The sequence below is a fragment of the Salmo salar genome, chromosome 06, assembly GCF_965601325.2.
Source record: "Salmo salar chromosome 06, fSalSal1, whole genome shotgun sequence".
In the NCBI taxonomy this organism is placed as follows: Eukaryota; Metazoa; Chordata; class Actinopteri; order Salmoniformes; family Salmonidae; genus Salmo; species Salmo salar.
Window position 1 is genome coordinate 10,451,416 of NC_138296.1, and position 121,109 is coordinate 10,572,524.

The window sequence follows — 121,109 nt, forward strand, 5'->3', positions numbered from 1 at the left end:
ACAAGTCGCTGATGCGCGACCTTGGAACATCTACATTTTAAGTCTAATAAATGAATTTAATATACCCCATTACATTAAAATCCATTATTTATTTTAGGCAGGTCTAAATAAACATGGATATGAAGAAAATGTATTTCAGAAGAACAGAATATGAGTCGCTTACTGTATGTTATCTGGCTATACTTCATGCCATAGGCTTATAAGGCCCATGTCATTGTTTTATATTATATGATTTTATAGTAAAAATGATTTTCCATTTCAGAGGAAGTGCACATATGAAGTGTCTATGTTGAGCATAAAACTGATCATTTGAAACAGGTCCTATAATATGCTAGATTTAGAGTTATTTGGCAACTTTAGTTGTGAATGATACAAACCTTAGAATGTGTTAGAAATCAACACACAAGGGCTGCATGATGCGACTATAGACTACTGACGATTTGAGAAAGTATTTTTTTTTTTTTAAAGCTTGCGCTCAGTTCCTTGTATCAGGCTGTACACACCCTCTTCTCTAATCAAGTCATCATATTTTCACCCATCAGACTATTCTCAATTTAATCTTGCTTTTGCTAATATTTCAAATTAGTTTTGATTTAGAATTTCCCATTATCAAATGGGCAGGAACAGGGGAAATACATGTCATCTTTATGCACAGGAATAGCTAGATGGGAGGCCGCTTTCCCGCTGGTTCGTTTTTAATCATGCCTGGTAAGCTACTCCAGTTAGGTCACTCCATGCATCAACCTCCATGGGCTCTCTAACCATGTTCCTACAACTACCCAGTGTTCTGTATACCATGGGCTCTCTAACCATGTTCCTACAACTACCCAGTGTTCTGTATACCATGGGCTCTCTAACCATGTTCCTACAACTACCCAGTGTTCTGTATACCATGGGCTCTCTAACCATGTTCCTACAACTACCCAGTGTTCTGTATACCATGGGCTCTCTAACCATGTTCCTGCAACTACCCAGTGTTCTGTATACCATGGGCTCTCTAACCATGTTCCTGCAACTACCCAGTGTTCTGTATACCATGGGCTCTCTAACCATGTTCCTACAACTACCCAGTGTTCTGTATACCATGGGCTCTCTAACCATGTTCCTGCAACTACCCAGTGTTCTGTATACCATGGGCTCTCTAACCATGTTCCTGCAACTACCCAGTGTTCTGTATACCATGGGCTCTCTAACCATGTTCCTACAACTACCCAGTGTTCTGTATACCATGGGCTCTCTAACCATGTTCCTACAACTACCCAGTGTTCTGTATACCATGGGCTCTCTAACCATGTTCCTACAACTACCCAGTGTTCTGTATACCATGGGCTCTCTAACCATGTTCCTACAACTACCCAGTGTTCTGTATACCATGGGCTCTCTAACCATGTTCCTACAACTACCCAGTGTTCTGTATACCATGGGCTCTCTAACCATGTTCCTACAACTACCCAGTGTTCTGTATACCATGGGCTCTCTAACCATGTTCCTACAACTACCCAGTGTTCTGTATACCATGGGCTCTCTAACCATGTTCCTGCAACTACCCAGTGTTCTGTATACCATGGGCTCTCTAACCATGTTCCTACAACTACCCAGTGTTCTGTATACCATGGGCTCTCTAACCATGTTCCTACAACTACCCAGTGTTCTGTATACCATGGGCTCTCTAACCATGTTCCTGCAACTACCCAGTGTTCTGTATACCATGGGCTCTCTAACCATGTTCCTACAACTACCCAGTGTTCTGTATACCATGGGCTCTCTAACCATGTTCCTACAACTACCCAGTGTTCTGTATACCATGGGCTCTCTAACCATGTTCCTACAACTACCCAGTGTTCTGTATACCATGGGCTCTCTAACCATGTTCCTACAACTACCCAGTGTTCTGTATACCATGGGCTCTCTAACCATGTTCCTACAACTACCCAGTGTTCTGTATACCATGGGCTCTCTAACCATGTTCCTACAACTACCCAGTGTTCTGTATACCATGGGCTCTCTAACCATGTTCCTACAACTACCCAGTGTTCTGTATACCATGGGCTCTCTAACCATGTTCCTGCAACTACCCAGTGTTCTGTATACCATGGGCTCTCTAACCATGTTCCTACAACTACCCAGTGTTCTGTATACCATGGGCTCTCTAACCATGTTCCTGCAACTACCCAGTGCTTAATTTGGAAAACCAAGTGGAATCTGTTCAGGAACATCGATAAGTAAAATGTTTTCACAAAACATAATGAATGAAACTGTTGACTCTCTGCACGCTCAAAAAAGGAATGAAGTCAGCCTATTAATTATGGGAGAAAAAAAATGCCCTATTACTAGGCTATTATAAAATCAAATAGAAATTCACAATAATTGTAGGCTAACTCTGTAAGCCAGCCTGCACAATTAATGAATAACAGCATGGCCTATACGTTCTCTCCCAGACTAATGGATAGACAGTCTGGAGTGTAACATAAGGTAACCAGTCCATCCAACAGCATGGCCTATACGTTCTCTCCCAGACTAATGGATAGACAGTCTGGAGTGTAACATAAGGTAACCAGTCCATCCAACAGCATGGTCTATACGTTCTCTCCCAGACTAATGGATAGACAGTCTGGAGTGTAACATAAGGTAACCAGTCCATCCAACAGCATGGCCTATACGTTCTCTCCCAGACTAATGGATAGACAGTCTGGAGTGTAGCATAAGGTAACCAGTCCATACAACAGCATGGCCTATACGTTCTCTCCCAGACTAATGGATAGACAGTCTGGAGTGTAACATAAGGTAACCAGTCCATCCAACAGCATGGCCTATACGTTCTCTCCCAGACTAATGGATAGACAGTCTGGAGTGTAACATAAGGTAACCAGTCCATCCAACAGCATGGCCTATACGTTCTCTCCCAGACTAATGGATAGACAGTCTGGAGTGTAACATAAGGTAACCAGTCCATCCAACAGCATGGCCTATACGTTCTCTCCCAGACTAATGGATAGACAGTCTGGAGTGTAGCATAAGGTAACCAGTCCATCCAACAGCATGACCTATACGTTCTCTCCCAGACTAATGGATAGACAGTCTGGAGTGTAACATAAGGTAACCAGTCCATCCAACAGCATGGCCTATACGTTCTCTCCCAGACTAATGGATAGACAGTCTGGAGTGTAACATAAGGTAACCAGTCCATCCAACAGCATGGCCTATATGTTCTCTCCCAGACTAATGGATAGACAGTCTGGAGTGTAACATAAGGTAACCAGTCCATCCAACAGCATGGTCTATACGTTCTCTCCCAGACTAATGGATAGACAGTCTGGAGTGTAACATAAGGTAACCAGTCCATCCAACAGCATGGCCTATACGTTCTCTCCCAGACTAATGGATAGACAGTCTGGAGTGTAACATAAGGTAACCAGTCCATCCAGTATGCATCATAATACAGTCCACACTAAAAAGGCCATTACTAGAATTTGTATAGACTCAGCCAATGATGTAGCAAATACATTTTACATGAATGTTTTCTAATGTTTTTCTGCCTTGAGTAATTATGCAGTGCAGTAGGCTTTGTATAAATCATTATTTTAATTCAGTTTTTTTGTGTAGGGGCTATATAGGCATATCCATAAGATCTAATATGCTTATGGGTGTTTTAAATGAATCATCACCCTAGAAAGTGCTGTCCATTTTGCTGTATTAAGGCTTTGAAACAACATGGACAAGGACCATGTTTTGGGTACTACCAAGGCATGTCTTGAGTGCATAAGAGGAGATTACTGTAACTCACATAGAATTTGACTGTGGTCTTGTTGACTCATGACTGCTGGTGTGGCGGTAATATGGTCAACGCAACAGCCCTAGCTGGAGTGAAGAACATGCAGTTTTAAAAGCTAATTTCCTGCAATTCTACACATTTTGCCATAGGGTGGAGAGAAATGTTTGCCATCCCCCAGTCGGTCATTTGACCATGATTGCTAGCTGACCTCTAAACGAATTTACCAATCTAAAAAATGTTTAGTTGACATGGCTAATTGAGTGACTGTCAGTGACTGACATAAGAGAAAAACTACTGATGCAAAACCACATTTCTAAATTGCACCTTGTGTATTCTACTATTATAACTCTCAACAGTAAGTGGAGATCCCATAGAATTTACCTTTTGGGGGGGATTGATCCGTGGACCTAGAAAACCAGGCAGGGCTGCCAGTTGCTCTGGTCTGGGAGAATCAGCACAGCTCTCTTCTGCCACCTAGTGGCTCTTTTACACATTACACTTTGTTTCAAATTCTAATGAATCCAAAATATGGATGTCTAACACCAAACAAAGCTTTACATTACATATTTTATCACATCATTATGAATACATTTCACATAAAACTATTTAATAACCCTTCATAGTCATTACAGCACAATTTAATCTGTCAAATGTGATCCAATATAAGATTATATTCAACCAACCAAAGAAATGTAACTTGTATTTTATTTGAATCACTTCATCATTGATCCTATATCATCCATACAGTATAAAGACCAGGGGTTGGAACCAACATTATTTTCCCAATCGTTTCGTTCTGAACAGAAAAAAAAAACCAAATTGTTCCGTTCCACTGTTCCGACCAGCAAAATAAAGTTCTGAACCGGTTCAAACCAAACAAAAGTACCGGTTTATAGCGTTCCTTTCTGTTCCTTTTTTAACCTTTAAAATCAGTTTCTTCCCCCCTAAATATTTAGCCGATTAAATGACTTCACCAATCAGTGTGGATAGAGCAGGCAAGCTGGTTGTTTACATGCGTGATGGACAGACAAGTGTAGCTTATGGCACAAGATGCGACTGACATTTTGCGGGTGGGGAGAGAACAAGAGAGGGTTGAGAAGGAGGCTTGAAGCGCTGGGCATCGTTATGACATGCGTTATCTGATTTATGTCCACAGAATTATGCCTAGGAGGAGTGGCTTCTATGGAGGAACTTTGAATGTCCTTTGAGCTAGCTAGCCAACAAGCTTGTGTGTGCAGAGCGGCACCAGACCTAAAAAACACGTCTTACCTTTTTGTAGTTAATAAACCCAATGTGAAACGTGATAACTAGGCCTATAGTATCCTTAACTAGCGTCAAAAAAGTTCAAATATTCTTCTCTAGCTAATTAAAAATCTCTCCCCCTAAGTCAGTACAGTAGCCTAGCTTCTGGGGGGGGGGCAGGTAGCCTAAACATGCACACACACACTGATAAAGATTTTCAGCTTACAGGCAGATACTGGAATATGTTTCTGAGTGACAGAGTGAGGGCTTTGCCTAGGCACTTTGTTGCGTTTTTTGTGAGAGTAGAAACAACGTCGGGAATGTAAAAGAACGTTATTAACCGGTTCCTATGCTTTTAAAATAATGGTTCTGTTCCGGAACAGTATGGCTCACTTTCGTTCCAGGTTCCGTTTCTGCTACTTGAAAAATGTCGTCATTTTCCGGATTTTTCGGTTCTGTTCCTGAACCGGTTCCAACCCATGAGGACACAGCTCCGTTCTCCTGGTTCTAGATAACACGGTAACCATGTCTCCCTACCAGTCAGGGGGAGGGTTTCTAAAAAATATTTGTTGCGAACGTGGCACCTCAGTCCTCTTGATGACCCAGACTCACACCACTCATAGAACAACCAGCAAAGTGTTGATTTGACGAATTTGGTTCATTAACGCACATAAGATACCAGCGGAGGCTGGTGGGAGGAGCTATAGGAGGACAGGCTTATTGTAATGGCTGACATGGAATTAATGGAATGGTATCAAATGGAAACCACCTGTTCGACTCCGTTCCATAATTCCATTCCAGCCATTACAATGAGCCTGTCCTCCTATAGCTCCTCCCACCAGCCTCCTCTGGAGAATACAGACAGTCAAACGTAGGTATTTCAATGGTCACTGTGGAGGCTGGGTTGTCAGGAGAAATAACATGCCACGTTAGCTACGAGGCTTTCAGGGCAACTCACCACCAGACGAATACACACACAGATAGGAGGCCCAGGGCCAGCTTGACTGCAGCCCAATGGGCAAAAGTGCTAGACTGATAGATGGGCAAAAGTACCAGTCTGATAGATGGGCAAAAGTACCCATTATCAACCCTTCTCCTGTACCCTCATATTCCCAGTCATGGACTTTTAAACATCGGGCTGATATAAACATTGGCTTGAGGGAGTTTGAGTTTCCACCACTGTTAAATCAATGCGAGAAGGAACGCAAGAGAAGTGCACACTTCGGGAGAAGGATGGAGAATCGGGACAGAGCCAGCCAGACAGACGAACAAACAAGACAAATGGGAGAGTAAATTTAGGAGCGGCCGGGCGGCGGGCGGGCGGGTGTTCAGGCTCTGAGCCTGAGGAGTTCAGTCTGAGTTAGTTTCTCCCGCCTCACACCGTCCAGTTGGTAGCTAGTACAGCAACGTTGTCAAAAGGCAATATTTCAGTTTCCAAGGTACTGGTTCCTTTGTTGTTTTACTGCTGTAGAAAACAGAAAGATAGTCAGAAGACGGGAGTAACCGCAGCCAGACGGTGGATGGGTGTGGTCAGTCGGCTGGAGGCAGGGATGGAGAGAGGGGCGTTCTACTCCAGCACCACAGTGCCTCCTGCTGTCTGCAGGGCTGTCTTCAGCTTCTCCGCCTCCTCTTTGGACACATTGGCTCTGATCTCCTGGGGGAGGGACTCAACCAACTTCTTAGCCTGGTAGAGGACAGAGGAGATCAGTGATCTACAGTAACATTAACACAAAGCAACCAACTTCTTAGCCTGGTAGAGGATCTATAGTAACATTAACACAAAGCAACCAACTACTTAGCCTGGTAGAGGATCTATAGTAACATTAACACAAAGCAACCAACTTCTTAGCCTGGTAGAGGATCTATAGTAACATTAACACAAAGCAACCAACTTCTTAGCCTGGTAGAGGATCTATAGTAACATTAACACAAAGCAACCAACTTCTTAGCCTGGTAGAGGATCTATAGTAACATTAACACAAAGCAACCAACTTCTTAGCCTGGTAGAGGATCTATAGTAACATTAACACAAAGCAACCAACTTCTTAGCCCGGTAGAGGATCTATAGTAACATTAACACAAAGCAACCAACTTCTTAGCCCGGTAGAGGATCTATAGTAACATTAACACAAAGCAACCAACTTCTTAGCCTGGTAGAGGATCTATAGTAACATTAACACAAAGCAACCAACTACTTAGCCTGGTAGAGGATCTATAGTAACATTAACACAAAGCAACCAACTACTTAGCCTGGTAGAGGATCTATAGTAACATTAACACAAAGCAACCAACTTCTTAGCCTGGTAGAGGATCTATAGTAACATTAACACAAAGCAACCAACTTCTTAGCCCGGTAGAGGATCTATAGTAACATTAACACAAAGCAACCAACTTCTTAGCCCGGTAGAGGATCTATAGTAACATTAACACAAAGCAACCAACTTCTTAGCCCGGTAGAGGATCTATAGTAACATTAACACAAAGCAACCAACTACTTAGCCTGGTAGAGGATCTATAGTAACATTAACACAAAGCAACCAACTACTTAGCCTGGTAGAGGATCTATAGTAACATTAACACAAAGCAACCAACTTCTTAGCCCGGTAGAGGATCTATAGTAACATTAACACAAAGCAACCAACTTCTTAGCCTGGTAGAGGATCTATAGTAACATTAACACAAAGCAACCAACTTCTTAGCCTGGTAGAGGATCTATAGTTACATTAACACAAAGCAACCTCCTAGACGGACATGACCGTATGTCTTTCAGAGTAAGAAACAGAAGGAGGATTATACAGAGAAGTCAACCAACTTCTTAACCTACTACATACATAAAGAGAGCAGTACCATAGAGTGAAAGGCCTCCAACCCAAAGCTATCCTATGTCTCAGTGATTTGACTGTGTGTTCTTTAAGCGTGGACACCGGAGGATGTGTGGTCACAGATGGAATGGACAAATGATTACAAAGACAGGAAAGAAGTAAAGAATCATGGTCTGGCTGTGACATCACACAGAGAAAAACAGAAAGAGCATCTGACCTGCACCAGGTTCAAGCCTTGGATGCAGTTCTTCACTTCTTTAATGAGTTTCACTTTCTCTGCTGCCTTCAGTTCTGTCAGTTTTACTGTGAAGTGTGTCTTCTCTTTCTTGACTGGTGCCATGTCCTCTTCCACTGCCTATAGGAGCAGAATGAATACAATGCAAGGTCAGAACATGCTCTATGTATGCCCCGAGGACACTACATGGCATGTTTGTGTGTACAGTCAAGGAGAACGATTGCATTGCAGTAAAGAAGCTTACATTGGGCATTGAAACTAAATGAGGTTAAAGCATTTATAGATAGAAGGCCAATGAGCTCTGCAGAGGTACCTCCTAGATCAAGTCATGTAGGGTGGGGTAAGGGGTCACCACGGGGCATCGTGTAAGGGGTCACCACGGGGCATCGTGTAAGGGGTCACCACGGGGCATCGTGTAAGGGGTCACCACGGGGCATCGTGTAAGGGGTCACCACGGGGCATCGTGTAAGGGGTCACCACGGGGCATCGTGTAAGGGGTCACCACGGGGCATCGTGTAAGGGGTCACCACGGGGCATCGTGTAAGGGGTAACCACGGGGCATCGTGTAAGGGGTCACCACGGGGGGGTCACCACGGGGCATCGTGTAAGGGGTCACCACGGGGGGGTCACCACGGGGCATCGTGTAAGGGGTCACCACGGGGGGGGGTCACCACGGGGCATCGTGTAAGGGGTCACCACGGGGGGGTCACCACGGGGCATTGTGTAAGGGGTCACCACGGGGGGGGTCACCACGGGGCATCGTGTAAGGGGTCACCACGGGGGGGTAACCACGGGGCATCGTGTAAGGGGTCACCACGGGGCATCGTGTAAGGGGTCACCACGGGGCATCGTGTAAGGGGTCACCACGGGGCATCGTGTAAGGGGTCACCACGGGGCATCGTGTAAGGGGTAACCACGGGGCATCGTGTAAGGGGTAACCACGGGGCATCGTGTAAGGGGTAACCACGGGGCATCGTGTAAGGGGTAACCACGGGGGGGTAACCACGGGGCATCATGTAAGGGGTAACCACAGGGCATCATGTAAGGGGTAACCACGGGGGGGTCACCACAGGGCATCATGTAAGGGGTAACCACAGGGCATCATGTAAGGGGTAACCACGGGGGGGTAACCACGGGGCATCATGTAAGGGGTAACCACGGGGGGGTAACCACGGGGCATCGTGTAAGGGGTCACCACGGGGCATCGTGTAAGGGGTCACCACAGGGCATCATGTAAGGGCAGGCTAACCAATACAGGTAAAGAAGCTTGATAAAGGTATTGAATAAAACACAGAAACACACTGAAACAATCCCTGTCTTACCAGAGCTGCAGGTGCTGCTGCTGCAGTCATGGCTCCCATTGGCATCATCCCAACATCCTGGATATTCAGGGTTTTCTGGGACAAAAATGAAACATACTTTATTGAGAAGTCATTGAGCAAGTGAAATGTTATTCATCACATGCTTCATTAACAACAGGTGTCGACCAACAGTGAAATGCTTACTTAGACCTTCCCAACAATACAGAGAGAAAGAAAACAGAGAAAGTAAAATAAGTAATAATAAATACACAATGAGTAATGATAACATGGCTTTATACATGGGTTACCAGTACATATAACTAGGAACAAAGTGACAGATAATAAACAGTTGCAGCAGTGCTGGGACGGCAGGTAGTCTAGTGGTTAGAGTGTGGGGACGGCAGGTGGCCTAGTGGTTAGAGTGTAGGGGCGGCAGGTGGCCTAGTGGTTAGAGTGTAGGGGCGGCAGGTAGTCTAGTGGTTAGAGTGTGGGGACGGCAGGTGGCCTAGTGGTTAGAGTGTAGGGGCGGCAGGTGGCCTAGTGGTTAGAGTGTAGGGGCGGCAGGTAGCCTAGCGGTTAGAGTGTAGGGGCGGCAGGTGGCCTAGTGGTTAGAGTGTAGGGGTGGCAGGTAGTCTAGTGGTTAGAGTGTAGGGGCGGCAGGTAGTCTAGTGGTTAGAGTGTGGGGACGGCAGGTGGCCTAGTGGTTAGAGTGTAGGGGCGGCAGGTAGTCTAGTGGTTAGAGTGTAGGGGCGGCAGGTAGTCTAGTGGTTAGAGTGTGGGGACGGCAGGTGGCCTAGTGGTTAGAGTGTGGGGACGGCAGGTGGCCTAGCGGTTAGAGTGTGGGGACGGCAGGTGGCCTAGCGGTTAGAGTGTGGGGACGGCAGGTGGCCTAGCGGTTAGAGTGTAGGGGCGGCAGCTAGCCTAGCGGTTAGAGTGTAGGGGCGGCAGGTAGCCTAGCGGTTAGAGTGTAGGGGCGGCAGGTAGCCTAGCGGTTAGAGTGTAGGGGCGGCAGGTAGCCTAGCGGTTAGAGTGTAGGGGCGGCAGGTAGCCTAGCGGTTAGAGTGTAGGGGCGGCAGGTAGCCTAGCGGTTAGAGTGTAGGGGCGGCAGGTAGCCTAGCGGTTAGAGTGTAGGGGCGGCAGGTAGCCTAGCGGTTAGAGTGTAGGGGCGGCAGGTAGCCTAGCGGTTAGAGTGTAGGGGCGGCAGGTAGCCTAGCGGTTAGAGTGTAGGGGCGGCAGGTAGCCTAGCGGTTAGAGTGTAGGGGCGGCAGGTAGCCTAGCGGTTAGAGTGTAGGGGCGGCAGGTAGCCTAGCGGTTAGAGTGTAGGGGCGGCAGGTAGCCTAGCGGTTAGAGTGTAGGGGCGGCAGGTAGCCTAGCGGTTAGAGTGTAGGGGCGGCAGGTAGCCTAGCGGTTAGAGTGTAGGGGCGGCAGGTAGCCTAGCGGTTAGAGTGTAGGGGCGGCAGGTAGCCTAGCGGTTAGAGTGTAGGGGCGGCAGGTAGCCTAGCGGTTAGAGTGTAGGGGCGGCAGGTAGCCTAGCGGTTAGAGTGTAGGGGCGGCAGGTAGCCTAGCGGTTAGAGTGTAGGGGCGGCAGGTAGCCTAGTGGTTAGAGTGTAGGGGCGGCAGGTAGCCTAGTGGTTAGAGCGTTGGCCCTGTAACCGAAAGGTTGCTCAATCGAATCCCCGAGCCAACAAGGTAAAAATCTGTCATTCTGCCCCTGAACAAGGCAGTTAACACACTGTTCCTAGGCCGTCATTGTAAATAAGAATGTGTTCTTAACTGACTTGCCTAGTTAAATAAAAAATAATAATACAAAAAAAAAATGTGATGAGTCAAAAGAGTTGGTGCAAAAAAGGTCAATGCAGATAGGGTAGCTATTTGGGTAACTATTGAACTGACTAACTATTCAGCAGTCTTATTACTTGGGGGTGGAAGCTGTTCAGGGTCCTGTTGGTTCCAGACTTGGCACTCCGGTACCGCTTGCCGTGTGGTAACAGAGAGAACAGTCTATGACTGGGGTGGCTGGAGTCTGACCATTTTTCTGGGCCTTCCTCTGACACCGCCTGGTATAGAGGTCTTGGATGGCAAGGAGTTCGGCCACAGTGATGTACTGGGCTGTACGCACTACCCTCTGTAGCGCCTTGTGGTCGGATGCAAAGCATGGAGCCAGTCAAGATGCTCTCAATGGTGCAGCTGTAGAACTTTTTGAGGGTCTGAGGGCCCATGACAAATCTTTTCAGACTCCTGAGTGGGAAGAGGCGTGGTCATGCCCTCTTCACAACTGTGTTGGTGTGTGGACCATGATCTTTAGTGATGCAGACACCGAGGAACTTGAAGCTCTCGACCCGCTCCACTACAGCCCCGTCGATGTAAATGGGGGCGTGCTCAGCCCTCCGTTTCCTGTACTCCACAATCAGCTTCTTTGTCTTGCTGACACTGAGGGAGATGTTGTTGTCTTGGCACCACACTGCCAGGTCTCTGCTGGAGAGCCAGTACTGCATGCATCAAAACTTTGTTCATTTGCACAACGTCTTTCGTGCAACATTCACCTGTAAAATGTCCAATCTCATCAAAAATGACATTTGGTAGTACCTAGTTGGTCTGCTATTACTTGTGCTAATTTTGTTAGCATTCTGGTAATAGACGCCCAACGGGTGTTTTGCGGGTGTTTTCGGTGCCTCCCTGTGTACTACGCCGGTATTACTGTAAATCCCAGGGTGAGAGAAGGACGATATGACCATATGAAAAGTCCAACCCTAGTGTGGACTGCAATAGAGATTGCATCATCTGTGGATCTGTTGGGGCGGTTTGCAAATCGGAGTTGTCCAGGGCATCTGAGATGACGGTGTTAATGTGAACCATGACCAGCCTTTCAAAGCATTTCATGGCTACAGATGGGAGTGCTACAGGGCGATAGACATTTACACAGGTTACCTTGGCGTTCTTGGGCACAGGGACTATGGTGGTCTGCTTAAAACATATAGGTATTACATACTAGGTCAGGGAGAGGTTGAATATTTCTCGTGAAGAAACTTGCCAGCAGGTCAGTGCATGCTCTGAGTACACGTCCTGGTAATCCGTCTGTGAATGTTAACCTGTTTGAAGGTCTTACGCACGTCGCCTACAGAGAGCATGATCATACAGTCATCCAGAACAGCTGGTGCTCTCATGAATGGTTCAGTGTTGCTTACCTCGAAGCTTAGCTCGTCTGGTAGGCTTGCGGCAAGGTTTCCCTTTGTAATCCGTGATAGTATGCAAGCCCTACCACATCCGACGAGTGTCAGAGCTGGCGTAGTAGGATTCGATTTTAGTCCTGTATTGACACTTTGCCTTTAGCTCAGTGTGTATGTTGCCTGTCATCCATGGCTTCTGGTTGGGATATGTACGTATGGTCACTGTGTGGACAACATCGTCAATGCACTTATTAATGAAACCGGTGACTGATGTGGGAAACTTCTCAATGCCATTGGATGAATCCCTGGGCTAGTGGTCTAGTGAAACAGTCTTGTAGCTCAGCATCCGCTTCATGGGACCACTTCCGTATTGAGCGCATCATTGGGTACATCCCGTTTGAGTTTTTGATTGTAAGCAGGAATCAGGAGGATAGAGTTATGGTCAGATTTGCCAAATGGAGGGTGAGGGAGAGCCTGTTGGTGGAGTTAAGGTGGCCTGGAGTTTTGTCTCTAGTTTGTCTCCTCAAATTTTCTATGTAATAGTTGGACAAATTAAGTTGTAGCCTATTGTACAGGTAGCAGGTAGCCTAGCAGTTAACAGTGCCGGGCCAGTAACCGAAAGGTCGCTGGTTCGAATCCCCATGCTGACTACGTGAAAAATCTGCCGACGTGCCCTTGAACAAGGCACTTGACCCTAATTGCTCCTGTAAGTCGCTCTGGATAACAACATCTGGTAAATGAAAAAATATATATTTATATATGTAATTATACTCAAGTACAGGCCAATGTGCTATATTCCAGGCTATATACTATGTGTTATATATAGGACAATGTGCTATGTACTATGTGTTATATATAGGCCAATGTGCATGGCTATGTGTTATATATAGGACAATGTGCATGGCTATGTACTATGTGTTATATATTGGACAATGTGCTATGGCTATATACTATGTGTTATATATATAGGACATTGTGCTATGTACTATGTGTTATATATAGGCCAATGTGCATGGCTATGTACTATGTGTTATATATTGGACAATGTGCTATGGCTATATACTATGTGTTATATATAGGCCAATGTGCATGGCTATGTGTTATATATAGGACATTGTGCTATGGCTATGTACTATGTGTGATATATAGGACAATGTGCATGGCTATGTGTTATATATAGGCCAATGTGCATGGCTATGTACTATGTGTTATATATAGACCAATGTGCTATGGCTATATACTATGTGTTATATATAGGCCAGTGTGCTATGGCTATGTACTATGTGTTATATATAGGACAATGTGCTATGTACTGTGTGTTATATATTGGACAATGTGCTATGGCTATGTACTATGTGTTATATATAGGACAATGTGCTATGGCTATATACTATGTGTTATATATAGGCCAATGTGCATGGCTATGTACTATGTGTTTTATATAGGCCAATGTGCATGGCTATGTACTATGTGTTTTATATATAGGACAATGTGCTATGGCTATGTACTATGTGTTTTATATATAGGACAATGTGCTATGGCTATATACTATGTGTTATATATAGGACAATGTGCATGGCTATATACTATGTGTTATATATAGGACAATGTGCTATAACTTATAGCACTGACTGGGTGGCACTGGATACGAGCGTCTGCTAAATGACTCAAATGTACATGTCGCCTTATGTTAATCTACACAGTCTACATGTTCCAGTTCCATACCTTGAGTAGCTCATTGAGGTCTGACACCTCTAACAAGGTGAGGCTGGTGATGTCGTGTACCAGCTGGGTGATTTTGGGGGGGTACTGTTTGGGGGCTCCATCCAGAGGGGGGGCGGTGATGACATCAGAAAGGCTAGCTGGGCTGGTCCCGAGAGTTCGGAGGGCATATAGCGTTGGTGCCTGGAGCTCCTGCCTGTGGAAACAAATCATACAGTTAATGTATTTTTTATTTAACCTTTATTTAACTAGGCAGGTCAGTTAAGAACAAATTCTTATTTCCAAACCCGGATGACGCTGGGCCAATTGTGCGTCGTCCTATGGGACTCCCAATCACAGCCGGATGTGATGCAGCCTGGATTCGAACCAGATACTGCAGTGACGCCTCTTGGACCCCTGCGCCACTCGGGAGCAGAGACTTATGTATCATTCAATTAGAGGTCGACCGATTAATTAGAGCCGATTTCAAGTTATAACAAATCGGTAATCAGCATTTTTGGACGCCGACTATGGCCGATTACATTGCACTCCACGAGGAGACTGCGTGGCAGGCTGACTACCTGTTACGCGAGTGCAGCAAGGAGCCAAGGTAAGTTGCTAGCTAGCATTAAACGTATCTTATAAAAAACAATCAATCTTAACATAATCACTAGTTAACTACACATGGTTGATGATATTACTAGTTTATCCTGCGTTGCATATAATTGATGCGGTGCCTGTTAATTTATCATCGAATCACAGCCTACTTCGCCAAACGGGTGGTGATTTAACAAGCGCATTCGCGAAAAAAAGCGCTGTCGTTGCACCAATGTACCTAACCATAAACATCAAAGCCTTTCTGAAAATCAATACACAAATATATATTTTTAAACCTGCATATTTAGTTAATATTGCCTGCTAAAATGAATTTCTTTTAACTAGGGAAATTGTGTCACTTCTCTTGCGTTCTGTGCAAGCAGATAGATAAAATACGGAACTGTTCCGTATTTCACTGAAAGAATAAACGTTTTGTTTTCTAAATGAGTTTCCGGATTTGACCAAATTAATGCTCTAAGGCTCGTATTTCTGTGTGTTTATTATATTATAATTAAGTCTATGATTTGATATTTGATAGAGCAGTCTGACTGAGCAGTGGTAGGCAGCAGCAGGCTCGTAAGCATTCATTCAAACAGCACTTTCCTGTGTTTGCCAGCAGCTCTTCGCTGTGCTTCAAGCGTTGCGCTGTTTATGACTTCAAGCCTATCAACTCCCGAGATTAGGCTGGCAATACTATAGTGCCTATAAGAACATCCAATAGTCAAAGGTACATGAAATACAAATGGTATAGAGAGAAATAGTCCTATAATTCCTATAATAACTACAACCTAAACCTGGGAATATTGAAGACTCATGTTAAAAGGAACCACCAGCTTTCAAATGTTCTCATGTTCTGAGCAAGGAACTTAAACGTTAGCTTTCTTACATGGCACATATTGCACTTTACTTTCTTCTCCAACACTTTGTTTTTGCATTATTTAAACCAAATTGAACATGTTTCATTATTTATTTGAGACTAAATAAATTTTATTTATGTATTAAGTTAAAATAAAAGTGTTCATTCAGTATTGTTGTAATTGTCATTTTTACAAATATATATATGAAAATCAGCCGATTAAATCGGTATCTGCTTTTTTTGGTCCTCCAATAATCGGTATCGGCGTTGAAAAATCATAATCGGTCGACCTCTACATTCAATCCAGTGTTTCCTCTATAGAGCGGGCAACCCGTCCACCTAAGATAGTTTGGGTTCTAATGGTTTAAATTGACAGTTTTGGTGCAAATTAATTTACAACTATGCACTAATTAATTAGATTTAGGCTCCTGGATGTTGCTTTAGGGGCCTTTTGAGTCCCATCTTGAAAAACCTCTAGGCCTAGGAGAATGACTGATTCAATGTTGTCATAGATCTCTCAAAGATTCTTCAAATCCACCACCAGCTAGTAATCTAGCAGTAGCTGCTATTCTTCATCCTAATTTCCCGCCTGGTTCAGTTGGGAAAGGGAATACCTAGTCAGTTGCACAACTGAATGCGTTCAACCAAAATGTGTCTTCCGCGGATGGCGCGCAAGATGGCGGTCAGTGCAGATCATTTGTTTTGGTAGCTGAAGGAATTATTGGATTTCCTTACCCAATTATGACCATTGGATTATTTCTACAGTCATAAAACTCTGTATGAATATGGTTTAATTTATTTACCAAAGTAATTGATTACTTTTTGCAAGTTATTCACCTCTAAAACGAAGTTTCCGATAACACTAGATAGCCTGATAAGCTAGCTAGCTCAAAAACTAGCTTGTCGAACGTACATGGAAACGGCCACGACCAGAACCAAAAGGAAAGAAATGGAGAGATCGTCAGATGGACAATTAACCACAAAAGAGTATGATTTTGGGTCCTCCTCTTCAGAATGTAACTGTGGGGGGGAAATACTGCAATGGGTGATGAAAATGTGGTGAGCACGGACAACAATGCTCACATCTTGCGCCCCTCCAGTCCCCAGCTCAGGCCTTTAGCTTACGACCCCGGCACTCCAGTCAAGCCCCAGGGGAAAAAGATGAGAGGCCAAGAGGGTATGTCACTTCTTGAGATGCAAAACAATATTGTAATGCTTTTGACAGCAAAGATAGATGAAAGGGCAAATGGCTTGGAGGTCATGGTTAGGGAGAATACGATGTAAATTGAGGCCATTAAAAAAAATCTGTTGACTATTATCTTTGGAGAAGTGAAAACCCTCAAAAGTGACATGAAGAAAGTGGAAGTTATCTGCCAGGAAAATGAAAAGAAGGTGGCTGAACTCGAGCAAAAGGTGAATGAGGCGGAGAGATACCAGCGTAGGTGGAACCTGAGGCTCCATGGAATTCCAGAACAGGCGGGTGAGGACATCAAATGCAGAGTTGTTGACATCTGTGGAGCTGTCATTCCCGAATCAAAAGCCAAACTTCAGGAAAATGTAGACATCGTCCATCGTTTGGGAAGACTTAAGGATCAAGACGAGATCGAGGACAACCATCATCCGGTTCACCAACAGATCTACATGGGATCTTCTTTGGAGGCGAGCAAAGAATTGCGAATTCCTCAAACAAAAATTGAGGTTCACGGAGGATCTGACCTCAGCAGACAAAGTGACAAGAGAGAAACTGTGGCCGATGGTGGCTGCAGCTCGAAAGGCAGGGAAAACTGCATTTTTTAATCGGTGCAAGAGTGATCATCGATGGGAAAGAAATGCGGCCAAATCAGAACATTTGAGTGAGAGCCAGAGTCTAACTCGGACAGAACTGTCAGGCCAAAAAACAGATTACCAGGTGAAAAGCAGCCTTTTATTATAAAAATGTACAAACACTTGAATGAGAAAAGGCTGACCTGAGAACTGGTAAACTAAACACTAACTATAGGTGAATAACTGTTTATTGTAAAGTCTACACAATGTCTCCCCTTTGTGGGAGTAACAATACTTTGGTAATTTTATGACCAATATTATTATTTATTTTTTGAGAGGTTAATAATGGGATGGAAATCCTTTTGAGTTACATATCCTTAGGAAAAGCTTATATTAGCATAACAAGGTTGTTGGTTGAAGTTTATGTCTATCTCTTTGTTCAATTCATGTCAGGGGTATTCGTAATTTACTCAAGCGTAAGGCTATTTTCCTGTATTGCAAATGGTTTAATGCAGACTTTTACTTTTTACAAGAGACTCATGCTTGTTCTTCCGATCTAGCTTTTTGGAAAAATCAATGGGGTAACGATGTCTGGTTATCATATGGCAACAACCACTCTGCAGGTGTAGCAGTTTTAAGAGGTGCATTTAAAGGGAAGGTCATCAGTAGTAAGACTCACCACTCTGGGCGTTGGTTCATTTTAACAGTAAATTTCAACAGTGAAATGTTTTTATTAGGGAATATTTATGCATCCAACAACAAACCAAACAACAGGATATTATTTCAAGAATTTGAAGAAGACATTAATAGAGTTATTTCAGGATATCAAAATTATTTTAGGTGGAGATTTTAATTCTGTATCTAATGTGATGATTGACAGATATCCCCCTCCTAACAGATCCTGCATAGTTAATCCTGAGTTTAATAACCTATGTCCTGGTCTTGGAATAGTCGATATTTAGAGATCTAAATATCCTGATAAAAAGGAATTCACTTGGAGTAACAAGGACATGTCCAGACAGTCAAGAATTGACTTCTGGTTGATTTCTAATTCATTAGATAATTATGTAGTCAAGGTATCAATTGAACCATCATAAAGTTATATTCTTATCTTTAAATATTAATGGATCTGAAGTTAAACCGAATCGGAGTTATTGGAAACACAATAGTAGACTGTTGGAAGATGATCATTTCAAGATGGATGCCAAAGATATTATACAAGACAATTGGAGGAAAGCTCAACTATTTAAGTCTTATGGGAAATATTGGGAATTAATGAAGTATGAATAGGACAAACAGCCATGAAGAGAGGTAAAGAAATTGCTGAACTTAAAAGATTGAGGGAAGATAAACTTGTTAAGGAAATACTTTCTCTAGTCTCTATGGAGGACCTTGATGAAGGAAAGGGTCAGTTATTCTCTTTACAACTAGAAATGGACTGAATGTATGAAGAAAGAGCAAAAGGGGCATTTGTAAGGTCAAGAAGGAGATGGTTGGAGGAAGGTGAAAAAATACAAAATACTTTTACAATTTAGAAAGAAAGAATTCTGAATTTACATCTATTCATAAGCTCAATATAGATGCCAATTAAAATGAAACCCCCAAAGATATTTCAAAATATGTTTAGTAATTCTATGGTAATCTTTATACCAGTAATGCCTGTCCTACTAGTGACATATCTGCCTTTCTAGACTCTGTCTAAGACTGTGCAAAATTCATAGATGAAGACTTCCAAAAGTCTTGTGATGAAATTATTTCTATTAATGAAATAAAAAAATGTGTCAGCAAGTTAAAAGAGAACAAATCTCCAGGGAACGATGGCATTATCAGTGAATTCTCTAACTATTTTCAGGAGGATATTATTGAATTTATATTTCATGTTCTTAAGGAGGCAATTGATTTAGGGGTCCTGCCTGTTTCTATGACACAGGGCCTAATTTCTGTAATACCCAAACAAAACAAAGATTCTATGATGTTAGAAAATTGGAGACCAATCACATTAATGAACAATGATGGAAAGATACTTGCATCCATCTTTGCAGAAAGACTTAAAAAAGGTCTTGACCAAATCATTGACGATACCCAGTCTGGTTTCATGAAGGGCAGACATATATGTAATAATATTCCACTAGTATTGGACTTGATAGACTACAATGAGCACATTATGGAAGATAGCTTTATTTTATTTGTAGACTTTTACAAGGCATTTGATACAGTTGAACATTATTTTATTTTTGAGACTCTTCGATTTTGGTCAATATTTTCAAAATGTAATTAAGACACTTTACAATAATATTAACAGCTCTATTTATTTGCATTGAAAAGATGTGACTTAAACTCAGTATGTAATATCCCTGTAAAAGATGTGATCACATATCTTGGTATTACAGTTAGCAAAGATCTGAAAGAAAGGGCCAACTTCAATTTCTCTCCTATTGTAGAGAAAATTGGAAAGAGATTTAACTCCTGGTTATTAAGAGATCTTTCTTTATCTGGACGTGTACTTTTATCAAAATCTGAAGGTCTGTCCAGATTAGTTTATACCTCCCTTGCCTTGGATGTTCCTCTGTCAGTAACTAAAATGGTTGATACAAAATGATTTAACTTCATATGGAGGAATAAACCACATTATTTAAGAAAAGCGGTAATATGTAGCACCCAAGGTGAGGGAGGGTTGAACCTTCTGGATTTTAAAACCTCTAATGTAATATTTAAAATTAAATGGATGCAAAACTATTTAAGAAATAAGGATTGCATCTGGAATATCATCCCTAATTTAATATTCCAACAAATTGGTGGTCTAGAATTCTTACTCAAATGCAACTTTGATGTGGGTAAAATCCCTATTAAGCTTGCAAACTTTCATAAACAAGTACTTCTAACTTGGAACCTCATGTACAAAATGTTTTCCCCTCATAGGTATACAATCTGGAATAATAAAGACATAAAATACAAAAACAAGTCTTTGTTTTTCCAGAACTGGTTTGACAACAACATTATTTGGGTTAAACAATTAGTGAACAATGATGGCCAACTATATGATTATCCTGAATTTATGAGAACACACAATTACATTCACTCCTGAGGAGTATCACATTGTTGTTAGAGCCGTCCCTAAAGGTGCTCTTCTTCTTTTAGGAGAATATAACAATACTCCAAGTGCAACTGTTGAGGATTTTGTAGCCTCAATACAATTAGAAGGAATTGACATTTTAAACTATAAATGTAATAACATGTATATAAGGAAACTATGTCAATATGTTACTATGCCCTCTGCTAAAATGTACTGGAACGCAGCCCTAGGACAAGTGAACTGGAAGAAAGTTTTGTTGTTGTCTGGTAAATATTGTATATCTAATAAGGTGAAAGAAGTATCATACAAACTCATTCATAGAATCTACCCTGTAAAGACCTTTATTATACACAGATTTAAAATAGCTATTGATAACAAATGTGTATTTTGTGATTGTGACCCAGACTCTTGACCATTTTATTTTGGGACAAATGTCAGAAGATTTTGGATTGAGTTAGAAGATTTGATTTTAAAAGAAACAACTATTAATGTTAATCTGAAAGACTCTGATATTATGTTTTATTTTAAACCAAATTATATGGACCCTGATTTAACTTTCATTGTTCATTTGTTTATCTTTCATGGAAGATTCTTTGTCCATAAAATTAAGTGGGCAGAGAACAAACCCCTTTTCACATTATTTAAGATAGAATTGAAATATTATTTTGAAATGATCAGTAAATGTAAAAACAAAAAAGCAATACGCACCATAAAAGTATTTACCAAATTGAAAATGAATCTTGATATGTAATACCCCTGTCTGTTAGGTTTTGTACTCTTGTTTGTATTTCTTCTTTTTTTTGTTTGTATTTGTTGTGTTCATAATAAAAGTAATAAAATTAACAATTATTTTAGCCCAACCCCTCTGAATCAGTTGTACAACTGCCACAGTAAGGTTGACAAGATCATTATACAATGGTGAAAACCTATACAAATCAGCAATCAGAACCAGGAGGGAAGCTCTAGCAAGGTACAGGATATGACAACCATTTGTCAAAGTTAAACACAAATGCCATACAAGAAACACATGACCTTGACTTGCACATCTCATAAGGAAGGAACAGGGTGCATTAGGTCCATGGAACTGGCTAACGTTATTTACTGCTAACTGAGCCTACTCGCTCTAGATTACAAATTAGTTATCGGTTTTGCAACACATCCCCCGTGACAGATTAATCCATTTGGCTGCAAGATTGTTCCTCCCTAGCTAGCTAAACGAGGAATTGGTGGCATTGCGGTTGGCTAGCTAGCCGGCTGATCATAAAATCCGTTCACAAAGAAAATGAATGAGCCCAGGGTTATTATGTTAACAGCTCTATGTGACTCAGACTATTTGGGGCACATAAATGGTTAATGCATGGCAAATTAGATAGCAAATCTCTGCCCTTGACGCTTTTAGCGTTAGCAAACCATCTAGCTCCCGTGTCCCACGTATAGAGCTTACACAAGCAGCTACGATCCCCGGTTATGACACCCGCTTACCGATGCGTCTTTGCGGCGATTCGCAGTGCGGTCCGAATGCAATGTCTTGTGCAGTACATGTTTATTATTTGTGACCCCCGGATCTCCTATAGATACTTCCAATTCACAGTGTAGCCTGTCAGTCCTGGTCCTTCTCCCTCAACAGCACATGGCGTCCTCCACTCTGTTGCTGACTTACCCACAATGCATTGCGCCACACACGAGTTCTCTCTCTCTCTCTACCAAGTAATCACATGACCCATCTGCCCTATAGGCTATTACCCATCAGCCACCTCCCAGTCCCAGCCTACACCAATATGTCATGTCCTTAGCCTCTTCAGAGCAGCTCAAGAAAAGGTGAGTGTAAAACAGTACTATTTACACCAGAATGATGATATACATGAGTCTGTAATTGTTGTAGGTTCTCTCTCCCTTCCTCTCTCGCTCATGTAGCACAGATTGGACTGTGTGGTTGATAGGTTATAATGCATAGACTTTCTCTCTCTCTCCCTTCCTCTCCCTGTCTCGCTCTCTCCCCCCTCCAGACCATGCTAATCTCTCCTCTAGCAGACAGGAACCAGAAGGAGTTGTGTTCAGTGTTGTGTGATGTGTTGGAGGAGCAGTCTCACAGGGAACTGTTTGCCTTAGAGCTGGGCTCTGGCACAGGACAGCATGTGGTCAACTTCGCCATGGCCATGCCCTTCATCACCTGGCAACTGTCAGACATCAAAGAGGAGTCCCGTGACAGGTGGGCCCTGCTAGGACCAAATACAGTATATATTTGGTCCTAGCATATAAGTATGTGAACCCCTTGGCTAATGACTTCTCTAAAAGCTAATTGGAGTCAGGAGTCAGCTAACCTGGAGTCCAATCAATGAGATGAGATTGGAGATGTTAGTTAGAGCTGCCCTGCCCTATAAAAAACACTCACACAATTTGAGTTTGCTATTCACAAGAAGCATTGCCTGATGTGAACCATGCCTCAAACAAAATAGATCTCAGAAGACCTAAGATGAAGAATTATTGACTTGCATAAAGCTGGAAAGGGTTACAAAAGTATCTCTAAAAGCCTTGATGTTCATCAGACCATGGTAAGACAAATTGTCTATAAATGGAGAAAGTTCAGCACTGTTGCTACTCTCCCTAGGAGTGGCCGTCCTGCAAAGATGACTACTGCAAGAGCACAGAGCAGAATGCTCAATGAGGTTAAGAAGAATCCTAGTGTCAGCTAAAGACTTACAGAAATCTCTGGAACATGCTAACATCTCTGCTGACGAGTCTGCAATACGTAAAACACTAAACAAGAATGAAGGTCATGGGAGGACACCATGGAAGAAGCCAATGCTGCCAAAAAAAACAATGCTGCACATCTGAAGTTCGCAAAAGAGCATCTGGATGTTTACATTTACATCATTTAACAGACGCTCTTATCCAGAGCGACTTACAAATTGGTGCATTCACCTTATGATATCCAGTGGAACAACCACTTTACAATAGTACATCTATATCTTTTTTTTGGGGGGGTGGGGGGGGTTAGAAGGATTACTTTATCCTATCCCAGGTATTCCTTAAAGAGGTGGGGTTTCAGGTGTCTACGGAAGGTGGTGATTGACTCCGCTGTCCTGGCGTCGTGAGGGAATGTTACACAGCACTACTTGCAAATATTATGAGGACAGATGAAACTACAGTTGAGTTGTTTGGAAGGAACACACAATACTGTGAGTGGAGAAAAAAAAGGCACAGCACACCAACATCAAAACCTCATCCCAACTGTAAAGTATAGTGGAGGGAGCATCATGGTTTGGAGCTGCATTGCTGCCTCAGGGCCTGGACAGCTTGCCATCATCAACGGAAAAATTAATTCCCAAGTTTATCAAGACATTTTGCAGGAGAAAGTAAAGCTATCTGTCCGCCAATTGAAGCTCAACAGAAGTTGCAGCAGGACAACGACCCAAAACACAGAAGTAAATCAACAACAGAATGGTTTCAACAGAAGACAATACGCCTTCTGGAGTGTCCCAGTCAGTCCTGACCTCAACCCGATTGAGATGCTGTGGCATGACCTCAAGAGAGCAGTTCACACCAGACCTCCCAAGTATATTGCTGAACTGAAACAGTTTTGTAAAGAGCAATGGTCCAAAATCCCTCCTGACCGTTGTGCAGGTCTGATCCACAACTACAGAACACGTTTGGTTGAGGTTATTGCTGCCAAAGGAGGATCAACCAGTTATTAAATCAAAGGGTTCACATACTTTTTCCACCCTGCCCTGTGACTTTACACGGTGTGTTCAATAAAGACATGAAAACATATAATTGTTTGTGTGTTATTAGTTTAAGCAGACTGTGTTTGTCTATTGTTGTGACTTAGATGAAGAAAAGATCAAATTTTATGACCAATTTATAGGGCTATGTGGGACGCTAGCGTGCCACCCGTGGTGCACCCTATCAACAGCAGGTGCATTTCAAGAGCGGCAAATTTGAAACCAAATAAATGTCAAAATTCAAATTTTTCAAACATACAACTATCTTACACCCTTTGAAAGATAAACATCTCCTTAATCTAACCACGTTGTCCGATTTCAAAAAGGTTTTACGGCGAAAGCATAAAGTTAGATTATGTTAGGAGAGTACATTGACAATAGCTGTGTGTAATGTTTTGTCAATTCAAAGACGGGCGTCACCAAAACCATAAAACCAGCTAAAATGATGCACTAACCTTTTACAATCTCCATCAGATGACACTCCTAGGACATTATGTTAGACAATGCATGCATTTTTAGTTCTATCAAGTTCATATTTATATCCAAAAACAGCGTTTTACTATGGCATTGATGTTGAGGAAATCGTTTCCCTCCAATAACCGGCAGTCAAGTCAGCACCACAAATTAAATAATTAAAATTAGAAAACATTGGTAAAATATTATATTGTCATTTAAAGAATTATAGATTTACATCTCTTGAACGCAATCAACTTGCCAGATTTAAAAATAACCTTACTGGGAAATCACACTTTGCAATAATCTGAGCACTGCGCCCAGAAAAAATATGCTTTGCTATACAGACAAACGGCCATGTTGGAGAGATCTAAAATCGAAAATACTATGTAAATAATCCATTACCTTTGATTCTCTTCATCAGATGTCACTTCCAGGAATCCCAGGTCCATAACGAATGTAGTTTTGTTCAAAAAAGCTCATCATTTATATCCAAAAAGCTCCGTGTTGTTAGCACATGATCTAAGCCAGCCGGACTTCTCGTCATGAACGAGGGGAAAAAATATATTTACGTTCGTTCAAACATGTCAAACGTTGTATAGCATAAATCATTAGTGCCTTTTTTAACCAGAACATAAATAATATTCAAGGTGGACGAATGCATTCTCTTTTATAACGTATTGGAAAGAGGGTACCCAACATGAACTCGCACGCCAGAGTCTAATCGGCCATCACCGTTCCATGGCTCTTGTTCGGTCAGATCTCCCTCCAGAAGACTCAAAACACTTTGTAAAGGCTGGTGACATCTAGTGGAAGCAATAGGAAGTGCCAAAACATTAATCAACCCCTGTGTGTTTCAATGGCAATGGCTTAAAGGTAATTCAACACATCAGGTATCCACTTCCTGTCAGAAAATGTCTCAGGGTTTTGCCTGCCAAATCAGTTCTGTTATACTCACAGACACCATTGAAACAGTTTTAGAAACTTTAGGGTGTTTTCTATCCATATATAATAAGTATATGCATATTATAGTTACTGGGTAGGATTAGTAACCAGATGAAATCGGGTACGTTTTTTTATCCAGCCGTGAAAATACTGCCCCCTAGCCCCAACAGGTTTAAGGTAATTCCAAAGGGTTCACATACTTTTCTTGCCACTGTAGATACTAGAACTATATAAAATTTAGTAGAGGTAGATATTATAACTATATAAAGTCTAATATGTATATATACCATGATATAGAGGTAGATATTATAACTATATAAAGTCTAATATACTGCTCAAAAAAATAAAGGGAACACTTAAACAACACATCCTAGATCTGAATTAAAGAAATAATCTTATTAAATACTTTTTTCTTTACATAGTTGAATGTGCTGACAACAAAATCACACAAAAATAATCAATGGAAATCCATTTTATCAACCAATGGAGGTCTGGATTTGGAGTCACACTCAAAATTAAAGTGGAAAACCACACTACAGGCTGATCCAACTTTGATGTAATGTCCTTAAAACAAGTCAAAATGAGGCTCAGTAGTGTGTGTGGCCTCCACGTGCCTGTATGAACTCCCTACAACGCCTGGGCATGCTCCTGATGAGGTGGCGGATGGTCTCCTGAGGGATCTCCTCCCAGACCTGGACTAAAGCATCCGCCAACTCCTGGACAGTCTGTGGTGCAACGTGGCGTTGGTGGATGGAGCGAGACATGATGTCCCAGATGTGCTCAATTGGATTCAGGTCTGGGGAACGGGCGGGCCAGTCCATAGCATCAATGCCTTCCTCTTGCACGAACTGCTGACACACTCCAGCCACATGAGGTCTAGCATTGTCTTGCATTAGGAGGAACCCAGGGCCAACCGCACCAGCATATGGTCTCACAAGGGGTCTGAGGATCTCATCTCGGTACCTAATGGCAGTCAGGCTACCTCTGGCGAGCACATGGAGGGCTGTGTGGCCCCCCCAAAGAAACGCCACCCCACACCATGACTGACCCACCGCCAAACCGGTCATGCTGGAGGATGTTGCAGGCAGCAGAACATTCTCCACGGCGTCTCCAGACTCTGTCACGTCTGTCACGTGCTCAGTGTGAACCTGCTTTCATCTGTGAAGAGCACAGGGCGCCAGTGGCGAATTTGCCAATCTTGGTGTTCTCTGGCAAATGCCAAACGTCCTGCACGGTGTTGGGCTGTAAGCACAACCCCCACCTGTGGACGTCGGGCCCTCATACCACCCTCATGGAGTCTGTTTCTGACCATTTGAGCAGATCCATGCACATTTGTGGCCTGCTGGAGGTCATTTTGCAGGGCTCTGGCAGTGCTTCTCCTGCTCCTCCTTGCACAAAGGCGGAGGTAGCGGTCCTGCTGCTGGGTTGTTGCCCTCCTACGGCCTCCTCCACGTCTCCTGATGTACTGGCCTGTCTCCTGGTAGCGCCTCCATGCTCTGGACACTACGCTGACAGACACAGCAAACCTTCTTGCCACAGCTCGCATTGATGTGCCATCCTGGATGAGCTGCACTACCTGAGCCACTTGTGTGGGTTGTAGACTCCGTCTCATGCTACCACTAGAGTGAAAGCACTGCCAGCATTCAAAAGTGACCAAAACATCAGCCAGGAAGCATAGGAACTGAGAAGTGGTCTGTGGTCCCCACCTGCAGAACCACTCCTTTATTGGGGGATGTCTTGCTAATTACCTATGATTTCCACCTGTTGTCTATTCCATTTGCACAACAGCATGTGAAATTTATTGTCAATCAGTGTTGCTTCCTAAGTGGACAGTTTGATTTCACAGAAATGTGATTGACTTGGAGTTACATTGTGTTGTTTAAGTGTTCCCTTTATTTTTTTGAGCAGTGTGTATATATATATATATATATATATATATATATATATATACCATGATATAGAGGTAGATACTAGAACTATATAAAGTCTAATAAATATATACCATGATATAGAGGTAGATACTAGGACTATATAAAGTATAATATACAGTTGAAGTCCGAAGTTTACATACACTTAGGTTGGAGTCATTAAAACTAGTTTTTCAGCCACTCCACAAATTTCTTGTTAACAAACTATAGTTTTGGCAAGTCGGTTAAGACATCTACTTTGTGCGTGACACAAGTCATTTTTCCAACAATTGTTTACAGACAGATAATTTCACTTATAATTCACTGTATCATAGAAGTTTACATTCACCAAGTTGACTGTGCCTTTTAACAGCTTGGAAAATTCCAGAAAATGATGTCATGGCTTTAGAAGCTTCTGATAGGCTAACTGACATCATTTGAGTCAATTGGAGGTGTACCTGTGGATGTATTTCAAGGCCTACCTTCAAACTCAGTGCCTCTTTGCTTGACATCATTGGAAAATCAAAAGAAATCAGCCAAGACCTCAGAAAAAAATTGTAGACCTCCACAAGTCTGGTTCATCCTTGGGAGCAATTTCCAAACGCCTGAAGGTACCACGTTCATCTGTACAAACAATAGTACGCAAGTATAAACACCATGGGACCACGCAGCCGTCATACCGCTCAGGAAGGAGACACTTTCTGTCTCCTAGAGATGAACATACTTTGTTGTGAAAAGTGCAAATCAATCCCAGCACAACAGCAAAGGACCTTGTGAAGATGCTGGAGGAAACAGGTACAAAAGTATCTATATCCACAGTAAAACGAGTCCTATATTGACATAACCTGAAAAGCTGCTCAGCGAGGAAGAAGCCACTGCTCCAAAACCGCCATAAAAAAAGCCAGACTACGGTTTGCAACTGCACATGGGGACAAAGATCGTACTTTTTGGAGAAATGTCCTCTGGTCCGATGAAACAAAAATTTAACTGTTTGACCATAATGACCATTGTTATGTTTGGAAGGAAAAGGGGGAGGCTTGCAAGTCGAAGAACACCATCCCAACCGTGAAGCACGGGGGTGGCAGCATCATGTTGTGGGGGTGCTTTGCTGCAGGAGGGACTGGTGCACTTCACAAAATAGATGGCATCATGGGGACGGAAAATTATGTGGATATATTAAAGCAACATCTCAAGACATCAGTCAGGAAGTTAAAGCTTGGTCGCAAATGGGTCTTCCAAATGGACAATGACCCCAAGCATACTTCCAAAGTTGTGGCAAAATGGCTTAAGGACAACAAAGTCAAGGTATTGGAGTTGCCATCACAAAGCCCTGACCTCAAACCCATAGAAAATTTGTGGGCAGAACTGAAAAAGCGAGTGTGAGCAAGGAGGCCTACAAACCTGACTCAGTTACACCAGCTCTGTCAGGAGGAATGGGCCAAAATTCACCCAACTTATTGTGGGGAGCTTGTGTAAGGCTACCCTAAACGTTTGACCCAAGTTAAACAATTTAAAGGCAATGCTACCAAATACTAATTGTAAACTTCTGACCCACTGGGAATGTGATGAAAGCAATAAAAGCTGAAATAAATCATTCTCTCTACTATTATTCTGACATTTCACATTCTTAAAATAAAGTGGTGATCCTAACTGACCTAAAACAGGGAATCTTTACTAGGATTAAATGTCAGAAATGGTTAAAAACTGAGTTTAAATGTATTTGGCTAAGGTGTATGTAAACTTCCAACTTCAGCTGTATATAGATACATGATATAAAGTTAGATACTAGAACTATATAAAGTCTAATATATATATATATATATATGTGTGTAATGTACTGTTACACACACACACACACACACACACACACACACACACATATATATATATATATATATATATATATATATATATATATATATATGTGTGTGTGTAACAGTACATTAGTCTGGACCTTCTTGTTATCTCACCTCTCTGATTCTATATCAACGTTGGTTGTTGGCAGATGCTTTCTTGTATGCATTTCTCATATCCATCTTATTTCCCGACACACTAAATAGGCTCACATTGTAATTACATTTTCAATAAGGTAATTACAATGTAATAACAAGGCTATTGTCTTACCATGAGCGTCAACACATAAGATGTCATATTTTGCCGAGCTGCACTTGCTCAAACATTTCATACTGTCTATGGATGATATGGGGTTATGGCTCCAGTGGGTGTGATGTTATTTTGCAGTATCAGAGCCTACATAGCGGCAACCAAAGTGAAGACTGTGCTGCAGCCTGTGCACCTGGACGCCAGCGAACCCTATGAGAAGTGGGCAGGCCTTCCACGCGGGGCCTGTGATGTCATCGTGGCCAGTACAGCTTCAGTACAGCTCTTTCCAAACTGTCGAGGTAGGCCTTACACGTCAGATCATCCCATGATCATCATTATACGTCTCATCTTTGGCTGTGAAGTTTTATGATTGCATGAGTGAAGATGTGTTAGTATAGTCACTTATAGCCAGTGTGAAGTGACAGTCTGTGTTTCTGTTTTTATTCCCAGGGCGTAGTCAAAGGATCAGGCCAGATCCTCAGACAAAATGGTCTCCTGATCACACATGGGGTAGGTATCATGGATGGAGAGGGGGGGGGGAGATAAAGAGGACATTAATACTGTACATTTAAGTGTTTTTTAACGTCAGACACCTCTCTCTCTCGCTCCCCAGCCCTACGCCATCAACGGCACCATCACCCCCAGCTGTCTGGAGGACTTGGACCAGGAACTACGAGAGATGTGAGTTATTACATCATAGAGAGAGCTGGCCAATGTGGAGCTACTACCATATAGCTTCTAGCCATTAGTTCACTCAGGGTGAGGGTTATATCCATGAATCCAAACTATCATACTGTTTTACCATGTCAGTTCTGTTCCCCTACAGGAACCCAGGGTGGGGTCTACCAGACATCGACGTTCTGAGACAGCTGGCGTTTGGGAACGGGATGCGTATGGAGAGGATGGTGAGCCTCTTTAACGAGTCTGCTTGTGTGTATGTATAAACTAATGGATCTTTAAGGGTGGACTATACTGTACACATAGAAGGTATGTCTGCTGCTAGCTCAGTCCTTCTAAAAGGATGTTTAGGATCAAGTCTTCATTTGTTTTCCCAGATAGAGATGGAACAGTATAATAAATGCCTGGTCTTCAGGAAACGTTGACATGAAAACAGGGCTTCTTCTGCATCTGAACAAACATCCTGATGACCCACATTTTAAACATCTATTTATGTAAATAAAGTACATTATGCAAAATAAAATGTGTGCCCTTTCATTTTCAGCTCCTAAATGACACTGGATCTAGATCTGGTCCCAGATCTGTTTGTGCTATATAGCCAACTCCATGACAATGCATCTAGACTGGTCCCAGATCTGTTTGTGCTGTATAGCCAACTCCATGACACTGGATCTAGACTGGTCCCAGATCTGTTTGTGCTGTATAGCCAACTCCATGACACTGGATCTAGACTGGTCCCAGATCTGTTTGTGCTGTATAGCCAACTCCATGACACTGGATCTAGACTGGTCCCAGATCTGTTTGTGCTGTATAGCCAACTGCATGGCATGGCAATGAGTGACAAGGAGTTGGCATGACAACAGACTGGCACTCAGCCTACTTCAGATTCCAAAGATAATATGACAGAAACACACAAAGCAGGTGGACAAGAGAAGAAGATATTTATTAAATATAATCTTAAAATTACTTTAAAGAAGTCGGACAGAAGATCATTAATGATGAAGTAAAGAAAATCAAAGGGGTTACAGAAGAAGTCACTGATTGGGTGTAGGTTACATCCATGCACAACACATGCACAACACATGTACATACCCTGAAGAACTGACTACCACCACCTCTCCACTCCCAACCCACAGGGTTCTGAAAGACACTCTGAAAGGGTGGATCTCAAAAGTATTTTCCTGATTCCCTCCCCTACGTCCTCTCTCCTCCTCCTCAAAACATCAGACGGAAGCGGGCAAAGAATTGAAGAACCAAGGAAAGGAAACGAGGAATTAAGGAAATAGTTTTGTGATTAAACCAAATTTGACTGAATCTAGCACCAGAAACAAAATGGATGCCCATCTAATGTAGAGTCCCCCTCTACAGATCAGATAACGCCACCTCAGCCCTGTCTACATCTCAGCACCCACAGATACACACCTATAGGGCTCTGGTCAAAAGTAGTGCACTATATAGGACACACACAAAGTCAGAGGGTCTCTACTCTCTCATAGGCTGTGTTTACACAGGCAGACCCATTCTGGGGGTTTTGCCACTAACTGATCTTTTACCACTAATTGGTCAAAAGATCAGAATGGGGCTGCCTGTGTAAACAGCCATATAGACCTGACTGCACCCCTCTGGATAACTGCTAGTTAATATTTGGCAATGGAACTACATTTGTAATCTTAACTTATATTCACACTAGTTCCTCCTGGAGTGTGACGCAAGGCATTGTGGTTAATGGAGTTGTTGGGAGAGACCCATTATGTCAACAGTTGTGACACAGGACACCTTGCGAGAGTGATGGTGGTAATCTGTCTCTGGAGCTGTGAATATTGGGAATTGTAGTTCCACACTGGATGTAAGTGTTCTATTGTAGTCCCATACTGCTTCCCCTCAGCCAGTCTGATTGGTGAGAAGATAACTATCAGAAGTGTAAAAACGAATAAAAAGGTACTTTCTCCCATGTTCTCCATCAACTCAAAAAGCTATAGTGAAAAACACTACCAAGCCTTACCAACATAAGACGGCCCATCTATACTCTAAAATGAGCTCTGTGTGTGTGGAAAATTACACTTGAACGTAAACTCAGGAGGTTAGGAGAGGTGGGTTAGTGCATCCCTCCCTCCATTCCTCCCTCCCTCCCTCCCTCCCTCCCTCCCTCCCTAGAACCCTGGAACCGGTTGGTGCTTTCTGTGCTCCATCCTACATCTTTCTTCACTCATCCCCCATCTCCATTAACTCTCACAGCCCCTGTCAACCAAGCAGACATATGAAACATGTCCAATCACCACAATATGACTCCAGAAGAGTTACTGCTGTAACACATCTGCCATGTCCATGGAAATAAGGACTTTAACATGCAAACTAGCTTACACAAATATGAGAAAGGATGGTTATGGTCTTGTCTTAGATTCCATTAATTCCTATCATATTTGATTTGTTCCTTTATTATACCGCTGACTAGATGAGCTTCAGATATTCGTTTCAGAAGAGAAAGACTACATACATTATCAGAGAGAGAGAGAGAGAGAGAGAGAGAGAGAGAGGAGAGAACACTGTAGCAAAATGCATTAAAAGAGAAAGTGTTTCTTCTAAGTTCAGGTAGTCCCTCCCCATCTAGGTTCCTAGTGAATACAACCCTGGGGTATGCATGGTGCATAGTAACCCTACTTAACCCCTTCCTCACTCCTCTCATCCTCCATGTCAGGTGGGGGAGAGGATGGCTAGGAGGAGAGGTAACATGTCTGTTAAGTCACAATAACATTTCACAACATTGCCGTAACAAAACAGAAACATTGTAAGAAACGTGTGTTTGTTGGGGTATCCAGGCCATGAGGCCAGAAGAGAGAGAGAGGTGAGGCCAGAAGAGGAGAGAGTTGAGAACAGAAGAGGAGAGAGGTGAGAACAGAAGAGGAGAGAGGTGAGAACAGAAGAGGAGAGAGTTGAGGACAGAAGAGGAGAGAGTTGAGGACAGAAGAGGAGAGAGTTGAGGACAGAAGAGGAGAGAGTTGAGGACAGAAGAGGAGAGAGGTGAGAACAGAAGAGGAGAGAGGTGAGAACAGAAGAGGAGAGAGGTGAGGACAGAAGAGGAGAGAGTTGAGAACAGAAGAGGAGAGAGGTGAGGACAGAAGAGAAGAGGAGAGAGGTGAGGACAGAAGAGAAGAGGAGAGAGGTGAGGACAGAAGAGAAGAGGAGAGAGGTGAGGACAGAAGAGAAGAGGAGAGAGGTGAGGACAGAAGAGAAGAGAGGTGAGGACAGAAGAGGAGAGAGGTGGGGACAGAGGTGAGGACAGAAGAGGAGAGGTGAGAAGAGGAGAGAGTTGAGAACAGAAGAGGAGAGAGTTGAGGACAGAAGAGGAGAGAGTTGAGGACAGAAGAGGAGAGAGAAGAGGAGAGAGTTGAGGAGAGAGTTGAGGACAGAAGAGGAGAGAGGTGAGGACAGAAGAAGAGAGAGGTGAGGACAGAAGAGGAGAGAGTTGAGAACAGAAGAGGAGAGAGGTGAGGACAGAAGAGGAGAGGTGAGGACAGAAGAGAAGAGAGGTGAGGACAGAAGAGAAGAGGAGAGAGGTGAGGACAGAAGAGAAGAGAGGTGAGGACAGAAGAGAAGAGAGGTGAGGACAGAAGAGGAGAGAGTTGAGAACAGAAGAGGAGAGAGTTGAGAACAGAAGAGGAGAGAGTTGAGAACAGAAGAGGAGAGAGGTGAGGACAGAAGAGAAGAGGAGAGAGGTGAGGACAGAAGAGAAGAGAGGTGAGGACAGAAGAGAAGAGGAGAGAGGTGAGGACAGAAGAGAAGAGAGGTGAGGACAGAAGAGAAGAGGAGAGAGGTGAGGACAGAAGAGAAGAGGAGAGAGGTGAGGACAGAAGAGGAGAGAGGTGAGGACAGAAGAGGAGAGGAGAGGTGAGAAGAGGAGAGAGGTGAAGACAGAAGAGAAGAGAGGGGGTGTAGTGTTTTGAACCCTGCCAGCAGCAGGAGGTAACGTTAAGCTGAGCTAGCCAGGTGGATGGATCAGTCGAAGGAGATGAGCTGTGCCTCGCTGCCTGGATGGACCTGCGGAGGCTGCTGCTGCTGCTGAACCTGCTGCTGGGGGCCACCAGGGGGAGCCATCTACACAGAGAGAGACAGAAGTAGTGTGAGAGAGATTACCATCAATCCCTCACTGCAACTTCCACTACATAGAACAAACAAGCCTCTGACATACGGAATCAGAAGTCCCCCTATAGACAGGCAACACTATGCTGGTAGAGAGAGAGAGGAGAGAAGAGAAGAGAAGAGAGAGGAAGAGAGAGAGAGGAGGGCGGGCGAGAGAGAGAGAGAGAGAGAGAGAGAGAGAGAGAGAGAGAGAGAGAGAGAGAGGAGGGAGAGAGAGAGAGAGAGAGAGAGGTGGGCAAGAGGAGGGCGAGAGAGAGAGAGAGAGGAGGGCGAGAGAGGTGGGCAAGAGGAGGGCGAGAGAGAGAGAGAGGAGGGCGAGAGAGGAGGGCGGGCGAGAGAGAGAGGAGGGCGAGAGAGAGAGAGAGAGAGAGAGAGAGGAGGGCGCGAGAGAGAGAGAGGAGGGGCGCGAGAGAGAGAGAGAGGAGGGCGCGAGAGAGAGAGAGGAGGGCGCGAGAGAGAGAGAGGAGGGCGCGAGAGAGAGAGAGGAGGGCGCGAGAGAGAGAGAGGAGGGCGCGAGAGAGAGAGAGGAGGGCGCGAGAGAGAGAGAGGAGGGCGCGAGAGAGAGAGAGAGGAGGGCGCGAGAGAGAGAGAGAGGAGGGCGCGAGAGAGAGAGAGAGGAGGGCGCGAGAGAGAGAGAGAGGAGGGCGCGAGAGAGAGAGAGAGGAGGGCGAGAGAGAGAGAGAGAGGAGGGCGAGAGAGAGAGAGAGAGAGAGAGAGGAGGGCGAGAGAGAGAGAGAGAGAGAGGAGGGCGAGAGAGAGAGAGAGAGAGAGGAGGGCGAGAGAGAGAGAGAGAGGAGGCGGGCGAGAGAGAGAGAGAGAGGAGGCGAGAGAGAGAGGAGGGGAGGCGAGAGAGAGAGAGAGAGAGGAGGGCAAGAGAGAGAGAGAGAGGAGGGCGAGAGAGAGAGAGAGGAGGGCAAGAGAGGAGGGAGGGAGGGAGGAAGAGAGAGAGGGAGGAAGAGAGAGAGGGAGGAAGAGAGAGAGGGAGGAAGAGAGAGAGGGAGGAAGAGAGAGAGGGAGGAAGAGAGAGAGGGAGGAAGAGAGTAGAAGAGAGTAGAAGAGAGGGGGAAGAGAGAAACCGAGGACTCCTACCTGTTGGTACATGGGCTGTTGTCCTGGGCCCTGCATGTAGGGTTGTTGTGGGGGCATGTTGGGGTCCTGCCCAGGTAGGGCTGCCATCATATTCTGCATGGTGTAGGGTGGAGGGTAGGCCACGTAGGACATACCGTTAGTGGGGGGAGGCTGGGACATGGGGGGCAGAGACTGGGCCTGGGACACCACGTTCTGCTGAGACCGATGACACAGGAAAATAATAACATTACAGACGTGGCTAACGGATGATTTAAAACCTACATGTAGAATGTATTATGATGTGGTTATAATCTATTATAACACTAGTCATGAGCCGTTTGACTCCCTTTATAAACACCACATTATGATGCTAAATAAGGAGGAGCCACGTTGAGAAACAAAATGAAAGAGTGACATGAAACCTGAAGCACATTTTAAAAGGACTCCAGGTAAGTGGTACCGGAGCACCAAGTCTAGGACCAAAAGGCTCCTTAACAGCTTCTACCTCCAAGCCATTAGACTCCTGAACAGATAATCAAAGGGCTACCCAGACCCCTCTTTTACACTGCTGCTACTCTGTTTATCATCTATGTATAGTCACTTTAACTATACCTACATGTACATATTACCTCAGCTAACCGGTGCCCCTGTACATTAACTCTGTACCGGTACCCCCTGTATATAGCCTCGCTACTGTTATTTTACTGCTGTTTAATTATTTGTTACTTTTATTTTCTATTGTTTTACTTAACACTTAATTATTTTCTTAAAACTTCATTGTCGGTTAAGGTCTTGTAAATAAGCATTTCACTGTAAGGTCTACACCTGTTGTATTTGGGCGCATGTGACAAATAACATTTGATTTGATCTGACGGTGTATTGCTGAGCCTCTCATTGGGACGTGACATCAGGCATTACATCATGTAGTTCACATTAAGGAGGAAACCTAGTTACCTAGACGACAAACTCCGTATGAGGAAGTCCACTACCACGTTTCCATTTCAACACCAATAGTATTGTAACAGGCATGACACTCCCCCTCTGTTCTCACCTGGTATCCCTGTGTGGGTGTGGCCTGGTAGTTAGAGTAGGCGGGGCTAGTGGTGGGCGGGGCCTGGCCAGGGGGTGCAGGCTGCCCATTGGTTCCTGCAGGCTGGTACATGTACATGTTGGGGTCTGGAGCAGGGAGACAAACACAGGAGCGTCACGTTACAGAAGGTCAATGTACACAATATATACAAAAGTATGTGGACATCCCTTCAAATTAGTGGATTCGGCTATTTCAGCCACACCCGTTGCTGACAGGTGTATAAAATCGAGCAGACAGCCATACAATCTCCATAGACAAACATTGGCAGTGGAATGGCCTGTACTGAAGAACTCAGTGACTTTCAACGTGACACCGTAATAGGATGTCACCTTTCCAACAAGTCAGTTTGTCACATTTCTGCCCTGCTAGAGCTGCCCCGGTCAACTGTAAGTGCTGTTATTGTGAAGTGCAAACGTCTAGGAGCTCAAGCTCACAGAACGGGACTGCTGAAGCACGTAAAAATCGTCTGTCCTCGATTGCAAGACTCACTACCGAGTTCCAAACTGCCTCTGGAAGCAACGTCGGCACAAGAACTTCATGAAATGGGTTTCCGTGGCCGAGCAGCCGCACACAAGACTAAGATCACCATGTGCAATGGGTTTGGCGGATGCCAGGAGAATGCTAACTGTTTCAATGGATAGTGCCAACTGTAAAGGTTCATGAAGGAGGAATAATGGTGGCAACAGTTTGGGGAAGGCCCTTTCCTGTTAAGGCATGACAATGCCCCCGAGCACAAAGCCAGGTCCATACAGAAATGGTTTGTCGAGATCGATGTGGAAGAACTTGATTAGCCTGCACTAACCTCAACCCCATCGAACGCCTTTGGGATGAATTGGAACGCTGACTGAGAGCCCGGCCTACTCGCACAAAATCAGTGCCGACCTAGCCTGGAACCAAGTCCCTGCAGCCATGTTCCAACATCTAGTGGAAAGCCTTCCCAGAAGAGTGGAAGCTGTTATAGCGTCAAAGGGGAGGAACAACCCTGATTCCACTCCTGATTCTGAGACACTCAAGCATTTATCCTGGTCCCAGATCTGCTTGTGCCATCTTGCCACTCCTTGTAATGAATTGCCACATCAAACAAGCTGGCCCCCAGGCTAACTACCATGCTATTCAACAAGACATGCTGGCCCCCAGGATAACTACCATGCTATTCAACAAGACATGCTGGCCCCCAGGCTAACTACCATGCTATTCAACAAGACATGCTGGCCCCCAGGCTAACTACCATGCTATTCAACAAGACATGCTGGCCCCCAGGATAACTACCATGCTATTCAACAAGACATGCTGGCCCTCAGGCTAACTACCATGCTATTCAACAAGACATGCTGGCCCCTAGACTAACTACCATGCTATTCAACAAGACATGCTGGCCCCCAGGCTAACTACCATGCTATTCAACAAGACATGCTGGCCCCCAGGCTAACTACCATGCTACTCAACAAGACATGCTGGCCCCCAGGCTAACTACCATGCTATTCAACAAGACATGCTGGCCCCCAGGCTAACTACCATGCTATTCAACAAGACATGCTGGCCCCCAGGCTAACTACCATGCTATTCAACAAGACATGCTGGCCCCCAGGTTAACTACCACGCTATTCAACAAGACATGCTGGCCCCTAGACTAACTACCACGCTATTCAACAAGACATGCTGGCCCCTAGACTAACTACCACGCTATTCAACAAGACATGCTGGCCCCTAGACTAACTACCATGCTATTCAACAAGACATGCTGGCCCCTAGACTAACTACCATGCTATTCAACAAGACATGCTGGCCCCCAGGCTAACTACCATGCTATTCAACAAGACATGCTGGTCCCCAGGCTAACTACCATGCTATTCAACAAGACATGCTGGCCCCCAGGCTAACTACCATGCTATTCAACAAGACATGCTGGTCCCCAGGCTAACTACCATGCTATTCAACAAGACATGCTGGCCCTCAGGCTAACTACCATGCTATTCAACAAGACATGCTGGCCCCCAGGCTAACTACCATGCTATTCAACAAGACATGCTGGTCCCCAGGCTAACTACCATGCTATTCAACAAGACATGCTGGCCCTCAGGCTAACTACCATGCTATTCAACAAGACATGCTGGCCCCCAGGCTAACTACCATGCTATTCAACAAGACATGCTGGCCCCTAGACTAACTACCATGCTATTCAACAAGACAAACATTTTTGAAAGCATTTGACTCATTGGGGTCTGTACTAACCTGGCGGCATGGCCTGGTACTGTCCTGGTCCAGGCTGGTTCATGTAGACGTTGTGCATGGGCGACCCCTCCACTGACCCTGAGGGGCTAAAGGTGCCTGGGTAACTGGGGGGTCCCCCCGGCTGCCCGTACCCCACCCCTCCTGCCACGTTGGGGGGCAAAGACTGCATCTAGGGTGAAAAGGAGAGGAATTTACACAAGAGCTGGACCAAAAGAACAGCCACTAGGTAAACGCCAGGTAAAACACCTGCAGCAACCATTTACACAGAACCTCTATAGACTAACAGTGTCGTGAAACGCCTGCCCCAAGGCTCTGTACGAAGACTAACTCCCCTGTGTGGTGGCCAGAGAGAAGGCCTCCTGCCCTGTGTGCCGGCCAGAGAGAAGGCCTCCTGCCCTGTGTGCCGGCCAGAGAGAAGGCCTCCTCCCCTGTGTGGCGGCCAGAGAGAAGGCCTCCTCCCCTGTGTGGCGGCCAGAGAGAAGGCCTCCTCCCCTGTGTGGTGGCCAGAGAGAAGGCCTCCTCCTGTGTGCCGGCCAGAGAGAAGGCCTCCTCCTGTGTGGCGGCCAGAGAGAAGGCCTCCTGCCCTGTGTGGCGGCCAGAGAGAAGGCCTCCTCCCCTGTGTGGCGGCCAGAGAGAAGGCCTCCTCCCCTGTGTGGCGGCCAGAGAGAAGGCCTCCTCCCCTGTGTGGCGGCCAGAGAGAAGGCCTCCTCCCCTGTGTGGTGGCCAGAGAGAAGGCCTCCTCCCCTGTGTGCCGGCCAGAGAGAAGGCCTCCTCCCCTGTGTGGCGGCCAGAGAGAAGGCCTCCTCCCCTGTGTGGTGGCCAGAGAGAAGGCCTCCTCCCCTGTGTGGCGGCCAGAGAGAAGGCCTCCTCCCCTGTGTGGTGGCCAGAGAGAAGGCCTCCTCCCCTGTGTGGTGGCCAGAGAGAAGAGTATAGTGTAGTGTCTACCTGTGGGTAGGGCATGGTATAGTATAGTGTCTACCTGTGGGTAGGGCATGGTATAGTATAGTGTCTACCTGTGGGTAGGTCATGGTATAGTATAGTGTCTACCTGTGGGTAGGGCATGGTATAGTATAGTGTCTACCTGTGGGTAGGGCATGGTATAGTATAGTGTCTACCTGTGGGTAGGTCATGGTATAGTATAGTGTCTACCTGTGGGTAGGGCATGGTATAGTATAGTGTCTACCTGTGGGTAGGACATGGTATAGTATAGTGTCTACCTGTGGGTAGGGCATGGTATAGTATAGTGTCTACCTGTGGGTAGGACATGGTATAGTATAGTGTCTACCTGTGGGTAGGGCATGGTATAGTATAGTGTCTACCTGTGGGTAGGGCATGGTATAGTATAGTGTCTACCTGTGGGTAGGGCATGGTATAGTATAGTGTCTACCTGTGGGTAGGGCATAGTGTCTACCTGTGGGTAGGGCATGGTATAGTATAGTGTCTACCTGTGGGTAGGGCATGGTATAGTGTCTACCTGTGGGTAGGGCATGGTATAGTATAGTGTCTACCTGTGGGTAGGGCATGGTATAGTATAGTGTCTACCTGTGGGTAGGGCATGGTATAATATAGTATAGTGTCTACCTGTGGGTAGGACATGGTATAGTATAGTGTCTACCTGTGGGTAGGGCATGGTATAATATAGTATAGTGTCTACCTGTGGGTAGGGCATGGTATAGTATAGTGTCTACCTGTGGGTAGGGCATGGTATAGTATAGTGTCTACCTGTGGGTAGGGCATGGTATAATATAGTATAGTGTCTACCTGTGGGTAGGACATGGTATAGTATAGTATAGTGTCTACCTGTGGGTAGGACATGGTATAGTGTCTACCTGTGGGTAGGGCATGGTATAGTGTCTACCTGTGGGTAGGGCATGGTATAGTATAGTGTCTACCTGTGGGTAGGGCCTGGTATAGTATAGTGTCTACCTGTGGGTAGGACATGGTATAGTATAGTGTCTAAATGTGGGTAGGGCATGGTATAGTATAGTGTCTACCTGTGGGTAGGTATTGGTATAGTATAGTGTCTAAATGTGGGTAGGGCATGGTATAGTATAGTGTCTACCTGTGGGTAGGACATGGTATAGTATAGTGTCTAACTGTGGGTAGGGCATGGTATAGTATAGTGTCTACCTGTGGGTAGGGCATGGTATAGTGTCTACCTGTGGGTAGGGCATGGTATAGTATAGTGTCTACCTGTGGGCAGGGCATGGTATAGTATAGTGTCTACCTGTGGGTAGGGCATGGTATAGTATAGTGTCTACCTGTGGGTAGGGCATGGTATAGTGTCTACCTGTGGGTAGGGCATGGTATAGTGTCTACCTGTGGGTAGGTCATGGTATAGTATAGTGTCTACCTGTGGGTAGGGCATGGTATAGTATAGTGTCTACCTGTGGGTAGGGCATAGTGTCTACCTGTGGGTAGGGCATGGTATAGTATAGTGTCTACCTGTGGGTAGGGCATGGTATAATATAGTATAGTGTCTACCTGTGGGTAGGGCATGGTATAGTATAGTGTCTACCTGTGGGTAGGACATGGTATAGTATAGTGTCTACCTGTGGGTAGGGCATGGTATAGTGTCTACCTGTGGGTAGGGCATGGTATAATATAGTATAGTGTCTACCTGTGGGTAGGGGATGGTATAGTATAGTGTCTACCTGTGGGTAGGGCATGGTATAGTATAGTATAGTGTCTACCTGTGGGTAGGGCATGGTATAGTATAGTATAGTGTCTACCTGTGGGTAGGACATGGTATAGTATAGTGTCTACCTGTGGGTAGAGCATGGTATAGTATAGTGTCTACCTGTGGGTAGGGCATGGTATAGTGTCTACCTGTGGGTAGGACATGGTATAGTATAGTGTCTACCTGTGGGTAGGGCATGGTATAGTGTCTACCTGTGGGTAGGGCATGGTATAGTGTCTACCTGTGGGTAGGGCATGGTATAGTATAGTGTCTACCTGTGGGTAGGGCATGGTATAGTATAGTGTCTATCTGTGGGTAGGACATGGTATAATATAGTATAGTGTCTACCTGTGGGTAGGGCATAGTGTCTACCTGTGGGTAGGGCATGGTATAGTATAGTGTCTACCTGTGGGTAGGGCATGGTATAGTATAGTGTCTACCTGAGGGTAGGGGATGGTATAGTATAGTGTCTACCTGTGGGTAGGGCATGGTATAGTATAGTGTCTACCTGTGGGTAGGGCATGGTATAGTATAGTGTCTACCTGTGGGTAGGGCATGGTATAGTATAGTGTCTACCTGTGGGTAGGTCATGGTATAGTATAGTGTCTACCTGTGGGTAGGGCATGGTATAGTGTCTACCTGTGGGTAGGGCATGGTATAGTATAGTGTCTACCTGTGGGTAGGGCATGGTATAGTATAGTGTCTACCTGTGGGTAGGGGATGGTATAGTATAGTGTCTACCTGTGGGTAGGGCATGGTATAGTATAGTGTCTACCTGTGGGTAGGGCATGGTATAGTATAGTGTCTACCTGTGGGTAGGGCATGTTATAGTGTCTACCTGTGGGTAGGGAATGGTATAATATAGTATCGTGTCTACCTGTGGGTAGGGCATGGTATAGTATAGTGTCTACCTGTGGGTAGGGCATGGTATAGTATAGTATAGTGTCTACCTGTGGGTAGGGCATGGTATAGTATAGTGTCTACCTGTGGGTAGGGCATGGTATAGTATAGTGTCTACCTGTGGGTAGGGCATGGTATAGTGTCTACCTGTGGGTAGGGCATGGTATAGTGTCTACCTGTGGGTAGGGCATGGTATAGTGTCTACCTGTGGGTAGGGCATGGTATAGTATAGTGTCTACCTGTGGGTAGGGCATGGTATAGTATAGTGTCTACCTGTGGGTAGGGGATGGTATAGTATAGTGTCTACCTGTGGGTAGGGCATGGTATAGTATAGTGTCTACCTGTGGGTAGTTCATGGTATAGTATAGTGTCTACCTGTGGGTAGGGCATGGTATAGTGTCTACCTGTGGGTAGGGTATAGTATAGTATAGTGTCTACCTGTGGGTAGGGTATAGTATAGTATAGTGTCTACCTGTGGGTAGGGCATGGTATAGTGTCTACATGTGGGTAGGGCATGGTATAGTATAGTGTCTACCTGTGGGTAGGTCATGGTATAGTATAGTGTCTACCTGTGGGTAGGTCATGGTATAGTGTCTACCTGTGGGTAGGTCATGGTATAGTATAGTGTCTACCTGTGGGTAGGTCATGGTATAGTATAGTGTCTACCTGTGGGTAGGTCATGGTATAGTATAGTGTCTACCTGTGGGTAGGGCATGGTATAGTATAGTGTCTACCTGTGGGTAGGTCATGGTATAGTATAGTGTCTACCTGTGGGTAGGTCATGGTATAGTGTAGTGTCTACCTGTGGGTAGGGCATGGTATAGTATAGTGTCTACCTGTGGGTAGGGCATGGTATAGTATAGTGTCTACCTGTGGGTAGGGCATGGTTTAGTATAGTGTCTACCTGTGGGTAGGGCATGTTATAGTGTCTACCTGTGGGTAGGACATGGTATAGTATAGTGTCTACCTGTGGGTAGGGCATGGTATAGTATAGTGTCTACCTGTGGGTAGTTCATGGTATAGTATAGTGTCTACCTGTGGGTAGGGCATGGTATAGTGTCTACCTGTGGGTAGGGTATAGTATAGTATAGTGTCTACCTGTGGGTAGGGTATAGTATAGTATAGTGTCTACCTGTGGGTAGGGCATGGTATAGTGTCTACATGTGGGTAGGGCATGGTATAGTATAGTGTCTACCTGTGGGTAGGTCATGGTATAGTATAGTGTCTACCTGTGGGTAGGTCATGGTATAGTGTCTACCTGTGGGTAGGTCATGGTATAGTATAGTGTCTACCTGTGGGTAGGTCATGGTATAGTATAGTGTCTACCTGTGGGTAGGGCATGGTATAGTGTAGTGTCTACCTGTGGGTAGGGCATGGTATAGTATAGTGTCTACCTGTGGGTAGGGCATGTTATAGTGTCTACCTGTGGGTAGGACATGGTATAGTATAGTGTCTACCTGTGGGTAGGGCATGGTATAGTATAGTGTCTACCTGTGGGTAGTTCATGGTATAGTATAGTGTCTACCTGTGGGTAGGGCATGGTATAGTGTCTACCTGTGGGTAGGGTATAGTATAGTATAGTGTCTACCTGTGGGTAGGGTATAGTATAGTAGTAGTGTCTACCTGTGGGTAGGGCATGGTATAGTATAGTGTCTACCATGTGGGTAGGGCATGGTATAGTATAGTGTCTACCTGTGGGTAGGTCATGGTATAGTATAGTGTCTACCTGTGGGTAGGTCATGGTATAGTGTCTACCTGTGGGTAGGTCATGGTATAGTATAGTGTCTACCTGTGGGTAGGTCATGGTATAGTATAGTGTCTACCTGTGGGTAGGGCATGGTATAGTGTAGTGTCTACCTGTGGGTAGGGCATGGTATAGTATAGTGTCTACCTGTGGGTAGGGCATGGTATAGTATAGTGTCTACCTGTGGGTAGGGCATGGTATAGTATAGTGTCTACCTGTGGGTAGGGCATGGTATAGTGTTTACCTGTGGGTAGGGCATGGTATAATATAGTATAGTGTCTACCTGTGGGTAGGTCATGGTATAGTATAGTGTCTACCTGTGGGTAGGGCATGGTATAGTGTCTACCTGTGGGTAGGACATGGGGAAGGCAGGCATCTGGGCTCTCATCTGGATGGTGTGTTTCTGTTGCTCCAGCCTCATCTGTCTCTCCTTCTCCTGCTCCTGGAGCCGCTGGATGGCCAGCTGACGCTGCATCTCTAGGTACTCCTGAAACAGTCACCACATCAGACACCATATACCACCTAACAGGCTGACGCTGCATCTCTAGGTACTCCTGAAACAGTCACCACATCAGACACCATATACCACCTAACAGGCTGACGCTGCATCTCTAGGTACTCCTGAAACAGTCACCACATCAGACACCATATACCACCTAACAGGCTGACGCTGCATCTCTAGGTACTCCTGAAACACAGTCACCCAATCAGACACCATATAATACCTAACAGGCTGACGCTGCATCTCTAGGTACTCCTGAAACACAGTCACCAAATCAGACACCATATACCACCTAACAGGCTGACGCTGCCCATCTCTAGGTACTCCTGAAACAGTCACCACATCAGACACCATATACCACCTAACAGGCTGACGCTGCATCTCTAGGTACTCCTGAAACACAGTCACCCACATCAGACACCATATACCACCTAACAGGCTGACGCTGCATCTCTAGGTACTCCTGAAACACAGTCACCACATCAGACACCATATACCACCTAACAGGCTGACGCTGCATCTCTAGGTACTCCTGAAACACAGTCACCACATCAGACACCATATACCATCCAACAGGTTGACGCTGCCCATCTCTAGGTCCTCCTGAAACCAAGAACAGTTGTAACAGAGTAAAGAAACTCCATAACAGTCAGAACAACCCATACCTCATCATGTGACTAACCCCCTACCGCAGAATAACCCATACCTCATCACGTGACTAACCCTCTACCGCAGAACAACCCATACCTCATCACGTGACTAACCCCCTACCGCAGAACAACCCATACCTCATCATGTGACTAACCCCCTACACGCAGAACAACCCATACCTCATCACGTGACTAACCCCCTACCGCAGAACAACCCATACCTCATCACGTGACTAACCCCCTACCGCAGAACAACCCATACCTCATCACGTGACTAACCCCCTACCGCAGAACAACCCATACCTCATGTGACTAACCTCCTACCGCAGAACAACCCATACCTCCTCATGTGACTAACTCCCTACCGCAAAACAAACCATACCTCATGTGACTAACCCCCTACTGCAGAACAACCCATACCTCATGTGACTAACCCCCTACTGCAGAACAACCCATACCTCATCATGTGACTAACCCCCTACCGCAGAACAACCCATACCTCATCACGTGACTAACCCCCTACCGCAGAACAACCCATACCTCCTCATGTGACTAACTCCCTACCTCATCATGTGACTAACTCCCTACCGCAGAACAACCCATACCTCATGTGACTAACCCCCTACTGCAGAACAACCCATACCTCATGTGACTAACCCCCTACTGCAGAACAACCCATACCTCATCATGTGACTAACCCCCTACCGCAGAACAACCCATACCTCATCATGTGACTAACCCCCTACCGCAGAACAACCCATACCTCATCACGTGACTAACCCCCTACCGCAGAACAACCCATACCTCATGTGACTAACCTCCTACCGCAGAACAACCCATACCTCCTCATGTGACTAACTCCCTACCGCAGAACAACCCATACCTCATGTGACTAACCCCCTACCGCAGAACAACCCATACCTCATGTGACTAACCCCCTACCGCAGAACAACCCATACCTCATCATGTGACTAACTCCCTACCGCAGAACAACCCATACCTCATGTGACTAACCCCCTACCGCAGAACCCATACCTCATGTGACTAACCCCCTACTGCAGAACAACCCATACCTCATGTGACTAAACCCCTACTGCAGAACAACACATACCTCATCATGTGACAAACTCCCTACCGCAGAACAACCCATACCTCATGTGACTAACCCCCTACTGCAGAACAACCCATACCTCATGTGACTAAACCCCTACTGCAGAACAACCCATACCTCATCATGTGACTAACCTCCTACCGCAGAACAACAAATACCTCATCACGTGACTAACCCCCTACCGCAGAACAACCCATACCTCATCACGTGACTAACCCCCTACCGCAGAACAACCCATACCTCATCACGTGACTAACCCCCTACCGCAGAACAACCCATACCTCATCATGTGACTAACCCCCTACCGCAGAACAACCCATACATCATGTGACTAACCCCCTACCGCAGAACAACCCATACCTCATGTGACTAACCCCCTACTGCAGAACAACCCATACCTCATCATGTGACTAACCTCCTACCGCAGAACAACCCATACCTCATGTGACTAAACCCCTACTGCAGAACAACCCATACCTCATCATGTGACTAACCCCCTACCGCAGAACAACCCATACCTCATGTGACTAACCCCCTACTGCAGAATAACCCATACCTCATCATGTGACTAACCCCCTACCGCAGAACAACCCATACCTCATCACGTGACTAACCCCCTACCGCAGAACAACCCATACCTCCTCATGTGACTAACTCCCTACCTCATCATGTGACTAACTCCCTACCGCAGAACAACCCATACCTCATCATGTGACTAACCCCCTACCGCAGAACCCATACCTCATGTGACTAAACCCCTACTGCAGAACAACACATACCTCATCATGTGACAAACTCCCTACCGCAGAACAACCCATACCTCATGTGACTAACCCCCTACTGCAGAACAACCCATACCTCATGTGACTAAACCCCTACTGCAGAACAACCCATACCTCATCATGTGACTAACCTGCTACCGCAGAACAACACATACCTCATGTGACTAACCCCCTACTGCAGAACAACCCATACCTCATCATGTGACTAAATCCCTACCGCAGAACAACCCATACCTCATCATGTGACTAAATCCCTACCGCAGAACAACCCATACCTCATCCTGTGACTAACCCAATACCGCAGAACAACCCATACCTCATCATGTGCCTAACCCCCTACCGCAGAACAACCCATACCTCATCATGTGACTAACCCCCTACCGCAGAACAACCCATACCTCATCATGTGACTAACCCCCTACCGCAGAACAACCCATACCTCATGTGACTAAACCCCTACTGCAGAACAACACATACCTCATCATGTGACTAAATCCCTACCGCAGAACAACCCATACCTCATCCTGTGACTAACCCCCTACCGCAGAACAACCCATACCTCATCACGTGACTAACCCCCTACCGCAGAACAACCCATACCTCATCACGTGACTAACCCCCTACCGCAGAACAACCCATATCTCATCACGTGACTAACCCCCTACCGCAGAACAACCCATACCTCATCACGTGACTAACCCCCTACCGCAGAACAACCCATACCTCATCACGTGACTAACCCCCTACCGCAGAACAACCCATACCTCATCACGTGACTAACCCCCTACCGCAGAACAACCCATACCTCATCATGTGACTAACCCCCTACCGCAGAACAACCAATACATCATGTGACTAACCCCCTACCGCAGAACAACCCATACCTCATGTGACTAACCCCCTACTGCAGAACAACCCATACCTCATCATGTGACTAACCCCCTACCGCAGAACAACCCATACCTCATCACGTGACTAACCCCCTACCGCAGAACAACCCATACCTCATCACGTGACTAACCCCCTACCGCAGAACAACCCATATCTCATCACGTGACTAACCCCCTACCGCAGAACAACCCATACCTCATCACGTGACTAACCCCCTACCGCAGAACAACCCATACCTCATCATGTGACTAACCCCCTACCGCAGAACAACCCATACATCATGTGACTAACCCCCTACCGCAGAACAACCCATACCTCATGTGACTAACCCCCTACTGCAGAACAACCCATACCTCATCATGTGACTAACCTCCTACCGCAGAACAACCCATACCTCATCATGTGACTAACCCCCTACCGCAGAACAACCCATACATCATGTGACTAACCCCCTACCGCAGAACAACCCATACCTCATGTGACTAACCCCCTACTGCAGAACAACCCATACCTCATCATGTGACTAACCTCCTACCGCAGAACAACCCATACCTCATGTGACTAAACCCCTACTGCAGAACAACCCATACCTCATCATGTGACTAACCCCCTACCGCAGAACAACCCATACCTCATGTGACTAACTCCCTACTGCAGAATAACCCATACCTCATCATGTGACTAACCCCCTACACGCAGAACAACCCATACCTCATCATGTGACTAACCCCCTACACGCAGAACAACCCATACCTCATCACGTGACTAACCCCCTACCGCAGAACAACCCATACCTCATCACGTGACTAACCCCCTACACGCAGAACAACCCATACCTCATGTGACTAACCCCCTACCGCAGAATAACCCATACCTCATGTGACTAACCCCCTACTGCAGAATAACCCATACCTCATCATGTGACTAACTCCCTACCGCAGAACAACACATACCTCATCATGTGACTAACCTCCTACCGCAGAACAACACATACCTCATCATGTGACTAACCTCCTACCGCAGAACAACACATACCTCATGTGACTAAACCCCTACTGCAGAACAACCCATACCTCATCATGTGACTAAACCCCTACTGCAGAACAACCCATACCTCATGTGACTAAACCCCTACTGCAGAACAACCCATACCTCATGTGACTAAACCCCTACTGCAGAACAACACATACCTCATCATGTGACTAACCTCCTACCGCAGAACACATACCTCATGTGACTAAACCCCTACTGCAGAACAACCCATACCTCATCATGTGACTAAACCTCCTACCGCAGAACAACCCATACCTCATCATGTGACTAACCCCCTACACGCAGAACAACCCATACCTCATCACGTGACTAACCCCCTACCGCAGAACAACCCATACCTCATCATGTGACTAAATTCCTGCTGCAGAACAACCCATACCTCATGTGACTAAATCCCTACTGCAGAACAACCCATTCCTCATCATGTGACTAAATCCCTACTGAATCTCAGGGTTCAAATGATTCTATTAAAAAAGGTCCAATGCAGCCATTTTTATCTCAACATCAAATCCTTTCTGGTTAACAATTAAGTACCTTACCGTGATTGTTTTCAGTTAAAATGGTCAAAAAGAAACAAAAATAGCTTCTTAGCAAAGCAAGAATTGCTATTGGCAGAGAGATTTTGAAGTCTTTCTTATTGGTCTATTAACTGAATTTGCAGCCTGGTGATGACACCAGGCAGGCCAAAACGCCATCCCACCAAAACAGGCTGAAATTTCAGGAGTTTTTTCCCAAACAGCTTTTACACTAAAATGGCATTGGAATAATAGTGTGAAATGACAACCTCATAGTGTGGACATATATAGAAAACACAGGGAAATCATGTTTTTTACTGCACTGGGCTTTTAAACATTCACAGCTGATCTGTTCTACACAATATATCTGAACAGACTCCCAGCCATGTTGTTCCCCAGTCTGTCACCTGTTACTATCTGTAATAGTACCCCTCCTAAACAGACTCCCAGCCCTGTTGTTCCCCAGTCTGTTACCTGTTACTATCTGTAATAGTACCCCTCCTAAACAGACTCCCAGCCCTGTTGTTCCCCAGTCTGTTACCTGTTACTATCTGTAATAGCACCCCTCCTAAACAGACTCCCAGCCCTGTTGTTCCCCAGTCTGTTACCTGTTACTATCTGTAATAGCACCCCTCCTAAACAGACTCCCAGCCCTGTTGTTCTCCAGTCTGTCACCTGTTACTATCTGTAATAGTACCCCTCCTAAACAGACTCCCAGCCCTGTTGTTCCCCAGTCTGTTACCTGTTACTATCTGTAATAGCACCCCTCCTAAACAGACTCCCAGCCCTGTTGTTCCCCAGTCTGTCACCTGTTACTATCTGTAATAGTACCCCTCCTAAACAGACTCCCAGCCCTGTTGTTCCCCAGTCTGTCACCTGTTACTATCTGTAATAGTACCCCTCCTAAACAGACTCCCAGCCCTGTTGTTCCCCAGTCTGTTACCTGTTACTATCTGTAATAGCACCCCTCCTAAACAGACTCCCAGCCCTGTTGTTCCCCAGTCTGTCACCTGTTACTATCTGTAATAGTACCCCTCCTAAACAGACTCCCAGCCCTGTTGTTCCCCAGTCTGTTACCTGTTACTATCTGTAATAGTACCCCTCCTAAACAGACTCCCAGCCCTGTTGTTCTCCAGTCTGTTACCTGTTACTATCTGTAATAGCACCCCTCCTAAACAGACTCCCAGCCCTGTTGTTCCCCAGTCTGTTACCTGTTACTATCTGTAATAGCACCCCTCCTAAACAGACTCCCAGCCCTGTTGTTCTCCAGTCTGTTACCTGTTACTATCTGTAATAGTACCCCTCCTAAACAGACTCCCAGCCCTGTTGTTCCCCAGTCTGTTACCTGTTACTATCTGTAATAGTACCCCTCCTAAACAGACTCCCAGCCCTGTTGTTCTCCAGTCTGTCACCTGTTACTATCTGTAATAGCACCCCTCCTAAACAGACTCCCAGCCCTGTTGTTCCCCAGTCTGTTACCTGTTACTATCTGTAATAGCACCCCTCCTAAACAGACTCCCAGCCCTGTTGTTCTCCAGTCTGTCACCTGTTACTATCTGTAATAGCACCCCTCCTAAACAGACTCCCAGCCCTGTTGTTCCCCAGTCTGTTACCTGTTACTATCTGTAATAGTACCCCTCCTAAACAGACTCCCAGCCCTGTTGTTCCCCAGTCTGTCACCTGTTACTATCTGTAATAGCACCCCTCCTAAACAGACTCCCAGCCCTGTTGTTCCCCAGTCTGTTACCTGTTACTATCTGTAATAGCACCCCTCCTAAACAGACTCCCAGCCCTGTTGTTCCCCAGTCTGTTACCTGTTACTATCTGTAATAGTACCCCTCCTAAACAGACTCCCAGCCCTGTTGTTCCCCAGTCTGTCACCTGTTACTATCTGTAATAGTACCCCTCCTAAACAGACTCCCAGCCCTGTTGTTCCCCAGTCTGTTACCTGTTACTATCTGTAATAGTACCCCTCCTAAACAGACTCCCAGCCCTGTTGTTCCCCAGTCTGTCACCTGTTACTATCTGTAATAGTACCCCTCCTAAACAGACTCCCAGCCCTGTTGTTCCCCAGTCTGTTACCTGTTACTATCTGTAATAGCACCCCTCCTAAACAGACTCCCAGCCCTGTTGTTCTCCAGTCTGTTACTATCTGTAATAGTACCCCTCCTAAACAGACTCCCAGCCCTGTTGTTCTCCAGTCTGTCACCTGTTACTATCTGTAATAGCACCCCTCCTAAACAGACTCCCAGCCCTGTTGTTCCCCAGTCTGTTACCTGTTACTATCTGTAATAGCACCCCTCCTAAACAGACTCCCAGCCCTGTTGTTCCCCAGTCTGTTACCTGTTACTATCTGTAATAGCACCCCTCCTAAACAGACTCCCAGCCCTGTTGTTCCCCAGTCTGTTACCTGTTACTATCTGTAATAGTACCCCTCCTAAACAGACTCCCAGCCCTGTTGTTCCCCAGTCTGTTACTATCTGTAATAGCACCCCTCCTAAACAGACTCCCAGCCCTGTTGTTCCCCAGTCTGTTACCTGTTACTATCTGTAATAGTACCCCTCCTAAACAGACTCCCAGCCCTGTTGTTCTCCAGTCTGTTACCTGTTACTATCTGTAATAGTACCCCTCCTAAACAGACTCCCAGCCCTGTTGTTCTCCAGTCTGTCACCTGTTACTATCTGTAATAGTACCCCTCCTAAACAGACTCCCAGCCCTGTTGTTCTCCAGTCTGTCACCTGTTACTATCTGTAACAGTACCCCTCCTAAACAGACTCCCAGCCCTGTTGTTCCCCAGTCTGTTACCTGTTACTATCTGTAATAGCACCCCTCCTAAACAGACTCCCAGCCCTGTTGTTCCCCAGTCTGTTACCTGTTACTATCTGTAATAGCACCCCTCCTAAACAGACTCCCAGCCCTGTTGTTCCCCAGTCTGTTACCTGTTACTATCTGTAATAGTACCCCTCCTAAACAGACTCCCAGCCCTGTTGTTCTCCAGTCTGTCACCTGTTACTATCTGTAATAGTACCCCTCCTAAACAGACTCCCAGCCCTGTTGTTCTCCAGTCTGTTACTATCTGTAATAGTACCCCTCCTAAACAGACTCCCAGCCCTGTTGTTCTCCAGTCTGTCACCTGTTACTATCTGTAATAGTACCCCTCCTAAACAGACTCCCAGCCCTGTTGTTCTCCAGTCTGTCACCTGTTACTATCTGTAATAGTACCCCTCCTAAACAGACTCCCAGCCCTGTTGTTCCCCAGTCTGTTACCTGTTACTATCTGTAATAGTACCCCTCCTAAACAGACTCCCAGCCCTGTTGTTCTCCAGTCTGTTACCTGTTACTATCTGTAATAGTACCCCTCCTAAACAGACTCCCAGCCCTGTTGTTCTCCAGTCTGTTACTATCTGTAATAGTACCCCTCCTAAACAGACTCCCAGCCATGTTGTTCCCCAGTCTGTTACCTGTTACTATCTGTAATAGTACCCCTCCTAAACAGACTCCCAGCCCTGTTGTTCCCCAGTCTGTCACCTGTTACTATCTGTAATAGTACCCCTCCTAAACAGACTCCCAGCCCTGTTGTTCCCCAGTCTGTTACCTGTTACTATCTGTAATAGTACCCCTCCTAAACAGACTCCCAGCCCTGTTGTTCTCCAGTCTGTTACTATCTGTAATAGTACCCCTCCTAAACAGACTCCCAGCCATGTTGTTCCCCAGTCTGTTACCTGTTACTATCTGTAATAGTACCCCTCCTAAACAGACTCCCAGCCCTGTTGTTCCCCAGTCTGTTACCTGTTACTATCTGTAATAGCACCCCTCCTAAACAGACTCCCAGCCCTGTTGTTCCCCAGTCTGTCACCTGTTACTATCTGTAATAGTACCCCTCCTAAACAGACTCCCAGCCCTGTTGTTCTCCAGTCTGTTACTATCTGTAATAGCACCCCTCCTAAACAGACTCCCAGCCCTGTTGTTCTCCAGTCTGTCACCTGTTACTATCTGTAATAGCACCCCTCCTAAACAGACTCCCAGCCCTGTTGTTCTCCAGTCTGTCACCTGTTACTATCTGTAATAGTACCCCTCCTAAACAGACTCCCAGCCCTGTTGTTCCCCAGTCTGTTACCTGTTACTATCTGTAATAGTACCCCTCCTAAACAGACTCCCAGCCCTGTTGTTCCCCAGTCTGTCACCTGTTACTATCTGTAATAGCACCCCTCCTAAACAGACTCCCAGCCCTGTTGTTCCCCAGTCTGTTACCTGTTACTATCTGTAATAGTACCCCTCCTAAACAGACTCCCAGCCCTGTTGTTCCCCAGTCTGTTACCTGTTACTATCTGTAATAGCACCCCTCCTAAACAGACTCCCAGCCCTGTTGTTCCCCAGTCTGTTACCTGTTACTATCTGTAATAGTACCCCTCCTAAACAGACTCCCAGCCCTGTTGTTCCCCAGTCTGTTACCTGTTACTATCTGTAATAGCACCCCTCCTAAACAGACTCCCAGCCCTGTTGTTCCCCAGTCTGTTACCTGTTACTATCTGTAATAGTACCCCTCCTAAACAGACTCCCAGCCCTGTTGTTCCCCAGTCTGTTACCTGTTACTATCTGTAATAGCACCCCTCCTAAACAGACTCCCAGCCCTGTTGTTCCCCAGTCTGTTACCTGTTACTATCTGTAATAGCACCCCTCCTAAACAGACTCCCAGCCCTGTTGTTCCCCAGTCTGTTACTATCTGTAATAGCACCCCTCCTAAACAGACTCCCAGCCCTGTTGTTCCCCAGTCTGTCACCTGTTACTATCTGTAATAGCACCCCTCCTAAACAGACTCCCAGCCCTGTTGTTCCCCAGTCTGTTACCTGTTACTATCTGTAATAGTACCCCTCCTAAACAGACTCCCAGCCCTGTTGTTCCCCAGTCTGTCACCTGTTACTATCTGTAATAGCACCCCTCCTAAACAGACTCCCAGCCCTGTTGTTCTCCAGTCTGTCACCTGTTTCTTCTGTCTCATGATCTCTAGTTTCTGGGCCAGCTGGATCTGTCTCTGTCGCTCTGCCTCCTCGGCAGCACGACGCAGCTTCTCTCTGTGCTCGTCTCGTAGGGCGTTCAGGGCGGCTCTCGCATCACGCACCTGGGCCAGCTTGTCCTGCAGACCCTCGTAGTACACTGGCAGACAGACAGACATGGGGATGTTTAGTTAGACAGCGGTTAAACGTTACAGGACCAAGACAACAAACATGGTAAACCAACAAGCAGACAGACATGGGGATGTTTAGTTAGACAGCGGTTAAACGTTACAGGACCAAGACAACAGACATGGGAAACCAACAAGCAGACAGACATGGGGATGTTTAGTTAGACAGCGGTTAAACGTTACAGGACTAAGACAACAGACATGGGAAACCAACAAGCAGACAGACTTGCTCACGGTTTCAGCAAGTGTTAGGCCGGGATTCAATCCAATCACAGATTTGGACAATATGCCATTTATAGGACATTCCTTATTGAGACATTGTTTACAGTGAATGTGGTCTCCACGAACATGGGAACAGAGTGTTTAAAACATGCATTGTAGACAAAGCGCGATCAGATTGAATCCGGGCTTCAGAGAATCTCTCTTACAATTACAAACACTGAAACAAAGTCACACACACACACAGAACCCCCCCCACACAGAACCCCCCCCCCCCCCCCCCCACACACACACACACACAGAATCACCCCACACAGAACCCCCCCCCCCCACACACACACACACAGAACCCCCCCACACAGAACCCCCCCCCCCCACACACACACACACACAGAACCCCCCCCCACACACACAGAACCCCCCCCCCCCCCCCCCTCCCCACACACACACACAGAACCCCCACACAGAGAACCCCCCCCTAACTCACGTCTCTTCTCGTCCAGCTGATTGAGGATGTCCAGTAGCTGGGGATGCATGGTGTTGATGGACTGGAAGAGGGAGAGCACGGCGCTGTCGTTGGTGATGCTGCGACCACGCATGTGGTTACTCTTCATACGGTTCAGGAAGGTGGTGACCGCGTTCTGCAGAGCCTTCAGGAATGCATCGTGGTTCTCCTCCGACTCACCGTTCTGATACTGCTGCTGGGGGGGGGAAGAAGAGGAGAGAGGAGAAAGGGAGGACGGGGGAGGAAGAGGAGAAAGGGAGGAAGAGGAGAGGTGAAAGGGAGGAAGAGGAGAGGTGAAAGGGAGGAAGAGGAGAGGTGAAAGGGAGGACGGGGAGGAAGAGGAGAGGAGAAAGGGAGGAAGAGGAGAGGTGAAAGGGAGGAAGAGGAGAGGTGAAAGGGAGGAAGGGGAGAGGTGAAAGGGAGGACGGGGGAGGAAGAGGAGGGAGTAGAGGAAGAGAAAGGAGAGGAGGGAAAGTGGAGAGTCATTCAGGAGGAACAAACCGATAAGGACAAAGAGCATGTAGTCATTTCTAATCTAAGTCTACTTCAATCTCTGCTGCTATGCATGAATTTTCACCTGAACGAATAAGAAAATCCATTTGTCTTCCATCTCTCATAACACAGCAGTGTACAACTAACCTCCACTATGTTGACTGGAGGCGGGGCCATGACGACTTGTGCTGGGACTGGTGCAACAGTTTCCACTGGCTGGGGCTGGCTGATTGGCAGGGGCTCAGTAGCCAACGGTACGGGGGCAGGGGCAGAGGGGGTGGGACTCTTGCGTGCCTCTTCCTGTTTCTTCTCCCAGTACGTTCTGTTCAGGTAGCGAGCCAGCTGGAAGGAAGACCATTATAGTTCAGGAATGTACTCTCAACCAAAACATGACTAGACATACTGACCTGGGACCAGTTTCCCAAACACATAAAGATGGTCTTTAGCAGTAAGATCATACATCCATATGTGGGCAATGGACGACCAATGACCTAGTAATCAACTTTATGTTTCTGGGAAACTCACCCCAGTATATAGTTAATTTACACTACAGTGCAGTCAGAGCTGTAAATGTAACCGTATCAAATGAGACATAGGTTTAATTCTAGACAGCTCAGAGACAGCTCAGCGACAGCTCAGCGACAGCTCAGCGACAGCTCAGCGACAGCACAGCACAGAGAGAGCTCAGAGACAGCACAGAGACAGCTCAGAGACAGCTCAGAGACAGCTGTCACAGAGAGAGCACAGAGACAGCTGTCACAGAGAGAGCACAGAGACAGCTCAGCGACAGCACAGAGACAGCTCAGCGACAGCACAGAGACAGCACAGAGACAGCTCAGAGACAGCTCAGAGACAGCTCAGAGACAGCTGTCACAGAGAGAGCACAGAGAGAGCTCAGAGACAGCTCAGAGACAGCACAGAGACAGCTCAGAGACAGCTCAGAGAGAGCTCAGCGACAGCTCAGCGACAGCACAGCACAGAGAGAGCTCAGAGACAGCACAGAGACAGCTCAGAGACAGCTCAGAGACAGCTGTCACAGAGAGAGCACAGAGACAGCTGTCACAGAGAGAGCACAGAGACAGCTGTCACAGAGAGAGCACAGAGACAGCTCAGCGACAGCACAGAGACAGCTCAGCGACAGCTCAGAGACAGCTCAGAGACAGCTCAGAGACAGCTGTCACAGAGAGAGCACAGAGAGAGCTCAGAGACAGCTCAGAGACAGCTCAGAGACAGCACAGAGACAGCACAGAGACAGCTCAGAGAGAGCTCAGCGACAGCTCAGCGACAGCTCAGTGACAGCTCAGCGACAGCACAGCACAGAGAGAGCTCAGAGACAGCACAGAGACAGCTCAGAGACAGCTCAGAGACAGCTGTCACAGAGAGAGCACAGAGACAGCTGTCACAGAGAGAGCACAGAGACAGCTCAGCGACAGCACAGAGACAGCTCAGAGACAGCTCAGAGACAGCTGTCACAGAGACAGCTGTCACAGAGACAGCTCAGAGACAGCTGTCACAGAGAGAGCACAGAGACAGCTGTCACAGAGAGAGCACAGAGACAGCTCAGAGACAGCTCAGAGACAGCACAGAGACAGCTCAGAGACAGCTCAGAGACAGCTCAGAGTTGACATGTGTCTTACCTCAGGGTCTACATCTTCAGCTGAGGGAGCAGAGGAGTTCTGGGGAGAAACACACATTATACATTACAACAACAGACCCTATACATGGTTAAGTACCTGCATAGTCATTACAGGCGTATAGTGGTACCTGCATAGTCATTACAGGCGTATAGTGGTACCTGCATAGTCATTACAGGCGTATAGTGGTACCTGCATAGTCATTACAGGCGCATAGTGGTACCTGCATAGTCATTATAGGCGCATAGTGGTACCTGCATAGTCATTACAGGCGCATAGTGGTACCTGCATAGTCATTACAGGCGCATAGTGGTACCTGCATAGTCATTACAGGCGTATAGTGGTACCTGCATAGTCATTACAGGCGCATAGTGGTACCTGCATAGTCATTACAGGCGCATAGTGGTACCTGCATAGTCATTACAGGCGTATAGTGGTACCTGCATAGTCATTACAGGCGTATAGTGGTACCTGCATAGTCATTACAGGCGTATAGTGGTACCTGCATAGTCATTACAGGCGTATAGTGGTACCTGCATAGTCATTACAGGCGTATAGTGGTACCTGCATAGTCATTACAGGCGTATAGTGGTACCTGCATAGTCATTACAGGCGTATAGTGGTACCTGCATAGTCATTACAGGCGTATAGTGGTACCTGCATAGTCATTACAGGCGTATAGTGGTACCTGCATAGTCATTACAGGCGTATAGTGGTACCTGCATAGTCATTACAGGCGTATAGTGGTACCTGCATAGTCATTACAGGCGTATAGTGGTACCTGCATAGTCATTTACAGGCGTATAGTGGTACCTGCATAGTCATTTACAGGCGTATAGTGGTACCTGCATAGTCATTTACAGGCGTATAGTGGTACCTGCATAGTCATTACAGGCGTATAGTGGTACCTGCATAGTCATTACAGGCGTATAGTGGTACCTGCAAAGTCATTACAGGCGTATAGTGGTACCTGCATAGTCATTACAGGTGTATAGTGGTACCTGCATAGTCATTTACAGGCGTATAGTGGTACCTGCATAGTCATTTACAGGCGTATAGTGGTACCTGCATAGTCATTACAGGCGTATAGTGGTACCTGCATAGTCATTACAGGCGTATAGTGGTACCTGCAAAGTCATTACAGGCGTATAGTGGTACCTGCATAGTCATTACAGGTGTATAGTGGTACCTGCATAGTCATTACAGGTGTATAGTGGTACTTGAATATACACGTTACCATACATACCAACACATACAGACAGAGTACATGTCTCATTGTTCACCTCTTGACCAGCTAGCTGGTTATTGTAAAAGATGACTTACGGGTCTAAATAAATATTCAGATAAAAAGATGTGCAGCATTTCAGTATAATATGGAGCCGTCATAATGTACCAGTTACTAAGTACTACTTCACAAGAGACTTAGTGGGGCACCAAGACTTAGTGTAGAAAACAGAGTACATCTATAGAGAGAGAGGATGGTGTTAACACAGAGTACATCTATAGACAGAGAGGATGGTGTTAACACAGAGTACATCTATAGACAGGGAGGATGGTGTTAACACAGAGTACATCTATAGACAGGGAGGATGGTGTTAAAACAGTACATCTATAGAGAGAGAGGATGGTGTTAACACAGTACATCTATAGAGAGAGAGGATGGTGTTAACACAGAGTACATCTATAGAGAGAGAGGATGGTGTTAACACAGAGTACATCTATAGACAGGGAGGATGGTGTTAAAACAGTACATCTATAGAGAGAGAGGATGGTGTTAACACAGTACATCTATAGAGAGAGAGGATGGTGTTAACACAGAGTACATCTATAGAGAGAGAGGATGGTGTTAACACAGAGTACATCTATAGAGAGAGAGGATGGTGTTAACACAGTACATCTATAGACAGGGAGGATGGTGTTAACACAGTACATCTATAGAGAGAGAGGATGGTGTTAACACAGTACATCTATAGAGAGAGAGGATGGTGTTAACACAGAGTACATCTATAGACAGGGAGGATGGTGTTAACACAGTACATCTATAGAGAGAGAGGATGGTGTTAACACAGAGTACATCTATAGAGAGAGAGAGGATGGTGTTAACACAGAGTACATCTATAGAGAGAGAGGATGGTGTTAACACAGTACATCTATAGAGAGAGAGGATGGTGTTAACACAGAGTACATCTATAGACATAGGATGGTGTTAACACAGAGTACATCTATAGACATAGGATGGTGTTAACACAGAGTACATCTATAGAGAGAGAGGATGGTGTTAACACAGAGTACATCTATAGAGAGACAGGATGAGGGAGTGGATGAGAGAAAGTCTTACCACAGGAGAGGAGTAGAGTGAGTTGACAGGGGGGGCTGAGGAGGTGACTGGGGCGGGGTCAGCTTTGGGGTAGACCCCGTACGAGTTCTTCTGTCTCTGTAGACACACAACATGTATCAGTGTCTTTCCATTCCCACTGTGGAGCTACAGTCCCTTTATTTATATACAGCACTACCCACCATCCTCTCCTTCTCCTCAGCCTCGCTCTGTGATAGGGCGATGGCCAGCTGAAGCTCCTCCTCCTCCTGCAGGGCCGCCTCGTCCCGTTTGGGGGGCACCTGGTGAGACAGGGAAGGGAAATGAAACCCCCAGGGGAGGGAGGCCCCGAGGCGAGAGGGCCAGGGAGGAACAGGGAGGCCCCCAGGGGAGAGGGCCAGGGAGGAACAGGGAGGCCCCCAGGGGAGAGGGCCAGGGAGGAACAGGGAGGCCCCCAGGGGAGAGGGCCAGGGAGGAACAGGGAGGCCCCGAGGCGAGAGGGCCAGGGAGGAACAGGGAGGCCCCCAGGGGAGAGGGCCAGGGAGGAACAGGGAGGCCCCGAGGCGAGAGGGCCAGGGAGGAACAGGGAGGCCCCGAGGCGAGAGGGCCAGGGAGGAACAGGGAGGCCCCCAGGGGAGAGGGCCAGGGAGGAACAGGGAGGCCCCGAGGCGAGAGGGCCAGGGAGGAACAGGGAGGCCCCGAGGCGAGAGGGCCAGGGAGGAACAGGGAGGCCCCCAGGGGAGAGGGCCAGGGAGGAACAGGGAGGCCCCCAGGGGAGAGGGCCAGGGAGGAACAGGGAGGCCCCCAGGGGAGAGGGCCAGGGAGGAACAGGGAGGCCCCCAGGGGAGAGGGCCAGGGAGGAGAAGTATGAGGAGAAACACCAGGGAAGGTAAAGCAGGGTGGGCATTGGGTAATAAGCCAAGCCAATGGCTGCATTCCAGGTGGTGTTCATTGCAGTTGTGCTTCACTTTTCAGAATATTGCTTTATCATATTATTGCAGTTCCAGGATTGATGGTTAAGGTTAAAACAGTCCTACAGACATCTAAACCCCCAGACTGCAGAGGAAGGGAACACTCCTGCTACCTCGCTCTCCAACCAAGGGGCATGTATGTAGGAGCAGCCTCACTGTAAACACTAACAACCTGGGATCCCACCGTGGTCAAGGAGGCAGGGAGAGTTAGGAGAAAGACAAACGGGAGATAGCAGGTGGGCCTTATAAGAATCTAATAACAAAGACTTGTTTTCTGTGTGTTCGAGGGGGAGGGAGATGATTGGTGATCATTGGGAATCATTTTATCACGTCAAAGTACAACCCCCCCCAAAAAAGCTCATCAAACTACAACTCCCATGTTGTAGTTTATGGCATGTTAAACTGATCCCATACATCGTCTCTATTGGGGAGGATGAGACTGTCTGGGTCTGCACTTGAAATGAAACCCTACTCCCTATATAGTGCACTACCATAGAGCTCTGGTGGTCACAGCCCAAAGTAGTGCACTATGTAGGGAATAGGGTGCCATTTGGGATTAAGGCAGCTTGACCCTGGCTATCACCACCAGGGGGTCATCTCTTAGGCCACACATTCACTTACTGTTTCCTGGACCACTACCTGAGACTGCTGGGACAGGGGGCTGGTCAGGTACTCTGGCGGCAGCTCTGCCGGGCCTGGGGCCACGGAGGTGGATGTCCCAACTGGTTTACCCCCTTCAGCTTTCCTAGGCGGGGGAGAGAGGGAAGGGTGGCTGGTGAGGAGAGGGGTCAGAAGGGAGGTCAGGGGTCAGACACACAACTTGGTGAGTCAGAGGTCGTTGGACAATAAACTGGATGGATGGATACCGACGGGTACTGAGCAGCAGAATGGTATTTACAGTAGAAGATCCCACGTATACAGATCATTCATTAACTGTACCTACCCACCACATGAAATTATACCACTAGAACAACAACTTCTACAGGCTGACCAAATGCTCTATGAAGGCTGAAGTGGGACATTTTAAATATACAGGCTGACGAAATGGAATTTAGGGTGGTTTTGGCTGAGTCTCTCGCTCTCTAGCCCGGTAACTAACTCTCTCTCTCTCTCTCTCTCTCTCTAGCCCGGTATCTCTCTCTCTCTCTAGCCCGGTATCTCTCTCTCTCTCTAGCCCGGTAACTCTCCCTCACGCTCTCTCTCTAGCCCGGTAACTCTCCCTCACTCTAGCCCGGTAACTCTCCCTCACTCTAGCCCGGTAACTCTCCCTCACTCTAGCCCGGTAACTCTCCCTCACTCTAGCCCGGTAACTCTCCCTCACGCTAGCCCGGTAACTCTCCCTCACGCTCTCTCTCTAGCCCGGTAACTCTCCCTCACGCTCTCTCTCTAGCCCGGTAACTCTCCCTCACGCTCTCTCTCTAGCCCGGTAACTCTCCCTCACGCTCTCTCTCTAGCCCGGTAACTCTCCCTCACGCTCTCTCTCTAGCCCGGTAACTCTCCCTCACGCTCTCTCTCTAGCCCGGTAACTCTCCCTCACGCTCTCTCTCTAGCCCGGTAACTCTCCCTCACGCTCTCTCTCTAGCCCGGTAACTCTCCCTCACGCTCTCTCTCTAGCCCGGTAACTCTCCCTCACGCTCTCTCTCTAGCCCGGTAACTCTCCCTCACGCTCTCTCTCTAGCCCGGTAACTCTCCCTCACTAGCCCGGTAACTCTCCCTCACTCACTCTCTCTAGCCCGGTAACTCTCTCTCTCTCTAGCCCGGTAACTCTCTCTCTCTCTAGCCCGGTAACTCTCTCTCTCTCTAGCCCGGTAACTCTCTCTCTCTCTAGCCCGGTAACTCTCTCTCTCTCTAGCCCGGTAACTCTCTCTCTCTCTAGCCCGGTAACTCTCTCTCTCTCTAGCCCGGTAACTCTCTCTCTCTCTAGCCCGGTAACTCTCTCTCTCTCTAGCCCGGTAACTCACTTGTTGAGCAGCTCGTGGCAGGGCTCACACACACGCACTTCCTTCTCGATGCCAAACTTGGGGATGGTGGAGTACTTGGAGGAACATTTCCCACAGAAGATCTGACCACAGGCTCTACAGTGGTGCTGCAACAGGAGGGAGAGAATGTCAGACAGACAGAAGATCTGACCACAGGCTCTACAGTGGTGCTGCAACAGGAGGGAGAGAATGTCAGACAGAAGATCTGACCACAGGCTCTACAGTGGTGCTGCAACAGGAGGGAGAGAATGTCAGAGAGAAGATCTGACCACAGGCTCTACAGTGGTGCTGCAACAGGAGGGAGAGAATGTCAGACAGACAGAAGATCTGACCACAGGCTCTGCAGTGGTGATGCAACAGGAGGGAGAGAATGTCAGACAGACAGAAGATCTGACCACAGGCTCTGCAGTGGTGATGCAACAGGAGTCCGCCAGTCCGTCATTCCGCCAGACTGCCATGTTGCCTTACCTTTCTAGTCATCACTCCAAACTGAACCCGGCAGCGATGACACTCCTCCGCATCCACCCAATCTGGAGCCTGGACACACAGAGAGAGAGAGACATTAGAGATCCTCCTAACAAGCTGAGAACATTCAGTAGTAAGGATGTATCAAACCAGAATAACATCAGTGAGAGGAAGACTTACTCTCTCTGCAGCAAACATGGCATCACTCTCCTTGAACTCCGGAAACACGTGACCTGGAACAACAGGAGATACAGGATGTCCAACAATACATGATAAAGGTTTATTAATACAAGATTAATATTTACTGTGACACTGCTCATTTCTGTTTGCTGTGTGTTAGTGACTGTGTGTCTGAATCCCAGATCATAGCCAACCTCCAGACCCTATGGAACACCTGAGGACACCTGAGAGGAAGGGATGAGAGCAAAATGCCAAAGAGCTGCCACTATGTTACTTCCACCGAGCCAATCTTCTCAGGTCTTCAGGAGTGTCTAGGGGGCTAGGGGCTGATCTGGGATCTGACTTACCCTCCACCTTCATGATCTGGTACGTGTCCTGAACCACCTTGTATTTGGGCTCGTTGCGGAAGGCGTGGGCCCAGGCCTGGATCAGGTAAAGGATCTTATTCCTCACGTTGGGCTCCGTCTGTTTCAAGGGGCAGTACATCACCACTCACTGAGTTACAGTTACAGTACAGATACACATCACCACTCACTGAGTTACAGTCACAGTACAGATACACTGTAGTACATCACCACTCACTAAGTTACAGTTACAGTACAGATACACTGTAACACATCACCACTCACTGAGTTACAGTCACAGTACAGATACACTGTAACACATCACCACTCACTGAGTTACAGTCACAGTACAGATACACTGTAACACATCACCACTCACTGAGTTACAGTCACAGTACAGATACACTGTAGTACATCACCACTCACTGAGTTACAGTCACAGTACAGATACACTGTAGTACATCACCACTCACTGAGTTACAGTCACAGTACAGATACACTGTAACACATCACCACTCACTGAGTTACAGTCACAGTACAGATACACATCACCACTCACTGAGTTACAGTCACAGTACAGATACACTGTAGTACATCACCACTCACTGAGTTACAGTCACAGTACAGATACACTGTAGTACATCACCACTCACTGAGTTACAGTTACAGTACAGATACACTGTAGTATATCACCACTCACTGAGTTACAGTTACAGTACAGATACACTGTAACACATCACCACTCACTGAGTTACAGTCACAGTACAGATACACTGTAGTACATCACCACTCACTGAGTTACAGTCACAGTACAGATACACTGTAACACATCACCACTCACTGAGTTACAGTCACAGTACAGATACACTGTAGTATATCACCACTCACTGAGTTACAGTTACAGTACAGATACACTGTAGTACATCACCACTCACTGAGTTACAGTCACAGTACAGATACACTGTAGTACATCACCACTCACTGAGTTACAGTTACAGTACAGATACACTGTAGTACATCACCACTCACTGAGTTACAGTCACAGTACAGATACACATCACCATTCACTGAGTACAACTTCACAAGTACATATTTTATAGACAGATACACTGCATTTAAAAACATTTCTCTATATTAAGTGAAACATTATTATTTATTTTAATTGGGCACCTCAGTCCCCTTACAAACACAACACTTCCTTCTTCCAAAATAGAAGACAATACTAAGGTATACCATAATAATAATAATAATACGATATGAATGCATCTAGACTGAAACAAGGTTCTAACCTGGCTAGAGAGACTTGTTTTACCAGACCAATAAGTCTCTAGAGAAATACTTCAAACTAAAAGGTTTCCTTCAGTCCTTTTCCCCCTAAATAATCCCATTCCATACGTCACTTCAGAGACTAAATGTTCAGTGTCTTGCTGTGTTCTCTCACAGAGAGGAGAGACTTGTGCTGGGAAGTCCCTCAGTCTGTCTGACCTGAATCAGCATGTGACCAAGCTATGACATCACCATCAGGAAGTCAACAGAAGGTCACCTGACAAGGGTGGGGAGCCAATCAAAAGACTGCAATGTCATGCTGTATAGTGTATGCAAATGAACTGTTCAAGAGGGTGCACCCTTAACATACCATTCACAATCAGATAGATATGCGTTGTGTAGAACAGGTACTGTTCCTAGGCCGTCATTGAAAATAAGAATTTGTTCTTAACTGACTTGCCTAGTTAAATAACGGTTTAATATTTTTTTTTAAATAAAAATAGAGACTGATTTCAGTTTTATTCATAAAATGTATCTTATTCTGAACATTGCAGATAGAAATGCATTGTGTAGAACATACAATTGACAGTAATGTAAGGAATCGTGTCAACTCCACTCATTAGGCTACATTTCTATGTGGAACACTGAATGACCTCTGGCCAGCTCCCAGGCTGTCAGACTACAGCAGACTTGGGTTCAAATACTATTTGAAAATCCTTTCATAGATTTGATCAAGGCTTGACTTAGCTCACCTGGAGCAATGGAACCAATAGAATAGTCTGAAAATGGCAAACCCTGCAGATTCTGGCACTCCAGACAGGTTTATGCAAAACACCAGAAATATTTGAAAGACTTCTAACCCTATTTGAACCCAGGTCTTCAGTTCACTACAGCACCAGTGGGTGATTATCAGGCTAAGACGCAGGGTGAAAAGGTCATAAGGATTGGAGTCAGCAGCACAAGGCTCAGACATATCCCCCAGACAGATCACACTGTGTGTGTGAAAACTAGTACAAACTGTAGCTGGCCATGAAGCTGATTTCAGTATAGAGGGACCATGAACACGTCTGCTATCTAGACACGGTGGAGAAAGCAGAGCAGAGGGAGAGGTGTCTTGTGTTATTACAGCTGTTCTGGTCCCAAACAGCACCCTATTCCCTACATAGTGCACTACTTTATACCAGAGTCCTATATGGGCCCTGGTCAAAAGTAGTGCACAAGGGGAAAGTGTAATTTGGGAAGCAAGTCCATGTCAGCTGACTGGGTCACGGCCTAGTCTTAGCCTCCCTCCTTAACCAACTAAACCACAAGAGTTCAAGAGCCAGGGAGGGCATTCCTTCCACAAGGAGCACTCCGGGGTGAAGTTACCTCTAGGTTCAGATCTAGGGTCAGCTTCCCCTCCCCCACTTCAATCCTTAACCGTTAGTGGGGGGGGATGCAAAACTGACCCAAGATCAGTGTCTAGGGAGAACTTCAGCCTCGTCCACAAGAAACCCTCACGTGATTGGATTAGTACTTCAGTGCTGCAGCCTAACACTCCCAGTTTCTACACTGAGATCAGAATAAGTTGTATCTTGTAAAACTGACAGCCGACATAAAACCAAGACATTCCTTTTCTGACATAAATTGAAATGCTAACTTTTTTATTATTCTAATGTGTAGTTTGATTCCTGTCCCTTCATTCAATTGGCTCAGCACAAACATAACTGTTCCTGTCCCTTCATCATCTCTTGGCTCAGCACAAACATAACTGTTCCTGTCCCTTCATCATCTCTTGGCTCAGCACAAACATAACTGTTCCTGTCCCTTCATCCTCTTGGCTCACCACAAACATAACTGTTCCTGTCCCTTCATCCTCTTGGCTCAGCACAAACATAACTGTTCCTGTCCCTTCATCCTCTTGGCTCACCACAAACATAACTGTTCCTGTCCCTTCATCATCTCTTGGCTCAGCACAAACATAACTGTTCCTGTCCCTTCATCCTCTTGGCTCACCACAAACATAACTGTTCCTGTCCCTTCATCATCTCTTGGCTCACCACAAACATAACTGTTCCTGTCCCTTCATTCAATTGGCTCAGCACAAACATAACTGTTCCTGTCCCTTCATCCTCTTGGCTCAGCACAAACATAACTGTTCCTGTCCCTTCATCATCTCTTGGCTCAGCACAAACATAACTGTTCCTGTCCCTTCATCATCTCTTGGCTCACCACAAACATAACTGTTCCTGTCCCTTCATCCTCTTGGCTCAGCACAAACATAACTGTTCCTGTCCCTTCATCCTCTTGGCTCACCACAAACATAACTGTTCCTGTCCCTTCATCCTCTTGGCTCAGCACAAACATAACTGTTCCTGTCCCTTCATCCTCTTGGCTCACCACAAACATAACTGTTCCTGTCCCTTCATCCTCTTGGCTCAGCACAAACATAACTGTTCCTGTCCCTTCATCATCTCTTGGCTCACCACAAACATAACTGTTCCTGTCCCTTCATCCTCTTGGCTCAGCACAAACATAACTGTTCCTGTCCCTTCATCATCTCTTGGCTCAGCACAAACATAACTGTTCCTGTCCCTTCATCCTCTTGGCTCACCACAAACATAACTGTTCCTGTCCCTTCATCATCTCTTGGCTCAGCACAAACATAACTGTTCCTGTCCCTTCATCATCTCTTGGCTCAGCACAAACATAACTGTTCCTGTCCCTTCATCCTCTTGGCTCAGCACAAACATAACTGTTCCTGTCCCTTCATCCTCTTGGCTCAGCACAAACATAACTGTTCCTGTCCCTTCATCCTCTTGGCTCAGCACAAACATAACTGTTCCTGTCCCTTCATCCTCTTGGCTCAGCACAAACATAACTGTTCCTGTCCCTTCATCCTCTTGGCTCACCACAAACATAACTGTTCCTGTCCCTTCATTCTCTTGGCTCAGCACAAACATAACTGTTCCTGTCCCTTCATCCTCTTGGCTCAGCACAAACATAACTGTTCCTGTCCCTTCATCCTCTTGGCTCAGCACAAACATAACTGTTCCTGTCCCTTCATCCTCTTGGCTCAGCACAAACATAACTGGCCCTATGAGAGCTGTGTGAATGGAAGTAACCCAAGGAGGAGATGGATGGGATATAGGCCTGTAGAAGACCACAGCAGACTAGTCCACTCTAGAGTAACACTCCTATACAACAAGGAGTGGAGGTAAGGGTAAGGACATGACACCATTAGGCCTGACTCCATCACTTGTTTTAAGGAATGACCCATCAGAATGGGGTCATCCAGGTCTCAATGGAGCTTCCCTGGAACTGAGCAAGTGGAGAGTGGGAGGGTAAGAGAGAGAATCATCTGAGTAACCTGCTTAAAATGATTTGGCTTCAGTTGGTTACAATTGAAACGTTTGGTTTAAGAGGCCCTTGATGTTGACCTGTGAACCTTTGTGCCCCAGCTGGAAAACAATGGAAGTGAAAGACTGCTATGACGCTAAGAAAGATGGGGCATGGCAGAGCTGAATGGAAGGTGTAGAGGGGGTGGAGGTGGTGTAGAGGGGGTGGTGTAGATGGGGTGGAGGTGGTGTAGAGGGGGTGGTGTAGAGGGGGTGGGAGGTGGTGTAGAGGGGGTGGTGTAGATGGGGTGGAGGTGGTGTAGAAGGGGTGGTGTAGAGGGGGTGGAGGTGGTGTAGAGGGGGTGGTGTAGATGGGGTGGAGGTGGTGTAGAGGGGGTGGAGGTGGTGAAGAAGGGGTGAATCAAGACAGGGTCACCTTCAATAGATCCTTCAGCTCCTCCATGGTGGTTTTACAGGCCACCTCATCATGGACCGTCTGACCACAGTTCTTCACTACTGACTCCAACACCTGACAGGTGGAAGAAACACTCATAATCACACTTCACAACACAGGAGCCTAATTAAGCCTCACGTCAGACTTTTTACTATGGAACTAGCCTATCACCTTGGTTACACCGACAGCGTCACTGCGCAAAATGTTCCGCAGCATCATCTGGATAGGTGTGCAACAAAAGTTCAACATTCACCTTCTGCTACCATTTCTGTCAAACCGTCTACGGCATACAGTCTGACGACCATACACCACACAGAAAGCACTTCCATTGGAAACGAACGTACCTCTGGTGTACCAAAATGGAATGACGCTGTCGCTGTGATCGAGGGGTATAAATCTGGATATCATTTCATCAACGCATTTATTATTCAAAACGTCTCAATATGGCCCAATTTGAATAATTGATCAAGCCATCCTTTAAGGAGCACTAGAAGGTTATGACTGTGTCATTACAAGCGGTTCAGCGTAGATCCATGCAGCACTGGTCAGTCTAGTAACCCACCTCAAGACCATAGAGGGCCACATGCGGGTTCTTATCCATCAGCTTCTTCTTAATGGCTCCGATGGCATACTTCGCCCTGCAGGAAGAGAAAGACTTTGATCAGACCAGACACACTTCTATCGTGTGGAGAAACATGGGGCTAGTTCCAATTATTTTCAAATGGTTCCTTCCTTCCTAGGCCTTGTCATGGAAACACTTAAGGACCTCTCCACTGCAATTATCCAATCACAGAGATTAGGCTAGTGATTACCAGAAGGAAGGAAGGAAGGAAGGATACTAAGTATTTGATCAGGGCTGTGGTGTACTCGGCACTCTACTACTCACTGTGTGTCTCCTTGACGAATGAGATCACAGATCTGCAGGATGGACTCCCAGTCTGTCTCCAGCAGCAGCTGACTGGTTGCTTTATCTGCAGACAGAGAGAAGAGGGTTCACTGTCTCACATGTCTTTCATTCAAGATCATCATCAACATTTACGTCATTCAGCAGACAACGTTATCCAGAGCGACTTACAGTCAGTGCATTGATCTTAAGATAGCTAGGTGGGACAACCACATATCACAGTCGTAGCAAGTTCATTTTTCCTCAATAAAGTAATTATCAGCTAAGTCAGTGTTAGTAAGAAAAGAGAAGTGTGAGGGTCTTTTAACCAGGGTGAATAAGACAAAACCTTACACCTGAAAGCATAGGCTATTTCTCTAAACAGTAGAATTGTGTGTTTGCTTGTGAGCAGGTGATATTGATTAATGTGACTAGGGCCTAATCGAAATCATTAATGACTGAGAAAGCAGCCTTTCCCACATCACATTTCAATTCAGAGTTCCGACTACAATATGAACATGTCCAGGGATGGCGTGTGGGCCTATACAAATGTAACTGATCATATTATACGATCACTGTAGGTATGAAACAGCGGATTTCTCCATACAGTAAATGATGGGGGTGGGGTAGGCCTAGTTAGTGATTACTAGGGAGTGGATCAAGGTGTGTTGTTGTGGAATGCATTTCTACACAGTAACTAACTAGCTTGCGGCTGTTGCAAAACTAAGAGGAAACGTTGGTGACCGGGAATGAGCCTGTATGTTATTATGATCGACACAAACCTTCGGCCTTAGTTTATTATACCAACACAGGGCGCAGCGAACCCACACATCTTCTGATTGCGTTGTTAGCATGCTAGCTAGCCAAGCTAACCTAGGCTAGACACTTTCCGGGTACAGAGCAAAATGCGAGGCATGTAAGCATAGCTTTTGGTAGATTAAATGACATGTTATTGATAAGCAGTTACACTGAAATACTCGATAGAAAAGACGATTCTCGATTAGAGGCCTCGGCCTATCGTCAAACTGAACACAGACAATGCTAAGTTTAGCTAGGTAGCTAGCTAATGTTAGCAGGGCTGTGTCACAGCCTCAAACGACTGCCAAAACAATACGCAAAAACAATCACCGGTGTAAAATGTTTAGATACTCATATCTTACCAAGAAGCCTCTCAAATGTACCACCACCCTTTCCCATGGCTGATCCAATGATTCAGGCTAGCTGTCGAGACGTTATTTTTTGGTCAATCAAAAAGTATTTGACACATCCACTGTAAAGCTCGCTAGCCAGCTGCAAAGTTATTCCTACTTCCCGTGTCGGGTTTAGAAACTCTGTGGTTCGGTGAAGTCCGTCTATTCCTAAAAGTATTGCGACGTTGCCCCCTAGAGTCTGAAGAGGTGATTGTACATGGGGACATGGTTGTGTACAGTTTATTCAAGTGGACATGGGTTCCATAACATTACGTTTGACCGAGGAACATTTAAGACGGTGCAACAAGCTAACCCTACTGGGTACTCAATAAATCCTCACCAATGGCGGTTTTCTGATCAGTTCGCCTAAATTCTACTCAGTTTGATAAAGTGAAATATAGGGAGACATTTAATTTAGAGAACAAATCAGAGGCCCATCACAGTCTACCTGTGTGAGCCAATTTAATTGACATGAAATTGTTCAAGAGAAGAGAGGGATCATTAAGTGTTGGTGGGTGGTGGAGCTGCAACCTATGTGTCTAGGCCACAGGAGGTTGGTGGCACTTTAATTGGGGAGGACTGGTAGCAAATACATAAAACACATGGTTTCCATGTGGTTGATGCCATTCCGTTTGTGCAATTCCGGCCATTATTATGAGCCATCCTCCAGTAAGCAGCCTCCTGTGGTATAGGCCTACGTCATCAAGTGTGATCAGGCCCTCTCCAGCCATCTATCCATTCCATCACATTGTTATGAGGAATAATGGGAACTGCCTTGCTATATTTCATCACACTCTCCTCCTCCCTACACTGGTATACATAGGTCTACTTGGGTCATAGATGAGTACATAGAAGCAGAATGCATAGAACGACCCACCCCATTCAAGTCAATGATGGCATTATGGGTGGACTGGCAGCCAATGTGAGTGTACCCATGAGTTTACCAGTCAAATTGCCAGGGTTAGAGGTTCCAAGCCCTTTTCTGTGGATTATATTTCTATGTATGAGTCACTACCTGGCACTCACAACACTGGAGGCCATTGTTGTGGCTGTGCTCCTGATGCTCCATACAGTGGCATTGTGTCTCCGTCTCTACTAGCCTCTACTGTTAGCTAGTAGGGCTGGACACAGAGAGAGGAAGGCTGTCTACTAGTGGTGTAAAGTACTTAAGTAAAAATACTTTAAAGTACTACCTAAGTAGTTTTTTGGGGGTATCTGTACTTTACTATTAATATTTTTTACAACTTTTACCACTACATTCCTAAATAAAATAATATACTTTTTACTCCTTACATTTTCCCTGACACCCGAAAGTACTCGTCACATTTTTAATGCTTAGCAGGACAGGAAAATTGTCTAATTCACGCACTTATCAAGAGAACATCCCTGGTCATCCCTACTGCCTCTGATCTGGCAGACTCACTAAACACAAATGCTTCATTTGTAAATTATGTCTGAGTGTTGAACTGTGCTCCTGGATATCCGTAAATTAAAAAAAAAAAAAAAGAAAATGGTGTCGTATGGTTTGCTTAATATGAGGAATTTTAAATGATTTATACTTTTACTTTTGATGCTTAAATACATTTAAAAACAAATACTTTTACACTTTTACTCAAGTAGTATTTTACTGGTTGACTTTCACTTTTACTTGAGTCATTTTCTTTTAAGGTATCTTTACTTTTACTCAAGTATGACAATTGGGTACTTTTTCCACCACTGCTGTCTACTAGCCTCTACTATTAGCTGGTAAGGCTAGACACAGAGAGAGACAAGCTGCCAAGAGAGTCCTCACCACCCACCAGTCAAAGAAACAAGATCATGTATAAACAACTGCTTATAGCAGATGACAACATGTGTTTCATTTAATGAGATGGATACCATTTTGTGTGCAGACGTTCTACTTTAATTAAAAGTAGAATGTGTGTGTTTAAAATATGTTACTTGATTTACTTATATACCTACACTAAGAGGCTACATGCTATGCACTGTGATGCGTATCTGCTGCTGTACAGTTAATGAAATCTGCATTTATATATAATACATTGATAGTCATTATTCCTGCCAGTGATGTGGGTTGGCATATTTGTAAGATGGATAGATCTTATGAAATGGCTTATCAAATTAAAGTAGCTATAACAGCGCTGCACTGTAGAATCTGAAGGATGTCAACTATGTCTCATGAATACAATATGTATTACTGGGGCTCAACACATCCCACATGACATGCTTCGACAAAACACACACGCTTACCGTTTGAATGGAGAGATGTTTGTAATTTCTTGTAATGTACTCAATCAACAGTTTGGAGATTTGACATCAGATCTTCCAGTATATGGAAGGTAATTGTTCTGAACGAATGTTGACATAAATAAAACTAGTGTAGACTACAGTAGACTATGTAGAGCTGTTTTTCCCACCAATCAATGCACAGAGAAATACACAAAATAATAACTGAATAAGAAGACACTGGTGATTTTACGAGTTTAATCAATTCAAAACGAGTATGTTATTGTCATTAAATGTATTCCGTATTAATCATGTGTTCAAAAACAATGTTGTTCCATTTGTAGTGTAGCCTTTTAACTTTGCTCGTATTATATGCTAATTAGGTTCCGGCCCGCCACCTATTAGCTCAGAAAACTTTTTGGTCCCGAGGCAAAAACCTAGTTGACGAACCCTGTCTTACGGTGTATGGCCAATCATTTGTGAGGAGCCTGGTTCTGCTGGACTGGACCCAGTCTGAGTCTTAAATTGAACCCTATTCCCTATATAGTGCACTTCGTTTGATCAGAGCCCATTGTAGTGCACTAGTTTTAAACCAGAGCTCTATGCTTCCATCAAAAGCATTGAACTGTATAGGGAATAGGGTGGTATTTGAGACGCGGGCAGTGTCCCCTAAGAACTGAGGACAGGACCCCGGTTTTGATATCTAGACTGGACTGGAGACATTGAAACATGGAGATAATTGTACAGTCTGTAGTGATGGCCTGATGGGAGGATGAGTGGTAGCTGGTTGGGAAAAAGACCATTCGCTGGTGCTCTCTCCATCAGCGCTACACCACACACTCACAGACGTACACACGTACACAGTTCCCCATTGTTCTATTGTTCCGTTCCAATCTGCACCACCACTCACAGTGCACAATGGTACATGACAACATGTTCCATTGGCGCACTACAATGCCAAGACATTTACTCTTGGTGACCATCATTTCTAATCCTTTGGTTTGAAGCGAATATAGGCTACTGTATCCTAGAATAGATGAACTCACACAGAGGAGTTTCCCAGAGAGGAATTGAAAGACAGGTGATTTTATTGGGTTTTACACTGACAGACAGACTGACGGATAATAGGGTTATCGGAGGACAACAGGGACACATGAAATAACAAAATGATTTCACAATTCCCTTCATAACCTCCTAGTGCATCTTTTGAAAGAATGAGGAAAAGCACCACCGAATAATAATAACATGAACATTCCAAAGTATTAAAAAGTATAAATACTAAAAGAGGAGGGTTTTTCATGTTGTCAGGGCGGAATCATGGAATCATAGATTCTCGGAATCATGGGGTGTTTTGTGGCATTCCGATCAGACGTAACCTTTGACCTGAGCGGCAGGTCCTCTACGGGGGCTGCTTTCGCTGCTGAAGGTCGGAGACCCGGGGATGCCGGGAGGACTCGACCCCGCATACAACAGCGACCCACCAATCAGGAGCAAGGCCGACGCCCCCCAGCCCAGGTATAGGGCGGGGCCTAGCTCTCTCTTGTGCGGCGCGGCCACGTGGGGATCATAGAAGTCCCTGATAATGGAGTGGGCCGTCCAGCAGATAGGAACCAGGTAGAGAAACCCAGCGATGCCAAACAGAAAGCCGGATATCCTTGCAATACGAGCCTTCAGACTATTCTGACCAATACACTTGGTGCACTTTACCCCCACCACACCTAGAGCCAGGGCCAGGCCACAGAGGAGGACGGAGAGCACGGTGAGACCCCGGGCCGCCTGCATGTCGCTGGGAAGGGCCAAGAGACTGTCGTACACCTTGCACTGGATCTGGCCCGTTGATTGGACGATGCAGGTCATCCACAGCCCCTCCCAGATGATCTGAGCCGTCACGATGTTGTTGCCGATGAAGGCGGTGACGCGCCACAGCGGAACAGAGCATACCAGGAAGCCGCCCACCCAGCCAACCAGGGACAAGACCAGGCCCAGGAGCTGCATGCCGGTGGTCGCCATGGTAAAGGTGTAAGGCTGTTGTTGTTGTTGTGGTAGTAGTAACGGTTGTGGTGACGGTTGACGATGTCTACCGGAATTTGGCTGGATTTTCGTCAGTATTTGTACCACGTTGGTTGTTACTGGGATGTTAAAGTCCTTTCTCTTTGTCTCACTAAAATAGTCCCAAGCTGTGGAAAGTCTATGCACCTCCGAAATCTTGAAAAACAGATGTCTTCCTCTTCCTCCTCTTCTTCTTCTTGCCCCTCTCCTTCTCTCTGGTTGATGCTGAGGCCAACTGGGGACAGACAAGGCCAAACGTCCTAAGAACCAGATGAAATAAAAGCAGTGGTTAGTATAATGATCCAGTTGAGGACACTTCTGAACTGTACTTATGCAAATGAACTTCTAAACCACCAGAATAATAGCATATCATATGAATCACTGTAAATAACATTCATCCTATTGAATCCAACACAGATTAACATAGCATTAATAAACATTTAAAAGTCAAAATAATCACAGTGCTTAGCTACTGTAACTTATGTTTATCATAACTATTTGTAAACAGGCAGGGAGGGCCTGAGAGTGACTGGATTCCAGTGTGGACCCGAAGGAGCAGAGAGAATGGTTTCCATTGACTGTGCTGCTGTGGGTGTTGGAGCTACGAGATGCTATGCCTGCCTGGCCGGAACACTGGATTATCTCAGAAAAACATGAGGAGGATCAGAACACAGCAGGGCTTTCATACAGGACTGGTACAGTGGGCCTAGGCTCTGTTGACTGAGGACCCAGCTCGGTTTAACTCTGTTCTGGACTGTCTTAATGACACTGGAAGAAATAACAGCTGGACTAATACAATAGATTGATCAATCAGTACTTGTATCGGCAAAACTGAATAGAGATTAACCCACTGGGCAAAAATTGGCTGAATCAACATTGTTTCCATGTCATTTCAACAACAACCAAAAATCTACGTGATGACGTTGAATCAACGTGGAAAACTTATCGGATCAAAAAGTCATCAACGTGAGGGCATTTCGTCTTTTTCCACCTAACTTTTAACCTAAATCCAATGACATGGTGACATTTGTTGTTCATTTCAAGTTGAATTCACGGTTAGTTGACAACTCAACCAAATGTAAATCCAAACTTCACAGTGGGATGATGAAATAAGATTAGGATAAGATATTGTCTAACAGGGGATGGACCTTTAACGTTTGATTCCCCTCTCTAGTTTCATGCCACATTGTTTAAAAAATGAACAGGCATCAGATACTTAAGCAATAAGACCAGAGGGTGTTATATACTCCAGCTAAGGGCTGTTCTTAAGCACAACGCAACGCAGAGTGCCTGGATACAGCCCTTAGCCGTGGTATATTGGCCATATTCCCCCCCCCCCCCCCCCCCCCCCCAAGGTGCCTTATTGCTATTATAAACTTGTTACCAACGTAATTAGAGCAGTAAAAATAAATGATTTGTCGTAACCGTGGTATACGGTATACCATGGCTCTCAGCCAATCAGCATTCAGGGCTCGAACCACCCAGTTTATAAATTACAGTATCATACTAATGATAAAAGAGAATGAACACATTAGTATAATTGACAGTGAGATCCTAAAAGAGAATAAACACATTAGTGTAATTGACAGTGAGATCGTAAAAGAGAATAAACAGATTAGTATTATAGACAGTGAGATCTTAAAAGAGAATAAACAGATTAGTATTATAGACAGTGAGATCTTAAAAGAGAATTAACAGATTAGTATTATAGACAGTGAGATCCTAAAAGAGAATAAACAGATTAGTATAATAGACAGTGAGATCCTAAAAGAGAATAAACAGATTAGTATTATAGACAGTGAGATCTTAAAAGAGAATTAACAGATTAGTATTATAGACAGTGAGATCTTAAAAGAGAATTAACAGATTAGTATAATAGACAGTGAGATCCTAAAAGAGAATAAACAGATTAGTATAATAGACAGTGAGATCCTAAAAGAGAATAAACAGATTAGTTTTATAGACAGTGAGATCCTGACACAGACAGGTCCAACAAGCTATGGAATACACATTCTTATCCTTGAGGTGGAATGTTTCAATACCAATATGTTTTTGTTGACTGTACCAACACCATAGTATTTTCAATACACAACCAACAATACATTAGAGTACATTAGTCACCTCAGATGTAGTGTGATGATCTCCCCTCCTCTTCCAAGCAGTCGTTGGAAAAGCAGCGTGTTCTTCAGCAGTCCTGTGGTGCTGTGGTTGTATAGGTCAGAGGTGGATGTAGTTAGCCGGTTGGCTGGTTGAGGGGGAGGCAGAGACAGAGGCCTTGAAGGTTCAGCTCAGTCCACAGGTACGAACGAGGACCTGAGAGGTCAGGTTGGCTTCTGCAGAGGGGTGAAGAGCTTCAACATCCAGCTAGCTTCAACACCCAGGACAGGACAGGACTGGAGAGAGGGCTGCCCTCTAAGATGCCAGCTAGCGCAAGTCTGTGTGGTAGTGGGTAGAAGCATACGCTTATGTGTCTGTCAGTGTGTCTGTGTAAGCGTGTGTGTGTGTGTGTGTGTGTGTGTGTCTCCCAGTGCCTGGTGTTCAAGTACAATGACACGCTGTTCTCCACTGCTGTTCTCTCTCTCCGACCCCCCCACACCATCATCCATTCATTCCTCCATCCATCCAGGCCAACAACCCATTCTGTCTTCTTTTTCATATTTTTGTTCTCTTGTTCTTTGATGTGCGCCGTTCTTTTCATCCCCCTGTTTCTAATGTTTTATGGGTTCAACTGAAGTTGGTGACTGAGGCGGGTCACAGAGGGCTCTAGTTTAGTTCTTTCCCTTATTCTACCTCCTGTTCACATGAAGGAAAGAGAAAAATAAAGAGGAAAATCATGTCTCCTAAAGACCTGCCTTTAACTTGAACTTTAGGAGTTACAAAAGGACCGTTGTAGCTGTGGTAATCAACCATCAACCTGTTAACCATGCTAATCAATGACGAGAATTCAACTATCCAAACGAGAGAAACAGGAAGTACTGGGAGAACAGACGGGGATCAAAATGAACTTTTTACGTTTTACATTTAAGTCATTTAGTAGATGCTCTTATCCAGAGTGACTTACAGTTAGTGCATTCATCTTAAGATAGCTAGCTGGGACAACCACGTATTACAGTCGTAGTAAGTTCCTTTTTAACTCAATAAAGAAGTTATTAGCAAAGTCAGTGCTTGGAGGAAAAGAGAAGTACAATTTAAGTTGTATGGAGGGGGAAAAAGACTGGGATGTCTTATTTAAGATACTCTTTGAAGAGGTACACACGTTTTCAGAAGATGGGCAGGGACTCTGCTGTCCTAGCTTCATGAGGAAGCTCGTTCCACCATTGGGGTGCCAGGACAGAGGAGTGCTTTGACTGGGCTGAGTGGGAGCTGCCCTCCCGTAAGGGTGGGAGGACCAAGAGACCAGAACAGAGTACTCAGGTTTTTTTATTTAACTTTTATTTAACTAGGCAAGTCAGTTAAGAACAAATTCTTATTTACAATGACGGCCTACCCCGGCCAAACCCTAACCCGGACAACGCTGAGCAAATTGTGCGCCACCCTATGGGACTCCCAATCACGGCCGGTTGTGATACAGCCTGGAATCAAACCAGGTTCTGTAGTGACGCCTCTAGCACTGAGATGCAGTGCCTTAGGCTGCTGCCCCACTCGGGAGGTTGGGGTGTAGGATTTGAGCATAGCCTGAAGGCAGGGAGGGGCAGTTCCCCTTGCTGCTCCGTAGGTAAACACCATGGTCTTATAGTGGATAGATGGACTTATAGTGGATAGATGGTCTTGTAGTGGATAGATGGTCTTGTAGTGGATAGATGGTCTTGTAGTGGATAGATGGTCTTGTAGTGGATGGATGGTCTTGTAGTGGATAGATGGTCTTGTAGTGGATAGATGGTCTTGTAGTGGATAGATGGTCTTGTAGTGGATAGATGGTCTTGTAGTGGATAGATGGTCTTGTAGTGGATAGATGGTCTTGTAGTGGATGGATGGTCTTGTAGTGGATGGATGGTCTTGTAGTGGATGGATGGTCTTGTAGTGGATAGATGGTCTTGTAGTGGATAGATGGTCTTGTAGTGGATAGATGGTCTTGTAGTGGATAGATGGTCTTGTAGTGGATAGATGGTCTTATAGTGGATGGATGGTCTTGTAGTGGATAGATGGTCTTATAGTGGATGGATGGTCTTGTAGTGGATAGATGGTCTAATAGTGGATGGATGGTCTTATAGTGGATAGCCTTGCAGTGGATGGGAGCACTAGTGGTGCTGACAACTTTAAAGGCCCAGTTCAATAAAAATCTAGACCTTCCTGTGTTTATATATATATTTCCACACTATGATATTGGAATAAATCTGTGCAATTGTAAAATTTATGATAATGCCCTTGTAGTGTAAGAGCTGTTTAAAAAGGCCACCTGAAATTAAAGCCTGTTTTGGTGGGATGGAGTTTTGGCCTGCCTGGTGACATCACCAGGTCATAAATTGGTAGTAGACCAATAAGAAAGAGAGTTCCAAACCTCTCAGCCAATAACAGCTCATTTTCAGTTCCCCCTCCCCTACTCAGACCACTCCCAGACAGTCCTAGCTACATTCTTGTTTGAGAATTTGCTATTTTTTTAAGAAGCTCATTTTGGTTTCTTTTTGACCATTTCAATTGAAAACAATCACAGTAAGGCACTTCATTGATACCCAGAAATGATTTGACATTTAAATAAAATGTCTGCATTGGACCTTTAAGAAGTTAGGAGCACCAGACAGTCATAGGGGAACCAGAAAAAGAGATGATCAATCCTACCTTTCAAGCACATCACCTGGAGTATCTATCCAGGAGTCCATATTTCCATCTGAAACCATACTGGGCAAGTTAGCCAGCTGTTAGCCAGATGTTAGCCAGATGTTAGCCAGATGTTAGCCAGCTAGGTAGCATGACTAGACAAGGTTGATACATGAATGGTCAAGGTTGCTTGTTATCAAACAAATAGTTAGGGCCTGCGGCATGGTTTATGAAATTACTCACATTAGTCATTCTAGAACTAGAATGTATGTGAATAATTTACAGATATTTTAATAATGCACAGAAAAAAAAATTCAACACTGTAAAAAATATATATTTGAGGGTTCATATATACTGTCATAAATTATAATTCAAATAAATTATAGCATTACTATTGATTACCCAGCTCATTCCCTGATAACACAGACACTGCATTTACTCAATATTAGGAAGGAAGGTAGTTTATCCAACTTAAAATGCAGACGTGAGAGACGACTGAGTGAGCTTTATTCTACATTAGGTTACATAATGACATTATTAAATTACTATTCCAGGTGTGGGGTTAAGTCAGGGGGCTCAGATGCTACAGAAGCTAGTACTAATAATCAGAGGAGCGATATTCCTGCCTCCATGTTGCCTCCCAGGACTAAAGAGCGGATGTAGTCTATCAGTGAAGCTATCTGTAAACGTATGGATGTGAACCCCATTCTCCGTGCAGTAGAAGGACACTCGGCCCTCCACGTAGTCCAGAAACACCCCCACCTTCCTGGGCTTCTGCTCCAGGCCCACGGGGGTGACAGCGGGGGAGGTGTTAGCTACGTATTGACCCCCGCTCTTTAGGCTCAGTGTCCAGAAGCCATTGGCTGGGCTGACTGTAAACTTCCCTTTCCTGTTGATGGACTGTCTGGCCACGCCCAGGTTCCACTCTATCTTCTCTCCCACCTCCACCTCCCAGTAGTACCTGGAATGGAGTCAACATTAGTCCAATAGTACCTAGAATGGAGTCAACATTAGTCCAATAGTACCTAGAATGGAGTCAACATTAATCCAGTAGTACCTGGAATGGAGTCAACATTAGTCCAGTAGTACCTGGAATGGAGTCAGCATTAGTCCAGTAGTACCTGAAATGGAGTCAGCATTAGTCCAGTAGTACCTGGAATGGAGTCAACATTAGTCCAGTAGTACCTGGAATGGAGTCAGCATTAGTCCAGTAGTACCTGGAATGGAGTCAGCATTAGTCCAGTAGTACCTGGAATGGAGTCAGCATTAGTCCAGTAGTACCTGGAATGGAGTCAACATTAGTCCAGTAGTATCTGGAATGGAGTCAACATTAGTCCAGTAGTATCTGGAATGGAGTCAACATTAGTCCAGTAGTACCTGGAATGGAGTCAACATTAGTCCAGTAGTACCTGGAATGAAGTCAACATTAGTCCAGTAGTATCTGGAATGGAGTCAACATTAGTCCAGTAGTATCAGGAATGGAGTCAACATTAGTCCAGTAGTATCAGGAATGGAGTCAACATTAGTCCAGTAGTACCTGGAATGGAGTCAGCATTAGTCCAGTAGTACCTGGAATGGAGTCAACATTAGTCCAGTAGTACCTGGAATGGAGTCAACATTAGTCCAGTAGTACCTGGAATGGAGTCAGCATTAGTCCAGTAGTACCAGGAATGGAGTCAGCATTAGTCCAGGTTGAATGGAATGGAGTCCATGTTTTCGTCATTACAACTGATGAACTTTGTATTCAAGTCCAGTCCAAGTTTTCAAGATTATAACTGATGAACTTTGTATTCAAGTCCAGTCCTAGTTGTCATCAATACAACTGATTAACTTTGTATTCAAGTCCAGTCCATGTTTTCATCATTATAACTGATGAACAGTATTGAAGTCCAGTCCATGTTTTACTACAGCACTAGTTAAGGTAAAGAGCCAGGAGTGAATCCTAACTTCTACTTAAGTATGTATCACCGCAATAGTTTCAGTAAAGTTAAACAAACAAACTATATCAGACGGCCTGACATCCGTTCTTAGAACCATAGATATATGATCATAGATCTTCATGATAATATAGATATAGAATGCTATTATATAGGCAAACAGTATAAAGAGGGACATTACAGTACCTGCCGCTGCTGAAGGATTCTCTTCCCAGGACGTTGGCCACGCGGTCAAACCTCTTGGGGTTGTCTGGGACCTCCTGGTGTTTGTCTGTGTGTCGCACCTGTTTCCGGTCGTCTGAGACCGAGAGGAAGGCGTGGGCCGTCTTGGGACTCAGGGAGATGTCTACTAGGGTAGAGGAAGGAGAGAGAAACATATAAGTGCCATTGCAACAGAAAACTCACCTTGGTTAAACAAGTACTTTATTAAAGGCCCAATGCTGCCTTTCTTATATCAATATCAAATTATATATTAAGTACCTTACTCTAATAGATTTCCATTAAAATGGGCAAAAATATGAAAAGTATTTCTCAAGCAAGATTTTTGCTAGGACTGTCTGGGAGTGGTCTGAGGGTGGAGTGGAAAACTGAAGACTAGCTGTTATTGGCAGAGTGGTTTGGAACTCTCTTTGTTATTAGTCTATTAACCAATTTACCACATTGTGATGTCATCATGGAAAGCCTAAACTCCCGCCCACGCAAACCTGCTGATTAGAAGGTCCTGTGTAGATTGTATTTTCAACCACCAACTATAAGGAAATAACACTTTCCCACACTTTTACAGTGTTAGTTTCATCAGCTGTTGTACAATATGATATAAAACACATACAAACTGCATTTTGACTGCATGGGCCTTTAAGAACAACAAAAAAAGAGATATTATGGCGTATCTAACTCTTCGGCAGGTGGAGACATACCTGTGTATTTCTGTATTTTCTTCAGCTCTGCAAAAGATAACAGTTCCAGTAAGAATCCTTCCCAGACAAACAGATCTGACATTTCACTCACCCTAAAGATATGCAGTAGAATAATACTGTAACCATTTATCAGATGCTGACAGATGTCTAATCAACACAAAACATGTAGGCTACAAATGTTTTGAGGGTGGATGTAGAACTGTAAGAGGTGGATCCAGTACGATATGAAAGATAGTATCCGTAGTATAATACTCACCAGCTTTAGAGAGTCTACGGAGCTCTCCCTTAACCATGTCCATCAGGTCTGACACTGCTCTCCTGGTCACGCCCATACAGGGGTCTGTCTCCACGGAAACCTTGGACCAGTCCCTCCTCTCAGAGTAGCCCGTGGTGGAAGTGGTGCTCTGCAACGTTCATAGAGGACAAACAAACAAACAATGTTATATTTTAAGATTATTATAGATGGTTGGGGGACTAATTTCAGGGTTCAAGCCTTTTCTTCTGTGGTCATGATAGAAACTGTTAAGAAACTGTGTTTTACAAACTGTTTTTGGAAATTGAGACATGATGAAGCAAAGGTACACATGTAGACCCACTGTGTCCTAATCTACATTATAAACCGGGTAGTTTGGGTCCTGGATTCTGATTGGCTGAAAGCCGAGGTATATCAGACATTATAAACTGGGTGGTTCGAGCCCTGAATGCTGATTGGCTGAATGCCGTGGTATACCACGGGTATGAAAAAACATTTATTTTTACTGTTCTAATTACGTTGGTAACCAGTTTTAAGGTGTGTATCCAGGCTGTACTCTGCTTTGCGACGTGCATAGGAACAGCCCTTGGTTCTGGTATATTGGGTATATGCCACACCTCCTCGGGCCTTATTGCTTAAGTATATGCTTATCGCTCTGGGGTGAAGTTTCCCCTAGGCACAGATCTAGGATCAGCTTCCTTTCCCTCAATCTAAACCTTAACCATTAGTGGAGAAAATGCTAAACTGACCCAAGACGAGCGTCTAGGGGCGACTTCACCCTACTCCATGCTTACCACTGCAACACTCTTCTGACCACCACCACCACAGAGCTCATCATGGCTCTGCTGAGAATGACAAGGCCCCAGGTCAGTGTCTCCATTCCTCAGCTGTTGAATCTCCTGTTCCAGCTCCTTCACCAGCTTCTCAACAATCCTCTAAAGAAACACATAAACATTGTTACATTTGGTATATTGATAATCACAGTGTATTCTGTCATAACCCCTATGACCCCCATAACCCCTATGACCCCTATGATGTAACTGGAATGATGAGATAGATGTTTTTGTTTTATTATTTCAATGCCATACTGTGTTTGATCTTGTCTAGCCATCTTGTGTCAGGAGGACCACAATGGAAATAAGTCCAGACTTTATTGTGTGTTATCCTCAATGATTTTATTCATGTGCATGTATGGCTTTTAAGTTTTATGTGTGCTTGTTTTTTGAAATGGTCAAATTAATAAACGAAACTAAACTAAGGTGGTGGATGAGATGAGTTTTCCCCTTACCATGTAAAGCGCTTTGTGTACCTCATTTACGAGAAAGGTGCTAAATAAATCCAATCCGTTATTATTTTTATTCCAAGTTTATAAGTTCATAAATAAATCAGAGTATTACTGTACATTACAGACCTCCTCCTCCCCCTGTCTCTCCTCAATGGCTGTCACCACGGCCTTGTGGCTCTTCTCCATGGAACTGACGAGGCCAGAGAACACCTTCTGGCTCTCACGCACCTCCCTCACACACGAGTTCTGATTGGAAAAGAGACTGTCAATATCCCAGACACGAGTTCTAATTGGACAAGAGACTGTCGATATCTCAGACATAAGTTCTGATTGGATAAAAAACATGTCTGTATCTCACATCACTTTAAGATGATAAGGTGTGATTGGACAAAACATGTATGTGGTAAGGGTGGTGGATTTGTCTAACTCATCTAGATCTACACAAGGGCATAGAGTGTAGGACCTCTCTTACCCTGTACCTGGAGAGCTACCATCTTGTAGGACCTCTCTAACCCTGTACCTGGAGATCTACCATCCTGTAGGACCTCTCTAACCCTGTACCTGGAGATCTACCACCCTGTAGGCCTCTCTAACCCTGTACCTGGACAGCTACCATCCTGTAGGACCTCTCTAACCCTGTACCTGGAGATCTACCACCCTGTAGGACCTCTCTAACCTTGTACCTGGAGATCTACCACCCTGTAGGACCTCTCTAACCCTGTACCTGGAGATCTACCACCCTGTAGGACCTCTCTAACCCTGTACCTGTAGAGCTACCACCCTGTAGGACCTCTCTAACCCTGTACCTGGAGATCTACCACCCTGTAGGACCTCTCTAACCCTGTACCTGGAGATCTACCACCCTGTAGGACCTCTCCAACCCTGTACCTGGAGATCTACCACCCTGTAGGACCTCTCCAACCCTGTACCTGGAGAGATACCACCCTGTAGGACCTCTCTAACCCTGTACCTGGAGATCTACCATCCTGTAGGACCTCTCTAACCCTGTACCTGGAGATCTACCACCCTGTAGGACCTCTCTAACCCTGTACCTGTAGAGCTACCATCCTAGGTTTTCACTACAACCCTAATCTAGCGCCCCTGTTTCTAATAATTAGCTGGTTGATAAACTGAACAAGGTTAGTCATAACTGGAGTTGGATCGAAAACCTACAGGAAGGTAGCTCTCCAGGAACAGGCTTGGAGAGCCCTGGTGTAGGGGCTAGGGGCCAATTTGGGATCGGGACTCACTTTGAGGAGCTGCAGAGAGTGTCTGAGTCTATCAACTTTCTTCAGTCTCTCCTGGATCATCTGGTCAATGTCTACAACCTGTGGCTGCAGAAAAAGATTACACCAAGGTATCATGACATCAAGAGGATTACACCAAGGTATCATGACACCAAGAGGATTACACCAAGGTATCATGACATCTAGAGGATTACACCAAGGTATCATGACATCGAGGTATCTTTTACAGGTACACCGTAGCGTCTTGAACCTCTTAATGTCACAAGATGTTGTACTAAGGTCACTAGAATACCGTGTCGTGGCTCTCCTCAGGGCTCTCAGGCCGTGTCTTCCTGTAGTTGTCACAGACGTCAGCCAGGATGCGGTTGACACTAAGGTCTGGCCTGGAATGGAACAACCTCTTGCAGAGGGGACAGTAGTCTGAACGGTGCCGGGTCCAGTACCTGTAATGAGCCCAGTCCATGTTTTCATTATGCTGATAACTAATACACTCAGCACTCCATTCCATGTTTTCATTATGCTGATAACTAATATACTCAGCACTCCAGTCCATGTTTTCATTATGCTGATAACTAATACACTCAGCACTCCATTCCATGTTCGCCTCATGCACTATTTGAGCTACAGAGCTAGTGAACAACAACGTACGGATCCTCTGCAATGCTTTCAATAAAGTTCAACAAATGATATCAGACACCTCCGACCTCCATTTCTTCTAATCGTAAGATAAAGAGGGGACGTACCCACACAGGCAGGCCTGACAGAAACTGTGGCCACACGGAGTAGTCACGGGACTGCTGAAGATGTCCTTACACAGCGGGCACAGGAAGTGCCTCTCGGAGACGAGGCTGATGGTAGAGATGGTAGATGCCATGCCCTGGAAGGACGCCATAGAAATCAATAAATTCATCCTTTCTATACCCTTCTTTTCTCGCTGTCCCTCTAATCCATCTCTCCACCATTTACAATTCCCCCTTTTCTAAAAAGGTCCAAGTTCAATATATTACGAGATTGAGCATTAAACACTTTGTAGTATCAGATACTTGTAGTGTACCGTCTCTCATTAACAGGGAAGCAACTTTCACTGGGGACGAGGGGGGGACATTTATCTCCCCCCATTACCATTGTAATTTGATACTAAACGAGGCAACGGTATGCTTTAGGACCATGCGGACGCCTCCAAACGGTCGTGGAGACTGTTTGAAAATAGATATTATGTCCCCACCAGTTTAATCATTGTCGTCCCCCCACTTCTAAAAACCAAAGTTGTGCCCCATTATATATCAATATATAGATGAAATGTAATGTCAAGTCTCTCTAAATACCTTCATGTTCTTGTCATGTAATACTTCCATTTGATAGGCCAGACAGAGTTCAAGGGTACAGTTTTTCTTTTACAAGTTATTTGTTTACAAGTTATTGTTTCCAATGGAAGAAGAGCATGCGTAAAAAGCCACAGTATTCACTCGCTTCAAGGTTAAACTTAATCAACTAGTCAAAGTGAAAAAGTTGGGTTACACTGCCTTCGTAAAGTATTCAGACCCCTTGACTTTTTCCACATTTTGTTAGATTACAGCCTTATTCTAAAATTGATTAAATAATGAAAAGCAAAGCAAAACAGGTTTAGACATTTTTTGCAAATTTATGAAAAATAAAAAAACTTGGTAGCCAGTAGTAATATTGGTATTCAGACCCCAGCGATTACAGCCTTGAGTCTTCTTGGGTATGACGCTACAAACTTTGCACACCTGTATTTGGGGAGTTTATCCCATTCTTCTCTGCAGATCCTCAAGCTCACGAATCCACTCCTGCGTTGTCTTGGCTGTGTGCTTAGGGTGGTTGTCCTGTTGGAAGGTGAACCGTCTCCCCAGTCTGAGGCCCTGAGCACTCTGGAGCAGGTTTTCATCATTTTTCTCTCTGTACTTTGCTCCGTTCATCTTTCCCTCGATCCTGACTAGTCTCCCAGTCCCTGCCGATGAAAAACATCCCCACAGCATGATACTGCCACCACCATGCTTCACCGTAGGGATGGTGCCAGGTTTCCTCCAGACGTGAAATTTGGCATTCAGGCCAAAGAGTTCAATCTTGGTTTCATCAGACCAGAGAATCTTGTTTCTCATGGTCTGAGAGTCTTTAGGTGCCTTTTGGCAAACTCCAAGCGGGCTGTCATGCGTCTTTTACTGAGGAGTGGTTTCCATCTGGCCAGAAAGGCCTGATTTGTGGAGTGTTGCAGAGATGGTTGTCCTTCTGGAAGGTTCACCCATCTTCACAGAGGAACTCTGGAGGTCTGTCAGAGTGACCATCGGGTTCTTGATCACCTCCCTGACCAAGGCCCTTCTACCCCGATTGCTCAGTTTGGCCGAGCGGCCAGCTCTAGGAAGAGTCTTGGTGGTTCCAAACTTCTTCCATTTAAGAATGATGGAGGCCACTGTGTTCTTGGGGACCTGCAGAAATGTTTTGGTACCCTTCACCAGATCTGTGCCTCAACACAATCCTGTCTCTGAGCTCTACGGACAATTCCTTTGACCTCATGGCTTGATTTTTGCTCTGACATACACTGTCAACTGTGGGACCTTATATAGACAGGTGTGTACCTTACCAAATCATGTCCAATCAATTGAATTTACCACAGGTGGACTCCAATCAAGTTGTAGAAACATCTCAAGGATGATCAATGGAAACAGGATGCACCTGAGCTCAATTTTAAGTCTCATAGCAAAGGGTATTTCTGTTTATAGGATTTTTTAAATTTGCCCGCCCCCCCCCCAAAAAAAAGTTTTTTGCTTTGTCATTATGGGGCATTGTGTGTAAATTGCTGAGGATTTTTATTTATTTCATCCATTTTAGAATAAGGCTGTAACTTAACAAAATGTGGAAAAAGTCAAGGGGTCTGAATACTTTCCGAAGGCAGTGTTCGTGACCGTTTTCTCTCAGCAGGGAATATAATACAATTGTACTTTCCAAGGTGAAATAACAAAGACTGATTCATTGAATTCATCTTTCCCCATTTGCTGATAAATAACAAACTGAAGGAGGACACAGGTTTATAAAACTCATCTGAAACCCAGGGACAGCGGAGGGCCACTGAAGTGAAGATGTTAACGCTGACTAGAGGGAACATATTTTGTCTTAAATATAGTGTGCGTCCTAAATGGCACCCTATTCCCTATGGGGCCCTGGGTCAAAGGTAGTGCACTATAAAAGGGAATAGGGTGCTTTTTTTGCAGTATTGGTTGGAGGATGCCATCGATACTTGGCGCAGCCAACAGACTCCCAACACAGTGACGTCCTTGACATCACTGCAGCGAGCAGAGTCACGTTCCAGCTCATCCGATCTGATTGGACGAAAGACAGGATGTGGAGATTGTTATTATCAACTCCACGGTCAAACATGTTTCTTTGTCAAGCAGCGGAATGCTCACGTTTGGATATTTCACTACTGGAACTCTTTCAGGGTCACAGATTCACCTGAACTCACCTAATGTTTCTGCGTGTGTCTCAGAGCCAAGTCAGTTATGTGATCATCTGTGTCATTCAATGAAAAGTGTGTCAGTCTATGTCTGTCTGTCTGTCTGTCTGTCTGTGTGTTTGAGAGACAAGAGAGCGTAAAATTCCTTGGTATGCAGTAGAACAGGTAACACCAAATATTCTGTTACATAATCAAGGAACCAACACAACACTCAATACCTGCATGAGCTCTTCAAGATATTATTCTCCCTAGAATCATAACCGTTTGTTTTACCTCAAAGCGGTATTGTATTTTCTCTCTTTTACCTGTTGAAAACAAACAGCGTAGTACCTATAAAGTTGTGACTTCCTCAACTGAGAAGAGTGACGTCCTGACCTGTTCAGTCGTAAACATGTAAAAAAAAAAAATGGACGTTTCACATACTGTTCTGAACAGAGAGCCGACATCCTGACAAGGAGGATAGATTAGAATAAGCTTTAGTGTTCCCAGGCTGTGTTCAATATTTACAACCTATGTTCAGAATGTTGTTGAGTTAAGAAAAGCCACTATTAACAAGTTAAACCTACCTGTCCCACTTGTTGCTGGCCAGGTGCTCAGAGCTTCTGCCGCTAGTCAGTCTGTCTCTCTTCCTGTATTCAGAGGCCAGGTGCTCAGAGCTTCGGTAGCTAGTCAGTCTGTCTCTCTTCCTGTATTCAGAGGCCAGGTGCTCAGAGCTTCGGTAGCTAGTCAGTCTGTCTCTCTTCCTGTATTCAGAGGCCAGGTGCTCAGAGCTTCGGTAGCTAGTCAGTCTGTCTCTCTTCCTGTATTCAGAGGCCAGGTGCTCAGAGCTTCGGTAGCTAGTCAGTCTGTCTCTCTTCCTGTATTCAGAGGCCAGGAGACAGGTGTGAGTTCCTAGAAAGGTGCTGTGGGTGGGGTTTAATCCAGGTGTGTTCAGCTGTTGTCAGTCAATCAGGCGTTTGCTTTGGGAGGAGGCTGTAACCTTACACATTGGCTACGTCCCAATTATCTCTCCTTCTTCCTGAAGTGTGCACTTCACTACTCCCCACAAATGTAAAAGCATTTGATTGGTGGAGCCATGGACTATAGGCTAGAGGAAGTTTCCATATTTCCTATATTAATTTCAAATATGTAAAGTGAAGTAAACAAATGCACACTTGGGGAGAAGGGGCAGTCTTAGGTAAGGCCCCACCCTGTTAGAGCTGTCAAACAGCAGCACCAGGCCCTGCAGTAGCTCTGGTCCAGGATGTTAGAGCTGTCAAACAGCAGCACCAGGCCCTGCAGTAGCTCTGGTCCAGGGTGTTAGAGCTGTCAAACAGCAGCACCAGGCCCTGCAGTAGCTCTGGTCCAGGGTGTTAGAGCTGTCAAACAGCAGCACCAGGCCCTGCAGTAGCTCTGGTCCAGGGTGTTAGAGCTGTCAAACAGCAGCACCAGGCCCAGCAGTAGCTCTGGTCCAGGGTGTTAGAGCTGTCAAACAGCAGCACCAGTCCCTGCAGTAGCTCTGGTCCAGGGTGTTAGAGCTGTCAAACAGCAGCACCAGGCCCAGCAGTAGCTCTGGTCCAGGGTGTTAGAGCTGTCAAACAGCAGCACCAGGCCCTGCAGTAGCTCTGGTCCAGGGTGTTAGAGCTGTCAAACAGCAGCACCAGGCCCAGCAGTAGCTCTGGTCCAGGGTGTTAGAGCTGTCAAACAGCAGCACCAGGCCCTGCAGTAGCTCTGGTCCAGGGTGTTAGAGCTGTCAAACAGCAGCACCAGGCCCAGCAGTAGCTCTGGTCCAGGGTGTTAGAGTGGCTTGCTAACGCTGAGCCTCCCTGAAGGTTCACTAACACCCTGTAGTAGCTAGTCTCGTCCACTAGCCAGCGCTGTCTCTCTGTACTGTATCAGTTGAGACTGTGGATGAGGCTATGTGGTGGCTAGCCTCGTCCCCAGCCTCAACTGCCACAAACAGACACAGACGGACACAGAGACAGAGATAGATGAGAGAGATATTGTACAGTACAGTATCAGTAGGTTCTGCAGCCAGAGATCCAGTAGTCATCGTGGAAGGCTGGACACCAGAGCCCTGCTAGAGTGGATTAGTGCAGCAGTGTAGGAGTTTAGCTGTGTAGCCGTTAAAGAGTGCTGGAGGGACGGCTGGTGGAAAGGTTAAGTGAAATGTTTTTGAGATGGAAGTGTTGAAGCTGAAAGAGCAAGTGAACCTAGGGAGAAAGACTGGTCTCTCCTGATTGAACGGTCTGTGAGACTGTTTCAGTACAGTATGCAATGGAAGATCAGATATGTGCTTTAACACAATACAAATAACACAGGGAAACAAAACAGGGATTTGTTTTCAAAATCAGGGAATTTATTAGGCAAAATAGAGACACGTACAGCAGTAATTTAAAATTACAAATAACTATGTTCTTCATAAATGGATGTAGAATGTATATTTACATTTTACCTATTTAAATGTACACAGATGTATTGGGAATTCCAAAGACAGCAAAAACAACAGTACATTTAGAATGTGTTTAAATATTCCATCGTTAAAGGATCTCCCTTTATTCATGATTACGTATTTCAACAATGAATCTGGTGTAACGCCCTGGCCATAGAGAGGGGTTTTTGTTCTTTATTTTGGTTAGGCCAGGGTGTTACATTGGGTGGGCGTTCTATGTTCCTTTTTCTATGTTTTTGTATTTCTTTGTTTTGGGCCGAGTAGGGTTCCTGATCAGAGGCAGCTGTCTATCGTTGTCTCTGATTAGGAATCATACTTAGGCAGCCTGTTTTCCTTTGGGGTTTTGTGGGTAGTTGTTTCTGTTGTGTGGTTTGCACTGACAGAACTGTTGGCGTTCGTTTGTGTCTTATGTTCAAGTGTTTTGTATTATTAAAATTCAATATGAACACTCACCACGCTGCATCTTGGTCCCCTCTTTCAGATGATCGTTACATCTGGGTAAAATAACCTACTAGTAGCATCACCAGATCAGCAGCCAAAAATCAACAGCGTCTGTTATCTACAAAACATACATCTCTGAATATTTTCTCAATGACAAATAAGTTTCATTACTGAACTGATTGGCCTCAAACCTCTACAAATCTGACAGTGGTGTTAAACTGTGCAGGAACGGCATCAATATGACACAACCTGTTAAACTGTGCAATGCATCATCGATGTAGGCACCATCGTCTCAACGTCTATTCATTTGTGCAGCAGCGTTTGTGACGTAACCCCATGCCGCACTGGCAGCACCTCCTATGACACCCCCGACAACGGCACCTACAGCGGCTCCCACCGCCATACCCTCAAACCCCATGACCGCTCCACATAAAGCCCCTAGAGCTGCCCCTTTACCTACTGCAGCAGCATAGTCAACTGCTGTTAGAGTAAATCCCAGTACCTCTGAGATCTTCCTCTCAGCCTTCTCTCGGTTCTCTACTCTTATCCTTGTCTCAAACTGCAGCAGCTCCTCCTCAAGACCTTCACCTGTGTACCTGCTCTCCAGCTCCTTCCTCTTTGTCAGCATCTCTTTCTCTCTCCCTTTCATCATGAAACGCTCCTCTTTCTGGATTCTCTCCTCTGCTTCCTGGTATTGGTGATTGGAGTAGAATCTGCATCCGTTATCCCTCACCATGTCGTCCATCTTCTCCAGGAGCTGTCTGGAAACCTTCTCATCTCTCCGGGCCTTCCTCTCATTGAAGAGGTGATACCTTTGGCCACACTTCTCAATGAGCTCCCTGAAGTCTCTGTTAGTCTTGACTTTCTCCTCAAGAGCTGAATCCTCCTTCTCCTCTTCATGGCACACCACAACCATCATGTGGTTCAAGATGCTGTCCCCAAAATGCTTTGTGACGAGTTCCAGGATGCTTACGGCACTTGGTGAGATGTTGTTCAGGTCGAATGCAAAGAGAACGACGTAGGGACCAGGAGAGGACATACACACAGACATCTTGAACACCCGTTTCAGCTCTTTCTGGGATGCCTCATACTCAGAGAGGTTTGGAGTGTTGACCACAGCTAGTTTCCTCTCAAACGCCTCACTCCTGTGTCTCTGACTCTCTGTAATGTTGCAGAGCTCATCATTGAACACATCTGTCCGCAGAATGGAGTTTGCCAGAGAAAATTGACTTCGGCCACTTCTCCCAAAGAGAAGGACTCTAAACTCTGCATCGCCTGACACTGACAAACAAACACACACAAAACCAACAGTCAACAAAAGTACACAATTAGACCAGCATGCACCATTCTCTTGGCCATCACAAGTATTTATTTATATACAGATGAATACACAACTAAAATCTATAGAACTCACAATAAGGAGGCTCGTCCATGCTGCTCTTCCTCCTCCTTTTCGGTTTAGAACCTATGAAAACATGTTAAGTTATAGGCCTACTAAATATACTGTAAACCCATATCCCTTCCTGACATACCATACAATATACTTTACTGTCCATTTCCATGGAAAATTCATTTAGAGAAGTCAGCATACAAATACACGAACACAACACACTATAATACAGTATAATATAAAGTATATTATAAACTGGTTGGTTCGAGCCCTTAATGCTGATTGGCTGACAGCCGTGGTATATCAGGGCGTGTACCACGGGTATGACAAAACATTTATTTTTACTGCTCTAATTACGTTGGTAACCAGTTTATAATAGCAATAAGGCACCTCGGAGGTTTGTGGTATATGGCCAATATACCACTGCTAGGGCTGTGTCCAGGTACTCCGTGTTGTGTCGTGCAGAAGAACAGCCCTTAGCTGTAGTATATTACACCCTCTGGTCTTATTGCTTAAATATACTTTATTGTTATTTACATGGAAATTAATTTTGAGAAGTTAGCGTACACAAACACAACACACTATAATTGTCACGTCCTGACCAGTAAAAGGGGTTATTTGTTATTGTAGTTTGGTCAGGACGTGGCAGGGGTGTGTTTGTTTAGTGTGTTTCGGGGTTTTTGGTTTGTGTTCTATGTTTTCTATTTCTATGTGGGTTTTCTAGTTTGGCTATTTCTATGTTAGTTTTGGGAATGACCTCCAATTAGAAGCAGCTGGTTGTCGTTGCTTCTAATTGGAGGCCATATTTAAGTGGGTTTATGTTCTCTTGTGTTTGTGGGTGGTTGTTCCATGTATAGTCTTAGTACCTTACAGGACTGGTGTTCGGCGTGCTTTTGTTCAGTGTTCATTTCTTTAATAAATCAAGATGTTTCACATACCCGCTGCAGTTTGGTCCGATCATTACGACGTTTATGACTATAATACAGTATACTATAATACCTGTATACTACATACAGGCCTACTCAGCAATAACAATTGCAATATCCCACTGGGCACACACTGGTTGAATCAACGTTGTTTCCCACGTTATTTCAATTAAATGACATTGAACCAAGCTGGATTAGGCGTTGAATTGACGTCTGTGCACAATGGGATCCAACAATGTATAAAATAAGAAATGATACTCACTCTCATTGGATGCCATAATTGTGCAGCTTAACCTATTAAAACAACAGTGTGTATATGGTTAATGTGGAGGAAATTAGTAGCCTGATAATTGGTGTGGTCAGAACTTATATTTGCATTTCTCAAAAGGCTGGGTACAGGCCTATAAGCGCACGAAGTAACTGCTTTGTACAGTTACTGTACACCGAAACAATCACAAGTACTTCACAGAAGGAAAACATGACGTATAACAATATACTGTACATAGGATAATTATAATAAAGCGGACAGGAATATTCAACCAATATAAAGAACTGTTTTACCGCAGGAATCATGTACGTCCATTACTTACGGAATTTGCCGACTGGAGAATTCAATGTCTTAATTTCTGTCGACGATGTCGTTCGGTCGAGCGCTCCGAAACTTTATTTATTCACACATGCTAAAATAACAAACTATATCGTTTATCGTTGCATAATAATCCAGTTCACGATAGAATTTAAATTAGAAGATATAGGAATATACAAATCTGATCAAATCTGTTTGAACTGTAGGCTAGAATGTTTACTTTAGAATTTAGAGTCAAATCGAAAGTGATATCCATGGCTAGAGCAAAGCATCCGGTGCCCCGGATATGCATACTTTACTAATTTCAGACCATTCCATTGGTTCAATCAGGTGCGAAAATCTGATATCAAGTTTGGAGGGGACAATTACATTAAATTTTCTCAAGAGCAATTCCTGAGGGGGACACCAAAAGTAGTGCTGTAACACATAGCCTACATTGTAATATGGTAAATGTATATTGAGGAACCAAAGAAATAAGGTGTTTGCCGTACTCCTAACTACCGGTACCCAAAACTACACAACTAATCACAACAGCAATACCATTGCCTTTAACAAATCTTAGTTCAGTCACCAGTTTAAGTTGAGAGTGGGGGGTATCCATGGCATTTTACAATTATGTTCCTATTTTACAAGTCCAAAAAATTGAGAACCTTTCATAATGTTGCCAAACAAAGACTCAACAAACTTACCTGAGAATCCCTGTCTCTGCCAGTCTGTCCCTGCATATCTGTCCCCAACTCTGCTGTCTGTGTGCCATCTGTTGCCTGCTCTGCCTAATGACATCATTGTGAAACATTTCCATTAGAATTTCATTTCTTTCTTATGAACATTTTATCAACTAGTCTTTGAGATATTAGGCTACTAGGGTTCTTACTATGCGTTTTGGTGTATTGAAAAATACTCTGATGTCCGTCTTTTATTTTTCTGCCATTTTTCTACCTGGCTGGCTGGCTGGCTACACACACACACAGTGTGTAGGTTATTTACAGTAGGAGATGGGCTTCTATCATCTTCAATCATTCTATTTGGGCTTCGATCTAAAAGGTAGCTAGCAAATGTGAAACGGATTAAAATGACAAGAGTTGACAGCTGTATGAGTTCACCATTTACACAACATATGCTGCAACCTTTTGTAATTTTAATAGTTTGTTTCATATTGGCTGGCTTCCAACAATAGCTGAATTTGCAAAGCTAGCGAGCACCAATTCAGTTTCAGTGGTGTTTGCTATAATCTTTGCTATCCGGGTTAAATAAAGGTGAAATAAAATAAATAAAAGTTCCCTTGCGACAATTTAGCTTTTGCAACGAGACCATAAAATATATTTAAGACAATGGTAGAAGAGTGTAGTTCTGTTCAGTTTGGACATCAGTTTATCGCTAACCTTATCACAGGGACTTTGAAGCACTAACTTACATCATCTGCGTGCTGATCTTGGAATACATTGACGATAGCAAAGATTCCATCTTTGACGACGCCACAAATGGAATAGGTACAAGCTAGCTTAATAGTTAATATTTGCGCGCTAGCTCTGCATATTCAGCTAGTGTGTGTGTGCGCGATTGACTGGATTAACCTCACGGCAGTTACGTGCAAACTAAGGAACTGGCAGTGGATCAAACCATTGTGAGGCAAAGGGCGGGGGGGTCGCAATCTTTTGAAACTTAAAAATGCGCTATTAAGTGTCTATAATCAGCACAATTGCTTTCATTGCGTATTATTAATATTATTTAAATGACATAGTTAACCTGTTATGGCTAGGGGGCAGTATTTTCACGGCCGGATAAAAAACGTACCCGATTTAATCTGATTATTACTCCTGCCCAGAAACTAGAATATGCATATAATTATTAGCTTTGGATAGAAAACACTCCAAAGTTTCGAAAACTGTTTGAATGGTGTCTGTGAGTATAACAGAACTCATTTGGCAGGCCAAAACCTGAGAAGATTCCATGCAGAAAGTGCCCTGTCTGACAATTTCTTGCCCTTCTTGATTATCTCTATCCATTACAGGGGATCTCTGCTGTTACGTGACACTTCCTACGGCTCCCATGGGCTCTCAGAAGGCGGCAAAAAGCTGAATCGTGGCTTTACAGGCTCTGGCTGAAAAAAGTAGCGCGTTTGGATAGTGGCTGGTCACAGTACTGTGAGACTCAGGCTCGTGCCCGAGTCGACCCCATGCTTTATTTTCTTTCGTCTTTTTACTTAAACGCAGATTCCCGGTTGGAATATTATCGCTTTTTTACGAGAAAAATGGCATAAAAATTGATTTTAAACAGCGGTTGACATGCTTCGAAGTACGGTAATGGAATATTTTGTCACAAAATGCGCCATGCTCGTGACCCTTATTTACACTTCGGATAGTGTCTTGAACGCACAAACAAAATGCCGCTATTTGGATATAACAATGGATTATTTTGAACCAAACCAACATTTGTTATTGAAGTAGCAGTCCTGGGAGTGCATTCTGACGAAGAACACCAAAGGTAATCAAACTTTTGTAATAGTAAATCGGAGTTTGGTCAGGGCTAAACTTGGTGGGTGTCTAAATAGCTAGCCGTGATGGCTGGGCTATCTACTCAGAATATTGCAAAATGTGCTTTCACCGAAAAGCTATTTTAAAATCGGACACCTCGATTGCACAAAGGAGTTCTGTATCTATAATTCTTAAAATAATTGTTATGTTTTTTGTGAACGTTTATCGTGAGTAATTTAGTAAATTCACCGGAGGTTTGCGGGGGGTATGCTAGTTCTGAACGTCACATGCTAATGTAAAAAGCTGTTTTTTGATATAAATATGAACTTGATTGAACAAAACATGCATGTATTGTATAACATAATGTCCTAGGTGTGTCATCTGATGAAGATCATCAAAGGTTAGTGCTGCATTTAGCTGTGGTTTTGTTTTTTGTGACATTATATGCTAGCTTGAAAAATGGGTGTCTGATTATTTCTGGCTGGGTACTCTGCTGACATAATCTAATGTTCGCTGTAAAGCCTTTTTGAAATCGGACAGTGTGGTTAGATAAAGGAGAGTCTTGTCTTTAAAATGCTGTGAAATAGTCATATGTTTGAAAAATTGAAGTTTTTGTATTTTTGAGGAATTTGTAATTCGCGCCATGCCTATCATTGGATATTGGAGCAGGTGTTCCGCTAGCGGAACGTCTAGATGTAAGAGGTTATGTTTCAGTGATATATTGGGGAGGACAAATCATATTTTTCCCAGGATGGGGGGGTCGTGTCCCCCCCGTACCCCCCGGGATTTCCGCCCCTGGGTTCAATCTACACTCAAGCAAAAGGTAACTCACCAAACGTTTGACACCTTGTTTACTCCTTCAGGGCCCCAGAGTGGCCCAGCGGTCTAAGGCACTGCATCTCAGTGCAGGAGGCATCATTACAGTCCCTGGTTTGAATCCAGGCAGTATCACATCCGGCTGTGATTGGGAGTCTCATAGGGCGGCGTACAATTGGCCCAGCGTCGTCCAGGGTAGGCCGTCATTGTAAATAATAATTTGTTCTTAACTGACTTGCCTAGTTAAATAAAACATAGTAATATTACAGGCAGAAATAACTGTGCACACCGTGTGGCAGAACCAGTTATGTTTTTACACATCATTGGGCAGAACCCATGACAGACAATTTCAAAGTTAATATATGAGACTATCTCTTATCACCAACGTTACTAGGGAGTCAGTCTCACAGACAGGTCAACCAGGAGAGACAGACTCCTTCGTTGCTAGGGAGTCAGTCTCACAGACAGGTCAACCAGGAGAGACAGACTCCTTCGTTGCTAGGGAGTCAGTCTCACAGACAGGTCAACCAGGAGAGACAGACTCCAACGTCTGTGATAGATTGTCTTTCCTGGTTGACCTGTCTGTGAGACTGTATAGTTTAGTATGTGGAAGATCAGATCTGTGCTTCAACACAATAAATATAGTACAACAAATGGTCAGGCAGTTTATTAGGATTTGAATGGAGATCCATAACAGAAACCCATAGGGATCTTACAGTTTCGCATCTTACAAAAATACTCCTAAATATGTACATTTTTGACGGATTGTATGCATTGTTTGGTATGACATTGTTGTAGCTACCTACGACTTGGTGTGACATCTATTGGTATGACATAAACGTACCTGTGTGAATCGCAAAGCCAACTTGTCCAAATACAGTGCCTTCAGAAAGTATTTACACCCCTTGAATGTTTCTACATGTTGTTGTGTTACAGTCTGAATTTAGAATGGATTCAGTTGAGATGTTGTGTCGCTGGCCTATACACAATACCCCATAATGTCAGAGTGGAATTATGTTTTTCCAGATTTTCACAAATTAATACAAAATTGAAAAGCTGAAATGTCTTGAGTCAATAATTATTCAAACCCTTTGTTATGGCAAGCCTAAATAAGTTCAGCAGTAAATATTTGCTTAACAATTCACATAATAAGTTGTATAAGTCACTGTGTGCCGTAATAGTGGTTAATATGCTTTTTGGATGACTACATCATCTCTGTACACAACACATACAATTATCTATAAGGTCCTTAAGTCGAGCAGTGAATTTCAGAGATTCAACCACAAAGACCAGGGAGGTTTTCCAAAGCCTCGCAAAGAAGGGCACCTATTGGTAGATGGGTAAAAAAAAAAAAGACAAAATTTCCCTTTGAGCATGGTGAAGTTATTAATTACACTTTGGATGGTGTATCAATACACCCAGTCACTACAAAGATACAGGCGTCCTTCCCAACTCAGTTGCCGGAGGAGAAAGGAAACCGCTCAAGGATTTCACCTTGAGGTCAATGATGACTTTAAAACAGTTACAGAGTTTAATGGCTGTGATAGGAGGAAACTGAGGATGGATCAACAACACTGTAGTAGAACTGTCTAATAACATTAAGGTCTAATGATAACATTAAGGTCTAATGATAACATTAAGGTCTAATGATAACAGTAAGGTCTAATGATAACATTAAGGTCTAATGATAACATTAAGGTCTAATGATAACAGTAAGGTCTAATAATAACATCTAAGCGGTCTAATGCATAACATCTAAGGTCTAATGATAACATTAAGGTCTAATGCATAACAGCTAAGGTCTACATGCATAACATTAAGGTCTAATGATAACATTAAGGTCTAATGATAACATTAAGGTCTAATGATAACATTAAGGTCTAATGATAACATTAAGGTCTACATGCATAACATTAAGGTCTAATGATAACATTAAGGTCTAATGATAACATTAAGGTCTAATGCATAACAGCTAAGGTCTAATGCATAACATTCAGCAGCCACCAAAAATTAAGGCATTAGAGACAAAAGTATCAATGTATGCCGGTGATTCAAGATTTCTCTTGATTCCTCAATCTTCAACCTTGAAGGGACTCATTGAGGACCTGGATAATGTCTCCAGTTTCTCTAAAACCCAACTCTGATGAGTATACTATATTATGGATATAGTCTCTAAAAGATACAAACTTTAAATTGTCATCACAAGTATTTCGCTACACCCGCAATAACATCTGTTGAACACGTGCATGTGACCAATAACATTTGATTTGATTTGACGAGGTCTCCCGATTAAATAGGCAGATGGTGAAGTCCATGTGCTTGATGTACATATCCCGGAATAGTTCAGAGATCTTGCAACTATTAACTTTGATTGAAAACTTAGCAAAATAGATAGAATCTTGAAACTGTGGAAAGGGAAACACCTATCCATTTATGGGAAGAGTTGCTGATTTATTATGTAGTGATATTGCAGTTTATATATTTAATCATGGCTCTAGCAGGAAAGTCAAACGTGTTTGACAGCAATACTATAAAAAATTCAAGTACATTGGGAATAGGTTTTTGAACGACTCTATGAACAGACATTTTAAACAACAATTGACACATCGATCTGTTCATTTCAATTGAAGCTATTATATACAGTAAAATACTTGCTACAAAAAGAATGCTCAATATATGCTGCCCTTCCAAGCAAAAGGCAATAACTGCTCATTTGGTCGAAAATTTGTTAATGTCATATTTTCTACAGTAAATACATGCTTAATCATGTGGACGAGTATCCTGCCTCTATTGTATTGTGTTATGGAGAAAATGGGGGTCATGTCAGCAGTAACTGTACTAGATTACTGTGAAACCAAGGGAAATAAAAGCAATTTTTCTCAGTTCCACACTATGAGCAGTTACTGGAAATTAGGAATATATGTATAATTATTTAACTACAGGTACCGCAGATGTGAGCAAAAAAATAAAAAATAAATAAGGGGGATTGGAAATTATGCAAACAATTAAATTGATAGAACCTACAATCTATCTACAATATTAAAGATGATCTACCCCCCCCCCCCCAACAAATAAATAAACAAACAACAACATTGTAGTACTCCACCATACTAACCTAAAGGACAGAGTGAAAATAAGGTTGCCTGTAAAGAATAAAAATATTCCAAAACATGCATCCTGTTTGCAATAAGGCACTAAGGTAAAAATGCAAAAAACGTTGCAAAGAAATGTACTTTATGTCCTGAATACAAAGCGTTATGTTTGGGGAAACTCCAACACATCACTGAGTACCACTCTTCATATTTTAAAGCATGGTGGTGGCTGAATCATGTTAAGAGTATGCTTGTCATCAGCAAGGACTAGGGAGTTTTGTTTTAGGATAAAAATAAATGGAATAGAGCTAAGCACAGGTACAATCTTAGAGGAAACCCTTGTTCAGTTTGCTTTCCAACAGACACTGAGAGAAAAATTCACCTTTCAGCAGGACAATAGCCTTAAAAACAAGGCCAAAAAAATCACTGGAGTTGTTTACCAAAATTACATAGAATGTTCCTGAGTGGCCTAGTTATAGTTTTGACTTAAATCTTCTTGAAAATCTATGACCAAAATGACTGTCTAGCAATGATCAACAACCAACTTGACAGATCTTGAAGAATTTTAGAAAGAATAATGTGCAAATATTGTACAATCCAGGTGTGTAAAGCTCTTAGAGACTTACCCAGAAAGACTCACAGCTGTAATCGCTGCCAAAGGTGATTCTAACATGTATTGACTCAGGGGGTTGAACACTTAAATAATCAAGATCTATTAGTGTTTCCTTTTCCATAATTTCTTTACAATTGTTAGATTTTTCTTCCACTTTAACATTACAGAGTATTTTGTGTAGATCGTTGACAATAAATTACAATTAAATCAATTTTAATCCCACCTTATTACACAACAAAATGTGGAAAAAGTCAAGGGGTGTGAATACTTTCTGAAGGCAGTATAGCAGCCTACTGAATAAATAGCCTCAACCTGTCCAAATAGCAGTCTACTGAATAAATATCCTCATGGTAATGTATAACTATTTCAAGTGAACCTATATCTACTCAGTATAATCCTAAAATACTACCTCAACTTGCGATAAGCGTTAAGAGGATATTCTCTATACAGGTACACACACATATTGTTGCTAGGTAACTAGTACTTGAAAACTCGTAGAGAGATGACACCTGAGTTTCCCACATGGAAAGTATCAGAATTAACCAATAGGAAGCTCTATGCAAATAACTTAGGTTAATTTTCGCTCCTAGGTTCCGAGTTTCCGTCACGAATGCAGCGTATTTATAGCAGTGGTTTAGAGTTGAGTCAGATAGAGAGACTATCTATCACACAATCACTACCAGTTCCAATAATTAAATATACCTTTCACCACGTTTTCATTTGAACTACTACCTATGTATTTTTCCTGGTTCCAGTCATAAACACTTCCTCCATGTCATGAACGTGGTGGTCTGAAGAAGCGGTTGATGAAAACAGTGTTGAAGTTAGTAGCGTGTGGTCCCACTCTGTCCTCCAGGTGTTCTATCGCTACCTGGGCCGTCCCACCCGCCGACCCGCCCATCAACCCTCCGATAGCGCCTCCCATCGTCATCCCCATAGCCCCCGCCACCGCCCCCATCGCCATCCCCATGGCGGCCCCCGCGGCCAGCCCCAACCCCGCCCCTACGGCGAGCGACGTCCTCAACCATCCGTTGTCCATCTCGGCTTTAGCCCTGATCTCTGCTCCCACGCTGTTGTTGTAGGCGTCCATCTGCCAGCGCAGCGCCTCCCCCCGGTACTGCTGCTCCAGCTCCCTCCACGCCTCCTCCGTCTCCGCCGTCCTCTTCTTCAGCAGCTTCCTCTCTTCCTTCCTCACGCTCTCCTCCGCCTGCCCGTAAGAGCGGCTGGTGTAGTGCTGCCCGCCCAGGGTCGCCAGCATCCGTTCAATCTTCTGGAGGAGCTCCTTGTCTCGAGAACGGTCCCTCCAGTTCTTGTTGAAGACGTGGTAGCGCCCGCCGCACTGCTCGATGAGCTCCCGGAGGTGCCAGTCGGTGCTGACCCGGTTCTCCAGGGCCAGAATGTCTACGTCCCCCTCGTAGGCCAGGAGGACTATGGTGTGGGAAAGTGCATCTTCACCGAAACGCTTCACCATCAGCTTAGGCGTCTTGACGTCGTTGGGGCAGATCTGCTCCAAGTCAAAGGCCATGAGCAGGGCGTGAGGGCCGGGGGCTGACAGACACTTGCACCTAAATAAAATCAAATGTTATTTACAGTGTTATATCACATGAAAAGGCTGCAAAACACCTTACAGAAAAGGTGCAGCCTAAACGCTTACAATTTCACCTGCAGGGAGACAATACAGTGACTTCAATCAAGAAAGAACAATATCTTTTTATTGTGTTGTGTTGTATTGTGTTGTATTGTACTGTGTTGTACTGTGTTGTATTGTGTTGTGTTGTATTGTGTTGTATTGTATTGTGTTATGTTGTGTTGTGTTGTATTGTACTGTGTTGTATTGTGTTGTATTGTATTGTGTTATATTGTGTTGTATTGTACTGTGTTGTATTGTGTTGTGTTGTATAGTGTTGTATTGTGTTGTGTTGTATAGTGGTGTGTTGTATAGTGTTGTGTTGTATTGTGTTGTATTGTACTGTGTTGTATTGTGTTGTATTATATTGTGTTGTATTGTATTGTGTTGTGTTGTATTGTATTGTGTTGCATTGTATTGTGTTGTGTTGTATTGTATTGTGTTGTGTTGTATTGTATTGTGTTGCATTGTATTGTGTTGTGTTGTAATGTACTGTGTTGCATTGTATTGTGTTGTGTTGTAATGTACTGTGTTGTGTTGTATTGTGTTGTGTTGTATTGTATTGTGTTGTATTGTACTGTATTGTGTTGTATAGTGTTGTATTGTGTTGTATTGTATCGTATTGTACTGTGTTGTGTTGTATTGTATTGTGTTGTATAGTGTTGTGTTGTGTTGTATAGTGTTGTGTTGTATATTGTTGTGTTGTGTTGTATAGTGTTGTGTTGTATAGTGTTGTGTTGTATATTGTTGTGTTGTATTGTGTTGTGTTGTATAGTGTTGTGTTGTATTGTATTGTTTTGTATTGTGTTGTGCTGTATTGTGTTGTATATTGTTGCGTTGTGTTGTATAATGTTGTATTGTGTTGTATAGTGTTGTGTGTTGTGTTGTATAGTCCTGTGTTGTATTGTATTGTATTGTGTTGTGTTGTGCTGTATTGTGTTGTGCTGTATTGTGTTGTATATTGTTGCGTTGTGTTGTATAATGTTGTATTGTGTTGTATAGTGTTGTGTGTTGTGTTGTATAGTCCTGTGTTGTATTGTATTGTATTGTGTTGTGTTGTGCTGTATTGTGTTGTGTTGTATATTGTTGCGTTGTGTTGTATAATGTTGTATTGTGTTGTATAGTATTGTGTGTTGTGTTGTATAGTCCTGTGTTGTATTGTGTTGTATTGTATTTTGTTGTATTTTTGTCTAACATGTCACTATTTATGATGGACTTCTGGACCTCTGTAGCTCAGTTGGTAGAGCATGGCTCTTGCAACGCCAGAATTGTTAGATTCCCAGGACCACCCATATGTGAGATGTATGCATACATGACTGTAAATGGCTTTGGATAAAAGTGTCTGCTAAATGGCATGTATTATTATTATATTACATTTAGCATTTCTTCAATTTCTGTGAACTGTGAGCAAGAATCAATCATGATAAAGTTAAAGTCACCTCTTCTTATGCGTACAGACGTTAACACTACAGAATACATGACACAGAAGAGTATAGACACAGAACCGAAATACAGCATTACAGCCACCTCTTCATCTCTGTCTTCATCTTGGTGCGGGACAGGTGCTTCCCGTAGAGGTTGGGTCCGTTGACCAGAGCAACACGCGTCCCGGCCAGGTCCCCCAGGTTCTTCCTGCTCTGGACGATGCTGGTGACGTCCTTGGAGAACTCCTCCCTCCCCAGGATAGAGTTGGTCAGGGAGAACTGAGACGGTCCACTGGACCCCACCACCAGGATCCTCAACTCCATGTCAGTGGACTGAGCTTCCCGGACAACAAAGACCGTTTGATGTTATGGAAAGGTTTACTAAGGTCAGTTAAAGATCAGTCTAACCACGTATCAGTGTCCGGAGAAGATCGTGATGTTTTCATCATGCTAAGACCATTTGATCATCAACAGCTATGGAAAGGTAAGTCAGACCTCATATTAGCACTTGTTATCAGGACAACAAAGACCAACAAAAGATTCCTTTACCTTTCATCAACTATTATCACTATCACAGCTATGTTGACGTCTCTTTATTGAGAAACAAAAAAGTTGGATAAAGACCATTAGATCCTTACCAACAGGGTTGTGGTCAATTCAAATTGAAGGCAGTCAACTCAGGAAGTAAACTGAAATTACAATTCAATAATAAAGAAAGGGCATCTATTTTCAATGACATCAATAAACTAACAAGTAGAAGCTATTTACTTAAAAAGTTCAAATGTATTTATTTTAAATTCAAATCACCTGAATTGACTGCCTTCCATTCTAATTGACCCCAAACCTGTTTAACAGCTAAAAAGACCAGTCTAATTGACCCCAACCCTGTTTAACAGCAAAAAGAACATTCTAATTAACCCCAACCCTGTTTAACAGCTAAAAAGACCATTCTAATTGACCCTAACCTTGTTTAACAGCAAAAGACACCATTCTAATTGACCCCAACCCTGTTTAAGAGCAAACAATACCATTCTAATTGACCCCAACCCTGTTTAACAGCTAAAAATAACATTCTAATTGACTCCAACCCTGTTTAACAGCTAAAAAGAACATTCTAATTGACCCCAACCCTGTTTAAGAGCAAACAACACCATTCTAATTGACCCCAACCCTGTTTAACAGCTAAAAAGAACATTCTAATTGACCCCAACCCTGTTTAACAGCTAAAAAGAACATTCTAATTGACCCTAACCTTGTTTAACAGCAAAAGACACCATTCTAATTGACCCCAACCCTGTTTAAGAGCAAACAATACCATTCTTATTGACCCTAACCCTGTTTAACAGCTAAAAATAACATTTTAATTGACCCCAACCCTGTTTAAGAGCAAACAATACCATTCTAATTGACCCCAACCCTGTTTAACAGCTAAAAAGAACATTCTAATTGACCCCAACCTTGTTTTACAGATAAAAAAGAACATTCTAATTGACCCCAACCCTGTTTAACAGCAAAAAACACCATTCTAATTGACCCCAACCCTGTTTTACAGATAAAAAAGAACATTCTAATTGACCCCAACCCTGTTTAACAGCAAAAAAACACCATTCTAATTGACTCCAACCCTGTTTAACAGCTAAAAAGACCATTCTACTTGACCCCAACCCTGTTAAACAGCAAAAAACACCATTCTAATTGACTCCAACCCGGTTTAACAGCTAAAAAGACCATTTTAATTGACCCCAATCTTGTTTAACGGCAAAAAATACCATTCTAATTGACCCCAACCCTGTTTAACAGAAAACAACACCATTCTAATTGACCCCAACCCTGTTTAACAGCAAACAACACCATTCGAATTGACTCCAACCCTGTTTAACAGCTAAAAATAACATTCTAATTGACCCCAACCCTGTTTTACAGCTAAAAAGAACATTCTAATTGACCCCAACCCTGTTTTACAGCTAAAAAGAACATTCTAATTGACCCCAACCTTGTTTAACAGCAAAAGAACACCATTCTAATTGACCCTAACCTTGTTTAACAGCTAAAAATAACATTCTAATTGACCCCCAACCCTGTTTAACAGCTAAAAAGAACATTCAGACCACATATCAGTGGGATGCTGCTGGAACAACAAACAAGAACGATCATGAATCAATGCAATACTGTACAATAATTCAACCTTATAATGAATATGTACGAAAAATAAAAAGTTACAAAAAACAAAGATGCCCAAAATAGTGTATTTATCACTTAATGTACTCTCCTTTACATCTGCATAGGGAATAAGTTACCATTTGGGACGTAGCCAGAGATCAACATAGAAACCCATCCATATAGGTTACCAACAACACAAAAGTATAGCTTAGTGTTTAGGTCAAACATGGACCTTTTATACATGTTTATACCCTGACATTTAACACGCTTACGGCTCACAGCAGCATTACAGTCGAGTAAGGAAGCCTTGTCCCAGCCAGAACAACCTACAGGGCTGTTTCCTCTGTTTCTGTAGCGTGAGGCAGCTTGATGGACCCCTGGACACCCCCTGGACACCCCCTGGACACCCCCTGGACACCCCCTGGACACCCCCTGGACAGGACGCTGGGGTCACAGTAGAAAGGGTTCATACATACTGTACATTCCACTGAAAACTCACCCTTGGATTAACTGCCTACTATATGACAATCAAAAAGGATACATACATTATTCTGTTCCAAACTCACCCTCCTGCCTCCTGTGTCTGTGGTTGTGACTGTCCATCTCTCCCAGGCTGTTAATGGTACAGACAGAGAAACACTCCAGGACAGCTCTTCCACAGGCCAGGTTGTAGCTCTGCAGAGATGCACTCCCTTCTGCACTCCTTCACGGCTACACAGCTAAACTCCTACACAGCTGCACTAATCCACTCTAGCAGGGCTCTGGTGTCCAGCCTTCCACGATGACTACTGGATCTCTGGCTGCAGAACCTACTGATACTGTGCTGCACAGTACCTCTCTCTCTCTCATCTCTCTCTCATCTCACTCATCTCTCTCTTTCTCCCCCCCCTTTTGGCTCCATGGATTTGGATAGATACTGTACATCATCCCTCCTTTCTCTCCCTCTTTCTCTTCCTCTCTTTCCCTCGCTTCTCTCCCACTGTCCTCATTGATTGTCCTCTCAGCCGATTTCATATTAGGTGGAAAATGCCCTCAGGTCAGGAGCCAGCTAAAATAAGAACAGTACTGTCAAACACACACACACACACACACACACACACACACACACACACACACACACACACACACACACACACACACACACACACACACACACACACACACACACTGCAGCACAAATTTACTCGTCCCTTTTTTTATTTCGCCTTAGTGTCAAATTTAAAGGTAGACTCAGCACTAAGGAGCCTTTAGAAGAGTGTGTGAAAAGTAGTGTGAAAAGAGTGTTCACTTATTTTGACCAGGGCCCATAGGTCTCTAGTCAAAAGTAGTGCACTATATAGGGGATAGGGTGGCATTTTGGTTAAAAGTAGTGCACTATATATGGAATAGGGTGCCTTTCTGGTTAAAAGTATTGCACTATGAAGGGATTAGGGTGCCATTGGGAACACGTAGCGTATGTACTGAGAGGCTGCTGCATAAGTCAGCATCAGCTGTCACGTTGCTGCAGGAGACACAAGAGAACCTGTCTTATAGCTGAGTCTCAGTTTAAATGAAAAGCTACGTCATGTAGTCCCAGTGAGTGAAAACAGTAGAAAACGTGTCTCTTTATGTCAATGTAACAGTGGGTGGATAATGACTCAGCCAATTAACTCAGATTAGTCAACACACAGTGTACTGAATCAGAATGTTTATTCATTTTCTTCATATATATATGGCACTGTCACTGAGTCTACAGTAGATATATATGGCACTGTCACTGAGTCTACAGTAGATATATATGGCACTGTCACTGAGTCTACAGTAGATATATATGGCACTGTCACTGAGTCTACAGTAGATATATATGGCACTGTCACTGAGTCTACAGTAGATATATATGGCACTGTCACTGAGTCTACAGTAGATATATATGGCACTGTCACTGAGTCTACAGTAGATATATATGGCACTGTCACTGAGTCTACAGTAGATATATATGGCACTGTCACTGAGTCTACAGTAGATATATATGGCACTGTCACTGAGTCTACAGTAGATATATATGGCACTGTCACTGAGTCTACAGTAAATATATATGGCACTGTCACTGAGTCTACAGTAAATATATATGGCACTGTCACTGAGTCTACAGTAAATATATATGGCACTGTCACTGAGTCTACAGTAGATATATATGGCACTGTCACTGAGTCTACAGTAAATATATATGGCACTGTCACTGAGTCTAAAGTAAATATATATGGCACTGTAACTGAGTCTACAGTAGATATATATGGCACTGTAACTGAGTCTACAGTAGATATATATGGCACTGTCACTGAGTCTACAGTAGATATATATGGCACTGTCACTGAGTCTACAGTAAATCTATATGGCACTGTCACTGAGTCTAAAGTAAATATATATGGCACTGTCACTGAGTCTACAGTAAATATATATGGCACTGTCACTGAGTCTACAGTAGATATATATGGCACTGTCACTGAGTCTACAGTAGATATATATGGCACTGTCACTGAGTCTACAGTAGATATATATGGCACTGTCACTGAGTCTACAGTAGATATATATGGCACTGTCACTGAGTCTACAGTAGATATATATGGCACTGTCACTGAGTCTACAGTAGATATATATGGCACTGCCACTGAGTCTACAGTAGATCTATATGGCACTGTCACTGAGTCTACAGTAGATATATATGGCACTGTCACTGAGTCTACAGTAAATCTATTTGGCACTGTCACTGAGTCAACAGTAAATCTATATGGCACTGTCACTGAGTCTACAGTAGATATATATGGCACTGTCACTGAGTCTACAGTAAATATATATGGCACTGTCACTGAGTCTACAGTAAATATATATGGCACTGTCACTGAGTCTACAGTAGATATATATGGCCCTGTCACTGAGTCTACAGTAGATATATATGGCACTGTCACTGAGTCTACAGTAGATATATATGGCACTGTCACTGAGTCTACAGTAGATATATATGGCACTGTCACTGAGTCTACAGTAAATATATATGGCACTGTCACTGAGTCTACAGTAAATATATATGGCACTGTCACTGAGTCTACAGTAGATATATATGGCACTGTCACTGAGTCTACAGTAGATATATATGGCACTGTCACTGAGTCTATAGTAGATATATATGGCACTGTCACTGAGTCTACAGTAGATATATATGGCACTGTCACTGAGTCTACAGTAGATATATATGGCACTGTCACTGAGTCTACAGTAGATATATATGGCACTGTCACTGAGTCTACAGTAGATATATATGGCACTGTCACTGAGTCTACAGTAGATATATATGGCACTGTCACTGAGTCTACAGTAAATCTATTTGGCACTGTCACTGAGTCAACAGTAATCTATATGGCACTGTCACTGAGTCTACAGTAGATATATATGGCACTGTCACTGAGTCTACAGTAGATATATATGGCACTGTCACTGAGTCTACAGTAAATCTATATGGCACTGTCACTGAGTCAACAGTAAATCTATATGTCACTGTCACTGTGTCTACAGTAAATCTATATGGCACTGTCACTGAGTCTACAGTAAATCTATATGGCACTGTCACTGAGTCTACAGTAAATATATATGGCACTGTCACTGAGTCTACAGTAAATCTATATGGCACTGTCACTGAGTCTACAGTAAATATATATGGCACTGTCACTGAGTCTACAGTAGATATATATGGCACTGTCACTGAGTCTACAGTAAATCTATATGGCACTGTCACTGAGTCTACAGTAAATCTATATGGCACTGTCACTGAGTCTACAGTAAATCTATTTGGAACTGTCACTGAGTCTACAGTAAATATATATGGCACTGCCACTGAGTCTACAGTAAATATATATGGCACTGTCACTGAGTCTACAGTAAATATATATGGCACTGTCACTGAGTCTACAGTAAATATATGTACAGTACCAGTCAAAAGTTTGTACACATCTACTCAGGGTTTTTCCTTATTTTTACTATATTCTACATTGTAGAATAATAGTGAAGACATCGAAACTATGAAATTACACATATGGAATCATGTAGTAACCAAAAAAGTGTTAAACAAACCAAAATATATTTTCTATTTGAGATTCTTCAAAGTAGCCACCCTTTGCCTTGAAGACAGCTTTTCCCACTCTTGGCATTCTCTCAATCAACTTCAGGTATGCATTTCAATTAACAGGTGTGCCTTGTTAAAAGTTAATTTGTGGAATTTCTTTCCTTCTTAATGCGTTTGAGCCCATCAGTTGTGTTGTGACAAGGTAGGGGTTGATATACAGAAGATAGCCCTATTTGGTAACAGACCAAGTCCATATTATGACAAGAACAGCTCAAATAAGCAAAGAGAAATGACAGTCCATCATTACTTAAGACATGAAGGTCAGTCAATCCGTAACATTTCAAGAATATTTCAAGTTTCGTCAAGTGCAGTTGCAAAAACCATCAAGCGCTATGATGAAACTGGTTGTGATGAGGACCGCCACAGGAAAGGAAGAGCCAGAGTTACCTCTGCTGAAGAGGATAAGTTAATTAGAGTTAACTGCACCTCAAATTGCAGCCCAGATAAATGCTTCACAGAGTTCAAGTAACAGACACATCTCAACATTAACTGTTCAGAGGAGACTGTGTGAATCAGGCCTTTCATGGTCAAATTGCTGCAAAGAAACTACTACTAAAGGACACCAATAAGAGGGAGAGATTTGCTTGGGCCAAGAAACACGAGCAATGGACATTAGGCAGGTGGAAATCTTTCCTTTGGACTAATGAGTCCAGATTTTAGATTTTTGGTTCCAACCGCCGTGTCTTTGTGAGATGCAGAGTAGGTGAACGGATGATCTCCGCATGTGTGGTTCTATAGAAACACTCCAGACCCTACAGATCTGCAATCAGAGTGCAAGGGTCAGAGTTAAGGAAAGGAGCATTTTGGGAACAGCTTGATTGGTTTGCATGACTGAATTCACCGGTGACATGTTGTTATATCCAAAGTCACTGGGTCTACAGTAAGTAGTGTTTCTATGGAGCATCCTCCATAGAGCCAGAGTGTGGTTCATTCAGAGATCAATGTTATGTCAGGAGAGCATTTGGTTTGCATGACTGAATTCACCTGTGACACATATGCATGTTGTCATATCCGATATCGACGGCTAAAAAGATGGTAGCGTGAGGGAGAATGATGGCCTGATTATGTCTGGCTTATGCAATGTTATATGTCATTGTCCTACTTTAAACCAAACATTAATTCAGCACACCCGATTTAGGCTTTAATCACTCTTATGTACTTGTAGTTGTAACGGCTGTCTTCGTCGTTAGACGAAACAGAGAAGTCATCGTCTGAGAAAGTGGACCAATACGCAGCGGAGTTAGTGTTCATCATAGAAGTTTAATGTACTAAAGAACACTATACAAAAATAAGACAGCCAAACAGTCCTGTCAGGTGCAAAACACTAACAGAAACAATTACCCACAAAACCCCAACGGAAAAACAGGCACTTATGTGTGACTCCCAATCAGCAACAACACTCTACAGCTGTGCCTGATTGGAAGCCACACGGCCAAAATCAATGAAACAAACCAACATAGAAAAATGCACATAGAACGCCCACCCAATGTAACACCCTGGCCTAACCAAAATAAAGAACAAAAACCCCTCTCTATGGCCAGGGCGTTACAGTAGTATAATTTTATCACTCTTTATGTAGTAGTAGTATGATTGTATTACTCTTTATGTAATAGTAGTATGATTGTATTACTCTTTATGTAGAAGTAGTATGATTGTATTACTCTTTATGTAGTAGTAGTATGATTGTATTACTCTTTACGTAGTAGTAGTATAATTTTATCACCATTTACGTAGTAGTAGTATAATTTTATCACTCTTTATGTAGTAGTAGTATGATTGTATTACTTACTCTTTATGTAGTAGTAGTATGATTGTATTACTCTTTATGTAGTAGTAGTATGATTGTATTACTTACTCTTTATGTAGTAGTAGTATGATTGTATTACTCTTTATGTAGTAGTAGTATGATTGTATTACTCTTTATGTAGTAGTAGTATGATTGTATTACTCTTTAGTAGTAGTAGTATGATTGTATTACTCTTTATGTAGTAGTAGTATGATTGTATTACTCTTTATGTAGTAGTAGTATGATTGTATTACTCTTTATGTAATAGTAGTATGATTGTATTAGTCTTTATGTAGTAGTAGTATGATTGTATTACTCTTTATGTAGTAGTAGTATGATTGTATTACTCTTTATGTAGTAGTAGTATGATTGTATTACTCTTTATGTAGTAGTAGTATGATTGTATTACTCTTTATGTAGTAGTAGTATGATTGTATTACTCTTTATGTAGTAGTAGTATGATTGTATTACTCTTTAGTAGTAGTAGTGTCACGACTTCCGCCGAAGTCGGCTCCTCTCCTTGTTCGGGCGGCGTTCGGCGGTCGGCGTCACCGGCATTCTAGCCATCGCCGCTCCATTTTTCATTTATCCATTCGTTTTGTCTTGTTCCTTGCACACCTGGTTTGTATTCCCCAATCACACTACATGTATTTATTCCTCTGTTCCCCCACATATCTTTGTGTGTGATTGTTTCGTGTTACGTGTCATTTTTGACGTGCTATTTCTGGTGTGCGTTTATTCCGTGTTTTATATCACGAGGTATGTTTATTTGTTTGTACTTTATTATTGTGACTGTTTGCGCGTTTTTGCACTTTGGCATATTGGATGGAGGTTTCGACGCAGTGGCGCCCGTCTGTTGGTTTTTCCTGCCTAAATAAAGTGTGCGCCTGTTCACAACTCTCTGCTCTCCTGCACCTGACTCCGCTCCCAGTACACACACCATTGACAAGTAGTATAATTGTATCAACCTTTACATAGTAGTAGTAGGATTTTATCACCCTTTACGTAGTATGATTTTGCTTACAAATCTATGTAGTGCTCAATCAATAAATCAAATGTATTTTTTAAAGCACTTTTTACATCAGCAGTTGTCACACAGACCTTTACAGATACCCAGCCTAAACCCCCAAAGAGCAAGCATTGCAGATACAGATGCACAGTAGCTTTATGAATGCTCCATGAGGCCTTTATGAATGTTCTATGAAGCCTTTATGAATGCTCTATGAAGCCTGTACAGTTTGTTGCTTGTTTAAAGTGTGACCTACTGTACATAACATCTTTATACAGTATAGCAGCTTAGATCAGTAAACTCCTCTAGAGGTCATTCAGTTAAACAGAAAGGTTGCAAGATCGAATCCCCGAGCTGACAAGGTAAAAATGTCATTCTGCCCCTGAACAAGGCAGTTAACCCACTGTTCCTAGGCCGTCATTGAAAATAAGAATTTGTTCTTAACTGACTTGCCTAGTTAAATAAAGGTCAAATCAAAAATAAAAACTGTATAGCAGCTTAGATCAGTAAACTCCTCTAGAGGTCATTCAGTTAAACAGTATAGCAGCTTAGATCAGTAAACTCCTCTTGAGGTCATTCAGTTAAACAGTATAGCAGCTTAGATCAGTAAACTCCTCTTGAGGTCATTCAGTTAAACGTATAGCAGCTTAGATCAGTAAACTCCTCTACAGGTCATTCAGTTGAACAGTATAGCAGCTTAGATCAGTAAACTCCTCTTGAGGTCATTCAGTTGAACAGTATAGCAGCTTAGATCAGTAAACTCCTCTTGAGGTCATTCAGTTAAACGTATAGCAGCTTAGATCAGTAAACTCCTCTTGAGGTCATTCAGTTAAACAGTATAGCAGCTTAGATCAGTAAACTCTTCTACAGGTCATTCAGTTAAACAGTATAGCAGCTTAGATCAGTAAACTCCTCTAGAGGTCATTCAGTTGAACAGTATAGCAGCTTAGATCAGTAAACTCCTCTAGAGATCATTCAGTTGAACTGTACCAGTATCAAATTAAATCAAAATGAAATGCTTACTTACAAGCCCTTAACCAACAATGCAGTTTTAAGAAAATATATTTACTAAATAAACTAAAGTAAATATATTTTTTTTAACTAACACAATAAAATAACAATAATGAGGCTATATAGAGGGGGTACCGGTACCGAGTCAATAGTCGAGGTAATTTGTACATGTAGGTAAGGGTAAAGTGACTATGCATAGATAATAAACAGCGAATAGCAGCAGTGTAAAAACAAAGGGGGGGGGGGGGGTCTGTAAATGCAAATAGTCCAGGTGGCCATTTGATGAATTGTTCAGCAGTGTTATGGCTTGGGGGTAGAAGCTGTTAAGGAACCTTTTGGACCCAGACTTGGTGCTTCGGTACCGCTTGCCATGTGGTAGCAGAGAGAACAGTCTATGACTTGGGTGACTGGAATTTTTTTGGCCTTCCTTTGACACCGCCTGGTATATATATCCTGGATGGCAGGAAGCTTGGCCCCAGTGATGTACAGGGTCGTACGCACAACCCTCTGTAGTGCCTACGGTCAGATGCAAAACAGTTGCCATACCAGGCCATGATGCAACTGGTCAAGATACTCTCGATGGTGCAGCTGTAGAACTTGTTGAAGATCTGGGGACCTATGCCAAATCTTTTTAGTCTCCTGAGAGGGAAAAGGCGTTGTTGTGCCCTCTTCACAACTTTCTTGGTGTGTTTGGATCATGATAGATTTTGGTGATGTGTACACCAAGGAACGTGAAACTCTCGACCCGCTCCACTAGAGCCCCGTCGATGTGAATGGGGGTGTCTTCGGCCCTCCTTTTCCTGTAGTCCACGATCATCTCCTTTGTCTTGCTCACGCTGAGGGAGAGGTTGTTGTCCTGGCACCACACTGACAGGGCTCTGACCTCCTTTCCTACAGGCTGTTTCATTGATGTCGGTAATCAGGGCTACCACCATTGTGTCGTCTGCAAACTTAATGATGGTGTTGGAGTCGTGCTTGGCCACGCAGTTGTGGGTGAACAGGGAGTACAGGAGGGGACTAAGCACCCACCCCTGAGGGGCCCCCGTGTTGAGGATCAGCATGGCAGATGTGTTGTTGCCTACCTTCACCGCCTGGGGGCAACCCGTCAGAAAGTCCAGGATCCAGTTGCAGAGGGAGGTTTTTAGTCCCATGGTCCTTAGCTTAGTGATGAGCTTTAAGGGCACTATGGTGTTGAACGCTGAGCTGTAGTCAATGAACAGCATTCTCACATAGTTCCTTTTGTCCAGGTGTGAAAGGGCAGTGTGGAGTGCGATTGAGATTGCGTCATCTGTGGATCTGTTGGAGCGGTATGCGAATTGGAGTGGGTCTAGGGTTTCCGACCAGTGTCACGGCTCCTCCTCTGCAGTGCAGGGGCGGTTCCTCCTGCAGGCAGAGGGTCATTAGTGATTGGAGCTGGCGTGATTGGAGCCACCTGGGCTCAGGGTATAAAACTGCTCCACTAACCTCTCTCTTTCTCTCTCTCTGCTCCTCCAGGTATGATCCTGTTTTGTTTGTTCCTTTGTTGGTTTATTTAGTTTCCACTCAGTCATGTTCACACACACATATTCACGCATCCATGCACCTTACATACACCCTACATTATGACATTTCCACACCTCATTCCTTTTTCTTTGTTTAGAGTTAATAGTTTTGTTTTACAATAAAGAACCTTTTGAATTGGCCTAAACCTGTTGTTGATGTCCCCTCATTTTTGCCACAGGCTATGAGCCGGCCTGTGACAAGTGGGGGCTCATCCGGGATTTGAACCCGGGACCTCTCCCATTTATTTGCTCAGGTTCTCAAACAGCTTAAAGTTAAACACAATAAGTCTACTGCGTACCATGCTCAGAGTCAGGGAGCTTTGGAACGTTTTCATCAAACTTTGAAATCCTTGCTTCGTGTATATTGTACAGAACTGTCTGCAGATTGGGAGGAGGGGTTACCTTGGCTGTTACTAGCTGCTCGTGAAGTAGTGCAGGAAAGCACAGGGTTTAGCCCAAATGACTTAGTGTTTGGTCATAAGATGCGTGGGCCTTTAGCAGTGCTGCAGGATGGTTGTTTGCCTGAGGAACCACCTCGGAACCTTATTGACTATGTAAATGGTTTTAGGTTGAAGTTGTATAGGGCTGGTGAACTGGCAAAAGAAAAACTAAAATGTTCTCAACAGAAAATGAAACTGAAATATGACGGACAGGCTGAGCTACGTGAGTTTAGTCCCGGTGATCGTGTACTTGCTCTTTTGCCTCTTGTAAGTTCACCTTTTCAGGCAAAATACTGTGGTCCTTTCACTGTGTTGCGCAAAGTGTCAGATTTGAACTCTTATTGAAACCCCTGGTCATAGGAAGTCCTCTAAATTATGCCATGTGAACCTGTTAAAATGTTATCACTCCCGTGATCGAAGCAAAGTGGAAGGCACTCCAGTGGTGAGGTCAGCGTTGACTGCTGCTCCAGTCACTGCATCTTGTGGCTTTAACTTTGTGGAGGGGGGAGAAGAGGAGGTAGTTAGGGTTTCGGATGAGATCTTACAAGGTCGGTTCAAAAACTCATAGACTTTGCAAAACCTTGGGGTTTTGGTAGATCATTTAGACTCTGAGAAATGTGATGAATTGGTAGCTCTTATTAGAAGCTACCATGTTTTGTTTTCTGACACTATCGAAAACCCATTTAATTGAGCATGACATAGACATCGGAGATGCTAAGCCTATCAAACAGAGATTTTATCGTGTATCTCAGGAGAAGAGACCAATTGGAAACAGAGGTGTAGTATATGTTGGACAATGGTATTGCGGAGCCATGTTATTCAAATTGGGCTTCACCCTGTCTTCTGGTCAAAAAGTCTGATTCCACTTTCAGACCTTGCACTGATTATAGAAAAGTTAACAATGTTACTAAAGCAGACCTTTACCCTCTTCCTAGGATGGAGGACTGTATTGATCAAGTTGGGTCAGCAAAGTATGTTAGCAAATTTGATCTTTTAAAGGGATATTGGCAAGTACCCCTTCCAAAAGAGCTTGTGAGATTGCTGCCTTTATAACTCCATCTGGTTTGTTCTCTTATACAGTGATGCCTTTCGGGTTGCGGAATGCTCCAGCCTCCTTCCAGAGGCTGATGAATCGGGTGGTCTCAGGTCTGGAAGGGTGTGCCGTGTACTTGGACGACGTGGTCGTCTACTCAGACTCTTGGGAGGAGCATGTCTGTAGAGTGCAAGCCCTGTTCGAAAGACTGGTGTGGGCCAGGTTGACTATCAATTTGGCCAAGTGTGAGTTTGCCAAAGCTACAGTCACATACCTAGGCAAGGTTGTTGGTCAGGGTGTTGTCTGTCCCGTGGAAGCCAAGGTTCAGGCTGTGAAGCTGTTCCCACAGCCCTCCACAAAGAAAGAACTGATGCGCTTCCTGGGAATGCCAGGGTACTACCGTGCTTTTTGAAAAACTTTTTGGTAGTAGTGTCCCCCCTGACCAATCTGAAGGCCAAGGCTGAATTTATCTGGTCCACCCAGTGTCAAGAGGCATTTGATGCAGTTAAGGCTCTTTTGTGTTTGGCACCTGTGTTGGCAGCACCAAATTTTGGGAAACCTTTCAAATTGCAGGTAGACGCCAGTCAAATCGGTGCTGGGGCTGTGCTTCTCCAGGAAAATGATAACAATGTTGAGTGTCCAGTCAGTTTCTTTTCCCGGAAATTTAAGAAGTATCAGCAAAACTATTCTGTAATTGAAAAGGAGGCTTTAGGTCTCATTTGGGCTTTACAGCACTTTGAGGTCTATGTTGGTTCTGGTTTAACCCCTTTAACTGTGTTCACTGACCACAACCCACTTACTTTTCTAAGTCCCTGCAAAATCCCAACCAGCGCCTGATGCATTGGGTTTTGTTCTTGCAACCATTCAACCTCAATATTAGACACATTTGGGGTAAGGATAATATTATTGCTGATGCTCTGTCCCGTGCTCCATTAGCCTAGTTTGTATTTTCTCTCTGCTGACCCCTGCGGGCTGTCTGCGCCTCTTTCCTCTTAATTTGCTCCCCAGGTACCAGGGCTGCTGAGTTTGAGGACGGACAGTCAGCTAGGGGACACGGGGCTACTACTAGGAGCTGGGACTGGTATCTGGTTTTTTTGGGGGGGGGGAATTTTGGATTGTTTTGAGTATGTTGGGTCGTAATTTGGATTGAGGGTGGGACCCTCATTTTAAGGAGGGGGGTGTCACGGCTCCTCCTCTGCAGTGCATCGGCGGTTCCTCCTGCAGGCAGAGGAGGGTCATTAGTGATTGGAGCTGGCGTGATTGGAGCCACCTGGGCTCAGGGTATAAAACTGCTCCACTAACCTCTCTCTTTCTCTCTCTCTGCTCCTCCAGGTATGATCCTGTTTTGTTTGTTCCTTTGTTGGTTTATCTAGTTTCCACTCAGTCATGTTCACACACACATATTCACGCATCCATGCACCTTACATACACCCTACATTATGACATTTCCACACCTCATTCCTTTTTCTTTGTTTAAAGTTAATAGTTTTGTTTTACAATAAAGAACCTTTTGAATTGGCCTATACCTGTTGTTGATGTCCCCTCATTTTTGCCACAGGCTATGAGCCGGCCTGTGACACCAGCCTTTCAAAGCACTTCATGGCCACCGACATGAGTGCTACGAGGCGGTAGTCATTTAGCCAGGTTATCCAGACTAACAGAACAGGTCAGTGAACAGAACAGCAGACAGTTCTACATCAGGAGCGACAGATCAATAGCTCATAGTTGTTCCTTCATGGCTACCGACGTGAGTGCTACGGGGCGGTAGTCATTTAGCCAGGTTATCCAGACTAACAGAACAGGTCAGTGAACAGAACAGCAGACAGTTCTACATCAGGAGTGACAGATCAATAACTTATTATCTACTGTAGCCGTAGCCTATGGACAAGTCATAAATTCTACCCTATTCCCTATATAGTGCACTACTTTTGACCAGGACCCATTGTCCTAAATGGTAGCCAATGGGTCCTGGTCAAAAGTAGTACACTTGATTGGGAATAGGGTGTCATTTGTGACGCAAACTATGTTTGATCCTGTGAGAAGAACAGGGTCATAAATGATATGCCTGTCTCTATTGATTGACAGACCTTTCTCAACAATGTTGACGGGTGCCTTTAGTGTGTTCTAAAAGTATGTGGAAATAGAAATAGATGTTTCCATTTGTTTCCATAGAAATAGATGTTTCCCTTTGTTTCCATAGAAATAGATGTTTCCCTTTGTTTCCATAGAAATAGATGTTTCCCTTTGTTTCCATAGAAATAGATGTTTCCTTTGTTTCCATAGAAATAGATGTTTCCCTTTGTTTCCATAGAAATAGATGTTTCCTTTGTTTCCATAGAAATAGATGTTTCCCTTTGTTTCCATAGAAATAGCTGTTTCCATTTGTTTCCATAGAAATAGATTTTCCATTTGGTTCCATGGAAGTAGATGTTTCCATACAAATAGTTGTTTCCATAGAAATAGTTGTTTCCATTGAAATATATGTTTCCATTTATTTCCATAGAAACAGATGTTTCCATTTCCATTAGTCTACAAAATTAAATCTAGAATCGGCTTCCATATATCGCAACAAAGCATCCTTCACTCATGCTGCCAAACATACTGACTATCCTACCGATCCTTGACTTCGGCAATGTCATTTACAAAATAGCCTCCAATACTCTACTCAGCAAATTGGATGCAGTCTATCACAGTGCCATCCGTTTTGTCACCAAAGCCCCATATATTACCCACCATTGCGACCTGTATGCTCTCGTTGGCTGGTCCTCGCTACATATTCGTCACCAAACCCACTGGCTCCAGGTCATCTATAAGTCTTTGCTAGGTAAAGCGCCGCCTTATCTCAGCTCACTGGTCACCTTAGCAGCACCCACACGTAGCACGCGCTCCAGCAGGTATATTTCACTGGTCACCGCCAAAGCCAATTC

General features: G+C 44.3%; 5 protein-coding genes and 1 pseudogene across 14 annotated transcripts; 1 reads left to right on the forward strand and 5 right to left on the reverse strand.

Moving 5' to 3' along the window:
• Positions 1-4,459: 4,459 nt before the first annotated feature.
• On the reverse strand, positions 4,460-22,220 carry LOC106591238 (large ribosomal subunit protein bL12m). Of its 2 annotated transcripts, none has more exons than XM_045719699.2 (5): positions 22,013-22,218; positions 14,265-14,457; positions 9,394-9,468; positions 8,054-8,191; positions 4,460-6,698 (listed from the first exon to the last, which is right to left on the reverse strand). In XM_045719699.2, exons 1-5 carry the CDS (start codon positions 22,069-22,071, stop codon positions 6,582-6,584), a joined length of 582 nt encoding a protein of 193 aa, XP_045575655.2. In that variant the 5' UTR covers positions 22,072-22,218; the 3' UTR covers positions 4,460-6,581. The 2 variants fall into 2 exon arrangements, with proteins under 2 accessions (XP_045575655.2, XP_045575656.1); XM_045719700.2 differs by lacking the exon at positions 4,460-6,698 and adding an exon at positions 7,673-7,714 and having other exon boundaries at positions 22,013-22,220.
• A 52-nt stretch (positions 22,221-22,272) lies between these two features.
• LOC106593308 (methyltransferase-like 26 B) lies at positions 22,273-30,855 on the forward strand (annotated as a pseudogene). Its single transcript, XR_014392598.1, has 7 exons — positions 22,273-22,348; positions 22,537-22,739; positions 29,799-29,959; positions 30,111-30,170; positions 30,274-30,341; positions 30,487-30,565; positions 30,716-30,855. The product of XR_014392598.1 is annotated as a methyltransferase-like 26 B (transcript).
• Positions 30,856-31,262: 407 nt separating this feature from the next.
• On the reverse strand, positions 31,263-71,235 carry LOC106606314 (hepatocyte growth factor-regulated tyrosine kinase substrate). 7 transcript variants are annotated; one of them, XM_082976309.1, is made up of 20 exons: positions 71,059-71,235; positions 69,902-69,986; positions 69,578-69,653; positions 68,998-69,090; positions 63,982-64,099; positions 63,635-63,687; positions 63,458-63,526; positions 62,972-63,096; positions 61,650-61,755; positions 60,243-60,341; positions 60,064-60,159; positions 57,729-57,767; positions 56,239-56,433; positions 55,582-55,792; positions 54,675-54,847; positions 44,536-44,676; positions 38,866-39,034; positions 36,595-36,719; positions 35,565-35,756; positions 31,263-34,430 (listed from the first exon to the last, which is right to left on the reverse strand). In XM_082976309.1, exons 1-20 carry the CDS (start codon positions 71,093-71,095, stop codon positions 34,332-34,334), a joined length of 2,301 nt encoding a protein of 766 aa, XP_082832435.1. In that variant the 5' UTR covers positions 71,096-71,235; the 3' UTR covers positions 31,263-34,331. The 7 variants fall into 7 exon arrangements, with proteins under 7 accessions (XP_082832435.1, XP_082832434.1, XP_082832433.1 ...); XM_082976308.1 differs by having other exon boundaries at positions 35,565-35,759; positions 55,582-55,795; XM_082976307.1 differs by having other exon boundaries at positions 35,565-35,759; positions 55,582-55,795; positions 61,632-61,755.
• A 2,323-nt stretch (positions 71,236-73,558) lies between these two features.
• cld6 (Claudin-6) lies at positions 73,559-77,731 on the reverse strand. Its single transcript, NM_001140452.1, is given in 2 exon segments — positions 73,559-75,623; positions 77,485-77,731. A coding segment is annotated over 1 exon segment (645 nt). The 5' UTR covers positions 75,325-75,623; positions 77,485-77,731; the 3' UTR covers positions 73,559-74,679.
• Positions 77,732-80,589: 2,858 nt separating this feature from the next.
• Positions 80,590-90,132, reverse strand: btr02 (bloodthirsty-related gene family, member 2). 2 transcript variants are annotated; one of them, XM_045719702.2, is made up of 10 exons: positions 89,793-90,132; positions 86,501-86,634; positions 86,050-86,200; positions 85,761-85,844; positions 84,637-84,756; positions 84,020-84,160; positions 83,229-83,376; positions 82,973-82,999; positions 82,242-82,401; positions 80,590-81,079 (listed from the first exon to the last, which is right to left on the reverse strand). In XM_045719702.2, the coding sequence occupies exons 2-10, from the start codon at positions 86,629-86,631 to the stop codon at positions 80,695-80,697; spliced, it is 1,347 nt and encodes a 448-aa protein (XP_045575658.1). In that variant the 5' UTR covers positions 86,632-86,634; positions 89,793-90,132; the 3' UTR covers positions 80,590-80,694. The 2 variants fall into 2 exon arrangements, with proteins under 2 accessions (XP_045575658.1, XP_045575657.1); XM_045719701.2 differs by having other exon boundaries at positions 82,242-82,404; positions 89,793-90,130.
• Positions 90,133-91,542: 1,410 nt separating this feature from the next.
• On the reverse strand, positions 91,543-95,272 carry LOC106601838 (GTPase IMAP family member 9). Its single transcript, XM_014194239.3, has 4 exons — positions 95,005-95,272; positions 94,677-94,708; positions 93,513-93,563; positions 91,543-93,379 (listed from the first exon to the last, which is right to left on the reverse strand). The coding sequence occupies exons 2-4, from the start codon at positions 94,690-94,692 to the stop codon at positions 92,391-92,393; spliced, it is 1,056 nt and encodes a 351-aa protein (XP_014049714.1). The 5' UTR covers positions 94,693-94,708; positions 95,005-95,272; the 3' UTR covers positions 91,543-92,390.
• Positions 95,273-121,109: the final 25,837 nt, after the last annotated feature.

Bases quoted from the DNA above. Each gene is read 5' to 3' on its own strand.
- btr02 (XM_045719701.2), bottom strand. From the start codon at position 86,631: ATGGCATCTACCATCTCTACCATCAGCCTCGTCTCCGAGAGGCACTTC. The intron at 85,845-86,049 runs GTATTCTAGTGA...CTTTTTCTGCAG, and splicing joins CTGAGGAGAGCCACGACACG to CCACAGGTTGTAGACATTGA. The intron at 83,000-83,228 runs GTGAGTATTATA...TATCTTTTGCAG, and splicing joins CCGTAGACTCTCTAAAGCTG to AGCTGAAGAAAATACAGAAA.
- LOC106606314 (XM_082976303.1), bottom strand. From the start codon at position 71,095: ATGGGAAAGGGTGGTGGTACATTTGAGAGGCTTCTTG. The intron at 56,434-57,728 runs GTAAGACACATG...TCTTCCTTCCAG, and splicing joins CTGAAGATGTAGACCCTGAG to CTGGCTCGCTACCTGAACAG. The intron at 55,796-56,238 runs GTTAGTTGTACA...TCCCCCCCCCAG, and splicing joins CTCCAGTCAACATAGTGGAG to CAGCAGTATCAGAACGGTGA.
- LOC106601838 (XM_014194239.3), bottom strand. The intron at 93,380-93,512 runs GTGAGTTCTATA...TTTGTTTGTCAG, and splicing joins CATGGACGAGCCTCCTTATT to TGTCAGGCGATGCAGAGTTT.
- LOC106591238 (XM_045719699.2), bottom strand. From the start codon at position 22,071: ATGTACTGCACAAGACATTGCATTCGGACCGCACTGCGAATCGCCGCA. The intron at 9,469-14,264 runs GTATGGAACTGG...TTTTTGTCCCAG, and splicing joins ACCTCAATGAGCTACTCAAG to AAAACCCTGAATATCCAGGA. The intron at 6,699-8,053 runs GTCAGATGCTCT...GTCCTCTACCAG, and splicing joins AAGGCTTGAACCTGGTGCAG to GCTAAGAAGTTGGTTGAGTC.